Raw genomic sequence first — 141,811 nt, 5'->3', positions numbered from 1 at the left:
TTTCCCGGCTCCCATTCGTGGCCGAACCACTCGAGGGAACTCCGAATTCCCAGGGAGAGAGCCCATCGGCTCTAATCCCGCGAAGCGGAGCCTCGGTCTTGGCGGCATCAAAGGGGAGGTGCAACCCTCGACCCACTTTTCCGAGGCAGTCCGGCCCCTCTGGGGAAACCAGGAACGCGAATATTAAAAATCCCACGAGCGGACCAAGAAGCCCCTCCAGCGGCCCACTTAGGGGTGGCACCCCTTAAGGCGCGGAACTTCGGCTGGAATCCACCCCGGGAAAATCCCGTACTCCTGCAAAACACAAAGTAACTTAAAAATCGTCTGGTCCCTCCCTCCATTTTTCAATCTCAATTCCCCCGAGTTTATTCATTACATGGATCCAAGATGGCGACGCATAGTCGGCTCCTCCAAGGCTTGTAGTTCCCGTTAATTTAAAATTACCCCTTGACGGAGGTCGGATGAGAAAGGCGGGGAAAAACGGGTGGAAAAAAAGTGCAGAAATCCGCGCAGAAACTCTCCTCGACGACCCTCTAAAAACGCGGGGCGCACAATCCGGCCCACTTCCGGTGGAGGGTGCGGAGCACTTCCGGAAGTCGAACTCGGGGCTCCAAGTGGCCGCGTCGAAACCGATGCGTTTATTTATTCCTTTCCCTCCGGCCCGGGGGGGGGGGGGGGGAATTTTTCCCCCAACCGCCGGAAAATATGGAAATAAAGTAATTACGGGAAATGAGACCGCCGAGCCATTCAGCCGCGCCTCATCCGTGGCGCAATTAGATCCGACTTATATCCCTCCCCGAGCTTGGGGTGGGGGTGGTTTTCGCGCAGTGCACCCCACTTTCCATTTTCCGGGGGCGAAATTCCCCCTCGCGGGAAAACCCCGTTAATTACAGGCCGAACATTCCGCCAAATTGTGGATTCCTTAAGGGCCAGGACGGGGGTGGGTAACGCACTTTGCAACCTCCCGTCGCGTTTTCTTGCGCCCGGGGGGTGCTCACCCCTCGGGGGCGGCCACCTCGGTATAATTCATTTTCCGAATGATAAGTCATTAAAATGCAAAGCGGGGATCAAACGGGGGGTGCAACCCCCTTGCCGGCGTTTACCACCCCCGGGGACCGTTTTAAGCGTCTCGCATTATGCGGCCCGCGAATGTCGTTATTGCGCGCTTTCGCGCGAGACGGTGCCACAGGGCGGCGTTTAGAAGGGGGGCCGACTCCGACAGGGGGTTTCCACCCCCGGGGGGCTTCGATCCCCTATCCGGCCTCATAAACTTTTCCCCAGGGTGATTAATGGTGCAACTTGTTACTCGTTACTCGCCGGCCCCGGACCTAGGGAAACTTCCTTAAGTCATTCTTCACCTCTCGCTTCTTTCCCGGGCCCGATGCTTAGGGGGTGATCCTGGAACTTATTTTCACCCCCGCTCGAGTGGACGTCAAATTGTTTTTGTCAGCTGCAGTTGCGACTGCCAGACGGATGCGTCGACCGGGCCGGAAGGATTGCCTGCAGCGAAGTGACCCTGGGGACTCCTTCGCATCTCCTCTTGGAATTAATAATCTCAGGTTACATTAAAAAAAAAACGCTCCATAAATACGCATAATTTAACGCGGTAAATATCACTACATTTTAATTTACTGAATCGGATGCCTCGTGACTCTCGGAAAAACCGCAAATAATTTTCGCGAGATCCGGAGGGGGATAAATCGAGAAATTCGGGATGGGAATCGACGAAGCGAGAGGACGGAAATCCGCGAGTCGAATGACCGAGCACGGCCGAGACAATCGGGGAATTAATTTCAAATCGAGCGGAAGGGCCTTCGGACGCCTCGCTGGAGCCCCGCGGATCTCCCCGTGAGTGCGAGAGAGACGGACCGATGGGGTGCCGCGCGGGAGCGAGAGAGACAGCGATAGAGGCGGGCCGAAATCCTGGAAGGGTGGTCCCGATACTCGGAAGGGAGCTTCGGGAGAGGTTGCCGAGACTCTGGTATAAGCGATAGGGCGGCCACTTTAGGAGCTGCATTCTCCCTTGCTAGTCTCCCAGGATCGGGGGGAATTTCTAGACTGACCAGATGGTCTATTTACACCTCAGCGAGTTTTAATGCGAGGAATGTAATGATCTCTTCCCCGGTGGATGTACACTTGGAGTGGGGAAATCCGACAGGGAAATGACCGCGATCGCTGCAAAATAATTCCAGATTATCGACAATTGACCGATAATTCGAATCGCACGAAGTCGCTCGATTTGTCACAATCAGATATCGGCACCGTTTATCGACCTCGAAGATAAATCGAAATAAACCGGGGCAGGAAGTGCGTTCCGGAGCGATCGATCATTTCCGGGAGTAATCAAGGACGGAGTAATGCAAATGACGCGTGTTTTTGCACCCCATGCGCGTGTCCAAGAGATTTCAAATTGGTTTTTTATTTTTTACCAGCCGCTAATCGACCGTTCGATCAATCACTCGAGGGCGGTTTGAGCAGGTCGGCAGAGACGTGGGGTAAGATCGGATAATTTTGAAATTCTGCCCGGATAAGGGTAAATAAAAGTTCATTCTATGTCGTGCCATCATTTTCTGGGGGGGGGGGGGGGGAACGCGCAATTTCGCCGGGGTCGCTGTAATTGTCGACCGATACGTGGAACTCGGCCGGAAAAGCGTCCCCTCGATCAGCCGGCCGGGAGATGGAGCGGCCTGCGATACCGCCGAGGAATTTCCAATTTCCATCGAATCGTAAGAATTCGCGGGATAACCTCGACCCCCCTGTGACTCGGGGGCAGGTTTACCCGCGGATTTATGGCCGGCATCGCGGTGTCCGCTTCCTCGAGATTCCGATTTAAGCGCCGGCGCGATCGCCTCCCTGATGAATATCCCCGTAAGTCACAGTTCTCCACGGCCGAAAGAATTCCTCGGATAAACTGCGGGATTTCCTCCGAGGATTCGTATTTCCCCCGAGCGTCAAGAAAGTCGATATTTATCGACAAATTTTTCGCGACCGTGAAAACGGCCACTGCGATTGCGGTCTCTTTATTAATTAGGAAAAGAAAATCCTTAAATCGTTGCGGGTGTTTTCGGCAAGGGTCGATAATTTTCAATCGGGTGCTTTCCGAGGGCGGAAAGAAGGGCGATTCATCCGAGCCGGCGAGACCGGTGTAGAAATTATTCCAAAGGGGTATTTAGCTGCAGAAGCACTCGGGAGTGCAAGCTCCTCGGCCGAGGAATGACTTCTCGTACAATAAGCCCGCGTTCCAGGCTATTAATTCCTCGTCTCGGTTTCGCGGCGCATTCGAGGCCCTCCCTTGGACTGGAGAGGCGAAGCTTAAAAGTCGAGAAAAAAGGAAGGGGAGAGTAAAAAAAAAGAGACCGGTCGAAAATTCAAAGCAGTGCGCCGTTAAAAAGGAACGGTAAAGGACTGAAAGCTGGTCGGGGGCTGAAAGCGTAGGAAACGGGCCGGGGGAGCTTCGGGACAAAAAAGCTCTCGCACTCACCAGAAGCTAAGGTAATAACGTAGACGCCTCGAACAGGTTTAAAACTAGTTTGACGGGGCAGAATTGGTCGTTAGTCGTACGTACTTTCGTTACCGAAAGTTCAAAGCCCGGTCTCGCCCCAAGGGGAGCTTTCCGTTTGTCCCCGAGAAAGAGGTTCGATATCTCTCGAGTCCTCCACTGATAACGCGACGACCCAAGACACTGGAAACATTTCCTCTTTCGAAAACCGCTTTCGTGCTAAACTGCGGTTAGAAATCGATCATACAAATCCTAATAGAAATAAGAAAAAGTTCTATAAACCGGGAAAACTCGGCTCAAACATCGGAGCGAGCGATGTTAAGAGGAGGGAAGCGTTTCGTGGACGCCGGGCTAATTTAGTGGAGCATCAGCGCGGAATGGTGTTTTGAGCGCCCGCCGAGGGACGGCGCAGGCTGCGTCTTTCTCGCTGGCGACCGATTTTCACGGGCGACCTAGGTCGGGGGTTCGTTCGTAACATTCGGATTCTCCCCAGGAAGTGTAAACGAGGACCGGCGACGAGTCGCGGACTCCTCTGGACGAGGAAACCATCCGACGATGACGAGGCCGCGGTCAATCGAGAAGTCCACCAGGCGATTGCCCTAACGCTAATATTGGCTCGTCGGGGAGTTAACCGGCCCGAAGGCATTTAATTTGCTCTGCAAGCCGCTCTCCCGAAATTGTTTATTCTGCTCCCGCAATTCAGCCGAGAAAATTGTGGTAGAAGTTCTCTGGGCGAACTTCGCCTCGGTCCCGGGAAGATCTGGAAAAATCAGGAAACGTCATGGAAAAAGGAATGCATTCGTGAAGGCATTTACTGTACAGAGGTTAACTCTCTGTTCCCGTGAATGTCAATTTACATCCCAACGCAAAGTGGCCGCGGTGCGAAGGGATCCTGGCGTAAATATGGCGGAAACGCGACACCGCGACGGGCTCGAAATGAAGCCCCGCGTGCGACTGTTGCGAAATAATCCGCTTCAATTGCATCCTCTGTACCGCGTCCCGATCTTCCGATGCAAATGCGAGACACTTGAAACCCGAGTTACGCGTCTCGAAAATCGAACCCAGCGGGACAGGAGCCGCGCTCTGCGGATTTACCTCGAAATTTTATCAGCGACGGCGATGACCCTCCTCGAAAAGTCTCGTTTCTGGTATATCAAGAACATGGCCGCAGACAATTTGAAACAGGACCTGAAAAAACATACAATTTTCCGAGATTTTTCAGCGAATTCTTCACTCAAAAATGGACTATCCAGTTCCCTACAATAATCGCGCCTTTCTATCTCAGTTATGTTTAATCGGCAGTTTTTTTTAATTCAATTATAATTTTCAGTCGAAACCGAAAATTCGAGTTTCCCCCAGAGGCCAAAATTTGTTATGATCGATAGGTTTCATTATGCAGGGGGAAGCCGGGAGGACTCGGTGATCGAACGGCCGCATCGACGTGGGATTGACGTTTCGATTTATGCCCTGATACCGGGGCGAAAAAACAGAAAAAGAAGGCGTAGGAAAAACGAAGAGGAGAAATAGAAAATGCCGAGGTCGAGTCGCGGCAGAAATGTATAAATAAGCGGGCGAATCAATTTGCATCCGGCCGCTGGAGGAATCGGGGCAAATTGAGAAATTGCGTTTTCCCGGGGGAGGCCGGCTCGGGGGGTAAAAATCGTGGAAGAAAAGTGAGAATGAAATTCGCCCCCGGGCGGGAAATCGAATGGATCGATTCGGCTTCGAGGAAGACGGCTGACGGATCCGCTGCACTCCGTCATTGTACACGTAGAGATCGAGATTGCTCCCCCACCTTTCATCGTCCTTATCAATCGGAGCTCACCTTCGATCCGAGGCAATCAGAAATGCCTCACAAAAATCGGCCAGCATTTCCACCGTTCGGTAAACTTGAAAAAATCCACCCGCCTCGATTTTTCGATTTTCCGTATCAGCTTCAAACTGCGACTTCGCTCTTGTAAAAATGACGAACCGTCTCAATAAGGATGACAAGAAATTGTCCTCTAATTGAAAAAAGCTTTACCAGGGAAAATCGATGACTGGTTCGAACCGATTATTTCCTCGAGACCTCGAGATATGTTTCCAGGGACCGTCGTGGAAACTTTCCTAGGAAAATTGGCGGGGAAGTCGGGGGGTCGCAGGGGACCCCTCCCCTTATCGCTAGGGGACATCTCCGAGGATTTCCGAGTCGGGCCGGGAAAATGGAAAATTGCGATAAAACGACTCGACAACAGGTCCTCCGTGGAGAGCGCCGGGCGGGAAACTCGGTCAGCCGCCCGGACGGACTGGGTTAACTTTAAAGTCCCTCCGGCCGATACCGCCTCGCCGAGAATTCCAAACCGATCGGAAAAGATATCCGAAATTGAGGGAGCCGACTGGCGGCTCGCCAGCCTAGGGCCGGCCAATTCGATAGAGTGAAAATCCACCTGGGAAATATCCTGGACAGAGTGGTCCCTCCGAAGGACCCAAGCAGGATACTGCGTCCACCCAAACTTTCCTGCAACCGAAAAAGTTACATAATCACCATCCAAATCCGTAGAATTATTTCTGCCATTCCGACAAACTCCGCCTCTCATAAAACCGCAAAAAAAAATATATATATATTTTCACCCCCATACATATGTATATGAATTTTAATAACGTATTTTAATACCTGAAACTATTACGTCTTCTTTTTCGAAATATCGCTTATTTTAACACGTTGCTAATTTATCGTAGAAAGATCGAGCGATATCGCGAAAGAGAAGACGATATAACGATATATACATACAACATTTAGATTACATATATAATCTAAAAAAATGAATTTCCATGGACCAATCTAAAAAATCAAGGAATGAAGTGAGCCTCGAGGGATTATCATTTTTATCATCGAGTAAGTGGAAAAGTACAGGTTTCCCATTTTTTTAGGAAGACGTTCGCCGACGCGGAAGATCCGAGATGAAGTTAGAGAAATCCTGAGGAGCCCCGACAGGAGTCGAGACTCGCGGCGAAAAATTCGGCTGTCGGGCTCCGCGAGAAAGGGAGCCGCAATAATTCAGGCTCGGAAAAGCGGAAGGACTTTCCGCGAATCATCGCAATGCGGGGAAAACTCCGCACGGAGCCGGGACTGCGGAGATCTTTATCCGCGGAAAATTCCGCGGGCGTACCCGTTACTTGTTGCACGCCGAAAGAATGGCGGGAATTTCGATTCGTTCCTCGTGCATGTCGCCGGTTGGAAAAAGAAACGGAAGAAAAAAAAAAGGAGAGATAGAAAGAGAGGGGGAAACCGAGGAGGGGGGGGGGGGGGGGAATGAAATCCCGACGCGGAAGTTGGCCGAATTCAGGAGAGACAATGGTCATGCCGCGTACCATTTTTTAACAACCTCACAAAATTAAGTCGCGATACATGTCGGGCGATTCCGCGCGGCGAAACTGGCGGATTCACTTTCCTTAAACGAAATAAATTTTTTAAATTGAACAATAAGTACAAATAGCGACTGCATGTAATTTTCAGTTTTCCAATTTTCCCCTTCCGCGCTAACTCGCCTAGCTTAACTTAACTAACAATAAACTAAAAATAAATCACCCCTCGACAAATCCGCCGATATCGAAAATTGCCCTTAAATCGGGAAAAAGGGGGGTGGTCGCCTTTAACGCGAGAAATATCGAGGGCGATTGGGGCGATGAGGTTCGCGTTTCCCGAGGACCCCCCGCGAACCCATTTCCCGGTTTTCCCGATAACAGTTAAAGCGACATAAGAGTATCGGATGACATAATGCGCCGGGCACTTTTCGCGCGATCTGCGGGGGTAGTATATTAAATTTCCTAACGGGAGGTGAGCGGAAGGGTGGGAAAATTGAAAAGCGCGAAGAGGCGCAAAAACGGATATAACGGCGAAGGGAGTCGGGGTGCGTCTCCGATATTTCGAAAGGTGAACAATAGGTGGTCGCGATTCGACAGGGGTGGGGGTGGAAAAATTTCGCTGTCGGAGATATTATTTTCACGTGTCGCCGGCCAACGGTGTCCCCGGGTCCGCCCTTTCCGTCCAGGCCGGGAAAAACGGGAAGAAGCATCACCCGGGCGGGCGGAAAAAGAGTTGGCGAAATTACGGGGTGGAGGGCGGCCAGTCGGGGGGGGGATTATGAATTCGCCTTTTTTAGGGAGGGGTCCACCAACGTAGCTTCCGACTATGCGAGTTCCCGCGAATGTCGCGATATGACGTTGCCCCCCTCCCCCAGGGGGTGGACCGGAAGCGCCCCGGTTTCCGAACGAGTCCACGGAATTCTTTATTTCTCCCCTTCGACTTCTCCCACTTCCCGCGGCCGCGCGTGCTAAGCGGAACCCGGGTATCGATTCAAAGGATGGCCTCGCGCGAAATTTATCTCAGCTCCAGATACGCTAATAGCGATACTCGCAAGAATGCAAAATTTCTCATGGGAATTTATTCGTATGGGAAAAAAATCCGTATGAACTCGAGAATCGGTTCCCAGCTCTATTGGTCCTGGAGCTTAAAAGTTCTCCTTTAACGTCCGCTTCTTTTGGTGTCGGTGATCCGATAGTCATTAAAAAAAGGTATCGTGGTCTGTGCAGAAAAATTCGCCGCACGGGACAATAAACCACCGATCCATCTGTCTTCCTCACACCCGACCTCGTCGCAGATGTCCGGGTCGGGGCGAAACAAATCCCGCGTGCTTTTCGGGTTAGCTTCCGCCCGAGCCTCGTCAAACGTCAGTCTCGTTACGCGAAAACCGTCGGTCGAACTCGCCGAGATAAATTGAACCCTCCGACTCGCTCGCTTTCGATACGGTTAACGCTTAGAGGATGTCTCTCTCCTCCCCGGCGGCGAATCCGTATTTCCCTTTCCGTCGCTCCCCCGGCGAGCACGAACAACTATCTCCCTCGCTTTTTGTTTCAATCTTTCCCGGTCTCTGTTTAATTCTCTCCGTCCTCTGTGGGGCGCCCGCGGCCCGCTGGGGTATCGGCCCCTCTCTCTCGCCCTCCCGCGGCGCAGCATGGGTGCGTCTCTGTCGTAGTCACGGGCGCTCGGGACCCGACGACTAACCCGCGATCCCGAGGGCTGGAAATCGAGCGTGGGTGGATTGAAAGGGTTGACGACTCACTGACTGGCCCGGAAATGCCCCGCCGCGGAACCGCGACTTCCGGCCTGGTTTTGAATCGATACCTAGAGAGACGCCCGAAGGAGAACACGGGGAGAGATCTAAAGAGAGATGGGGTGTACTTCAAGGATGAGGAACCCCGGAAACGCCGCCAAATAAAAATTATCGATTTAACGGCTCCTTCTCTCCCACTCGAGCCACCCTTTCGAGGTATCAAAAATCGGAGAAAGGTTCAAATTCCGACTAACCCCCCGCAGGGTTCCCCAGACATGATAAAACTCCTCCCTCGGGATGTCGGGACGTAAGATTGATAACAACGAGCCTTAAACGTCTCAGAACCCAAACTACCCTTCGGTCTGGATATTTGACGCCTGACGTGAGGTGCAGACAGACAACCCCGAAGGGCGAGCAGCCGGGGAAGGGAGGGTAATGATGGAGACGTAACACAAAGGAATCTCTCCAGGTTTCCGGAGAGTTCGACAGAAGTCTAGGGTCGCGAGAGAATCGAACTCGGGGCTCGATTCTCCCCGGCACGTCAGCGCGGATTTCCAGGACTCGAAGGGGCTGGCTCAGGGGTGAGGAGCCTCCGGGAGGAAACTTGATTTTTCACTTTCGACAGTGACATACACTTCCGTCTTCTCCCTCAAATTTCCACTCCGGAAGCGAAGCTTGGGCCAGCTCGACGACCATCCCTCTACGACCGGAGCCGCCGCGACGCCGCGACGTCCTATCTGCTCCCCACCTCGATCAATTCATGGGAAGCACCTACACCCCGGCGTCCCTTTTATCCATCATACGTAGAACCAAAGATTTCAAAATGCAAGAAAACGCTGATTGTCGCCAAGGATCCAAACTGATCCTGGGAACACCGTCTAGTCCTGGCAGGCCTTTGGGGACGCCATCTCCGTTGATGCCACCCGGTGCAGGTCCAGTGCAGGACCAGATGGGGTGGGAGGGGGCAGTCGTGAGTTCCCGCGGGATGGAGGTGTCCCGGCTCGCTCGCGGGGTTAGGGGCGCCGGGGGGAGGGTTACACAGGTGGATGAAAGCGGCGCCGCACCCGGGAGCTCCGGGTTAGTCACATATTTGCCGACGTACGAAGGACTAAAAGCTTTTCACCCGCGGCTCTATTTTCGACCCGTAAAACGGGTTGCGCTGCCGCTATTTCGAAACGAAAAAAAGGACTCCAGGAGTCCAGAAGTAGAGGGAGCGTCGTCGGTGCAGGACTCGTCCGATACCTCGAGATAGCTTCAGGTTCCCCGGGAATATCCGCGGATCCTTGCGAGGCATCCTTTTTTTTTCTTAGGCGAAAAAATCCCCAGGAACAAAGGCACTTGTCAAGCCGGTCAGCCTGGCGAGGTAAGGTCCCTCGTTACGTCCCTCTTGATTTCCCAGCTCGAGTACGCCTCTCTTCGGATTACCTTCGGCTCGATCCACCCGAAAGAGCCGCGGAATCGCCAAGGACCACGGCAATCTGCGCTCTGAATTTGTCATGCTCCGCGATCCCGCTAATTGTCAGAGTTGGCTCTCTTCCCTTTGAGCGTGTCGGTCGACTATATAAACAATTCCCCAAGAGGGACCCTGCAACTGGTCGAAGCGATTATTAAAAAAAAATTCCAATAATTTAACAGAATACCTAACAAGTCCTGATTACCAGGGCATACATGATCAAGCCCTAGTAATCCAAGTAAAATCCTTCCTCCATACCCTGCATTCCCAGGACTGCCATTGATCGCGCCAGCGACCCGGGGTTAAATGTCCTCCACGGGGATGATCGCATTAAGCATACTCGTTAATTTTTCCACGGGCCTTTACAAGGTACTAGAAAGTGCAAGTCCACGTCCTGGGCACCTGGCGGGACCCAAACACCAGGCCAGTCCACTCGAGCGGATGCCGGTGCATCGTGTCGGGCCACGGGAAACAGAGGGCTGAAAAAGAAGAAAGGGGAATAAAAAGGGGGTAAAATCCACACTCGGATTTTTCCGCGGCGTTTACGAGCCGCGGTCGCATCCCGTATCGAGACGGGGATTGAAAGGATCAGCACCGGAGCCGAGCGGGACACTCGACGTTTTCGAGTCCGCACCACCCTCGACCACGGGGGTGGGTTTTCGAGCGCATTCCGCGAGTGCACCCGAGGGTGCATCGGATGCCCCACGTGCGCGGATTCCGAGTGCGGCCAGAATCGGCTGCAAGTGGCCGCGACCGAACCCTGGACGGATATTAATTTCCGCTCGGTGCCTCCGAGTCCTTTCGGCCTCCTTTAAGCCGACTTCGAGAGCTCGCCAGGTATTCTCCTCCTTTGTCCTCTCATCCCACATCACCTGCCACATCTCAGCGACTGTGGATGACACTGGCCATCGGATAAAATAACGTTATGCCTACATTAGCACTACCGATAAGCGTTGGTCTTGGGTCAGTCGAGTGTATGAAAAACTGGAACGTCGAAGCCTAGATCTTACTAATGGTTAGTTCCTACTTGCCATTATTCTTTATTCCTTCTCATTTGACTAAAACGTTTATTCAGTATATATTCAGTATTATACTTATTAAGTATTTCACGTAAAATACGTCGAATGACGCGTCGCAGCAACGAGTCTGGTTCCCTCCGGCCGCCATCTTGGAAGTGTGCGTCTTCGCTCGGCCGACGAAAGAAGAAATCCAAGGGATCCTTGAGCGCGATCCAGGCGTGGAAACGGGGTTTTCCGTCGCGGCTCACTCGAAGACCCTCGAGGACATCGTTAGGGCGGTATCGACGGAGACGTGGGAAGGAAGTGGATGCAAAGAGACTCGGAAACGGGGTCGGCGTCATGTCGGCGAGTGGTCCGATGAATGGCGGACGGAAGCTCCTCGATCTCGTCGATCCGCGCTCAGCTCGGAGGAGTTTCGGAGCGGCGCTCAGAGATGGCGCCACTGGCGAGTCTTTTCCCTCTCCGTCGCTCCTACAGCCATCGTATCGCTCTTTCCTCGTCTCTCGTCGCTCCTGCAAATTAGAACTCCGAATGTGCTCTCGGCGCGACCTAACTCAGCCTCTCGGCCGCATCTTCTTTCGCGGCAGTCCACTCGAGACGCACTGCCTTATCGGTGGTGAAAAGAACCGACGGAAAGCTCTGAAGACCCTTCGAGTCTTCGGCCTCAACGCGGTAATTATCTCTGAATACCTCATTGAAATTTAATCAAGAACACCGTCTTGCACTTGCAACCCTTTAAGCACACCTATACTGGATTAATCGGTAATATTCATCTCCTTATCCGTACATAACGGTAAATCGAATTCATGCTTGCCTCTAAAATTTCCACCGAAATTAAATTTATTTTTCGTATTTTTAGGAATTAAAAGAAGAGAAATCAAAGGGTACTCGCTTTCTGGAAATCGATTAGCGTAATGCCGTAAAGGAGCGCTCGTCGGTGAATGGGAACTGGCCGCAAAGCTGGGCGAGAGATAGGAAAGTTTTCGTCCTTTTTATTAATTTTCCTGATGCGTATAATCTCCCGCGGCGGAAGGCCGCATCGCTCGGTCTCCGTCGCACTCGTCGCGTTGCCATGGCGACGCCGTCTCGCGGCTTGTCGGGAAAACTCTGTCTACCCCTTCCCACCCTCTGGGAGGAAAAATCGGGGAAACCGGCGCGGAGGGGGCGAGGAGAGATCTCTACCACGGAGAGAAAACCCGACCTCAAGGACGACGTCGAGGCAGACGACTCCTTCGTGTCCGCCATTAGTCTCGCGATGCAGCCGCACCTGCATCCGAGGGTGGAAAACCTGCGAGCGGAACCGATATGACTGATAGGCGTCCTGGTTCCTGATCTTCGGTCTTCCCTTAAATCGAGTCGCCTTAGAACGCCCCGATAAAGAATTTATTTCGAGATTTCAAAAATACGATTACGATATTTTAAATTCAAGGGATCGTCGAAAGTAAGGTTTCTTACCCTGAGAAAAAAAATGTCATTGAACCAAAGAAATATTTCGTTAATTCAAAGAATAATTATATGACTCAAATAAATTTTTTAATTACATTTTTTAAAGTAAGGTTATGTCGGCATTTTTATGAAACAACACAGGGTCTCGGAGAGACGCGCGAAATGTGTAACGGTTGCGTAGTAGCGTCGCCGGCAATCATGGGGTCTCGATACATGCCAATTTACGGGCAGCCCGTTATTGGTTTTGGCTGCTTTGGGTGCAGCGCGTCAGTCTGGGCGGGCAAAACTGGTGTGATATTGACTGAATCGGGCTAATAGTCGATGATGACCGTGGTTATCGGATAACCCCCCGGAGGGCTCAAGGTACACAGGAGGGGCCGGGCCCGGTGGCCGTTGTTTCTTGTAATTCCTGAGACACGGCTAATCCCCGACGGCGGCGCTCGCGAGGGCGAGAGAGAAACCGACCGATGCCGGCCGCAGGGGTGGAAGAGAGACGGCTACAGGGTATCGGGTGTATCGCGCTCGCGCGTCGCCATGACGACAGGCCGCGCGAGGCGGCGAGCCGTCACTCGTCACTCGGCGCTCGAGGGGGAAGGATCTCAGGCTGGCGCACCGGAGAAGTGCCCGTTAATCTCCCGGAGTGCCCTTCCGACGCCTTCCGTCCACTGGACGCTGACCACGTGGCCGCACTTCCCAACCCGGTTTTCTTCTTCATTAATATTTAGAAACGGGCAAACATTTGGTAAAAACAAGCGCTAAAAGCAGTCGCCGTTACAAGGACTTCCAATGTCGCGCATGAACGAATATACTCATAATTATGTTTTAGCTGGTTAACTTCGATGAAACGTCTAGAACAGGGCATGGAAAATTAGAAGAGGAGAAAATATAAAGAACACTTTTGGAACGACTTAACGTATTTGCGTTATTTATAGTATCGTATAAGTTGCGTTCGCGTTATTGGCGAGATTTGCCGAGTTTCCGCATAGGGTATCGAAACATGTTCGGCATTCCCCGATGATCGACGTCAATCCCGGTCTCGTAACTATGATAACTCGGTAGTGACCGACGTTTCGATAATTAAGGGACCCTTGGTCGACGTCGAGGACTCCGTTATCGGCATTCGATATTTACTGAATCTTTCAAGCGAGTTTTGATGCGGCAAGGACGTTCGCCGGCCGCCGTTGCTCTCCGGCCTAACGATCGGTGCAATCCAACGCGATCGTAAAGTCCGTTATTCTCCTTGCGAAACTGCCCGGCAATAATGTTAGTTAATAATTAATTTTATTATCGCAGAAAATGGGACCGAGGTGATATCGAGTGTCGGTATTAGCGGCGTCGTTAAGACGTAACAGGGAAATGTACAGTTGAATGCCGAGACTCGTAAGTGAATAAAGCATGCCTGGCCACGGGCGCAGTTTCCACTTCCTGCCGGGGATGTTGCAACTACCGGTGTACCGGTAATTACCGGTATGCAAATGACTTACCGAAATTCCCCGTCGAAATTACCGAAATACCGCGTGACCGGTGAGGAAAGTGTCGGCATTTTTTAAGAAAAAAAATATAATAACAGTAAGACGCGCACTTCTACTACATGCTCATTTTTAATCGACCTCAGAAAAGGATATCAGTTCGCCTCGTATATATATATATATGTTTTTTATTATCTTATTTCCACGTACACTTGACATTTCCCTGTGAGTCGTATAAGTAAAAGCTTCCACCAAAGGAAGGTACCGGTTTTACGAATTAGCGCGATGGACTCGAAAACCGAGTCGCTTTATCCCATTCGTTTCCACCATTCTCGTTTCTTTTCAATATTTCACTCCTCCGTCTCTCTGTCAACGGATGTCGATGTCCTTCTTCCTCTCACGGCCGATCCCTCTCTCCGTTCTTCTCCCTATCTCGTCGCGTCTCCCCTTTTCCCTCCTGCCTCCGGCATCGGTCCTCTCGCTCGTCGCATCGCTTCCTCCCCCCTTCACTTCCCCCATCGCTCTGTAAACATATTTCAGAATTACTTTCGTCCACGAGCGTTATCCCGCTCTCGAAATTCCCCGCAAACACCGGGGCGACGTAACCTCGTTAGCGATTTAAATATAGGATTTGGGTCTATCAGCCGTCTTAAGGGACACCGAAACACGGGGGATGAATATGCATCGAACTCAATTTGCGATAAAATGGCACTTCGGTCGGCAGCGACAACCACTTCTCAAATATCAATCAATTAAAACAATCCCTCGTCCCCTTTTCCGCGCAGTCCGCCGCGCGGAGGTATCGCCGTCTTCGTCGCACTCGCGGTAGCGCGCTCGGTTCTCTCTTTTGCGCACGCCCCTTGTGCCAGCCCTCTCCCTCGCCGCCCGCGCGCGTGCTTTCAGACGGTTGCCGGGGCAACGAAACAGGTCTACGTCGGGAAGGTGGACGGCCGCGCGGGGCGGCGCGGCTGGACAGAAGGCAGTACACGCGCCGACGGCTTACGGGACGCATGTATACTTCCGACGCTCCGCGCGCCGACCACCCGGGACCGGGCCTCTAGAGGGCGCCCGACGAGGCAGCCAAAATCGGCCGACACGTGACCACCCGCCGCACCGGAAATATGGAGTAACACCCTCGAAGGGCACCCGGAAGGCTTCGTCGAATGCCATCTCCTCCGTGAAATTCTTCCAGAAGGAAACAAAGTGCCAGAGGAACCCAGGAACATCTAAAATCGGTGAGTGATCGACGCGGATGTGAAACGCTCTTCTTTATTTTTATTCCTCCTTAAATGTCCGTAATTAACCGAGAAAATAACGAGAAAAACGCGAATTGTCTCAATTCCAACGCGCAATGGTGGAAACCAAGAGTAATTAACTGTACACGTGAAATTTAATTGTGCCGATATTAAACGTTCAAAGAAAATATAAATTATGGTAATACTGAAATATTGAAGTACATGTAAATAGCAAGTTTCTGCAGATGGGGAAAGGAAGATAATAAGAAAAAGCGTTTAATTTTCCGTAATTTAATTCCGGATTATGGGGTGGCTTAAAAAGGGGCGTAAGTGATTTCCCGTTGTCAAGAACGAGACCGCTTCCGCTCCTCTCGGGTGATTTTCTTTTCTCATCTATTTGACTTCGGAGTTACTTTTCCAAAGTTCCGAACATCTTTGACTTTCGTGGACTCGTTTTATATTTAACTTCGGTTCTCGAGTTTGCACGGCTCCGCTGCCGCGCCATTGTCTTTTCTGACTGATTTTTTATTCAACCGTGGATGGGTGAATCGATGCATCGCCGATTACTCGCCGAAGACTTCTGGAAAAGTTGGAGCCCATCGATCGCCGATTATAAACTCGTGCTCGTCCCATCGCGAGACGCTGAGTCGTCGTTTGTTATTTATTTATCTTTCGGCTAAACCGCGAAGGACGGCTCGTTCGGGGTCGCACTTATCGGGCTGCAAGCTTCATTGACTTCTCACCTCCCACACTCCTCTACTTAATATCATTATCCACGTCATCCGAAATTTAAGTTATCCACCACGAAGCCTCCAATTGCTCCGATGATTCCCATTGACCGAGGGCCAATTTGAATCCGACGATTCCCGATCCTCGGTTGAGAATTCCCTCTCGGAGCTGGTCCTCGGCGCAAGTTTCGGAGCGAGACGCAAAAGTCGACTTCGGGGGACAATCTGGCGGGCGTTTGCGGTCCGGTAACAGCCACCGCAGTTCCGGAAACTTAATAGAGCCCCGCGATGTGCTAAATTAAGGCCTCTAGCGCGGGGCGCACCAACTTCCGCGAGATTTATCCGCCGCCGATGCGTGCAAGTCCTGGCGGCGCAGCATCCGAGGACCGCAAAAGCCGAACAAAGCGGGAGCGGTCTCGAACTTAATGGAGCTTCGCTCTCCCAAATTGAAATTTCTCTGGGAGAATAATTCCGGACGAAGGAGGCACCCCCTGCTGCTCCCTGCGCCGTTTTGACCCGGTCGTCTAATTAATCCTCGAGTCGACTTCTCGGGGTTGTTAGTACCGATTGTTATTAATTCCTGTATTTATGCGACGTCTTGTCAAAAGTGGGGAGAGAGTGGCCGGCTTCCCTTCTTCCCTTAAAGCGCCCACTTTGTGCGTCTCTTGTCGAATCTCCCGGAGAATGCTCCGTTATCGATTCTTTCTCGGTTTTCCAGGACTCGCCGAGCGGGTAGATCCCGAGGGTGCCGCCCGTGCCGGCGTACAGGGATGTAAGGGACCCCCAGGACCACTGACTCGAGGTGCTCCGGTTTCGTCTACGACCCCCAGGTATTCTCGTATAAGAGTTGTTCCGAGATTTGGTCGTTAACCTTGCTTCCGATAATCGGTGCCTAAAACCCGCGCTCTTTGGTTTCGATCGTTAGTCTCGTGCGTTAGTCCGGACTCGGAGCCAGTTTTGTCTTCTGGTACCGGCTTGGAACCGACTTCGGATTTTCACACGGCCAATACGACGTCGAGGGAACGTTCGATCGGGAAATAGGCAGAGACGGGGGACAAAGTGCACGCGGGAGTGGAAGCCTGGGGAAGTAGGTGCAATTTGTCCCCCGGAAGCCGGTATCCGCTCGACATTGTCCGAATTGTCATTTGTCTGGCGCGGAATGAACGTCTACGTAGTCGCGGAATCGTCCGACACTCGTACCGCGGATCGATTCGACGTTTCTGCCACGTGGACGTCGATCGCTCCGCGCGTCCTCGATCTCCACATTTCAAAGAAATAGCTCGGCCGTCGCGTTCCTTGTAATCAAATTCCTTATTAACAAATTTCCTTACGAAGAAAATTCCTAGAGCAAAATTTATTACGCGATTTACAAGAATTGTCAAAATTTCAAATCACGCGACACTCGACCCCCTCCCCGGAAGCGATTCCGCGTTTACGTGTCGCGGTCGTCGACGGCGACGAGACACTTTGCCTGCCTAATTTGCCGCGGTTCAAGCTCTCCTTCGGGGGGAAAAGCTCTGCTCTCTCGCCTTACTCCGGGTTCTTTTTATAACGCTTTTTTAAACGCCGCTCCTCGAGCTCGCCGAAGCGGGTTAGCCCTCGCCCGTTCTTTCTCTCTTTGGCCCCTGTCTGACGTAAATGCGATTACCTACTTGGCGCGGAGACTCTACCGAGGGCCTTCGGAGCAGGAACTACTCCCTATCGGCGTTATCCCTCCCGAAACCCCGAAACCCCTTCCCCGGAAGGGGAGGATCGCTACGCAGAAGTTGAACGTCAACGTGGGAAAATTGCGTCCACCTCGAGTGGCAGAAAATGAAGCGAGAACTTTTTCGCTCAGTGCCGGAATCTCATTACAGGGCTGTGCAGTCGCATGCGCCGCGAGCTTAGGGCTCCCTTTGGCTAATGTCAATTTCATTTACATTTCATTTGGGCGGTCGAGATATCCTCCGACCCCCTCTCTAACCTCACCCTCTGGCGATAACTGGAGTCGACAATTTTTCGAAATTCCCCCGGAGTCGCCGTTTAATTCGCTCACTGGACATGCTTAAAAGTCGAATATATAAATAGCTCCGAATTAAACAGGATTTTTTGTAGTTACTCACTCAACGCGTGGACCTCGTCTCGAAAATTTCCCGTTCTCGAGATCACTTCATGAAGCCCGTAGTCGATTTAAATAACTTGAATATTTGTTTATTTTTTTTTTATTCATTTTTGAGAAGTCGCGGAATTTCTGGTAATCGTTGAATCGTCTGGCTGGGTTAAATGTCGAAGTCGGGGAGACCCGGTTTTTCGGGAAATTTATCCCGCCATTGTATTAGCCCTCCACGAGAGGGTCGAGCTTCTGCATCGCGCTGTTCGCTTCCGCTCCTTTTCTTTTCTCTTACTTTTTTTTTTTACGGCTCTTCGTCGCGCCCGGATAACGTTACTCGACTCTTAAGGCTCACTTAAGCGGCTGCTCTCCTTAAGTGCAGCATGTTTCGTGATTAGACGTATGCGGTAGACCTAGGGCAGAGACTCTCGGTGCAGAGTGCATCGCCGCGCTCGACGGAAATGAAATTTTGCGGGCTGCAGCCCTCTCGTTAAACGCATTCGCGGAAATCGGGGGGGGGGTTAAAAAGTGCATCGTCGGGGCCAATTAAAGCGAATCAATAAGAAGTGTTGCCGGCCCGATTTTATGCACCTGCATGCCCCGGACTTCGCGCACTGCAGTTCGAATAAACGCAATTTTCTGACCTAACGATGCGCGAAATCAAAATGCGCTTTGGCCGCGACTTGCTCGCTGGCCGATTTTCCGACTTCCATCCGAAATATTTTCCTCCGCGTTAAAGCCACCCCAGTCTAGGGGGGTGGGATGTTAGAAAACGGGAGGAAAACGTGGAAGCGCGATGATCGGTCGAGTAAAGTGGATTTATTCTCACTTTTAAATCGTATTCGTTAGAGCCGTATCCCTGGAACTGTAAATTTACCCAATTGGGGTGTTTAACGTTTTCTTTTCATTTATTATAGTTGGCTCCGTTTCACCCTTTGGCGAAGGCGTCGGCTTCCTTCCCGGAGGGCCATTTTCCTGGACCCTCGGGAACTGGGTTGGACTCGAAGCTTGCTGCGAAATTCCCTCTGCAGAGCGTGTAACTAACGATCCGAGCTCCCGTATCGCAGCTTTAAGCTTCGACGACGTCCACGACGTCGCGACGCCGGGGCCATTTTACATGCCTAATTTGGCGGGGTCCTGGCTCTCCGGAAAGAAGGTCGTCTCGTGGACCTCTTAGCTTTTTACGGCCCCCCGACCTCTGACCCCGTGCCTACCGGGTAAGGTAAACGTTACTCGGCTCCGAAAGCTCGCCGAAGCTTTGATGTCCCCCTTTCGGCATTCTCGATTCCGGGTCTCTCGGTCGTCGGGACGATCCTTGGAGATGCCTCGTCGCGTGTCGATCCAGTTTCAACTTTTGATGAAAATGATACAACGAGGTATACGTAAAATGATGCGTAGGCACAAATTGTCCTCGACTCGATTAATCGATATCGCCGTTTTTCCACGATTTTTGAATACGGCTTTGGACTCCAGGTTCCTCAACGTATATAGTTCCGGCGTTTGCCTCGCGCTCCCTTGTACGTGGGTAAAATTTGCAATTCCGTGTCTAATGGCCACGTTAAACGCGGCAGTTACAGGCTTATTGCACGTAGGAGCCATGGGCGATCTCACGGTGTCGTTGGTGGCTTTCCTGGAGGCGCCATCCACGGTCGAGCATGCTTTGTCGCCGTTGCCGTTTGCGCCGCACTTACCGCACTAAATGGCTCGATGTTCAGCGCCGGAAACGCACGAGGGAAAATTATTCTTTTTCCCCTAGGCGTGTATTTCTGACATCGCGTAAAATCCCCATGCCGGAGAGAAATGGTTGAAATTAAGCATTCGTAAGAATGAACGATAACGGGGATTAAAAGGAAACACGGAAAATGCTTTCGGGGGTGGAACGCGAATCCGAATTTTGACGAGCGAAACGTCATAGATATGACTCGGTAATTCGAAAGAGGGTCGACTATCGGTCCCTCCACTTACGGTACACCCACTTCGTAGAAAAGCTTCGCGAACGATTAATCTGTCGGATGCCACTTTCACATCCCCTTAAGCGGGCCAATTGCAGGCTCATTGCTGGCTCCATCGACGGGGTGTGTGCACATCGCCATTGCCATTTGCACGGTACACTCGTTATGGGCCTCGTCACTCGCCTTGGCCTTTGAAATTAGGGACATCGGAATGAAAATCATTTTCCCTCGAGGCGGGGAAATCGGAGATCGATGCCCAGGGCCGGTCGACGGGGAAATCGATCGGAGGTGTGGCCCCTGATGTCGCCGATTGGCACCGATCGATGCCCGTTCAATCGCAATCGAGATTGGCCACCGGACGTATCGACGGCCGATTTAATTAGGATCTGACCTTTCTTTTCCCTTTGCCGTGTTCTATCCTTCGGCAAATCCCGGCGGCGCGGTTAATTAATACATCATTTGCATTAATATTAACGAGGGGATGGACGGCGCCTGTACCCTCTTCAGGGGCTTTTTGGAGCGAGAGGAAATGTGCTGATTCCATTCGGAGCACACGTCAAAATGTCCGCCTCGGCTGATCTCTGTTATTTCTTTGTGCTTTTCACGTCCCGGGAGTGTCGGCCCAGAATGTATACCCTGAAAATGTAACAGTGGCCTCGTTCCGGACGTCTTCCTAGGTTTCCTAGGTTTCCTAGGTTTCCTAGGGACACCGACACACGCCCGGCCCGGGAATTCTCAATGGGAATATTTCATTTGCGCGGCACGGACGCCACTTTAAAGAGAGGACTCCGGCGACACGGTTTGAGACGCTGCGACGGAAAAAGGGGAATTACTCGTTTCTCCGGGGAGATGAATAATCCACCGCTCCCCCTTCTCTTGGGAATCCTCAGAAAACACCGTTTGCCCCTAATTACTCCCTCTTCTCGGAACATTTTCCGATTCGTCAGAAAAAAAATTTTTAAAATCGACTCTTCACGTTTTCCAGAAAATCTCGAAAATTCGGTACTCTCCATTCATTATTTTTCTCACTTTAAATATCAGGCCTTATTTGGCGACAATATTAATTAAATGTCTTGGGGTGGGTAATTTCCTCTGGATCTCCCGGCTAATTAAGGGGAAACTCCTTATGACCAGTGTCGGTACAAATCGGTGTCTAGATCGGCGTCCCGACGCCTTCCATCGATGGCCTCGCGATGCCGGGAAATGCTTTACGTGCTTAATTTGGCGCAGTTCTCGTTCCACCGAAAACCAGCTCTATACGTTTCACCGTTCCTTTTCTTTCTTTTCCCCCGGCTTCGGTCGCCCCCCTCATCTCTACGGTAACGGTGTAAACGTTACTCGACTGCTAAAGCTCGATTAAACGCTTATCTTGCAAGCTCAGCGAGTCTCGTGACTGTCGTTAGTGATATTCTCCCTCCCTAGGGTCACTAAAGTGCCCTACGTTTTGCAAATCTAAAGTCGAAATTTGCATTAAGAAATAAAAAACAAATCAACGGAATTTTCTTCCTCGCGGTTCCATTGGAAATTCTTGGATTAATTAAATTAAAAAGAAAAAAAGGAATGTGACATTCGATCCTTAATGCGTCCCTTGGATTGCGAATTCGAAATCGAAATTTCGGTAGAAAAATCCTCAACTTCGGATTTATCGTAAAAATGTCAGGTTTTTTCGGGAGGGTCGCTTTCTTGGGCGCCGTTTGTCTCGGGATTCGTGTCGCCGTTAGCGGGAGCTTTGCTGCTGGTCCGAATCTTCGTTTCCGCCGTCCACGAGCTTTTTGCAGTCAGCTGATTAGCCGATGAGTAATCCCGGAGTAGTTCCTCCCCCGGGGGTGCATCTCTCGGCGTGAATCACCGTTTCCGTGTTTTGCCCCGACGTCGCGGCGCCGGGGACGCTTTACGTGCTTAATTCGTCGCGGTTCTTGCTCCTTCGGAAAAGAAAGTCGTCTTGGGCGTCTCCACCCCCCTTTTTCCGAGCAGTCCTTCCCTTGAACGGCGCAAACCTCGCCGGCTCTTAAGGCATGCTCAAACGCTTAATTTCCAAGCTCGTCTCGAGTGGTGTCTCCCGTTTCCAATGCAAAGATTGGGTAAAACGTGCATAAACCTCGGTGGAAAAAAATATTCCTTTGCCCTCGGCTCGGTCGGTTACACCTTGACAAAAATGGATTTATATTCAATCTTAATTAACGAAAATTTAAAGAGCGAGGGAGAGGGAATTTCTTAACAAGGGTAGCCGAATTGCAAAATCCTCTGGCGAAGACTTTGCAATTTTCGGCGATGTCTCGGCTTGACCGAAAGTTCGCTTATCTCGGAGGGCGAATCCTCCCCCGGGAACGTCGTTTTCAAGTTTCGGGATTACTTTGCGTTTCCCCATAACCGATGACCCGGGAATTTACCGAGGTAACGTAGACGGGACCAAGAAGCTCCTGCGCAAGCCTTTGTCGAAGTTTGAGCTGGATAATTAACCGATATCCGCGGAACCTACTTATCGACACGTAAGTGGAGGGCGAGAGTGCTGACTCTGCAAGAATGCTGATCCAGGTGCAGGATCGAAAGCGTTTCCCGATTTACCTGGCCACTCCGAAACCTAGAAATTCGCCCTCGGATCCTCCATCCCTTCCGACCGCCATTTGCCCATGAATGGAAATTGAGAAAACCTTCAAATCTATATTTATAATTTCATCGGACGGGACTTAGTTCGAGGAGTCGTCTAATAAGATGAAATTGGAAAAAAAAAAATGAGGATTTGCGGCGTCCTTTCTTTTGGGTCGATCCCGAGTCGAGGGGTGAAACACAAATGCGGAAATGGCGCAGGTGGAGGATTTATTATTTTCACACTTTTTTTTCTGAAAATTAGGCCACCTCTTCTCTTCACTTCTCGGGTCATTCTCTCTCTCTCTCTCTCTCCCCGTTTCGGGCCGATTACTATGTAAACGTCCCACCACTCTTAAAGCTCGGTTAAGCGTTTACGTCCCGGGTAGCTCTTGGGGCGAAGTCCCCGTTAAGGCGTTAAGACGCCACTGTCACGGTTTAGCACGATTCTAATTGCATCTCCTATTAAATTCATGTCTCGTTGATTAATTAAAGTCTCGGGGATTTCATTCATTTGGCCGTGATGAATGGGACCCCGACTACGGGGCGATATTGCTTTTCTTGCGGCCGGACCGGCGCGGATTCAAATCTCGCCCTTAAACACTCGCTTAATCAATGGGGCATGGCGTAATTGAAAAAAATGGCAGTCAAAAGAACCTTACTAATGGTCCCGGGGATTTCTCTTCCGGAGAGGCGTTCGTTAACTCTCCTTCCCTCTCTCTCGCTCGCGCGTTCTCAAAAGTGCGAGCTCATTTTGCAAAGTCTTCATTATACCCGATTGTTATTAACGGAGGCTCGTTAGTGGAGGTATCTCCGACATTTTCCACGTTCTTAGTTCCTTTTGGTCAGTCGAAAACTTGAATGAAAATTCCCGCTGATCGTTCGCATCGATCCGACGCCGACACTGACGTGGGTCAATCGTTTCGTCCGTGCCAAATTTCAATAACCTGGGTTAAGCATTTTTTTTTTTTTCTAGATTTTTATCTAGATGGTCACGAACAAATGATTAAGTCTAACACCAACCTTTTCACTAGGTCGCTCCGTTGACCTAGGTCAGGTCTTTCACTCTTGACGCTGCGCTGACCTGGGTCAACCCTTTCTCCGTACTCGCCCTGACCTAGGTCAACTCGCGCTTTCCAAAATTTCCAAAATGCCTCCCGGAGGTCGTAAAACCCGGGGCACCATTTCCGCATGGGATGCCGGGGGGGCGTCATTATTCCGCGCGACAAACGCAGACTTTAATATCTATCAGCGGCATCGCATCAAGTTAAGGCTTCTTTATTCATTTCCACAAGGGCGGAAACGTCGGGGGAGGTAAAGTCTGTCTGGGAGTAAAGCCCTCTCTAAAAGAGGCAGGGGGAGGAACTCCGGGCAGAGAGGGTGAAGAAAGAAACGATAAGTCGAGGAGGAAAATTCCTAAGCGGCCGGCCATTAGAGCTTCTGAATTTTCATCTCTTTTTCCTCCCCTTCGTCCTAGGGGGTGCGTCTTCGGGGTGAGGGGTGATACCTTCCACTTCCTCGTAACGGGATCACTATGGTCATTTCTGGAAAAAGTGGAAATATCCTCGTGAAGGCATCCGGACCGCCAGGGGGAGGGAAATAAGATAGAGAGGGATTTTCCTCGCGAGGAAAGGCCAACGTTTCCCGCTACGAACGGAAAAACCGGGAAATAAAGGGGAAACGGAAATGCGGAATATCGAGCCGCTTATCATTACGTTCTTGGAGTTCATTCTGTACGTGACTTTATTTTAACCGCGGCCATTATAGCATTTCAATTGCGCCGATTTAAGCTCCGAGGTTTTCGCACCATCGGACGAGAATCCTTCTCACCGAGAAAAAATCCGCCCGATAAGTTCCCTTCTGGAAGACGTTCGAAGCTTGTTTCGATTCTCCGCCGACTGATATTCCATCTGTTTAGCCATTACCGCCCCACTGTTGGTTCCCTTTCTTTTTCTAATTAATTAATAAATTCCCTAGCTTCACGAACATACATATATATATATTTTTTTTTCTCCCGATAGGTCATCTCTGAAATGAAAATTCCGCGCCCTCGTTCGATCACTAACGGAATTCCTCCCGGCGTTATAGCCGGGATAAAAATGCTTGCCGAATATTTAAATGCCCCCGATAAATAGACTTAATGTTCCCGGGAACCACCCTCACAAATCTCGGGGCTAAAGACCTCTAAACAAGGCAAACGCAAAGCCCTGATTCCTTTTTCCTCCATTTTTTTTCTCGCCCTCGTTAGCACTCTCCCTCCATTTCTTGAACTTCTTTTTCAGGCACCGAAGATTATCTCGATAACTCCTCGAGATTGCCTCTTGTATCTAGGATATCGAAATTAACTGTAGGTTTTTCCACCCCCGTCTGCTGGAGGGGTATCGTTGGGCGTCGGCTTGACGAATAAATAATTTTCTTGCCAAGGGAGACCGCGACGTTTACTATGGGATGACCTCCTCGTCTCGCGGACATCGAATCTACCCCGTAACACATTTTATCTTTTTCTTTCCCGGGGGTAATAAAGTCTCTCTGTCTTCCACGTCTCCCCTTTCCGAGGAAACGCAATTCCGGGGGGCGGGGGGCACTTTCCCCTTCCTTGGTCCTCCCCTTTTTCCCCGGTCGCGCTATAAAGCGAGGGAAGAGCGGGAAGAAGAACGAGGTTATGTCGGGAAACATAATTTTAAGAGAGAGATACGTTTCAGCCCGTCTCTCGTTTTTATCCCCGATCGAGTGGAGCACTCCTCCGAGTAAAGGGGCGAGCAACACGGGGGGGATGGGGGTCGCAAGGGGGTGGCGTCTATCTCGTCCTTTTTCTTATCCGAGAAATTAATGCAAATATCCCGTGTCCTCGCAAAGGCGGAATAGATTCCCCCGCTGAGCGCATTTCTTGGGGGGAACCACCCTGGGGTGGATTTACCCTCCTGAGCTATTTTCTGAAAATTTGTATACAATCGCTTTTGCGCGGGCAACGTTTATTCCGGTATTTAATTAATACATTTACATACATTTACGTACATTTATTCGGGTACTTTATTAGTGCATTTATTCCAGTTTTTTTTTTCAGTACGTTTATTCGCGTATTTTATTAATTCGTTTATATGCAATTTTTTCAATTCAACTCGCTGACTTTTAGTACGTTCATTCGCAATGTTTTAATACACTCCAACCCTCCTCTTCTTTCTTCCTCGGTCGAGTAGAGTCCTCCCTGGAGTGATGGAGCGAGCATTATAGGGTGGCTCGGGAGTGGCGTCTCTCTTATCTTTTTTCTTATCCGAGAAATTAATGCAAATACCCCGTGTCCTCGCAAAGGCGGGATAGATTCCCCCGCGGAGCGCGTTTCTTGGAGAAATCCACTTCCGGGGGTGGATTCCCCCTGCTGGAAATTTATACACAATCTCATCGGTGAAATCACCCACCTCATCTTTTATTTTTTTCTTTTATTGTTTCGACGCCGTTTAATAATTCCGAGGGAGGGGGGCAAATCGTTAAGGCTTCGGCATCCGAAGAAGCGATTCCCGGCGGCGAATCTACTCCTTCGCAAAATTAATGCAAATATCCAACCCCATGTCCTCATAATGTCCTCGCGGGGGTGAATTCATCCCGGAAAATATTACTTACGGCAAAACTCCTCCAAGAGTGGATTCCGCCTTCGCCCCCTCGGTATTTCGCGGGCTTTATGAAACAAGTTGTACGGCAAAGTGAGCCCGATTTATTTTGCAATGAAGAACGACTTGGGGGGTGTTGCCCCCTTCCCCCCTTTATCCTTATTTTCGTTTCGACCCTGCAAATGGTCCGATACGTTACATTCTCGGCGAAACTGCTTTTCGAACGTTTTGGATCTTCTCCTGTCTCCTCAGATCGGTTTATAAATTTAATAAAATAATATTTCTCTCGTTAAATTCCTCCCTTGAATGAAACGCACGAGGAATTCGGAACTCTGGGAGAATTATCGGGATTTTATTCATGACTTTTGAATAATTTCGCCGCCTCTCTCTCTCCCTCTCTTGTTCATTTTTTAAGAGCGGGATGCTGGCACGTACACCTTTACACAATTTTCATTATTTTTATACTCGGCGCCGAAATATCTGTTCTTGTAGGGATGGGGCGACTCCTCGAAAAGCACTGAGACCCCTTCCCGAGATTTATGAAGCAACCTGTATAAGCACCGGGCTTGACCTGTTCGAGGGTGAATAATTACTCGCGTTAGTACGCGTTACGTTCTCTGTTTCGTAATAAATGGGCCGATGAGAGGGTGCCTGGCATTTTTTAGCCCAGCCCGAGGACAGACGGAATTTTTCGGGAATTATGCAAACATTCATGGGGACTTAACAGCATTTCAAAGTAAATCTGTTAATTCGGTGCAATTTGGCAACTGAAATGTTGTTAAAATTGGCTTTAAAAAAGCCTGCAAGAGATCGTCAGAAAATGACGGTGCGATTTTTCCCTCTCCAGCTTAAAGATCGATGAAACGTAAATTATGCATAAAAAAAAAGAAAAATGATGTTACAAAATGTATAAAATACTCGCACGAGGGTAAAATAATTTAGGGATGATTAATCGAGTTTTGAGGCAGACGTTCGTATGAAAAGATCGAGGGTAGTTCTTTACTGCGGAAATAACGGAGAAGAAATCACCGAGTATAATTCAGGAATCGATGACGTCTCTCGCCGCGTGTTTCTCCGAAGTTTATCGTTCCCCATGCATTTTTCAAAGGTTATTCTTCGTCCACGGAGGGGAGGGAGAACTCAGTTTCCATTCGGTACCGACCGCCATAATTACTTCCACTGTCAGCGCTGCTTTACGGCGCCCGGGGACTCCGTAAACATATTTTCTAAGTGCATTCCGAGAGCGAAAAAATATGGCGGACCTTTCGAAAGGGCGGCAATAATGTTCTTTCGGACGCTTTCGCCTTCCCTCTCTTTCTCCTTGCCTCCCTTTACCGCCGGATCGCTCTCTGAAAAAAGTGCAATCCCATTTTTGCATCTCTCCTTCCGAGTACGTAAAGATTTTGGACTCGTGTCCTCGTTAACAGTCCCAACAAGTGCATCCCTGCAAAAATCGGTTGAAAATTCGAAGAAAGTAAAAAATGTCAAATAGAGAAGATAATCAAAGATAAGCTTTGTAAATATTTTCACGTTTCGGTATATGTAGAATGACCCGTTCGTATCACCTTCATTTTTCTTCTGGACCACCTATGCCGAGAATACGCGAAAAAAGATAAAGGAAATGGGGAAAATCTATGGGGTCGCGGAAATTCGTCTTCCGGATGCTGCAGACTCGGATCCGCCATCTCGCTATCCGGATTTTCCTCTCGCCGTGTCTGGATATTTACCTTATACATTTCGGAGAGATACCTCCGAGGGATCCGAGCACGACCGTGTGCAGGCTGGATGCACCGAATTTCCGGTGAGACCCTGCCGCCATTTTTGCCAGCTGATCGGAAAACGGCCCCGTCTCGACCGGAACTCGGGGAGAGGTTAATGGATCCTCCTCGTCCTTTTCGCAGGATCCGCTACGTCCCGGGAAGAAGGCTCGAATTATGGATTTAATGCCGCTGGGGGGGCCTCAACGGACGGAAGTGACGTATTGACGAGGAAATAAGCGCCATTGTTATATCGATATATAAAGGGCGGAGTGGAAAACCCGGCGTGCCCGGAAATGCAGTTTCCCCTCGAGCCGTTTAACTCATTATTTACTCTTTCCAAGATCCTGAAATTCAGAGTCCATCTCAAAACCTGGATGAAAAGATATAAAAGACGTCCCTGGAACGATGTTAAAAATATAAACAATTCAAAATAACCTCCGAAGTGCAGCCAAAAGAATCAAGTCGATCGACTCCCGCGCGACATTTGCACTCGTCGAATTTTCGAGTGCAGAATTCTCGAAGTTCGAGTGGATACCGATGTCCGGTCATTTGTTTTAAATTAAACTGTTTTTATAACACACGAACCTCGGTTTAGCCAGACTCGAGCGCGACTTTGACGCAACTCCGTTGCATTCCCGCGAGCCAAAGGGAAGTGCATCGTCCGATGGCGAAAAAATGCAATTAGACTAGATCCCTCTTTCCGAATCGCGTAAAAAAAATCCCCCTATTCGATTGTCCTTCGACGATGGTTATTCGGTTCATTTCCAAGTTTTAATCACTTAACGGAGCCCCCTTGCCCCCTCGAAATCGCGTTACGGTGACATTCTTGATGAGCACTTAACGGCCGGGGACAATTTGACCAAGTTTTAATCCATTTGCCGAGTTGAACTGTCACCCTGACGGTATATATTTTTCCCCAAGGAGAGAGAGAGAGAAAGAGAGGGGGGCTTCAATTAATGCCGAAAGTTAAACTCCCCGAACGGGATAATGCGGCAAGATTTATGGGGAAAATAATAACGACGGCGTAACGAGACGGCGAGGCGTTCATTCTTCTTCAACTTGGATCTTCGTCTTTATTGCGTTAAAGGTCCGGTGGCCATTTTGTTTCCGGCACTTCTTCTCAACAAATCCGAGTTAAGAGTATCCTCATTCGAAGGAAACGTCGCGTTTGACCCTTGATTTACGCGCGGTTACCTCCATTATCAATGCCACCAACACATAACCTGTCACCCCATACACGGATCCCATGCCAAGTGATGTAAAAAGTAGCACGTAAGAAAAGAAAAAAAAATGAAAGAAAGTCCTTCACTTCTTTTCAACCCAAGACGGCGCCGTGACGAAGAAAAAGGACACATTGTGCGATAGGTTTGACAAGCCTTAATGAGGCCTCCCCTAATTACCCCCGTGGGGGTTAATAATTAAACGGGGAGAAAAGCGGTGAAGGCATTATTTTTTGTCCGGGGAGATGGGGGGACCACTTAATTGTGCAAAAATTAACTTTTATTCGGATTAATATCCAGGGGAGTTGGGGGGCTCCGCTTCCCCGGGACGAATACCACTCCAAAGTTCACCAGAGAGATGTAAGTGAATGGCGCGAGGACACTTCCAGTCTGGGGTCCGCTGATCTCAGACCAAGGGAGGGAGCTTTCGTTGCACCGGGGTGCATTAAAAACGCACAATAGCCGATCGTAATAGCGTCTCGTCGCTTACTCGCTGTGTAAAAGCCCATTTGCCCCCTTCGGTCACGGAGCGCATCCGACCCAGTAAAAACCAAACCCCGTGATGAATTAATTCACGAGGACATCCTCTGACTGTTCTTCAGTCTTCGGTCGAGACCGTCGGGGTGGCGGAAAAATTCCGATTTTCTCGGAAACCGTCGATGAAGAATGAGCAATAAAGAAGGCTTCGAAAAGGGGACCAGAAGACCGAGGTCTTATTTTTGGGCCGACTTCTAGTAGTTCCTTCAGGGTCTTCGTCAGGGCGGCCAGTTCAGGGGCGCTCGCCCCCGGATAGGGGCACAGGGGGTCGGTGGAAACCGTACAACGACGACGCCACCTCTTCGGCATCGCGTGACGCGACGTCGCCCCGAAGAACAAGGCGAAGAGGGAAAAATAGGAGGGACGAAAAAAGGAAGAAAACGAGAGGAACGAACGAGGCTTCTCGAATTACTGGGGAGGGGATTCGTCGGCGAATGGCGGTGCTCATCGTTCAAATTAATTCTCTTTGAATTCCCCCCTCCCCCCCTATCGGGGCCTGGGGGAGCTACCTTTTCAAATCCATATTTTCGGCCCCACGCCGATAAGAACGACGGGAGGCGGGGGACTACGTCGACGAGTCATTATCGAAATTGATTCTCCAAGGGAGGCGAAAAAAGCGTTTCTCTTGTTCGGCCCAGATCTGCCGATGGCAGGCTTTGTAATCGAGCTCTCAAAAGTTACGGGCGCCACGCCGGAGAAAAAATGGCGGGGCGAAAAGAAGGGAAGAAATGGGACAAATAAAAATCCCAGGGAGAGGGGAGGGGGTCGGCTTGCATTATTGGAATTGATGCTCTTCCCGGAGGGGGGAGGGCATAATTCCTATTTTTTTTTCCCTGGTTTTTTATCCCCCACTCTCTGGTTTCGTTCCACCGACCCACTGCTCTCGTAATTTCGGGCGCGTTCAGTGGCGATTGGTTTCCCGCAGGGGACGGGGAAGAACTGGGGGAAAATGCGAGATGAAACGGAAAAATCCCCGGAACGAGGGCGACGGAGGTTTCGGATTTTCCTTTCTGAGGATCGAAGCGAAGGAATTTTGTATTCGCGGTAATAATATTTACATTATCGTCAAATCAATAGTTCTAATGCTTACGTGTTATATTTCGTTATAATTTTGAGATCGCTGATTTTTGAACGCGAACGCGGATTTTCTCCGTCGTGGAAAATGGCTCGCGGGTTGCTTCGGTTTCCGAATTGGCGGCGGGGCGTGCTATCTCGCGATGGCCCGATGTCGGTACTACATCGCGGGTGGGAGCTCGGTCGAAGCTAAGTAAACCGGCACAATATTAATTTCTCCTCCATGTCAAAGGCGCGCCTCGAATTTCCGGATATGTCGACCCAGGCCACGGTCCAACTGCCTCCGGATGTCCGTCGAAATCGATGATGTCCTCCCCCCCTCCTCTCTATCTCTATATCTCTCTCGCGAAACGTTTGCTGCTCGTCCCCCGGCGAGAGGAATCCCCGGCCGAATCGTTAATATTAATACCCATGTAACGGCGGATAAGCGCGGTCCCTCTATCAATTTGGGTAATGACTGGCGTGATAACGAGGCCGCCCCCCGAGGACCGGAGATCGTACTCGGGAATTAACCCCCTGCAATCTTACCCACCTGTACTCTCCCTGCCTCCGAAAAATGAAAACTCCCTGACAATCATTTTTTATCAGCGTTAAGACTGGTATCAAAACTTAATTATCGAACCCTTTCTCTCTTACCGGGAAAGGCTCCATACGAGACTCGGCTCGTCGAGATCAGTAATTTCCAATGTTAAGAGATAATCTGGATTTTTAACTCCGGTTTACATGATTTTTCTAGATTAAAGAAACTAGTGGAATTACTTTTGCAGATTAGACCTCGATACGAGGGTTGATATTAACCATCGAGACCAGGGGACGACTTCGCGGGTGGGTTTACAAATATTGCCCTTATAATCGTTTTCCGAGTCCCCCCCCCCCGATACCTTTGATCTCGGCTGTTTATTTGTTCCCCCTTTTCCTTCTCTTTTCTGCCCCCGTTCTCCGGAAATTGAACCTTACCACCGTGCCGTTTCAGCGGCTCTTTGGATATTTCCAAAGATGCATTTGACGTTTCGTGCCATTATGGTAGATGTATGTATACGTATATGGAGGTCCTTGTATAAAACGCCCACCACTTCCTGCCCGCTCATAACGCCATTATTATACGTACGTGTGGAGTTAACGACGGGACACAGCGACGTCGGTTTCGAGCCCGGCAAAGTAACAAGGGTTGCTTTTGACAGGCGACCGGGGCTCGTGGTTTCGGAGATACCTCCATCAATATTGCCATCGTGTCCGCTCTTCGTTCCCCTTTAGCTCCGATCCGTAACGCTGTCGCTTCATTTCCCAACTTTGGGGGGATGAAACTTTGATGAGCCCTGGAAAAATCCTCCCCGCCGCCCCGGATGCGCGAACTTATCGCTTGTAACCTGGAAAACACGAAAAGAACGAGAGAGAGAAAAAAACTGACGCCCTTTTTAAAGGGGTGGTTTTAGTTTTATCCCCGAATGGAACTCCGAAGAAATTCGGGGGAAATATTTCGGACCGTCGTCTTGAAACAGAGAAGGCCAAAAGAGGATCGTAGGGTTGATTACGTATTCTTGAGCCCTTTCGGGGGTATTTCTTGGACCTCCCCCCAATTTCCTGGCAGGGGGGAATTTAATTCTCCCCCTTTTCTCTGGACAGCTTTCTTGTGAGAGGGAATCCTCGTCGAATTACCCTGGAAGAGGTTATCGATACCTGGGTTGAAGATGTTAATCATTTCCCGGTTTTTGTCGATTTTCAACCCCAAAGGTGCAATTAAAATGCGGGCGAGAGAGGGGCTCGATTTACAAGTTTAACTGGAAAAATCCGTGAAATGGTCCGAGGGAGCCATTAAGGCGATATCGCGCAAAGGGTGCAATCGAGGGCAGGAATAAAGGGGAATAATTGAATGCAGATTACGGCAATTATTCCCGGGGGAAAAAGAGAGGGAGAGAGGGAGAGAGAGAGAGAGAGAGAGAGAGAAATAGCGAATCCGGAAAAATGTTCAACCCTTTCGAGGCATTTTTCGCCGACCGAGCCGATTTCCCGAGCGAGGGTGTAATTTAATTTACCCCGATCCTCACCCCCGTAATTTCAGAGGGGCGGATTAACAGGAATTCATATTCTCGCGAGACCCCCTCCATCCCCCGTGGAGACAGAGAGGCAAAAATGGCACCTCGAAAGGGAAGTAACGCTAATGGCGGTAAGCCTTGAGGACATTTTCCGGGATATCGGGGGTAAGCTTTTCTGGGGGGAAAGTTACGCTCTCCAAGCCGGACGTTTTCCGGGATGGGTACGTGAGAATTGCGAGGGTGGAATTGCAAATTTAAGTACGAGTCCGCGCATGCAGTGCCTGGGAATGTCTTCATGCCTGGAAAAAAACCGGCTGACGATGGGGACCATTTTCCACTCTGAGAGAACACCGAAGAGAAAAGGGAAACGGCAATGTCGAGCCAGACAAGGGTCCCCTGAAAAAAAGGGGGGGATAAATCGTTATTCCACTTCTCTCGCCTTAGGGAATTTTATAGTCGCCAATTGGCGTTACCCCTTGAACTATATATTATAAAATATTTATTTGATATTTAAGTGCAAAAATACCGGCTTGAAAGAAATGGAAAGAAAATTTCATCTCGTCTCCTTTTCATTTCTACGGGAATTTCTTTTACACGAATTGGCATCGATGGGACATACATGAGAAATTCGAAACTGAAGTTTCCCCGGAAGAGGAACCCCGTCAGCAACACGAAATCCGGGACACAAATACATGCCCTCGTTCCTTTGTCCGCCATTGTGCCCGGGAGCAATATTCGACATAAATTCGTCTTTATTCTCAAAATACCAAACGTCCGATAAGTTAATCCGCTTTTATGACGCGCGCATAAATTCCTGCCCGGGGCCGATAAATCCCTTGGGGTATTTATCCGAAATGCGGAATCCCGACAAGGGACTTTTTCCCCACCTTCCGAAACGAGCTCTTAAAATTCGCGATCGACCGCTAAAGATTTCAGAAATTACTCGAAAAAAAAAAGAAAAAGAATTTCATTTCATTTCCTTAAATTTTTTTCATCGACTTCCCTCGACTTCGCGCCTGACTTTCACGATACTTCCCCCGCTTTTCCGATTCCCGAGGCCGAAGGAATTTAACAAGGCGGGACTTCGCCAATCCCTCCCGGGCTCGTAAATCTCTCTTTCTTTTGATCCCTCCTGCCCCCCGCAAAGAGGGGGTGAGCTTTTGGAGGTGTACCAAAATGGCCGGGTCCCGAAAAGACGGCATCGCGTCTCGCGGTGAAGCGGATCTAAATTTTCTGAAGAGTGGCTCGAAAGGGGTGGAAAGTTGGCGGCGGGGTGGAAAAAGAGAAATCTGCGATTCTACTTCTTTCTCGCCAGGAATACGAAGAGGAAAAGAGGCAATTATTTATGTAGGGGTGCATTCGGGGGGTGGGGGTTGCACCAGAAATCAAAAAGCCCGAGGGACGAGGCTACCCGAAAGGGACCTCGAGAAGGGGTTTTCGAGTTTCCGAAAAGGCCCGACATCTTCTTGCACCCTTTTTTACCCCCCCCCCCCGCCCCGTTTTACCGCACCCTGCATCTAATAATCCCCTTTTAAAGGGCCGCCTCTCCCTTGTGGGCTCAAGGAAGTTCGCTTCTGTTCCTGGAGAAATTGGATTTCGGAGGGGAGGAGGAATTCCCCTTTCCCCGAATGGAAGACGATTTTGGCACCACCGGGCTCGATTCTTCCGAGCAGGAATTTAAAATCCAAGGAATCCAAAATTTCCAGAAATTAAATCGAAGGACCCTCTCCACCGCGGATTTCCTTTATTTTTTCTCCACCCCTTTTATCCAAGGTCTCGTCCTGCAAAACCAAAAAGTACCATTACGCGGATTAATTCCTTCCTTAATTTTTCTTTTCTTTTTTTTTTCGAGAACTCTATCTCGGCTTTCCAGAGGCAAAAATCGCCCCGAGAGGTCGCGAGAAATGGGATTTTCTTGTTTCGCCGGCGGACTCTCCTTAATGTACCAGTGGACACGGTTTTACAGTGCCGCCCTGATTAATAATCACCCCCCAGGAAGGGCCTTTCTCGCGTGTGCACTCTTAAAGGCGCCTCGAACACGCGGGGGGAGTTTTGCTCCGCCGTTCCGAACTTTATAATCGAATTATGTCTTTCGAGTCCACGTTAACTCGGCTCAGGGGTAAAACGGAACGAAGTATCAAAAAGTTGGGCCCGATGAGAAGAAGGGGTGATAACGAAACTGAACTGGACTAAACCTAACCTAGCGTAAACTAACCTGTGGCTCACGGCCAGCGGTACGGAAAATATTTCACCGTCCATTCCGCGCTGCAGAAATTTTCGAAATTCTTGGCAATTTTAATCGCACCCCTTTTCTAAACGTGTTTTATTTTTTTAAACGTCCCCGTTTATCCAGAAACTGTTGACGCGATTCTCGCCTTTCTCATTTCTTATTTTCTCCCCGTCAGGGTGGTGGGTGCACAAAATATCGCCTCGACGCGGAGCAACCCAGAAGGGGTGGGTTTTACGGGGTCGTTCCGACTTTTTAATCGAGCCGGCGAATTAATGTTCTTCGAATCCCGATTAAGACGGCCACCTCGGCTGGCGAAACGGCTAGCCCTCCCCCCGAAAGGCGGGGAGGAAAAGTTAGTTATCCCGAAAGGGGTGGCGAAATGGGATCCCCCGGTTTGAGAGCATCCCCTGCCCTCCTTGGCTCCCTTCGGCACTCAGGGGCAGGGTGTAGCTTTTTATGCCTCGGCCATGGCTATCTCTGGCTAAAGGGGTGCTCAACACTTGCCGCACGTACCCCCGGAAAGGGGTGCCGGGTGCCGGTACAAATTACCCTTTATCGCAACTCCCGTCCTTTTAATTGTCCGCAGGAATCATCTTCTTATCCGCGTTTAAAGTAGGTTAAACCACCCAGCGCGGACAAACTTCGCGAAGTCTGCACCTCGGAATTAAAGACCCCTTTATACCACCCTTACACCACCGTGAGAAAATCCGAGCGTTATCAGGGGATGGCCAGAAAACGTAACTTCCACCGAAATTATTCTCCGGTCAGATTTCAATATTCGTAAGAAATAAACTCGTGGGATCGCACAAAAGGATGGTTAAAGGAAGACTTGCAAAATTATTAAATTTGCCGATGAGGACCACTCTGAGAAAAAACCGTCATTGAACCGAAAGAAATATCTCGTTAATTCGAAGAATAATCGTTTGAGACGGTTAAACTGGAATAAATAGAACGTGAAAATTCCCTTGTCGGAATTGTGAGAATTTGTTCCAGGTAGATAATTATTCTCGGAATTAAAGATATTGTTCTTTGGTACTCAAAGTTTTTTTCATTCGCGTGCTTCGAGATGACGAAGAGGTTCCCTAAGAGATATATTCCAGGACGTGGGGAGGATGCGGAGATGCCGGAAAAGACGAAATTCTCTCTAAGCCGTGTAAGGACGCGGGCCACGCGAGGGCCCCGAAGGAGACCACGAGGAAAATTGGGGAAATATTTTCCGGGAAGTTTGAGACGCGAAATGGGTCTGGTTACTTCGGTGCTTCTCTCAGGGTGAGCACTCAATGTCCCCGGAAGTGTTCGAGACACTCCGGGGAAGTTTGGCGCCCCCTTTCGTGTCAAGTCCCGCAAATGACGGCGCCTTTGCCTCACCTATTTCCACGAGGACTTTCCCTCCTCGGAGTCGCCCGTAATCCGCGGCTTTCCCGCGGATGAATGGCGGGTCCGCATTTTCCCGGGGCTGATCTCTTAATTATGGGAGTTTCGCGGAGGAGGGCCTTCCGGAATGAAGTTTCGGAGTCCCTCCCTCTCCCACGGGACTCCATGGGGTCTATCGGGACTTTCGGAGGTGATCGATCCTTTTGTCGCCGCGTTTCCCAACCGGGGACAATTAATCGGGATAATTAGATTCGGACGATTAATCAGGTCCCGTGAAAGCCCCCTCGCCCCTCACCTGGGAGGGAAATCGAATTCCAGATTTTTCCAGACAACCGATATGAAGCCCTACGCGACTGAATCTCCGATTTCAAAATTTTGATAATCGGTGCATTTAATAACAGGTGGTCATGGTAATTAAACGTCGCTCACTCCTCGGCGCAAGAGTTTCCGATTGGAGCCGGTCGGGCGCGGGTTCGAATTCCGATCGGGTAAGATGTTTTTTCTACCCCGTTTTTTCCGTTTTCCTCTTCTCCTCCCTTCTTGCATAAACTCCCGACACCGGGACAAGTAATAAAATTCCTCATTACCCCTTGGCGCGATGCCGCGTGAAATTGATCGGCGATGCACGTCGAGCCACCGCCCCGTGAATAAAATCAAAGTTTCGCGAAACTTCGACGCCCTTTCCGGGAGAGCGTCTGCACTTTCCGGAGGGGAAGGGACTTCCGGGTTAAGGAAGACTCTCGGGAAGATTTTCCGAAAAGTCGCGCCCTTTCCTTCCGTAAATGTGGGGCGAGTCGAGCGGCTTCCCTCGTCTACCGCGCATGAAAAAGACTCCAGGAGGGATGAAGAAGCTGGGGAAATAGGAAAAACAGGGAGGGAAACGGAGGGGAAAAAGGAAGCCCTCGAAACGCGCGCATTTTTGCACCCCCGACTCGATTGCGTTACAGTCGACCGATCGAGCGCTACTTGTTCGCACAAAGGAGTGCAAACCGTTGTATGCCCCCACTATGGAGACCTTGTGCGTTCTCGAAAGGGAGGCGAGCTTTTTCCGGGCACTTAGGGGAAAAAGTACGAGACCAGCTTTCGGGGACTCTGGGATTATGTTTCGATTCATTGAACGGTCGACGAGACTTCCCCGAGTGGCGCGAAAGTGAGCAGCCATTTTGTACGACCCGGCCAATTGCGGACTTCGAGGGTGGAATTAATTCGAAAATGGGATTCGATGGTCCCCATTTCTGTATAAAGCCTAATTGTTGGCATCAAAAATTCGAGCGATGAGATTAATGCCACTCATGGATAAGCGGTTTATTCTGTGGAAGAATTTTGTATCCCGGGACTTTCATCGAGGGATTAAAAAATTGTGGGTTTCGTTATTTTTATTTTATTTTTTTGGAGAGGAAAAAAATGGTTTTAAAGATATGCGAGGGAGAAGGTAGGTGCAAGCGGTGTCCGGGAATGCGTCTCCGGGTCACTCGAACAATTGGCCGATCGATCGGCAGGATAATTCGCCTCCTGGAGCATCTCAAACAGGGTCGTCCCCTTTGCCGACCACCGCGCGGGAAGGACGAAGATCGGCCTGGAAGTAATTATCCTTGCGGTATCGCCGGTCCGTTTCTGGAGCGGGATCCTTTGAAGGTGGACACCATTAGAGAGAAGGTAGAGAGGGAAGGGTCCCTTTGATTGGTCGCGACCCGTAATTGCGGGCTCGCCGAGCGGAGACACCGGGACACTCCAGAGGGATCGGATCCCCGCGTTCTCCGGGACTCCTGATTTTCGAAAATCATCCGAAAGAGGAACGATGGACACCATAGGTCAAGAAAGAGGTCCTGGAAGGAGCTGGTCCCGCTTTGACGGGAGTTTTCTGATCACCGCTCCTCGGGATTTTCTCCGGACTCTCCCAACGAGTCTCCCCGTTGCATCGCGGAAACGCGTGCTCCGGGATTTACTCAAAGCGGGAATCTCTATGCGGGAACAAAGGAGCATCCGAAGAACAGGAAAAGCGGACTTCTCGGAAGATACCCCGAAGACCTGGATGGAGGGCACTAGGAAGGGGGCACAAAGGACGAGGGTCGGCGTTCTCGGAGTTTAGCTCCTTCCGGATTCCGATTTCTTCCCTATAATTCTTGGCGGGATTCCCGTTCTGCGGAATCGGGGGGACGATCGAGGGGCCCGGGGGGGATCCGGTTGCACCCTTATTACCGGGTCGCGGGGACTCGTCAGGTGTAATATTTCGATGAGGGGAAAGAAATTTCATTTCGACCGGCTCGCCTTATTACTGCGTCTCCAAGTTTCGAGTTACCCCCGGATGGCGGCGCACCCACCCGGGAAGAATCCTCTTGTCAAGACGGACAAGAGGGAGGCCGCCAACTTCGGAAACCCGAGGCGGACCCGACCTCGGTACTCGGGGGCGACTCTTCGAGGTCCCTGTCGAAGGCTCTTAGCGAAATTAACCACAACTTTTTTTCGATTTTTATTAAGGGGTATTCATCTCCCAATAAAAATATCACTAAATATGATCCCCCTCAAATCGATGAAATTCCTAGAATCGCATCATCCGGTAATGTCAGGACATAGCGGGGGTAGCTTTTCACCCTTTAACGAACTGTCCCGACGACACCCCCGTGCAATCTGCATAAGACGCGAGGCCGGCCCTCGGGGTGACGAAGGGGTGTTCATCCCCCGGCAGTTCGCACCCCGTTGGCTTCTTTATTCGGCGGATCCCAAGGTCCATGACGACCCAGTTATTCGTCCGTTCGCGCGGTCGACGAACAAAAGCGCCACTGAGCCATTAAGACGTCGAGGGGTCCCGGGGGTGCGTTAGATCCTGATAGCGACCCTTCTGGGTCGGGCACGAAACCCCCCCCACCCGTCCCCGGAGGACCCGACCTGCGCCATCTTTCGCCCTCCAGGGCCACCGAGTGTCTGTATTTTATTTTCACTACCCCGACCCCTCGTCTTCGAGAACGACCCTCCCCGCCACCCACTCGTAATTCCTCCTACCGATGCCTGCGCCTTGACGAGTCCCACCTCCGGGAAGCCCCTCTCTCCGAAAGAAACCAACAAGGGCTGAAAGTTCGGCTGATTTCCCGCAATACTCGGGGCGGTTTCTGAAAATTACGTGCTGGATCTGTATTATGTTCCAGGGGTTGCCGATCGATTCCTCGGGGTGGATTTTCTTGGGAGATTTATTAGGGAAGGACCGGGGTGGAGAGGAACCCAGGAGAAACTGGGAAGAGAAGGGGTTTTGGAGGTAGCGAGGCAAGACACGATTTTCACGACATGATTTTTGGGTCAGGCCAGGTTAAGGGTGGTTACCAATTTTTTACGCCGTGATCCCGACCCCTGGCTACCCCGGCGAGTCGGTCCCTCGGGATGGACATCATGGGGGGCAACAATCCACGGAAAAGTAGGGGCCGTCGTCGTGCACTCGCCCCCCATGAATTCTTTAGCACCAGGTCGGGCGAATTTCCTACCCTCGAAACTTCTAGACGCACTTTGGGGAAACCACCCCTTAGTCCAGAATCGGACTCGCCCGGATGCTCCTGGTTAATCTATTTTTTTTAAGGTCCCAGTCTCCCTTCCCAATATACAATCGTCACCGATGCCAGACGAATTTTTCACCCCCCCCAACGATTTAAACCTCCCTTCCCAAGAATTCCGCTTAAAAAATTGAAGGTTCTTAAAAATCACGGGTCCATTTTTTCCGCCCCCACAGAATTGTTCCTGTCGTCAAGACTTTCGCTCCTCCTCGTGGTCGGATTTCCCACCTCCGTTGTAAAATTAAGGAACCGTCCCCCCCTCTCCACAGCATCGCAAATCATCCCTCGGAGTCCTCCCGGATATCGGAGGGTTGACAAGCCCTCCCCGCAAAATTTGGAAATCCACTTTTCCCTCTCCCAAGCGATATCCACCCCCGGCCGACCGCATTTTCTTCGACCACCCCCGAACAATTCCGGCGCAGCCTCCGCCATGCATCTTGGCTGCACTCTAAATCGAGCTATCGATCTCTGACAAATGTCCGCCGAGCGACTCGGTCCGAAAGAATTTCCATTTTGCCGGTCACGCCGCCCCGAGGAACCCTCCGCTCTCCATCTTCCCCCGTTTTCCGGGAGGGTTGAGGCCCCTCTACCCCCGCCTGCCCTACCGGTCCGAGGTGGCCGCGCTGCGGCTCTTCCGCGCGATTTCGCCCCGTCCGCGGCCATCAACCGTCGAACGTTCTTGCCATCCAAATTTTACACCCTCGCGTCACTCCTTACTGCTAATAAGCCCCCCGTCATTCCTAACCTCAAATCCACCTCTTCACCTCGTCCAGAAAATCCGGAAATTGCGCCATGAATGGTCCTATAGAAAATCTCCCTATATATCAAATTTATTCTTCCTTTTTTTTTCGAGGATCTTTCAAATTTCTAGCGATTGGGGGTGTCGAAAAATCAGTTGTCGATAGTTTGGGCTTGATTTATCGTGGACAAGTGAATAGTATATTTTGAGGAGTTCTTCCGGTGATGAATCTTCTCGAGGATCCCGGAATCGATTTCCCAAATAAGTTGCGAGATCACTGGAGAAGTATCGCACCGATTTGTATCCATCTTCATTGACTTATAGCCCGGGGGGTTGGCACCCCCGGAGGGCAGCCGGGACCCCCTGCCAGGCCGGGTGCAATATGCAAATAGCTCCCATCCGCCCTCTCTCTGTGGCGGGGTTTACGTGTTATCCCGAGGGAAACTCGGGAACGCGCCGAATCCGTGGGAATAAGAACACGTCGGGGAAGAGTCAGCGGTACTTTTTCGAAGCCGAATTTATTTCTCTTCCCCCCCCTTGCATCCCGAATTACGAGGTTTCCCTTTTTTCTTCCCCCTCCACCCAACGGAGATGCATCTCCTCTCCAACCGGGATTTAATTTTTTTCCCGGCACCTTTTTCCTCTCGAAAAATCATTTTCACTTTGATTTCAAGCGAGATCATTTATTTGTTATCTCGTTACGGTGAGTTACCCTGTCGAGGAGTTGTGGGGTGGGGGGAAGGAGTAACCCGAGAGTACTTAGACGTGCTTAATTAGGATTCCACTCGGTACGGAGCCAATGGAATGAAATAAGACACCGGCAAAGAGACAATACTACCTCCTCCCCTAGGGTGAATTTATCCCCTCGCTTATACCCCGAATTGCGGAGATTTTTTACCCCCCAAGTGCATCCAGGTTTACGAGCTGCATTTGGATCGGTCCTCTCTCTCCCTCTCTCTCTTTCTCTCGGGGTAGCTTAAATCTCCGATTCGATCTCCTCGAAACCGAATGAATATTCCGCGAAAAAAACAAAAAAATAACCGAAAAATTCTCTCCGTTTTTTAAAACGGTGGAAAAATTTCTCTTTTCAGGATTTAATCGTACACCCTCCTCCCTGGGAAGTACAATCCTTAAATAAAATATAAAGGATTACCGAAAATTCCCGTGGAACGTCCACATAATTTTTTAACGCATCGAAATATTTTCATAATGATACGCGACATGAACGTGCGCCCGAATGAATTTTTCCCTCCCCCCTAATTAGAGATCCTTTATTACCGTAATCGCATCGCGGCCACTTTAAAACCGGCGATCGACCCAATTTTCCAAAGTGCAGCTTGAATTTCAGCTGACACGATTTCTTCGGAGGTCGTTTCGCGGATTGAAAGCGACCCTCGGTCGTTCTTCAATATTTTCAAAGTACTCGTCGCAGACAATGGCCTGGAGGAGGCTCGGGGGGAAAAAAAAAAGACAAGAGAGAAGATCCTCCCGGATGAAATTCGGGAATCGCGCAATGGCGATTGCATCTCGGGGATGCAGATAAAGTGGACACGCGGTTGCAAGTACGCGGTGAAAGTTGCTTAAGTGGGTGCTAATGCGGGGTCGCAGAGGTAATCCGGAAGTTCATATCGGGGCCTGCACATAAGTGCATAAATGAAAGGTAAACACGCGTAGGTACACGCTTATCGTGCCACTTGTACGCCTAATTCGGGAATTTACATTGGCCGGAGTGTAAGTGCAGGGTGCAGGGTGCACACCTGCACAAGAGGGCACAAGGGGGTGGCTTCTGGCTTCCTGAGACAACTGCAGCCGCTAATGCACTCCGATACCTAACAAGATGCATTTGATCCTCGATAACGTTGCGTTATCAGTTAGGCACCCGAATTACCGCTAATTCCGGGAAACTAATTAATTCCGGTGACATCCGGCTCGATCGTTGATAGTCCATTATTTTTCTCACCTAAATTATCTAATTAATTTTCAAACGTTCATTGTTATCGGTAATGACGAGATTAACACAGCCGGGGTTGCGCTTGAGAATGTTTCTTTCCCCCCTTCTCTATCTTATTTTCCTTTTTACGCGCCTTACCCACCTGTCGATAAATTCGACAAACGCGATAGAAGCCGAGCAGAATTCCCACCGCGATAATTATTCACAGTTATCGACGTTATCACTGTATTTCGCGTTATTTATTTAACGATGGCCTCACCGGCCGCCAAATTCGTCATGCTCTCCTGTTCAACGTATGTATTTTTTTATGGTTCGTTAATTAGTCAATTAATAGATTTCCCGAATCTCGACGTCGTGTACTTGAAATTCTAACCTTTTCTAATTAATCCCCAAAGGAAAAAAAAAATCCCCGCAATTAATTCGCCATTCATTCTCAGGCATTGATTATTTGTTCTTTTTTATGGCGTGCAGAAAATCGCGCTAAAAATCGAATTTATCCCCAGACCACGGGTAAAACGCCGAGTTCCTCGTTAAATCTAATTAATCGCAAGTTCTCGACAGGTATTTGACTTAATACCTGTTCCGGTCCCCCCATACGAATAGTAAAACTCAAATTGAACAGTTTAACTCAGGGATCCCTAGCCGGGTCGGTTTTCAGAATTCTAAATTAAAGTCAACACCGGTTAAAGAGACCGGCCAGGGCCAGTGAAAACATTATCGTAGCACTTAATTAAAATAAACTCTGGCGTTCCAAGGAACCATAAAGCTCGATGGCAGATTTCATCCCCTGGCGCTCCCCTTCCCCAAGAGGATCCCATGGGGATTTCGAGCTTAATTAGATTTTATTCAAATGTCGCTATCGCCCCCTCGACTTCCTCTGCGTACTCTCCAAATAGCCCTCGCGTGCTCCAAAGAAACCCCCGTGATAATTAAACGTCCCACGTTAGAGAACATCTAAAAAGAAGACATTTTGAAAATTCCACCAGAAATCCTCGGATTAAAAAAACTATCCCGAAAAATTTCCCCACCCCGTAGGCATTTTTCAATCCCCATTTACGTTCGTTCTTAATTTCTTAATCCCCTCCCGACGCGTTTCTAAAATTTCGCCGTTCCGAAATTTCTCCCGGGAATTCGGGATTTTCATTAATCCGCCGAGGGTTATCTCCCACCCCCGATGCCCGAAAAGGCGATAGTGGAGTCCAGGGCAAGAAAGTTTACCACCATGCCCGGCGCCGTATTTCTCGCCCCCACTAATCCCCAGGATGCAACTGCACCCCGGAAGAGCCCCCACGTGCACCCGCGGACGTGTACGTACTGATTATACGTATAAGGGGAGGGGGGGGGGCAACGTGTAACGCGAATGCACGGTAATTCGGTATATAATCCTGGAATTTACATTGCGCGGTGCGAGAGGGTGTTAATGCGATCCTCGGGTGCTGGAAGGAAGCATAATAGCTGCATAACTCTTGCCCCCTCCCCCCTGCGGGGGGGTATTTTCGACGTTTTCGAATTTTCCTTCGGCAGAAATAAAGAGGAGAGGATGGCTCGTTTTCCTCCTTTTCCCCTGTCTCCCTCCATTCCCACCTCCCCCCTCCGCCCTTCACCGCGCGATAACGACATGAATAGTGGCGACGAAAATTCGAAATCCCCATGGAAAGGGTGGAAAATAAATGCATTTGTTCCGGGCGAGGGTTTTTATGGGATAATTCAAGGTATCCCACATACATATGTTATTACAATTGCTATGAGTACGTCGGATCTCGCAGGAATATTTTTTTCTTTATATTAATTTTCGGTGATTCGTCCGTCCTTTTTTATCTTCACTTCGATTCTCGACGGTCGCCTCGAATGTCCAGTTGTTGGAATAATCGAGGGGGGGTGATAAATAAAAAGTGGCTTATCCGGGGATAACGAAGCGGGGAAGGTGGGAAATCGCGTCTCTTCGAGGAGGTCCTTCGAGGTACTCTTGGTGGGAGGGTTGAGGGGGAAGGGGGACGGATCATTATCCTCGAGACTTTCCTCGATGGAATCTATTCGAGAGAAATGGGGGGATAATCCCGGAGACACGAGCCCCGGGAAATCGTCCTCGAGGAAAAATCCCGGGGGATTCCACGGCGGTCGGAAAAAAGGCTGTGGGGCGGGGGAGGGAGGGCAGAATGAACTGCCCATCCCCCTTCATGTGGACTTTTCCTTTTTCATTCTTTTGTTTACTTTTTTTTTCTTTTTAAGAGGAACTTACGTCACGACGGGGTAAGGTTCGAATGTCCATCTTCCGAATTACGGTCCCGTTGGGTTTGCAATTTTTCGAGATTAATAACTTCGATTTGATCCCCCCCCTCTTGTTCATAAACCCCCGTTGCATGGTCGATGCTGTTTCCGTCCTTCTATGTTCCCCTGTTTCGGTGCCTTAATTCTCCCTTTCTCTCCCTTCCTCGGGCCAAAGCTTCTGTGCAGGAATTTCTCGATACTTGGAACAATCCCCCCACACCCCGACCTCCCGCAAACTCCGCGAAGAAAGCTTAATCTACGGCTTTTGACTTCGCTCTTCCGGCTCCTACTTCGGGGATCGAAACGCCCATTCGACGGGGAAGGAAGAATTCGAGGAGGAGTTGAATTAGCCGAAAGAAATTGTCGAGGAAATATTTCACGGTTGATAATGCGATAAAGGCCGAAACTCGGTCTCCTGATAATAAGTGTTACGCTCGCTTCCGTTTCCGTTTCCTTTTTTCATCCTATAAAATCGACCCGCTTTTAGTCGGCTTCCTTTTATATTTATTTCGATGATAAGGAGGGGGAATTAACCCCCGGGGGGTGGGGGTTAATCCGCGGCATCTGACCCCTCCCCTTTCCATTGGCACTTAACGATCGAACACCCTTCGATTCTGGAGAGCGGCATTTAACGAGGCGAGAGTCGAAGGGGGAGACTTTAACTGCCAACTGCAATTGCAGTTGGGAGTGGTTGCCTCATTCCTAGGGATGTAAACTGCACAGACTCGGGTCTCATAATTCCGGAAAAAAAAGACCTAACGGTAGCATCGGAACGCGGAACAATTTGTCAGCTCGGTTTATGGGATCGAATCGGGATTTTAATTACCCCTCGTCGATATATCGACGGGGTGCGCGAGGGAGGCGAAGATGGAATGAAATTTCATCTCGTTTCCCTTCGAGTCCTGAAAGAGCGCACCTCGTTGACGGAGCACTTCGGGCGCCATGTTGTTGCCGAGGGAGGGTAAAAAAAGGCAGGGGGAGGATGAAAAAAGGAATTTCTGAAGTTTCCCGCGGTGGAATTGTGGCCGGTTCTGCCCCCCTCTTCCTCGTTCTCTCTCTCTCTCTCTCTTGGGGGAGTACATCCCCACGTGGGGCTCGCTATGTACCCGTAAACCCGCGAAAAGTGGAGCCTCCCCCTCACCCCCCCCCCCCATCGAAAGGGTTGTTTCGCGTGATAATTAAATCGTCCTCTCTCCATTGGCGATCGGGAACCTCCCCTGGGAGGAAAGTGCAAGAATCCATCCCCTCTGGATGCTCGTGTAATTAATTTCGCCAATTAAACCCATCGCGGCTGTCCAATCTCTGATTATATATCTGGACGCTCGTTACGCGCGTCACATGTTATTTCGGCATGTAATATATTATTTCGATATGTAATACATCATTCGGCACATCTCTTCGAATTTTCCGGCACGTCCAATCGTAATTATGCAGGTTCGACTGTTAATTCCGAGTCGAGATATTGTTTATCGGCGAAAAGAGTTAATTTCCAACATCGCTGGGTATTTATGCATGATTTATAGATTTACCGACGCAGGTATTTTCATTAATTGGTGGAGGGTTCGGCTATTCGTTTATCGTCGTGATGGATTGACCATTTTTCTTCTTTTTTTTGGCTTCGAGGAATTTCGACTTTGTCCCGATAAAGCTCCCCTTTGCGGGCGTATTACGAGGCATCCCCTAAACCAGAGGGAGGAGGGCACTTTCCCCCCAGAGGGAACTCACCCCTTCCTGGACCACTGGCTCTTTCACCCTTAGTAGTTCTCCGAGGGTGGCCGCTTCGCAGGGAAGATAAAGGGTGGACGCAGTCCGAGGGACGGAATAAAAGTCCCGCCTCTTGAATTCTCCGCAAAATTCCGTCCGATTCCAAAATCAGCGAACAGAATTATTTCATTACTTCGAGAAATGCGGTTTAATTACTCGCCGGGAAGATCCCGCGTTTTCGATATTTCGTAATATTGTCACGGTGGAGTTTTCCCTCGATACCTTGGGACGACGAGCGAAGGTTCACCTGGAAGTGAAAAGAGAAAAATTGAAAAAGGAAAGGGGAAAAAAAGGGGGAATAAAAATCCTCCCCGGACACACGGAAACCTCCCGCGAAGTAGTTCTCCGTAGGCGGCGCTAGCATCGCGGGAAGTAACGAGACGAGCGAAGATGTAAAATTTAATTTCATCCCCGAGAAACGGCCGGGGGGAAACTTTTCCACGCTTTACCGTTCCGATTGTCGTCCGGCCCCCGCCTAGGGAATTCTTTCCACCTAGGGACTCCCTGCAGGGCCGCGGACAGGGACTTCGAAACTCGAACTTCCGACGTGCTCTTTCCGCGCCCCCTTGGCGCGCCATCTTGTAAAAGCGTCGCCATAATTGCTCGACATCGAAGCTATTCGCAAAATGTCCCCTGATTTCGAAAACGAACCCCTAAGAAATGATCAGGAAAATTTTGGGAAATGAATTCGGGGTTTTTGGGATTTCTGGACATGGGCGGGAAGTAAAGAGGAAAATGGCTGGCGCATTTTTGCCGCGAAATGGGGAAACGCCGATATCGTTGGCTCCCTTCCTCCGGGTGTCTTGAATAATTTACGTCTCCCGTAAAATCCCACGGAGGATCTCCACGCGGGAGCAATCATCGAATGAAATCTTCCCGCAGGCAGGGAAGTCCTCTCGTATCCCGGGATTTTCTTCGGTTTTCTCCGAAGCGACGACCTATCGGAGGGGCTTAGCCCCGACCGGAAGCGACGGGGTGGCCGATTGTTCGTCAAGTTATTATCGCGTTAAAAATCACCGCGATACACCCCCGGGGGTGTTGGGAGGAATTAGCGATCACCCTGGGAAATAATGGACGGGAAGGAATTACGGAATTCAGAGGAAGAGGCTGGGGCAACAGGAAATTACGTTGAACGGGGTAGAAGGGGTGAAATTACAAAAAGGATGCTAGATAGGAAGGGAGGAAAGAATTCACAAAATCCGCCAGATTGGGAACTTTCCGGCTTCGTAACTTTTAATGCAACTTCGAAGAGGGTGGCTTTGTCAAGGGGAATTTTCCGAAAAACGATCGAGAATTTGTTTCCCCTTCGCCCTATGCAATTAGGAAACGATCGAGGTGTGGGAAAATTAAAAGAGGAGAAAGGGAGGAGCAGGGGGACAAAGCGATTTCCGCGAAATCGAAACAAGGAATCTGCTTGCCTGGCCGGAATAGCAGCTTTTTCGGGTGGGTCTCCTCTCTCTCTCTCTCTTTTTTCCCTCCCCCATTTTTTGTTCCGCTCGACTTTATTTCCGGAACCACCGGCGCTACAGGATATTCCCTCTTTTGCATACCGCGCGACAGCCAATATTGATTTTCAAAGCGGTTAGTTGGACGTATTTGGGACCGATATACGAAACGTTAACGAAAAGATTCGTTTGTCGAGCGGCCCCAGCTTCCGGGCGAAATCTCCGATGGAGCCGGACCGGAAGTCGGGGCGGGGAAGGGAGATAACCAAAACAGATCGACTCGTCCCGGAAGCGGCACCTTTTTTGCAAAACGTTTCGGCATTAATAAATAACAAAAATCGATTAATCTTCGGAAATGCATTTTTCCCCGCGAACACCGCCATCGCTCCATCGATGATAATCATCGATATATATCGATTGAAACCTCAATTCGATATCACTTTAATAAACTCCCCAATTTTTCCCTTTATCTTCTTTAATATCCTAATTAATCAGAAATCCAAGGAATCGTCGACGATCCTCCGAGACTTCCGGTCCCGGATTCAACTTCTGGCTTGCAATCAGGCTCATTGTTCCCGTAAGATATTTACCCTTTCTTTAAATATTGAGCGGTCCTCGAGCGTCCCTTTGTCCCTATTGTCTTCCGAGTCGAGAGACACCCCGAAGAGGATCCCGAAGAGCCCGATCAGGGTGAGTCCTCCTTTCTCGGCGGCCTAATTCCGATCGATTCCGATCGATCGGTCGATCCGAGATCCCGGATTCTTGGGGCGAGTCCCGGACCACCCTCGGAGCCCTCGACCAATCGGGTAGCTTCGACGGATCGATACCGAATTCCGGGGGAAATCTGCGCGCCGATTGGAATGCCTCGCCGGTGAATTAAGTCGCGGTCGGTGCCGCCGATATTTAATTAGACCGGGTTAATTAAATCGGCCGATGCGGTGATCAATGTCGGCGATGCACCCCGATGCACGTTCTAATCACCCCTCGCGTGCATGTTGGGGCGTACAGGTGTATAAATGCACCCCGAAGCCTTTTTTTCCCCTCGCCGTTATTTACACATTCGGCCTATCGCTAATTACGAGTGCCGATAAATAATCCCACATTTCCCGAGATTTTTATCACATCACGCGTTCTTGGCACTAATTTTACCTGACGTAATTTCGGACGTAATTAGCGCGGACGCAGAGTCGCGGTTTTCGGGGCATCGCGATCGATGTCGCCGGCTCTAACGGAAATGCGCGACGAATTCAATTATATCGGCATATATATTTAATTATACATAGTTGTACACGGTTATTTCGACCTCGCGTCAAAAATTCGCCGAAAAAACCTCGAAAGTATCGAAACACCCGAAAATATCCCCGATTTATCAGAACCAGAGGCGAGATTCATGAATTAATTCATTTTCATTCCCGCCAGGTCGTTAAAAAAAAAAATCATCCTTCGAGAGAATCATAATCATACCAATTCTGCCTGGAATTAGTAATTACCGCCGTTAAGGGTGTACTTCGGGTAATTAAATATGCACGTATGTCCCTCCACTCGGATGGCTTTTTGTAAGTTGCGCGCTGAGCTCTTTTAAAAATTATATTCACGCCGCGCGAATTTTCAATGAATTCTAACGGCGAAAGTGCACTTTCAGGAGGGTAATTGGCTCGCTCTTAAATTCGATCGCTCGTTAAATCGACGGCAAACAATTATTGCCGGTCGCGATTTCGACTATCGGGCACGCGGTGCCAAATCGTCGTCCATTTCGAATACGTGCGCCGGCTATTACCGTTAAATCGGCCCCACCGTGAAACTTTCGGTTACATCGATTCTCATTAACGCGATTTGCGGTCTACGCACGGCGGGGAAATTAGCGGTCGTGGACGTCACTCGATACTCAGAAATGCTCTTTTCGGGAGATCCTCCGCTCGCGTCGCCCGTTGCGGATTCCGCTTGTCCGATGCAGTCGACCTGGGCCCGGATTTCAACGTCTGATTTTCCCGGAAACGCATCCCCGCAGGCATTAATTATCTCCCCGGGAATTAAATTCCCAATTGGCCGAGATATATTTAAATAACGCACCTCAAATAACTGATTTCGGGTTCTTTTAATTCTACACGCTCAACTGAGTTAATTGGTTCTGTTTACTTTTCATTTTTTTTTTTTTTTTTTTTTAATTGAATTAGTTACTTAGTATCATGAATTTTTTATTTACCTTCGGGATTTTATTAGCGAATTGGGGTTTATACGCTTTATATGCTCTTCGGGGGGTGGGTGTTAATTTTTGTTATAGATGTCATTTCCTTTTGTTTTCGACAGTGCGTCACATTCGCACCCTCGAAAACGACTTGCAGTAATTATACAGGGGATTTAGTCAAAAATCCTGCCACCCCTTTGAAAACTGCACCCTCCAATTCCGGCGCAAATAACCGAAGCGCGACTCGCGTGGCCGCGTTAACAATTATAAATCTATTTAAATTTGTCGTCGGCACGACGAATCCGGGACGAGGGCATTGTTTTGTACGTATTCCCCGTGCACAGGTACGCACAAAGCGCACCTCGGCCATTGTCCGGTACGCGCGCAATTATGACGGGCGATACGCGCGTTTGTCCCGCCCCGAGTTGCGCACCTCGAAGGAAGAAGTACTAACAGAGAGGGGGATGAATCGATATCAGTTTTTGAAACTCCCGGAAGCGGAATTTAACTCCATGACTCCATCTCCGGAAGTACTCCCGAGGTTTAATTGAAATTAGAAAATAATTACCCCCGTGTATAATTCCCTGTCGGAATGCCCGAAGATCAGTTTCTGGGCGGGGATAAAAAAGATACATCTACCGAGTGTGCATTCCATTAAATCCCCCGAAAAATCTGTTGAACGTCTGCTCCCGAAAGGGGTGGGTTTTCACCAGGGGGGACGCGGCTGTCACGGGATGGGGAAAACAAACAAAAAAGGGGAGAAAATGGCGAGGAAACGCCGAGTTGAAAACCCAGCCGAATTTCGACAATATGACGCTGCTTAATTACTGCATTCGGCGTTGCTACAGCTTGCGCGAACCCCGTTGACATCGCGTTTTCGCTCTTATATCGTTATACAGCCCCCAAATATCTACGTTAACGTGTGTACATGTACGTGCATGAACATAGGGTGTGGGTGACCCGCGGAAATCGCGAGAACCGACGTCGCAACAATTCATTACAGAAACGGGGATAAAAACAATTTTTTAACACCAGTCAGAGTATCATAAGCCAGGATTTTTTCATATACATTCCCCCATACCGACATATTCAAAATCTCTCGATTTGAGTTATCCTCCCTTCTGAACGTCAATTTTCATAGCCGTCTCGCCTTCCGGGAGAAGCGTTGAAATCCCTTTCTATTGAGAATTCCAAAGAATATGCGTTTTATAATAGAAAAAAAAAAAAGAAAAGAAGTAAAAATAAACATTCAAAGAAAAGAAAAGCAGAAAACGCCAAGTCAGTCTTTTTCCGCGCGAGGTGATCGATATATCGGGGAAAAAGTACGTCTCGAATGGCGGAAGAAACTTTCGCAGATGAGTTGTATCGCCGGATGAGAGAGTAGGTGGAAATTCGCGGGGGGTGGGAAAAGGGGTGAAGGGGTGGATCGGAAAACTCGGAGGTCCAATCTCCTCCATTGAACTTACCCCTCACCCCTGGCCCACTCTCTGTCTCTCTCCTTCCTGCACTTTCCTTCGCCGCTTTTTCCTCCTTTTTCGCATTTCCTTGCCCCCTTCCGCCCCACATACGTTTGCGCGTTCTCCTTTTGGGCCGTCGAGGATCGTGGGGTGAGATTTTTCCGGGGGATGGAATTCAAAGTTGCCGAGTGTTTCGCCGCGGCGGATCTGTTATTTTCCCTCCCTCTATTTTTTTTTCGTCTCCCCGGACATTTCCGTGGAAAGCCATTTCTCATCCCGGAAGCATTTAAATTTCCTTGCCCTTTTTCATTGCGCCCTTGTTTCGAAGCTCTCGGTGAGACTTTTTTTAACCCTCTTCCTTTTTATTTTCATTTTCTTTCTTTATTCACTTTTTTTTTTTTTTCACCTAGTCGCCGAGTCGCTCATCCATTTCGGCCTCCATTACGAGGTCGCGTATCCTGTCTCGTCCTGTGGTCGTCGCAGGAATGGGCGATGAAAATTTCTACCCCCACCGGGAAAAGCGACGTTAATTCTGTTCCACCACTTTGCGGGGCACTTTCCCTCCTGGATGAACGTCGATGGGGGGGGCGACACTTGCAAGAAAAGGACGGAAAATTCGACCTTGCTGCGCGGTGCTTCCTCGATTATGTCCGCCATTGTTTTCCTTTTTTTTTTTTTAGAGATGGTACGGCAGGAACCTGGGAATCATATTTTCGTTAGTTATGGACTCGTCGAATTTAATGGCGATTTTTTTCGACGGACAGGGACCACCCTTGGGGACATTTTGAAATCGGGTTTTACGCGCGCTCGCGAAATGGCGCAAAAATGGGAATTTTTAATGGCGCTTTGGTCGACCCATCTCTGACAATGGTCGCGGTACCGTTGCAACAATGGAGGATTTACACCGCGACGTGGCACCAAATGGAGGCTCAATTAACCTCGTCGCGGCGTTAAAAGCGTATCAATTTCGGGTGGTACTCGGCTCGTTTTTCACGATGCATAATCAGGCCGGAAATGTGAATCCTGGAACGGTTCCTGTCGCCTCGCGCTACTGAAATCCCTTCGGAAGTGCATCGGGAGCTTCGGGTCTCATTTTTCCACGTTTCTATTTTTTTTACGAAATCTTCGCCATAAAAATTTCAAGGGTCACTCTTTTTTGGTTCTGATTCTTTTTTTAACGAGGGGTACTGTGAATAAATCGCAACATTTCAATATCAATTGCCATGTCAAGATCTCCTTATTTCTCGCGTTTGGTCTTTGGGTGCCTCGAGAAAATCAAGAGAAATCGAGAAAAATCGAGGAAATCCCACATTGTTTCGGCGACAAGACCTCGATTCCTTGAAGCTGCAGCGTCGAAGCTGCATCCGGAGAGGAGGGATTTTGAGATTCTCCGAATTTCCCCTCGGTAGACTTCCTTTTTCCCGTTTTCCTCGGCGGATCCCTCAGTTCGGGGGGCGCACCTGCACTCGCAGCTGACGCGCGAGTGCTTCCCGGAGTCCATAAAGTTTTCCCGTGTCCTCCTTTTTCGAACGCCCTGTATACGTCTATATACAGGTATATATACAGACGCATATAGACATATAGGGGGACAGGGTGCGCCCGTTTGGACAACTCGGCCGTAATGCCCGAACTCTCCCCCAGAATCCACCATAAACATATTTTCGCGACAACGAGCGTTCTACATGGGACCCGATGAGCCGGGGGACCGGTCTCTTCGAAAACGGTAAAATCCCCAGAAAACGTCCCCAACCTCCTAGGGGCCATTCCCGCTCGTGAATTATTCACCCCGTGTTGCAAAACGGGAGTTGCTCCAAAGCGGCTCTCCTGGAAAAGAGGGGAAAAGAAGAGAAAAATCCACCCCTTCGCGACTCGGATAAAAGAAGGCAGAAAAAAACATCCACCTAAATGAAATCAATAACTCTGGAACGATTGTATCAATTCCCTGGAATCATTGGAAAATCCCTTGAGGGGGCGATTCGACGACTCGCAAAAATTGGTCCATGAGACTTTGATTTTTCTCATTTTCCGTATCTCTTGGGCGGTTTCGGTAATTTCGTTGACGGTCGTTCTCGGGTTTGGATAATTCCGGGGGAGGAAAAGTCGAGGGAAAATGAGGGAAATGGATAGCGTTTTCCGAGGGTCGTTCGTCGCTCGAGGGCGTCGCCCGTGAACGGTTTTGCGTGCGCGAAAGATAAATTCGAGTCCCGGAAGAGGGAGGTGGGGAGTCCGGAGATACCGGGAAGAGAAATAGAGACAGAAGCCCGGAGAAAGGGAGGAGAAAATTATCGTCTATCTCGGACTCGCCTCGGCCGGGGGAGGTTCCGTTACAAAGGATTCCTGCACGCTTAACCTACAAATCCTGGAGTGGCTTGAAATTCTTCGCCCTTTTTTCCTGCCCCTTCCAGGAGGATAAATCTCCCTCTCCTCTTCCTTTTCTCGACCCTCTCTTTCCTCGCTTCCGGTGTTCCATTGAGTCACTTTATCGCGCCGGTTCCCGCCAGGAAAATATGTTCAAGGCCTAGTTTCCCGGATCGGGGCCGAAGAAAGTCCTGGGGGAATTCCCCCCTCGCCAACCTCGCCCTCTAAAGAAGGATAAATTAAGAAATCAAAGTACACTTCGATAAAAAGAAAAACCAGAAATAGGAGTATTAAAGAGACTTTTCATTTGGAAACGATAAATCGAGTCTTGCCAAAAATCAACCTCGCGAGGGAATTAATTCCCGGAACCTCCATAAATATTTCCAATGGAAGCCGATCATTTCGCATTAAATTAGGGGGGATTCCCCCCGGGACGGATCGCCCCATCGAGGTTGGATCAATTCCCCTTTAGAGGTCGATTTTCCGCGAATCCGGAAATCCCAATTGGCGCCTGGATTTCACCTTGCCTGCAAACGGGCGTTTCATATTATTTATTTGCCCTAATGAGTAAACAAGTTGGTGTTTAATAAATAAATCTGCATAAGTTGGCGCTTCCAGGAATAATTCCAGGGAGTGGGGTCGAAGGCCCCCGGCCGATAATTTACCATTACCCCAGGACTTGTCCATTTCCCTCGCTTTTTCTCCCCGGCTGGTTTTATCTTCCCGAAATGGCGAATCCTGTCGAATGCAGCGATGTACCCTCTTGCACCCTAGTGGACTCCTGCATCGGTGCATGCATGCATCCCTCTGCACCCCTCTGCACTCGTGCACCCGACCACGTGGAATCTCGCGGACGATCGGTCCGGAATCCGCAATCGGCGAACTCACGAAATCGATCGACAGGCCCTGAAATATCCATAATTCACCCTCAACCCCCCAGAGAGAGGTTGGCAAATTTGCATTCGATCATTCGTCGCCGGCCACCGCACCCTCCTTCTCAGGGATGCGAATTAACGCACGTCCACGCGCGGCTAGCGGGATTATTTTCGAGAATCCTCCAAAGAGATTTCGAGCAGAATTCGGCCAAAGCGAGGCAGGGGATCCCAGGAGCCATGGGAGGGTTGAAGGGGGTAGAAAGGGACGGCCGAGGTTTTAATTGAAACAGGAAACGGCGTCGATGACCGCGCAAGTGCAAAGTATACGTATCTGGAAACCTGGGAAAAGAATTCGAAAAAAAAAAAGGAAATACAGTGCAACCCCTGGAGAAACTGGTCCTCGAGATTGAATACGAAGCAAGAAGAATATAGAAAAGGTTTCCCAGTTTGCCCTGCTCATTGTCTCTTTTTATCTGGGGAGGCTGAAAATTTTGCAAGCGCCGAAGCGAAAGAGCGAAATCTGAAAAATGCAGAAGCGGGGGAGCTAATCGAGTGAGCCCTCTTAATTCTGCCGAAAGGGGAATCTTTCAGGGTTTTGCGTGTTTTTTGGATTATTTTCCAGAAGCGCCCCCGCAGAGGGAGTAGCTAATGGCTAAGAGCGAGCTCAAAAGAAACCGCGAGGAGGATCGCGAATCGCCGGGGCGGAGGGCGGAACAAATGGAGGAAAAATATCGGGGGGGATCAAACGGAATGCGGAGGGCGCTTGGCCCCGCTGAAAGCGAATGGATTCAATCTATAAATATAAACCATCCAGTCAATTCCAGCTGGCCTAGGTGGCCGCTATTGGTTACCAATAGTAGTCGCGGATCCCGTCCGCACGGTTTCCCCTATTCCGGGCTTTTTATCCCCCTTGTGGTCGCCGTTTCCACGGCGGAAAAGACCCATTCTCCTTTTTCCACTCCGGCCGTCTCTCCTTAATTGTAAAATTCCTCTTTTTTATATTTTTCTCCTTTTTTTTGTTTATTTCTCGTGCCTCGTGGTCCTGCCGATTTCCGCCATTTTTCCCGCTTCGTTCCGAGATATTCTTGGTTTACCTTTCTTCCCGGGATTTGGGCACGTAGGTGCCGATAGCTACACGTTCTTTCAATTATCGGCCGCAACCCGAAACTGCGATCGACTCGGCACGAAACCGCCGCCGAGTGAACATCCCCTGGACCGCGGATATGATGCTGCCAGGAGACCCTCCGAGACATATTATGTGCCAGATATGTATGTATTTGGCAGGGAACGTTATGTGCACATGTATTCCTGGGAACCAGACGGGAATATTGCTAATGCCGTTAATATTTTAACACCCCTGGACCGCCTTGCGGAGCCTCGACCCGTACCCCAACTGAGGGGCGTTAAAAATTCAGATTCAATTTATTCCCACTTTTCGGCGAATTCCGCCGATTAAATCCGTCTTGGACCGGCAGGACTGCCTTAACCATCCCGAAAATTGCATTCTGCATTTTTAATGCCTCCGCAAATTTTTTTTACCGACCTATCTCTCCAGGTACGTCGAGAAAGAAAACTCATCGAACCGAAGAAGTATTCCGTTAATTTTGTAGAAGACTAATTATTGGGCTGAAATAACATCAAATAAATTATTGTAATTCCGAGGAAACGTTGCATCCAATTTATTCGAGTGAAATAATTATTCTTTGAACTAACAAAATATTTGTTCACCCCTTCAGGGGGGAAAAGGAATTTGAAGATAAGGGTACCTAAATTCAAAATGACGGGTTTATATATCCCCCTCCCCCTCTCGCTTTCAATATTTTAAACATCAATCGCATATTCAAAAAGCGGTCCCTGACCTATCTTCGGTGGCTGGTTTATCGTTGTGCCTCATGCAGGGTCAGGGTTAAAAATATGAATTTCGAAATTCCGCACCGAAAGCGGCCTACATTCCGGATGACGGGCTCCCATTCCGCCATTCAAGGTTGCCAATTTCGCAATCTCGTAATGGTCCCTGACCCACCATGGGGCCCTTTCAAGGTTCGAGCCGATCGCAGTTGCAGAGTACGGCAGTTTATTTCTGCCGGATGTGCCGGGCTCTAAAAGAATTACCCTTCCGGTCGTTTATTCACATCCCGATGGTATCTCACCCCCGAGTGGATTGTATCCATTTTCAGAATTGGGTCCATTCACGGAGGGACGTTGCGTCGCCGTTAATGGGAAAGTCCAGTCGTCGGCGAGAATCGCGGGCTCGGGTTATTACAATTAATAACCCGAGTCCGTACCTCGACGTATGAAAGCTCCCTCGGGACTCGGGTTAATGAAAGGCCCGATCAATGAAATATTTAGCCGGCGTAATCGCGCCCAGGGGGCCATCGCGCGTTACAGTCGCAGCTTCGGATTAACCGACGTCACCGTCGATCGGGCTCGACCTGGTAATAATATCGGCTAATCGCATTAAAATTAACGGCTAGATCGAACACCGACGCCCCGCGGGCACGATTGAAAGTAACGAGACGGAATAAATTGCAAATCGAATCCCCGAACTGATTGACGACCGATGTTTCAGACGACGGAAATGCCTGTCGATGGATTTCCGTCTCTGCAGGGGAATTCTATTTTTTATCAAACCATGGACTGTTAAAAGGAATGTTTACAAGCAGCGGGAAATTAACAATAGCGCACGGAGAAAAAAGGATGAATCGACTGCATCGTGTAGAATTGCAAGGAAAATTGAATTACGTCGAGAAGAAAAATTCATGTCGATTTGGAAGGATTTTCTTGCAAAAATACATATTCCTTTGAGTGAACTTCTTTTCGTGGGATCGATAATGCACCTCGGAAATTGATGCTGGATTCATTATGAATAATTAAGTAGGAATTAATTGCCCTCTTGGGGTTTTACGGTAATATTTGTGGTGGTTAAATTAATGACAGGATTTTGTGTTGAGTTTAATTTCTTTTCTGCATTTTCGAGGGGGTTGGATTTTTTTGCACATGTGACATTAATTTCGAAGTGGGTGGTGATGGTGGAAAAAAGGCGCGGAATTGAATAATTGAAGGTAATTCAATTTTAACAAATTCAGACCGCGATGGGTCCGCGCGGTTCCGACGTCGGGATTTTGTCGATCGACAATTCAATATTATTTCATTATCAATGTGTGGACAGCCGAATGTCGCCCGTTGTATGCGGAACAATAATAATAAATATTAACGAAGCCCGGAGATACGTAATTACCCTCGTTAACATTAATGAAAAGCACAACCGAACGAGAGAGGTCGCGAAAATCGATATTACGAAAGGGCAGAATTTTTTACGCTCGATATTACGGGAGATCCGTGTGCAATATTTCGTTAATTTTTCCTCGACGTTGCATATGGATTTTCATTGTTTTCCCGTGGAGGGGGTCCTTGAAATCTGCGATGCTAACCGGCTTGCTCGAGTAAATTAATCCCGGCCGCTATCACGTCGGATCGATACCTCGATTCGCGCGGATTATAGGCGCGAATGTCGCCATTGTCGCGATAACGCGACGGGGAAGTGACGTCGGGAAAAAAAGAATAAAAATAAAAGGAAAACGCGGATACAAATGCGAGAGACGCCTCTCTGCGGGTTTGAATAAAACGCGCCGACGTTGAATATTAATGCAATTTCGGGAATGCGCCGGGACAGAGGGGACTCTAATGAAACGTGACGGCCGAAAGTAACGAGGTGGAATAAATTATGCGAATTGGGCCCGAAACTAGTGCGAAGTGATACGAGGCCGATTCCGGACAACAGACAGCGGAGGAATTGCTAATGCACCCGGCAACTCTTGCTTCGAGGTAAAGCAGATGAGCGGAATTTGCAACTTTACGAAGTCGAGGCCCGAACTTGCTAATTTAATTGCTCGACACCTGACAGCATTGAAAGAAAATGGAAATCGCCCGACAATGGGCAATTTCGACATTACCCGAAACTTGGCCAGACCGACGCTCGTTAAGGAACATTAAATCCCGATAAATAAGAATTAATAAATATTCCATCCCAGCGTCTCCCATTTCGGGGTCCCCATTTCCTCTAGAAATAATTTCATCTAACTCCGCCCGTTCAATTTCTCAGTTTTATTTTATCATTTTATCATTAACAATGTATCAGTAACAAAGTGGCCCGGGCAGGGCCACTTAACGTAACTGCAAAATGGAGAGTCCTTTCCCGAAGAAAAGCCTCGTTGGCGAACTTTTCCGCTTTCGGGGCCACCCCTAATGTCGCGGAGGGCATCGACGGGGGTTGAAACCGAGCTTAAAGCCGGACGATAAGCTGCCAGGGGGTTAATCGTAGGAGCGGAAGTCGCTCGAACTAATCGAATTAAATGCGAATCGACGTGGAACTCCGGTGGAGACGCTGATAATGAATTTTCCCAGGAGGAAGGGAGAAAAGAGCGTTTCCGTGGGCGGGGTCGAGGGTTGGGGAAAATCGAGGGAAAAGTCGGGGGAAGGAAGAAATTCCTACCCCTCGACCCGCCCCTCGAGACCAAGGGGCGATAACGAGGGCGATTTCGACACCCTCCTGAAAATCCTCCACCCTCTTATCACCACGATAACTCGTGCATCCCCGCCAAGACCTTAAGGGTGCGGCTTAATGACCTTCGGTTTCCACCGAAATCGGAAAAAGGGTTTTCCTCGTTCCAATGACGAGGGTTTCCAGACGACGTTCTTTGAAAATAATTAATCGTGCATGTAAAAAATATTACACCGAGAAAAAAAATGTCATCGAACCAAAGAAAAACTTTCCATTAATTCAAGGGATAATTATCTAACTCAAGTAAACTCGAATAAATCGGATGCAACGTTCATTCGGAATTATTCTTGGATTTAACAAAATATTTCTTGATTCAATGAATTTTCTTTTCTTGGTGTATAAAATTCCATGAGGTGAGCGTTTTAATTAATCGGTAAAATTAAGGCGGAGGAGATGCGTCTTTATTCCCTGATTTATTCGCCCGGATTAGAGGATGATTAATTCATTAGGCGAGTTTTTAATTAATTCAGTGACCGCACGGGAGAGCACGCCTTGACTAATAATCGTTAGAACGAGGTCTGAATTTGCATAGGATGTACCCCTTCGGGTGAACACTAATTATTGGCCCCCGAGTGTGTGCCTTTTCCGGTTAATCACTCGGCTCGCTTTCATTAACCCCGCCTTAAGGACTGCCGGATTCACCTCCAATTTAGTCGATCGTCATCGAATATCGAGGCGGTAATCGTATCCGTTATTAAACGGCCTCGTCCCTCTCCACGGTATCACCAAATATATCAAACTCTGGTTTAATTTCTTCCTCCCTTAACCTGGAATAATGACAAGCATCGTTTCAATGAATTTTCTGGCGGCAGAATTTCTTATCCCTCGTGTCCCGGATCCAATTACATGGATAATCAGGAGGAAGGTCGTGAAAAATCCAAGTGGAAAAACTTACCCCCTGGATTATCACTTCTGGAGCCCAACGACCACCCCTGACGGTGACATTCGCATTCCCCCCCGGCAGATTACGAATTTCCCGAGTTCCAAGGTGGAGGGAACTTCCCCTTTAAAGTTCTCCCCTAAAGAGAAGCCCTTTATCGATGACAAGAATCGATTTGGATCGCTGAACCATTCCCGGACTCGTACACGACGCCCGTTTCGACTTCATCCCCCGAGCCAATATCCAAGTGCTTACCAGGTCGCACGAGACCTTTGACAACCTCTTGTCGCAGGATCTCCATTATCACCTAGTCGCTGATCTGTAAATAAATATCAATTAAATAATCTTGCACTTATCAATGACAAGGATCGATCTAGATCCGAATCAATTCCCCTTATCACTGGATCTATAAATATTGATAAAATATTCTAGCATTTCGTTAAATGGGGTTTAAGGGAATTCAAAATCACGTTTCATGCTAAATTTGACTTTCTCCATTTATCGCCTTTTTGAGCAAGCTTTGCTTCTTGTCGGAGTGAAACGGTTCGATGGAGGCGAGACTCGAACACCATGTAGAACCCTGTAGAACTCTGAACAGCCCTGTAGAGGACTCTTCGGCACGATCGGTCGCTCTTCGAGGCTCGAACGACCCTCGAGCATCGCCAAGGCATCGGGTAATTTCAAAATCGATACTCCAGAAATCCATCGCGATGCTTCGACGTGACTCGTCGACGACCTGTTGAGATATCGACGGGGGTGGAAAAACAGCATTCGACTGGTTTGCTCCTTCCCCGGCGCACTTAACACAGGCTCTTCGGGGTGTCGAGATATCGCCTTCGGTGAATCGCTCCATCAGGTGCATTAGCAGGGATTCTCAGCCTTGGCGCCTTCCATCTGGGCAATAAATCCCTTCACATAACTAAACCCCCAAAAACCAGAAAATTCATACACGCATTCAAAACAGCTGGCCCACGAAAAAAATTGTATTTTTCTTTTTCCAACGGAAGGACCGAGAAAATTCATCGACATCGAAGATTAAATTATTACCGATAATTCACCGGGATAAAAGTTACCCGGGTAATCAGGGCTGCGGCCGTTAGCGTGGACATTTTTTTCTCGCCTAGGAGAGGAATCGCCCCCTTCGGAATTTCCTCTGGGAATTGAATTCCTTGTTTCGAGGGGAAAAATCGGAAATTTCGCATTCGGGCCTCCGCCTTGGCTTCCCGATTTAATTAATTCGCCCGCCCGTCTCGATCAGGAAACGTTTCAGACGTTTCGCCCCAAACGCCGGTTTCGGTTATTGGCTCTTTCCCTGGAAGCCGCTTCAATTACTCCGATGCTGAATACCTACTCGATTCCGAGTAGACGTACCGAATCGCCGAAATTATAGAGTCGATATCGGATCGGTCGCGATGCCGGATTTGCGGCCCGAAAATTGGGGAGCTTGAGCGCAAGCCGAGCCTCCGCACAATAGCATGGGCTTCGAATTCGTCAAGGATTATTTGGAGCTGATGCGAGCGGAATTGATTTTTTCGCTCCTACCCCTAGGGATCAAAAATCCAACCCTCCAGTCAGCTCCTAGAATTTTTTCCAAAATTTCAGACGCCCATACTTAAAAAAAAAAAAATTACGGAACGCATCCTGGGATTTTCAACCGTTAAATAAATTATTTTCTTCGCCTCCGGAAAATCCATTTCGGGATTCGGACCAAGTGCAAGCTCCTCGCCAAAGAGGAATCGGTTTGGCAAAGAGCTCGGTCCCAGAAAATTCGACACCTAAAGCTCTTGTCAGCTTCCATGTCCTTAATAAAAGCTTCCGGATCTCGCCTCGATAATCCGATTTCTGCGACCCGAAGCTTTCAAGCTTCCCACCTCTCGATTTAGCTTCTTTTTCGAATTTCTCCTCTTGTTAGGAAGAATTTTGTCCCACGTCGCGACGTCGTCGATTAATTTCCCACTTGTAGAAAAATCGTCTGACCGGGGTGCAAAGCCGGAGGTGCAGTTTCCTCGGGGTGGAAGGCTGCACTCGGGAAATGCACTTTGAGCAGGGGATCACCATTTGGCAGGGAACCAGTCCTCTAAGCAGATTCGAGGGTCGGAAATCGAGTTGCTCGGTTCGCCGGATATTGCCTGGAGTACCTGAAAACGTTGGGGAACGAATGAATTTTTTCTGGGCGAAGTGGAGCGATCGCGAAGTGGGAGAAATTTGTTGTTTTTCTCGCACCCTTTTAATTTTCTCCCGCGATTTCCACCCCGCGAATAGCAATCGGACCTCGACCCGGAGAAACGGAGGCATAACCGTAAGGAGTCGCATCCGGGGAACAAGTTCTTCGGGGCGATCATTCCCTTGAAGAAGCTCTCCCGGCGATTCGCCGCCGTGAATTTTTACGGCATCATTCCGCGCCGGGGCCGAGTGGCGTTGTTACGATGCAGACAGTTCTTCTCCCCCGGGATTTAGCGAGTTAAGTACAAAGCAGAAGCTCGCCGTGAAACTTAATAGGAGATCGGAAAGATTTAATTTCAGCCCGGAGGGAGGGTGACGGTTTTAAGAAGCGCCAAAGAGGGTCCATCTTCCACGGCAAAGGACGATGCTTATCGAATGAAAAAGCGGAGCTGATATCGTCCCCTTTCAACGCGGCTCCTTTTCCCAGGGGCTGCGTTTTTGGAAAAAGAAAGAAAAAAAAGAAATATTAAAGAGCGAGAAAAATAAAAAGAAATCGGCGAAAGGGGGTACCCCTCCCTCCGCGACATCCGGAAACAGCGGCAATCCGAGACGCGCGCTCGCGGTAAAAGCTCGCTTTAAAAAGCGACCGCAGCCGGGGAGAAAATTCCCGACGATAAAAAATTGATGAAACTACCGATCAATCGGCCGATCGACGACATTGGCCCCATAAAGTTATCGGCATGCGCCTCGCGCGCGTTAATAAACAATTTCATTCATCCGGCTCCCGGCCATTTCGACGCGGCCTCGTATCGAGCCGCACGATCCAGGCGCGAAAGCGCCAGGAAGCGGCGACCTGGGCGGACCAGATGTACACCCCTTCGGTTTCATAAACCCCGACGTAAAATACGCAAGGAGGGAGCATCTCCGCAATTTTTGTCGCGAGATCGATTCGCGGTTACCGCTGGAGAGGGCTAGCACGTGCCGCGCCATTTTACTCGTAGAGCGCCACCCTTTGCCACCCACCGCCACCCATCCTCGCTTTCTGCCAGTGACTGCCTCCTTTCGCCACCCACCGCTGACTGCAACCCTTTGCCACCCGTTCCCGCCCACCACCCACCGCCACCCGTTGCTGCCTTATACCAGCGACTGCCACCCGCCACCCTCTGATAGGGACTCCAACCCTTCGCCACCCCATAAACGTACGCGAACGATCCGTCGCAACTTTTCTATGGAGCGGAAAGACATACGAGTAACTTTATTGCGAGTTACGTTACGCACAACTCGAGAGGAGTTTCCATCTCGTGGTATAAAAGGCGCGGATTGCGGACCGATCGTAATTCCCATGCAGTGGAGGGGGCGACTCTTCGCCCTCGAAAATGGCGGGCGGTCGTCGGCCGAAATGAGATTCTGCAAAATTAACTCCCCGCCGGGCCGGGTTTTTTCCATTATAAGTGGGATGTTTTATTCAGCGAAGATCGCCCAGCGCGATGGGGTGCCGGCCGCCATATTGAAAGGCCCCGAACCCCTGCATCGCGTTTTACTGCGGTGTTGAATGGAATTATTTACCTCGTGATATTTCACGATGAGCGTAAAAAAACTAAAGCCAGTCTCCCCTGGAAAAAAAAAAATTAAAACCGTAGTTCCAAATATAAGGACCGAAAGCGAGATTTCCTTAAATTTGTAATTTATGGAAGAGTGTGTGAGATATGAGGGACGCTTTCTCACCGATCTAGAGCAAAGTGTTTCTAATTCTGGAGGGGTCCACCCTCCGGAGCCACTTACCGCCTTTACTTCGAGCCACCTTTTTCCGCCGTCAATCCGAGGGGTGCGTGAGTGGGTTCGGAAATTCATTATATAGATGCATTAAGTCTTCCTCCATGGGAGGTCGGCGGGGCCCGGAGGGGGCGTATCGCCCGCGATGGGGCTCGTAAATGCGGCTTAACGCGGACGTTTCCTTCGCGGGGCCCTTTAAAGTCCTTAATGTCCTCGTAATTTTAATGCCCCCGGTGCCTCCCCCGCGGAAAGGGCGCGTGCTCGCCCCGGAAAGATTGCAGGGGTGCTCAATATAAATCCGCGAAGCATCCGCGCACAATGGGGCACCTTAAGGGTTCAAGGGGGGTCCCTGAAAGAGCTCCTCCACCCCTTGGGCGGGGGTGGAGCCATTTTCCGACCTATTGTCCGAGCCCACCCTGGTCAGCGTGCTCCCCGATGCATTGGATATCGCCCATTATCGAGAGGGGCCTCATGTTATTCAAATTCCCGGATAAATCATGCCCCCTACCTTCTACGCATCCCGCGAGTACACGTGCAGTCTCCGAGCATACGCGCGATGCATATGTATAAGGGAGTCGCGCATATCTCAAAGTTACCGAAGATACGACATGCCCGAGGATGCGACCGAGGACCTGCTCCTAGGGGACGCGATGGTCGATAGTCCGAGACCACCCCCTTATGCACCCCCTCGTAACCGCGGACATTATAGCGCCCCTGGGATTCCTCGCCTCGCGAAGACCTGGGGCCCGATTCTCGAGTTCGTATGGATTTTTTTCGCATACGAGTAGATTCGCCTGAAAAATTCTTCATCGCTACCTCGACGTTTGAAAGTCGCATACGAAACTGTCAATTTCTCATGCCAAAGTTGATCGCGTGAACTTAGAAGCGGGTCCCTCCACCTTCCTATTCTCCTGTAAAACCTGAAGGAACGGGATCGAACGAAAATTCAGACTTTCATGAAAATGTTGCATAGACTAATCGGCTCCCTTACTATTTCTCGCGCAATCCCTTTGGTGGGGACTTTCCAGGGCGACGAGGTTCGACGCGTCTCGACCTAGGTCAGGGTCGCCGGTGATAAGATCCGCCCCAGTTAAGCCGAATTCGGGGCGCGCCCTTGGGCACCTCGTGTCACGCCATCCATGGCACGATGCATCGCATGATGCATCGCACGATCCATCGGCTGACCAGGTGACAAGTACTCAATGAGTCGTGAAAGGCGCGACTTCCGATCGCGTAAGATTTTTTAATTCGCATCCGGCCTCGCTAGGCGAGCCCGGCGCTCTTGACACGGTTCCTCCAGCTTGGCTCCTCAAATAGGAATAACTCCGGTGGATTGGATCGAGTCGAAGCCCCGAATGCAAGGCTGGAGACCCGGGCGCTGCAGGGGTAGAAATTTAATATTATCGTAGTCTCTGTTTACAATATAAACCGCGTTATGTTGACGGGTCGTGACTCAGGCCGCGGGAAAGACCTTCTCGTCCCCCAGCTGCAGATGCACCGGACTGGATTACGCGCGATGCATCTGGCGCACCTTACGTCTGCACCGCTTTCAGGGAACGGTCAAAATTATTGCCGTTTCCTTTCTTATTAAGTCGGTGGATGCCATTTTTCTGAACCACGTTCGCGGTAATATACGTCATTCGGGGGATGGAACCCCTTTGTGCCTACATCGACGCGCAGGTCGATGCACCTCGCGTGCATGGCGGAGTTATGCACGGAATCTCGAGGAAAGCACCCCCCTTTGGCATCACGCGAATTGGTCATTCTCGACTCGATGCTACCTTGGAATGGTTAATTAAAATTTCTACGAGGTGATTTCTATTCGGAAGACCGGTCGATGCATTTTGCGCGCATCGGCCAGGAATCCGAGGGATGACGGACGTGGCGGCACTTTCGTGTAAAGGAATTTTACCAAATTCCTGGGAATTCCGGTCCCTGATAATTCCTGGATTTCCGGGCACTGTTGGATTTTCCAATTTCCGGACACGAGAATTCCATGGGTCCTCGCTTTCTGGAGTTTTCCGATTTTCATCGGACTTCTTCTTGCCCCGGGATCGAAAAGAGTGAGCCGCGTCCCGAAAGTCTGCATTCTATTCCTTTAATCTGCATCCGCTCGCTGAACCGAGTGCACCTCCAACTAGCGAGCCTCGGGCCACGTATACAGGCGGAAAATAATTATATAAATTATACGTTAACCACGGGTAACTCCTCGCTCAGGATCCGGAGTATAGAAACTCCTGGCGGCATAATGTGCACCCAATGCATGGAGACTTGCCCTCTAGTGCCGCAGCCGGGTGCACCGTTCTCGAATAGGATTTTCTCATTTCCCATCCAAGCCCATTGTACGTCACGGCTGGAAAAAGGTCGTATTTCCTTGTAAACCGCGTTTTACGGAGCTCCACCTTGCACCCTTTCGTTGAGAACGGATCCTCGCCCTCGAACGGGACCACGCAATGTCATTCGACGGGCCTGACTAATTTTCAAAGTGCATTCGCGGCGCGTTAAATGAGTCCCCCGAAAATTGGGCACATCGTTCAGTCGCCTTGGGTATAAAAATCCGTTCTCAAGGTGTAATTAATTACGGGAAGGTAATGTAGCTTATGAGCACCGGCACTTAATGCAGTCCTGGACCGATGCGGGCAATATCTAGAGTTAACCTCCACTTTTTACTCGACGGAAGAGAAACGAGGGAGGGGCTATCGGTTAACAATCCCGCTAACGGCGTCCGCAAAATTGCCGATAACTGCGTAGATTCGGCCGCTCGTGATGTACGGGGTAATCGTTTACACGCGTCGTTTACCCCAACGGGGGAAAATATCTCCAGAAGATGCGGCCGCGAGATGGCCGGCCGGATATTGGCGATAAATGTCGAAAATGAAGGGTTTTCCCTGTTCCTCTGGAGGTGCTCCGTTACGGAACGTATGCGGCATACATTAGCGAACGAGCCAAACGCCTCGTCTGGTGGGCCAACACATATGTGGCTACATAATGTCCAGGTATATGGGCTGAGTGCATTCGCATACGTGCCCGCGTTATGCACCGAAGGGGCACCCGGTTTGTCCTTGCACATAATTCTCACCGAAAGTGCCACCACCCACCATTTATCCGGGGTGTATTTTCGACCACAATGACGAGGCTGGGCATTCGCGGCATTATAGACTTATGCACCTCCGAATCCACGTCTAATGTTCCCGTCGCCTATGGAACCGAGTTCCCAGCTGCGACCACCCGCAAAAATCGTCACGAGAGATTTATACGCGTATAAAATTGTATAACAAAGAAAATGCAGAGAGAGAGTGTCTGGGATTTATATTTTCGGAGCGAATTGGTTTACGAGAGGAAGATGAATTGCTCGGTGCACCGGGTCGCGGCCGTCGGAAGTGTCATCGTCCAAAATTTGTTCCGCCATTATTCCCCGGAATTCCTCGACCCTCGGATGACGTTCCGTCCGGCCGTGAAATGGATAGAAAACATATACCTGCAATTATTTTCCGATGTCCCAGGAGTTGCATTACAGTCGAGTGAAGGCCGTAGGCTCTGTTTAGGCGGGCATCCAGCCCGGAAACATCTCCGATTGACATTTCGCGACTCGACTCCGGTGACAGCTATGAATTTCAAATGAAAGAGTCGAGCCTGGTGCAATCGACACGGGGGAACAAACCGGCATAATTGCTCCGACCTGGTTGGAACGGAATCGAGCGCGCCGGGAGATGGCTCGGGTAGAGGATTGATGACCGATTCGTTCGCCTCCCCGGATGCTGGGTGCCCGCGGAAAATTCTGCGGATGGATACCTTTCCACCCCGACCATTTCCGCTGCGGAAGATCCCTCTCGTCCCCGGATCGGAAAGGCTCTTCCACGTCTTGAGGCAACGCGAACGGGACAGAGATCATCGGCTCCATCTGGACTTGCATCCAGGCCAGAATCATTTGCTATTAATATTTCATGAGTCGATCTCGACGGCAACTACGAGTTAAAAAGTAAAGAGGCGTACCTAGTGCAATCGACACGAGGAAATAAACCGGTATAATTGCTCCGACCTGGTTGGAATGGAATCGAGCGCCGGGAGATGATGGCTCGAGAAGAGAATCGATGACCGATTCGTTCGGCTCCCTGGATGCTGGATTTCCGCAGGCGGAAAATTCCTCCCTCCTCGGCCGTTTCCGATGCGGACCCCTTTGGACCCGGAGAGTGCACTCGCAGGGCGCCTCGACAGCGCCACGCTTTCGGATGCCGAATCCTATCTGGAAGTTCCCTGCAACACCTTATGGCGCGTTAAATCGTAATCGAGATGGAATTCGTTACATCTCCGCGTCGCGTTGACAGCTGCGTCACGATATGACGGTTTTACGGGGATTTCAAAGGGGAGGGAAATTGCGGGAGAATGGTACCTCTCGGTATTTCGCGCGTAGGTATATCAAGGAGGGGCAGAGATTAATCACCATACTCTGGAAGACACCGATGACGAGATTACACCTCTAGCTGGCCGGGCGAGAGCCGGGACATGCGCGCACTGACATTATGCTTGATTTGTATGCCCCGCCGGTGGGTATTATGTTAATTAAGAGCGGACAGGTACACGGGTCCTGCACGTCAATGCTTCATTAAGCCCGGCGCGGAACTTTCGACGATTAACTCCCCGCTCGAGTTTCGGTCAACTTTCAGGACTGCGGCGAGCTTTTCCTCCCCATTTTTGCCTGACGCCAGGAGCAGCTCCTGGACCACCTGGACGACTTCCAGGGATGCACCTCTCTCTCCTTGACGTCCTTTCCCGCTCACCTCGGCTTGTAACGCGTACAAAAATACTAATAAAAATTCCCGGAACCCGTTAATAATTTGGGTACATTAAATATCGACGGAAAGAATAAATCGGGAAAATATTTGACGTAAATCGCGGTTCTTATTGGATTTTCTCCGATTTATTCCCACGTGTACGATGCAACGAGAGGAGACTTTTCGCATGTGCGCCTTTTCTTGCCTCTCTCGTCTTCGCATCCGGTTTGTAAACATCCATGGAAGCATATGCAGCTGGCTGCATGCATAAGCTATGCATCGACACGGATAGTCATGCTCCGGGCGGCGGCGATAAACGTTGAAACGCCGTAAATGGAAATTGTTTATTGCAAGGAGTCCCTGGATGGATTTTAGGAAGCAACGATTTCTCCCGAGGCGCCATTTTGGATATTGTCCGGGCCTTCGTTAAATGCGATTGGTTTTCCTTCTCCCTGCCGTACGTCGCGGCTCATTTTGCTTTCTGCTCTTCGCTTCCACTCTGTAAACGTTTACGGAAGTAATTGGAAATGTTTATGCAGGCGTGCTCAGGAAATAGGCGCAGCGACCTGCATGCATAAGTGCGACAACTGCGCGAACGGCTCTTCCCCCGAAGTGCATTGACAACAATTACACGTAGGAGTGGAGCCATTTTAAAATCCCGATTGGACGTTATAACTCCCAGGACGAGTAATTTAAAAATAAAATTATCCACTCTGAGAAACGAATAAATAAGACCGAGGGGATTTATCGACCCGTTTCAAAACATCGGCATCGAACCCCGCGATTAAGCGGGGCGATTTTAATAAAATTACAAATTATAAATAGTTATCTTTTCCGGCGTAATTGATCAAATTTGTATCCTCGTCTGCATACTTCGGTGCTCCCTGTCTTCGGGTGGAGGACTCTTAAGGGCGCCGAAAGAGCCGTCTTGACCCCAAATTACACGGTCGAGTCTTTTCGCGTGCCCTCGGCTCTTTCATTTTTCCTCGCCTCGTTTCCACTCGGCAAATGTGTACAAATGTAATTGGAAGCGTCCGTGCGCGTGTATGCTCGAGAAGAAAGTGCACGAAGGTTTCTATGCATCGGCACGAGCCTGCTTCCGGAGGGCGAGATCGTTATTTCTGCTTTCCGAATTTTTAATGCACCTCTGGTCATTGACCAGGAAATATTCTAATTTAGGAAAAAAGGGGAACGTCCATTTTTAGTGGATTTTTTTATGGCTCGGACCTGCCCCTAATTGGAAGACCGATTTCTCCGAGCGTCTGCAATGCAGTCGGGCATTACTCTAAAATTTCGAGGGAAGAAAGTAATGGAGACATCGCTCCTCGGTAATACTTTTTTAATATTCGCCGACGTTAATTTCCCTCCCCGAGTCGTTGACGCACACCGGCGTGCCCTAGGCCATTAACGGGTTCATCTTCCCATCCGAGCTTTGCCAATTTATGAATCCTCCGGCCCCGCAAGCTTCGCGCTTTTGTTCCGGTCGCGCTTCCGTACCATCTATAGAAATTCGAATCCTGAATTATTAGGGTCATTAAGTTGCATTCGCACGCAAGCCTCGCCCCGATAGAGAAATACAATTCGCGACCCACCCTGCGGTTCCCAGCTGGCAAAAGTCGGCTCTGGAAGATATTACCATTTTGAGTATTTTTTCAAAGCATATCTGAATCCCTGTACCTGAAAACAGAGGTCGACGGTAAATGCGCAATCGATAAATGAAATTTCGCTCTGCCCCCAGGTGGCAAAATGGACGCCGAAGCAGCGCTCTTGGACACCTCGCCGACGTCTTCGACGCTCTCCTCCCCGGACCTGACGAAATCCACCTACCCCGAGACTGGATCCCTCTGTTCCCCGAACTCACCGACGATCATCACGCCGATCCTGAAGAAGGGCCGGGACGACGACGTCACCCCCAGGCCCACCCCCAGGCACCCACCAGCGATCCGGAAACAGAAGTTCCGAATGCGACCTCCGTACCTCATGATCTGCATCAGTATTATCGAGGTAAAGGCGACGAATCTTCGCCCGGTCTCGCTTCCTCCTGGAAAATCATCCTCCCGGGACCTATGTGCAATCGCCGGAGTGCAGCTCGCTTCCCCCGAGTTCCTAGAATAGGGGGAAACCGTAACGTCGGTATAACTCGTGGGGTGAAAAAGTTAGACCGCGAAAGGGTTAATCTCGCGCCTGGTCGAATGCATAGGTGGCGCTTGGCGCTTGCAATTCCCCCACGACGCTCACGTGCAAATGCAATTTCGCCGAGGAGCCGAGATAACGCGTTTTGCCCATCCCCTAGGTAATGTTGCCGAATTACGCAAGTAGCATCGATGCGCCCGACGCGGAGCGACCAATCGGCCAAGTGCATCAAGCGCTCCGCAAGTTCCCAGGGCCGACCGATCGGTCACGTAGATCGGGAGCGACGTTGCGGGGCATGCAAAACCAAATGCAGCTCCCAGGGGATCGTTAGACCTGCCGGAATTCTCCAGGGAAGCATAAAGTCCATCCACCATAATCGACAAATGAGACTCGCGTTAATCGCTCGGTGCAGCTACCTCGAGCGGGGTCGAAAATAATTTCCGGCAGGAATAACGCTTAACCTCGCAAAATTGTCCTCGGTCGATCCACTAGAACGTGAAAATAAAGGTTAAGAACGATGTTAAATATATATATCGCGTCATTTTTTCTTAACGATTAAGATTTATCCAATTTTTCTTATATTCGTAAGGCGAGATGTCTTATCTTAGATTTACAGGAAAATGAGATTTGCGGGAAAATGTCGGTCTCGGTTTTTCGAAAATAATTCGGAGATTTTTTTGGCAATGCTCCTCGCGTTTTTTCGGGACCCTCGAGGCACCGCGATCGAATTTGCACAACTCCCTCGGCCGATCGGTCACGTAAATCGCAACGTTGCATGTGCATGCAAAACCAAATGCATCATGTATCTCTCGGTGGCCCAAGAGACCGCTATGCCGGCCGAAATTCTCCGGGGAGGCATAAAGTCCATCCAGGATAATCGACGAATGAGACTCACGTTAATCGCTCGTGTATTCCGAAATCGGTGCAGCTTGCTCGTTCGATATCCTCGAAGTAACGCATTTCCAGCGCGCAACTCGTGAATTACAAACTGTAAACCAGAAAAATGCATCCCAAGAATCGGAATAACGGAAATAGACCAAACGAAATAAATTGGTTTTTCTACTTAAGAAATAAGACATCAAGATAAGATATTTCCCAACGTGAGTGCGAGTCTTCGCGTGAAAAACCGGTGATCGTTATCGCAGTCGGTACCGCGCCGCCCTGTTGGTTTGCCGCGCGCAACCGGCAAAATAGCGCCGCGTCGTACCGGCCGACTTCTCCGGGAACCCAACCGAACCGAGCCCGGGAAGTTAAATGCACTCTTAATTCGCGAAGGCACGAACTCGCCGGGGAAGTCTCTAGTCGCGGGTCGAGGGTGTCGGGGGGACCACAAAGAGCTCCCCGAGACGTTCTCCAGACCACCGGAAATGGATGTTATGCGCGCCGCGCGCCGGTAACGCAATAAAACCGCGAGCTCGCCGCGCCAGGGTAAAACAAGCCCGGCGGCGGCGTACGGGCTGCGCGCTCGCTCTTATTATTATTTTTCGCTTGTTTTTCACCCCCGCCGGCTCGCTCTTTCCGCGAGACCGGCCGCCATGTCGGAGGGGTGTAATTGGTGCGAGGCCACAAAGGCGGCCGCCACCCCAAGGCGGAAATGTCGAACCGCTCTTCCGCAGGTCCCAGCTATACCGACTGGCCATTACGCGCGAATTAACACATTCAACCCCACGCCTATTTCGACGGACGTTTCGTCCACTCCACCTAGATTCATATTCAATTATCTATCACCCATCGGTTACCACCCTGGTTTTAAATACGAGGATATATTTAATATCCCTTAATTTCTGCATATTATAAACCTATCGGTATGGAATTCTATCATTCGATGGAAAATTCAAAGAATTTTATTCTCGCGATCATTGCATTCGGGTAGTTTTCGTTTCATTTTATAAAATTGATAATGGGGGATAGAGACCGCCAAGGATGCTCATCCTGGCTCTCGTGCCGACAAAGCTCGGCTTTGTCATTTTTCAGGCGGGCTTGAGGGACCATGGGATTAATTTGGAGGGTTTTTTGCTCGAGAAAATGTCACGCGGGAAAGAGAGGGGCTTCCCGGATTTGTCCCGAGAACGGGAGATATTTCAACGGAAAATCCCCTCCCGTGGTCGAAATACATTTTTTTGGGGAATTAATTTGACAAAGTTGAGCTCACAATTCTTAATTAATTTAGGCAGCGGTCGAATGCCATGCCTCGTAAATGCGGATTTCAGTTTTGCAAAGCTTTTCCTCCGCAGTGGGGAATTTTTCCAGACCGAGTTTCGCGGAAATCTCTTCTGCCACTTCGATACGACTTCGGGATAAATTCCGCGGGATGCATTGCGTTCATTACGAGATTAATCTTGGATTTCTCGAGTACGAGGTTCGCCGATGTCTCGCCAATTTATTTTTCCCCGCTACCAGGGCGTCCCTTTCGCACATACAGTGGTACATACACCGACATGTACGTACGTACGGTCGCAAAGAGATATATTGCACGCAAGATTCCCAGGAGTTCGAAAGCAGTATTAAAATAGGAATCCACGAGACGCGTCGCATTGCGGAATTAATTCCGCGCTTTTCCCGTGCCGGTTAAATGAAAGTGCGGAAAAGTCTGGCACACTCGCGATCCGAATTAATTTCTGCCTCCTTCCGGGGTCGATATCCTCCTCAAGACCGTTTTAATGGCCCGGCATTTCGAACCGCGGATTTTCCATCTCTTCGAGGCATTAGCGAAATGAAAACCCGGTGGAAAAATTGGGGGAACCTTTTTTTCATTCCGTTTACTTCCATTTTTTTCGACGTCCTCGTAACGAAACCAATGAAGCGGAAACGCGGGGATATAAATCCGAAGTCGGGTTTTTGATTTTCTAGGCGGACGCGCGATAGAGTTTCGATTTTTCGCGGTTCGAAAGGGGCCGTTGAAAGAAGAATTTACGAGACAGGGGAGAAGCGATGGGAGAGATGAAAAGAGAGCTGATTTTTCGGGACGATCCGAATTCGCGAGCTCACTCCACGCGGATGGAAAATTCGGCCGGCATTAAGCCGCTGAATCGGGACGATAATACGGAGTTAACGGCACGAAAATATTTTACAGCGAGATACCAGCCAGAAGACGACTCACGGTTGGCTTTTAAGAGCTCCCCCGGAAAATAGGAAACTTGGAGCGACCCCGCGCGAAAATCCCCTCGCGAGACTAAGAACGCTCGGCGCCGCTCTTTCACGTGAAAATAATTAATTAAAGGCGATCCACGAATTTTAAGATTCGAGGGTTGTTTAGAAATTTCGTAGTTTGTTGAAAATTCAAGACCGAGTTTTATCTCAGGGGGGAAATGAGAAGCGAATGCGACGCCCTTTTCTACGTGTCGCGGGATAGGAATGATAATACGAAGTTAACGACACGAGAATATTTTACAACCCTCAGATCACCGTCCACTGCCTCGGGGACGAGGCTACCCTGCGGAGGTGGCTTGTCTACGACCCTCGACAGAGAGTTCAAGGGTGGAGGTTCGCCTCGTACATGCTCCTCCACTCGAACGCACTCCATCTCGCACTCAACGTGGTCATTCAGCTGGTCCTGGCAACGCCACTCGAGGTAAGCCAATCGAGCCAATTCTAGGACCACCGAGCCAACCCTCCACGGACGAGAGGCACCCCCGAAACGCGCTTTTCCCGAATTTATTTCACCCCCCTTCAATGCCCTTTTTATCCCTCCGAAAGCATCAACGGATACATCGATGATCAAATTCATTTTTTACCTTCAATTAAGACACTCGGATTAATTTCTTTTACCTTGGATCCGCGACTGAATCCACGGAAACTGTCGATGAATTTGTATAACCACAACTTGGCGGACTGCGAAACAGCCCCTACCTCGAGTTTAATTAATTCCCTTCCAGAGGCCGTTTTTTAGTCCGATGGAAGCGTCGACGGATACATCGATGACCTCTCAAATTAATTGTTTACGTCCCGGAATTAAACCACGAAGACCAATGTGAATGTGTTCAGGGATGTTCCTCTAGAGGCACTCGAGGGTGCCCATGCGCACGTGGGGTCTTCTAGGTCGATGAATTTTCACGATGAACTCCGCGATATGGCGGACTCGCGGGGGTGGTGTTAAGTTGCGAGGAAAACGAGGTTCCGATTCTAGGGATCAGGTGGGATTAATCGGTGCACTTCACCTGGTGGAGTTGCGCGAGCTCGCCCGAGCGTGTAAACTCGCGGTAAGCGAGGAAAGAGTTGTTCTTCCGAGTCGATGGCTCGATTATGAAACGGGGCTCCTTCCTTGACTCTTTCCTCGTGACCGAGGAGCTTTCAACGATACTCGTCCATATCCGTATCCATAAAGATCCCGAAAAATCCAGGAAACACTTGAATTTCAAAGTCTGACCGCCACAATTTAAAGACAAATAAGAAAGGAGTTTTAAACGCGCGTTTCAGGTGGAGCAGGGGCGCCTGGGGGTGGCGACGATTTACCTAGGAGGTGGGGTGTGCGGTGCCCTGGGAGCCTCCCTTCTTCAGCCCAGCCTTTACCTGGTGGGAGCATCGGCAGGGGTTTACGCCTTGCTGACCAGTCACCTGGCTCACCTGTACCTGGTAATTTTCTCGTGCGGATATTTCTGATCCTGGACCCGACGAATCCTTGCCACTCGACTCGCGATGTCGGTGATACCCAGGAAATAGATTTTCGTCAGGGACATTTTTATCGATGCACTCCCTCGTGTATGCATTTGGCGCGGAACTCTACCTTGTATCTTCATTCCTCTTTTTTCCGGTATGATTGCCAACAAAGTGCCACGGGGAGCTGCGCTACGCAGGTTGGAGGCTGGGAGCCGTGCTGCTGCTGGCAGGTGCCGATGTGGCGTCCCTTCCGGTTCCGGCCTTGCTGGGATGTGGTCGAGTCGGATGGGCAGCCCACGTGGCAGGTGCTCTGGCGGGGCCTCTTCTAGGTCTCGCCGTTTTCCCCAACCAGAGCAAAAAGGACGCCAGGGGGCGCAGGTTCGTCCGCTTCGTCAGGTTTCTCTCGGCAGTGAGCGTGATGCTGCTGGTGATCGGCGCCATCCTGGGGAACGTCTATCTGATCGCTCTGCCGCAGCTGAGGAAGGCCTCCTGACAAAGGACCGAGCTCTTCGTCAAGTTTTGCAAGCGTTCCTTTCTCATCGTCAAGATCAGGGAGGCTGCAGAGAACATCTTCGAGTAAGAGCAGGACCCTGCAGGAAAGAACTGCACCTGACGACCCACCGACAATGTTCAGGAAGTTTCTGCATTTTCCCGTGAAACTTGGTCCTTGCTGGACCAGGTACACGTGGCCACCCTGACGAGGGACCCCGGATTCCTGGAGACGCCACAAGAGGAGTCCTGGTTCCTAAAGAGGGACACGGTGGCCTGGTCTCGTCAAGAAGCGCGACTCCGACATGTAGGAAAAGTATCCACATGTACATATAAAATGGAAGCTTATCTCGAAGAACCGACTCTTCGGCTCCGCCTATGGAGAAAGTCGGGGTCTTCAGGTTCGGGCGCGAATCGGTGCAATTTGATGGGGACTTCCGGCTGATTGAATGCAGAGGTGGAGGGATCGAAGCCTTCCCGGTCTGGCCATCCGGGGAAGACTCTGTCGTATATATATATATATACATTCATACATATGTACATCCTGCCCTCCCGAAGGAAGTTCAGGCCGGAAGCTGCAGGGGTCATCCCTGAAGACAATTCCGTGGACCTGGGAATTCGGAGAGAGACTTTGACTTAGATTAATCGTTAGTCAGGAAACCAAACGGTGCTAGCATTCCAAGTTTTAGACCGCACCTTCCGTCACCACCTTGGGGTCTAGGTCCATTAGGATCTTTTCGGGGTCCGAGACGATTGGAAGGTCCTCGAGATTCGAGGCTAAACCAAAAAAAAAATCCATTCCACCGTATCTACACGTCTCGAGCCTCGAGACGCCGAATTTTCGGACTCTTCGAGTTGTACATACCGATCGATAGGGAATTTTCACTGCGCAAGATGCCGAAGAAAGTCACTAGGGTGGAAGAAAGCGGTGGTCGATTTTCTTAGGAGGCTTAGGGCTACCCTGATGCCTCGCTTTTAACGTTAAGAGACTTCTTTTATATGTGGTCTTTAAATGCCAGAAGACGTCTTTTAACATTTAAAGCGAAGTAAAGGTTTAAACGTGTCCTCCCCCCAGGAGGCTTCTTCGAGTAGTCCCTGAAGAGATGGGATCCCGTACTCACGATTAGTTGTAAGATGAAGACTGCCTTCTTTTATTTGCCCCTAAGTCAATGGAAAAATTGCCCTGCGACACGAAGGACTCTGACTTGAAAACTCAGTGGTCCGGTATTTTTAATTGGTTATTAAAGATGATCGAGCCAAAAGTGGTGCTATAAGTTAAACGTAAAACATTGTTACTCGTTGAATCGTTCTAATCGACGATCGTTAGAGATTTCGTCAGTTTCTCGAAATCAGCGGCCATTTTGCAGGAGATTTTCTCCGAGATCATTTTCGGACATCCAGGTAAACGTTTATATCAAAGTGCGCGTCAAGGGGCGAGTTCTTTTTATCAAATCGATCCTAGAAATAGTGTTTCGTATGCGATGTTTCTATAGAGTGTCTTAGCAGGGCCGAACTACGTGCTGCCAAAGTAACAGTAGAGGAAAGAAAACCATTATATAGGAAAAGTATATTATGCCACGAGCTGTAATTAACGTAAGCGAGATGTGTTCCCCGGGAGAGAGAATTGAAAAAGGAAAAGAAACGTTGAATCGTGTAACTCTACGTACTTGTTTGCCGACATTATGGGATATTGGCTGTGATGATTTTAGTCTTCGTCGTCGGGCATGATTGTTGTACATAATTAACACTGTGATTTCCCACGGATTGATAAGAGTAACGATGCGCATTAATACTAAGCCCCCTCATTGTGTATTGAGATGGATCGATTACGCGGTATACAATAAACAATTGATACCGAGGACTAATCGCCTCGAGGCGACATCTAACCTCTCTCGCGAGTATTGAGGAGATTTCTGGAAAAGGACTTTTTCATGTTTAATTTCGTCAGTTAAATAAATATCTACAAGAAAACTGGGTCTTTGATTAATTGGTTCGGTTTTTTGAGAAATTCGATTATAGCGTCTTTATGGATTATGTCGTCGCGTCCCTTTGGTAACAATGGCGGAGGAGATGGCGAACAGCGGGGAGGAAATCGACTTCCCAGTCACATCTGCGTAAAATCTCGTGTAATATCCGAGTTGACTTTTCGATTCCTTATTCGGCGCAGTTTGCGAAAAATGAAGTTTGGGTGCAAGTGCAATGCAGAGTTTCCGCATTGGCGTGTACTTAGAAAGGGGGCTAAAGAGAGATCGAGATAGAGCGGGGCGTCGTTCTCGATCCGCCCGAGAAGCGAAAGCCTCGCCTTTGTATCGACTTTTTGGGGCAAAAATAGCCGCCTTTCGCGGAAAGAGGGCGCGGTCGAGCAGTGGGGGCAGGGGATGGAAAATGTCCGCGTAAAAGATATAAACGTTTATTGTCGAACGTATAGTATAAGCCTCTTTGCGGCATTCGAAGCGAGGGCTTTTATCTTATCGCCTAACCTTGATTAAAGAGTCTCCAAAATGGACGCCTTTAGTGCTACGCCCATAATGGGGGGGACGCGTCGTCTCGAGACTTTACACGGTCGTATTTCAGCCGGGCGCGCGTTTAAATCCAGAAAAATGATCGCCCCCGTAAGGACACGAATGAACAAACCGAATACTGGTGAATTCGGCCATTTTTCCCGGCTTAAGAGCGTCCCGCGGCGTTTTTTACTTTGCCCGTAATGGCGGGACGCTGGTTCGACGCTTTTACGCGCTCGTATTTCACTCGACGCGCGCGTTATGTTGTGTATAAATGATCGCGAGCTCGGCGGGCCGATCGAACAAATTGAATACTGCGTGCAATCAGCGATTTCCGGAAGTGAGAGAGCGCTCCGTCGCGTTTACTACTTCGCCCGGGACGCCGAGCCCTCGACTCGGGACTTTACATCCTCGTAATTCAATGGGACGCCCGTTAAACTGTATTTAACCGATCGTTAGCTTAAGACGCGAATTGAACAAATCGAATGGGCGCCGAATTCATTAATTTCGGTGGACGAGACAGCCTCCCGGGGCGGTTTCTGCCTCCCGGGAAGACGACTCGCCTCGCAACTTTACACGCTCGTATTTCAGTCGAGCGCACGTTAAATGAATTGAAATTAATTCTAAATTCTATGGGACGGGTGAACAATTACGGAATTACCTGCATCTCATGGAACAGAAAATTCAAAACTTGCCCCCCGGTGAAAATTTCCTAAATCAATAGGTAAGGTATACGGCGCGTGCTTCTATGATTCTATGTACTTCTAGGTTTCCATATTGCCGTATTCTACGGTGTGCTTCCGTGTGTGGCCTCTTGACTGGTTCTCAACGAATTAAATCTATGTGGAATTTCATTGCTCCCCGATGCACCTGGTACATTGTGAGAGCTGGACTTACGTCGAATGCATTTACCTAGGTAAAATTGAATTCTATTGAGATCGTTCTTAAGCCTAAACCTAGCACTAACGATATCCTTATATCCTCTTCCACGTTTACTCTACGATTTAGATACCGTTAATTAGCAATATTTTTCGGATAATTAATTAATAACCGTCATTTCCACTAATTTTCCACTGACGTTTCCATTCATAACCACCACATCATCGTTTAAATCCGATAATAAATTCTCTGGGGATTTCAGGCGGAACGTATCGGGTACTCTCCGTGTCCCGGCATTCCCTAGGGTCCCTGGGGTTCCTAGAGCGCCAATAGAAGGCCGCGACATGTATGCGCTTGCATTGAACCGATGAACAATTTCCTTAATCGTCATTACACGGGAAAATCCCGCCACCACGATATCCTGGCAAGTCAGGCAACAGGGAAGTGTTCCTGGACGTGTCGTACCCTGGGGACGATCAGCACTTGAGCTGTTTGCACTGTACTCCAATTTCCGTGCACCTGCACTCCAAACAGGGTCCTGACAGTTCCGTGATGATGCGTCCGACTCGGTACATTCTACCGTAAATATTGCAACCCGCCAGTTTCAGCAAACTGCCCACAGCCGGAGGTATCTCGTTCTCCATGACCTTCGTCTTGGACGTGGAGCTGGTCCCGATAGCAGCCTCCCAGATTTTATTCCTATCTAGGGACTCGGACGTATTAGGGACATTTTTGGCAACCACGGTATCATCCGTCGAACCTGCGACCCCGGGACCAGGCGAGATGCTGGTGACCTGTATCAGAGGAGACGCCGAGGAAGAAGTCTTGGAGGGTCCCTTTCCTGCGACCATAGACTTCAAGGTGGTCGATCCAGAGAACAAGAGGTCCAGAACCTTGTCGAAGGAGAGCAAGGACCCGTCACCGGATTTTTCCGGTACCTTGAAGAGTTCCTCCGAAGTCGACCCTCCTTCCTTTTGGCCCTGGTCGCGGAACAAGGAACCGTTCATGACCTGCTCGGGTACGGAGGTGCAATTAGTGGGACCACTTTTTGAAGCCGAAGAGATGGACTCTGACCCATTTGAGGGTACCAATCCAGGAGAGGCGTGGTTCGGCCTGGTCAAATTCTCCTTGTTGTAGGCGTTATAGGAGTACTCTGAAGCGTTCATCTCTTTTTCACCCCCAAAAGGGTCCTTCGCAAAGTGCATCGGGTCTTTTTTTTCGACGTCTTCAGGGTAGTACTTTACTGGCTCAGGGTTTTTACCCTCCACGACGAAGTAGGGTCCCTCCTTCTGCCCCGAGATGGTCTGCAGGCCCTCTTCAAGGTACTCATAAGGAGGACCATGGATCAGAGGGATCTCCTCCATGAAGTCCACGAAATCCTGCCGGTGGTTCGTCTCGAATCCTTCCACGTCCCTCGTGGAGGACGTCGTCATAGGTGTCGTCGGCGTGGGCGTCGAAATCCCATGCTCCACCAGATAAGGTATCATGTCCTCGATCAGGGACGGCAGGTCGGGAGCCGGCTCCGTCTTGATGACGTCTCGAAATGGATCCGGAGACGCGACGCCGTCGACGGCGGCAATGGGCTGTCGCTGGGACGACGCAGCTGCATCCGCTCGGTCCAGCACCACCGTTGGCGACTCTTCGGCATGAACTAAATAATTGAAATACGGCGTCATTGATAACCCGTACACGGAATGACGACTAACATCTACATATACCCTTTCACCGTGTTCCCACCGCGTGAAAAAAATAATTCTCTCCTCTCCGATCAACGAGTACACCCTGGTGCAATTTTACGCTATAAAGAGAACTTCGAGAGAGTGGATTTTCAATGATCGAGTTCTCCATCATCCGAGCGCGTATCTGGCGATGCATTGACCAGCGCGAAACGTGTAACGCGCTTGACCTGTTTCCAAACGCTTGCAAGCGATTCAAGTACGCGACTGCTTTGTTTGGATTGAAGTTTGTTGGATTGAATTTCATTCCCGGCTGACCTCTTTCCATTCCGGCCCAGAACGTACCACACACGACCTCGCCGCAGCATCCCTTATCGCTGGCGATCCTCGTGCATCCGATTTTTAGAGGCGGACATTTCTCGGAGCAAGCTACCTCGCCGTTGTAGCAAAAGCAGATGATGCATCCATTATCGTTCGGCAAGATAGCCCCGTGATGGTACTTCCGGTTCTCGAAGAGACAATCGCTGTTCAAGCCTTAAACGGTAATCAAAATGTTCACCGAAATGCGGAATAAATTCTGTCGCGTAAAATGGGCAAAAAGAGAAATCATTGCAAGATCCTTACGGTCCTCCTTCCTATGGGGGTTTGTATTCGTATCGGGCAAAACCGTAACCCCGGTGCCAATTTCCAGATTAAGAGCGGTGGAATGGAAAGGTGCCTCGAAGTATGGCGGTTGCCTTGGAACGAAACCACCTGAAAGAAGAAGAAATATAACTTCGAGTTTGTACTACGGAAAATAATTGTTGGATCGATTCGAACGTCGATTTACCCTCGGTTTCCACAGGAGGACTAAATCGATTGGCTTGGGTAGGGACGTTATAAAAATTGGAACTATCCGTAGGATGCAATTCTGGAGCCAACCCCACGGACCCTGAAGAGTACCCGGTCACGGCAGAGGGTATCTCCTTATCGTCCTTAACCAGAGCATCGGCAGCGACGAACGGTATTATCCTAAAAATAATCACTATTAATAATGCTACCAAAATAAAATTACCATAACCCGTGGTCGCGTCCTACCCTGGGATTAAATCCTCCAAGAGATTCATGCCACACCCGCGAGGCAGAAAAATCGCATAATCGACCGAGGTCGTTCACCTTTTGACCCTTTTCTTCGGACTAATGATATTCACCTAACGTTCGGCAAAGACGGAGGCAAAGTTGGCTCGCTGTAATCGAAGTCATAATCTTCCCCTTTCTCGCGATGAGTTATGTTCAAGATGGCCTCCACATCCGCCGAGATGGACCTTATCGGATTGATGGTCACTCCGTGGAGGCTACCCACCGAGACGTTGGTCCTGACGGTAACGTTCATGACCAGAACATCGTCGGGAATGACAATGGTCGTGGGAGAACCGGTCGCAGGACCTTTGATGGACACCAGGGACAGGTCCTGCGAACCGGTGTCCTTCTCCGAGTCGGACCCGTTGGCGACCGGCGAGGCCGAAGTGGACCCCGAAGTGGACCCCGAAGTGGACCCCGAAGGACTTGCCGAAGAGGTGCCATTCTCAGCGTAATTTTCGGCAAACTCGATGCCCAGCCTCTCCTCGAGGACGGTCGGCTCCGTGGAATCAGTGGTCACGTCCGTGGCCGTCGAGGTGTCCGTCGAATCCATTAACGGAGTTGCAGACTCGGAAGCGTCCGGCGCGGTCGATCCGTCAAGACTCGTCGCCTCCGCAGAAGTCGTCGACTTGAACAGAAAACCGGTCCCTAAATTCATGCCATATACGTTTCCCTAGGGTCATCCATTTCCCCGCTTCGTCCCGAAGATACCTCGAAGAGGAAAATTTGCGAAAATTCCCGGATCTCTTTACCTCGGTGCGGCTGACGAGGGTCGCGGTGGTCTTCAGGTTCTCCAAGAAGGTGGTCTCCGGGAGGATTTCGTTGTCCATGGTCTCGGTTTCGAAGAGCGACGTCGCCGAGGTCAGGTCGGAGGTGAAGGTGGAGGACTCTTCAAGGGTCGTGCTCCAGCGCGCCGTGGTAGTCCGGTTGTCCACCCTGGAGACGTTCCTGTCCACCACCCGGTGACCTCGACCCTCGACGGCGGTGGTGGAATTCTCTTCCACGGCCTAAAAAATTGAAACAATAAGAAGTAAGAATTCCATTAAATATCCATTTCCTATAATTAATCGGCAGGAATTAATTCCCGGCAAAAGTCTCACGAAGAAGTTGGTCTCCTTCCTGAATTTCGCGTAGTCCTTGCTGATGAACGCGTAGGACGCGTAATTCTGCGTGGCTTTGACCTCGATGCTGCCACCTGGAATTATATATCGGGTTAAGTCATAAACTCCGCCGGGGAATGGCGGAAACGCGGCGGAATAAGGGAGCTCACTGCAGTTGTAGGTCGATGGGCAGCATTGTCCTTCGCGCACGATCGGCGTACAACCGTGAAGAGGCGGTGCACAGGCGAGGGGCACGCATCGCACGGATCCCATTGCACAAAAGCAGTTGTCGCATGCAGCCTTCGTAGCGATATCGCGTACCATTTCGCCCTCCTCGTAGAACCGCTCCCCCAATCGGCATCCTGAAGACGCACAACGTGACATTCAGAACCACAGAGGTATCTCTGGCGGATCCCCTTACGAGCTAAAATAAATCCGCCACGTATTTCCTCTCGAAAATAACAACGCGTGGATCCAACCAAAAATCCCTAGATATCTAAACCCTTCTTAACGTAAAATTTACGACTCCTTAAATTTTAATCTCGAGGCCCTGAAAATTATTCCCAGGAATAATTAATTGTCCCATCCTCACCATTTCCGGGAGTGGAGGCCAGCGAAGTCGAGGCGTCGGCATCTGGACAAGGGGGTTCACGGATTTAACGACGAACAGGGAGTAAGGGTAAATAAATAATGCAACGATGTTGTATAAAGAACCAAAAATGGCGTACTAACGGGTGCAATTGTAGGAGACGGGACAGCAAGAATGTGGAGTGTAGAGTGGAGTGCATCCCGGAAGCGGTAGGAGACATTTCGGGCGGATGCACCTCCGAGTTCCGAAAATGCAGTAGCAGTACTCGCATCGTCTCGCTCCCATCATGGCGGAGCCGGGACCGTAATGGACGCCGTCGTAAAAGCAGCCTGAAAAGCGAATATCATCGATAAACCCTTCCCACGCGTGAAGCGTCCATGGATGGCCTCGAACCCAACTTTGGCTGTTAATTCTTTATCGTAATTCCTTATGAACGGTGTTAAAACCATGATAAAATATTGATCGAATCGATATTCACCGTTATCCTCGGTAGTGTCGTCCGTTCTGCGAGAAGCATCGAGGTCGCCTGCAAACAAGGGGTCGATCTTTGAGGATGTATTCCGCCGGAAGTCGCGAGGCGCCTCCCCGAACCCGAGCGATCCGCGGAAGCGTGCAATTTCGTACTAACGTGACTTCCCGCAGACCAGCTCCGCACAGCAGAAATTCTCTCCCAGGGATCGCGCGTGACATCCCGAGGGCGGCGGATTCGGGAAACGTGGACAGACTCGAAGACGACATCGCAGCGAGCCGTCGAGGCATTGGCACTGGAGACAGGCCTCCGACGTGGCGACGGCCTCCCCTTCCTGGTACCGCCGCCCCTCGTATCTGCACCCTGAAAACCAGCCCTAGGTCACCCTACGACTACCCACGAGATTCAAAAAACTCAACCCTGCGCCGCCACCTTGAATCCATCCAGCGGATTAATTCCCGCAACTCCCATAATTAGATTATTACTTGAACCGCGATTTGCGGAATACCGCGAGGGACAAAATCGCTTCGACAGCATTTCCCAGATAGGAGCGGATCGAGTTTTGTAATCCAAGGATAATTTAAGTGGGAGATAAAGGAAGTCCCGAATCGAGCGGTCGCGTAGGCGACTCTTAGGAGTCGCTGCCCTTGAGAGTCGACGACACTACCGCGGATATCGCGCGAGGTTCTCTTCAAGGTAACTCCCCCGGCCCCGTGGCCGACGTCCGTCTCTCTCCGGCAACCCGAGGACTCGGAGGTACGAGTATGTAGTATGCAGCTCGAGGTGAGGTGGCATGAATGGAGGATACGAGTCCCCTTGGCCCCTCTTCTGGTACCGGTTGTCTCTTTTTCCTTGCTCCTCCTTTCTTCTCGCCCCTGCCCCTCTTCCTCCTATCTCCGGCCGTCGCAAATAACATAACGTAACGTAACATTACATGCACGCACTTTGTGCGCCAGGGGTGGTGTATATAAAGTCGCAGCGCGTGGGCGCGCCTGCGTTTACTACGGAGCTGAATGGCCCTCTCTTTGTTCACCGGGTACCTTGCCTCGGTACTTGGCCGGCCTGGGAGCAGGCGTTGAGGAAGGCCCGGACATAAAGGACGCCGACGTACTCGCCGATATTGCCCCGGAGATCCCCTCCGTAAAAGTCGGCCCGATCCTGGCCTCTCGGAAGGCTTTGTGGAGGAAACCTCGGGCTCGATTGCCAGGAAGAGTGCCGGTCCCTCGGTTTACTGCCGGACTTTGATGGTTGCTCCTCGAGCCAGCGGGGGCGGATTCGTGCCCGACCCTCGGCTCCGCCGCCCTGGATTTATTGGGGTAGATTAGGTGGAGCCATTAAGTAATAGCCGACAATTATAGCGGATATTTTTTTAATCATTTATACCGATAACGGTTTCATTTTCGATATTAGGATGTGGTCGCTCCAGGAGTTCGAAGGGCCTGAATTTCTAGGGACGGACAAATTGTCCGAGTAATGATAGAGAAATTGCCCTTCACTGCCTTCCATTCTTATTTGGAGGCCAAGTTCAAACGTTTCTAAATCCTTCCAACTGTTAATTAGCGTTTTCGTTAAATACGAGAGTTAAGTCGGATGATCTCGTTAACCTTGACGTGGCGGTCTGACGGGAGATGTCTGCAGGATGGACGCGGGCGTTCCGCTGCCCCGAGGGTTTTTAATTAGACGTATTAAATCAGGTTAATTGGGTAAATTAATCGGGGTGGGTTTCGGTGGAGGTAGCCGGGATATCGCCCCAGCTCCGGGTCGAGAAAAGTTCGGGGGTAAACGACGCCGAGGGGTAACATCCGTAAAAGTCAGCCGAGCTCCCCGGGTGACTTTCTTCGAGGTAGCTCGGAATCGATTGTCAGGAAAAGTGTCACTCGGCGGAGTTTACTGCTGGACTTTAATGGTTAGTATCGAAGTTCAATAGTCGCACTCGAGGGCTCAAGATTTACCGTTGCGAGCAGGAGAGGAGTTAAGTGGCTATCTAGTGCCATCGCAATAATGGCCGACGAGCTCGGTGCATCTTGGAACATTATCGCCGTTTCCCCCATAATAATCCCGCGGTCCTCGCACCTCCGGATCTGCGTCAGATTTTAATTCCACCTCGCCGTTCTAAACGAATTTAATCGGACGATGGCACCTGTCGGGGGTGAGTTTTGGAGTTGGACTTTACAAGCCTCGATCGAACCCGTCGAGACCCAAAATGGCGGACCCCGTTTATGCGTGCCGACATACGCGGCGTACCGGCAGTAAATTGTTCTTAATTGAACCCGAATGCCGGGGTGTTAGGTAATATTAGGAGCAGATGTAAACCGAGGACGCCAAGGTAGCCGGGATAAATCAGGGAGGGGACGGCGATAAATCGGGCTCGCGTGAAATATCGCGTGATTGTGGCCAATTAATAAATTCCCTCCTTCCTCGTAACCGCGAGTTTCCTTGAAATCGTGCCACGCTTTAATTGCCGCCCTTTCGCGGACACGGTCGAGGGGAGGGTACTCGTACATTTATTATTTCCATTCGACGTGCATCCGAAAAATTCATCGAGCCTCGCTCGATGTCCGACTAACGACCCACCGCGACCACTTACTCCCCTAACTCAAGATTTAATTAATACGAATCATAAAATCGAGATTAAATCCGAAATATCGATCTCGAGCACCAATGACGGGCATCGACGAGTGTCGGGAAAATTTTTTAAAATTTATAAAACTTTATGAAACATCCAGAAAATTGGGAGAAATTGATGTATCACAAAATTCTTGATGCGGGGGAATTTTTTTAGGAGAATCGAGAGTGGAGCAGCTGGTGCGCAAGAAGAAAGGACCCCCCGCGAAGCGTCCCGACAGGACACGAAGCCTCTACGAGGAACTCGTCTCGGTCTCGTCCCAGCCACCTGGCAACCGGACCGGGACCCCGAAGAAACTTACGTGCTCGAACGAAAAGGTGCATCGCGTAATTAATGAATGGCAAGTGCAGGCCACGTATGCGTGCAGCCTCGCCTCGCAATCGCGGATTCGCTTAATCGCTCGATATTAATTCCCCTCCCGGCGCGTCCCGGGGTTTCCTCCGGAGATCTCTTCGCGATCTCCTCGAGTGTCCGGGATTTCGTAGAACCTCTCCCCCCTCGGTAATTCAGGCCTGAAAGTTATTGCTCTATGTAGCTCGAGAAGACTCGAGGAGCTAGTTGCTCCTCGGGAGGAATTAAATCATCGTCGCCGAGACCGGGTTTCGCGTTACCGAGAGGCACCCACCCGTTCCAGGAAAAGTTAACCTCAAATCCAACACGTAATTTCTTCTTTGTAATTACGCGTAGAGCGTTATGGGACACCTCTGTGTCCGATCTTACGGATCGGCGATTTCGGAATTAATCGACGATCCGACGCGTCCAGGTGCGAGTCCAGGTGTATCTGGTTTAGATACGGCAGCCCACGTGTCCGATTTTTTGTCCAGGTTCGACAACCGACATGGACGTGTGGACCCTGCCGATCCAGCCACGAAGACATCAAAACTAGAGAGAAAACAGGGGCCTTTTCGTTTATCTCGTCGGCAGCCTATCAAACGGCAAGGAAGGGAGAGAAAGGGGAGTCCCTCTGGTCGCTCTTTCTCCCTTTCGCTGTCCATAGAGGAATATCAAGGGAATGGTCGGATTCTCAGGGTTCGTATAACTTATGCTCTCGTCCGACAGGGGGATCCTACGCGCGATCCAAGATGGCCGCCAGAGACGAAATCTGTCGAACGCGATCTCCGGCTCCGGGAGGCGGTGGGAAGAAGGAAAGGCGACATAGACGCGGCCGCATCTAACGATCCTTATCGTTCACGGCCAAGTTCAAAGCCCCAGGGCGACGCGGACCTCCCGGCCATTAATTGGAAGACCTCCGAGGTGGGCTCGGTCCCAGGGGCGAGGAGAGGCAAGGGAAGCAAGCCGAGGAGGTCCTGTTAGAAGTCGTATATAAGTGAAAGTAATTACGTTATAATATAAAACGATATATACGATAGCGCGCATTATCACGTTTAAAACGAAATGCAAAGATTCCGACGAAACGTGAGCGCGGCGTCCGAAGTCTATCGACGAGTCCCGATTTTGCGATCGAGTCGCGTAAAAGAAACGGTCTTAAAGTGCCGACTCCTCGTGCAGAAAATGGAACGAGCAGGTACTCGAAACCGCAAGCAGCCCGACGCGCGACATAACGTCGTATAAAATTGTTCGAAGAGAATATTAATTTCCGCGCCGGTAGGTATTACGTGACCAGTTTCGAACGTGACCCGGAGCCGCACTCTAGGAATCGATTATCCAGCGGGACGGAACGGCCCCGGCTTAAAATTGCAAATTTTCCCATCCGGCGATGACCGCTCCCTCAAAGGTAATAATCTCGACTAAAATGTTTAAACTATGAGGAAACTCGCCTGGAGCAGGAGGAGCGCGAAGACCAGCCCGATTTGACGGGGACTTGGAAAGTAGGTACACTATGGCGGCCTCTCCGATTTTGCTCTACTTCCGATATGCGGATAAATAAATTCCGGAGTAAGTCCCGTAGACGGAAGAGGGCGAAGGGATTTAACGGGAGGTTAAAGGCGGGACCAAGGAGTGACCGATCCCTGACCCCACGGGGCCCCGTGTCCTGGTGCACCCAGGCTCCCATGGGCCCCATGGGTATACCGCTACGGCCTCTGTACCCGCTTTATAAACGCGCAGGCGTTTAAGCGCACTTAAGGCGTCTCGACGTGCAAGCAATCAGGAAGCGATCGGGACGATCGGCCCATCGTACGATCGGCCGCGAATACGCGCATCACGATGAATGGACCGGAACAAGTTCTGAATCTTATGCAATAATAAATGAGCGAAGGCCCATTCGGCCCTCCGGGGCCTCACCTGTGCGCGAGCAGGTACGCACGCGGCCCGACTCTGAATGAATCGGTCCCACCGAACGGCGCTAGAGGATCTCCTCCGTACATCGCCGATTCGTCCTTTCCCACGGAAAAAACGCGTCATTCACCTCGGAATATTCAAATTCGTGATATCGAACACGGAGAAAAAAAAATATGCGATACCGGGAAAAAATGCTAAATGATTATTCCTTATTATTCACCTCCGATATTTCTGATTTTTTATCATTTTATGTAAGATTCGAACTATTCACTAATTAGCATGTAGGAGAAGAATTGGCACGATGTACGGGTAATTTCTGAGATTTCTTCGACCCCGTAAAATTATTCTGACATTTTTTTATCAGTTTTGGAGGTACGTCTCGACATTGCAATTAATGCCGCTCGTTTCGTCGAATTTGCGTACAACGGCAATCGCTCCTGCCGGAATTTTGCGCTACGCGATTCGGTATAAACGGTGAGGGGGTAAATCATTATAAATGATTTCCCCGGCCGCGAAATAGGCCGCCTGAATTATCCACAATGGCTGTACGATGTATAGAAATTATTCCCAGTTAACGTGCTGGCCCACGCGTGAAACGCCCGCACGTCCTGATAACCGCTGATAATGCCGAAAGGAAACCGCGTTAATAATTCCAGCCCGGTTATCGGGGCCCGCGTTTTATTTCAGAATGACGCGAGCTCTAACGGTGTCTCCTGCAGGAACACATCCAACCGTTGACCCAACGAGAGTGACACGTCCATCCCGCGGTGTCTCGACGAACACTGCCAACGTAATGTGAATAACCAATTCACACCTAGTTGCACGTGGAGAACGGCGCCGTTTACGTAACCTAGGTACAAATTCTCGGTACAACACCCACGATGTCTGAGACTCGATCCGGAAGAGCCCCGAGGCGCGAAAATTAATTCGCTCTTCTTTTTCAGGGGGACACCCAGGTGTGACGATTTTTCGAGGACTCCTATAATCAAATCGAACGAGAAAGGCCCTTAAAATACCGCGCGACGCCGAAGAAGACACTGAAAACCATACCGAAAAAATTCCACGGTTAATTTTTTTAAAGGAACTCAAATTAATTAATAGTCTTGGAAAGTAGCGATAAGATAGGATTAGCCAAGCCTTGTAATTGAATTAATCAGCAGGATGAAGAGGACGTCCGAGGACCGTGAACTACTTGGTCGTCGCGACGGACATCGGTAGGCAGAACGAGAAAGGCACTTGCACGTGTCGAGCGGCGCCGAAGACGACGTTGACGAGGTTACACCTCCTTGACACTGGCATTACGAAACCGAGGCGCATATCACGTGCCTGGAGTTTATCTAGATCTGAACAACCTTCAATAAAAGCTCCTCCAAAAATCCTGCCTGTTCTAGGTCGAAGAGGACGGAAAAAACATGGCCGGAGCGCGTTACAATGTCCGTCTCATTGAGAATTCTTTTTAGTGATAATTCGACAAGAAAAAATGCTCAGGAATTTAGGAACTCACGAGAAATTATCGAGCCAGATTGCGAAGATCCCTGTGGTCCTCGTTAGGAGTCCTTTCTTCCCTGGTGAATTTTTCCATGCAATGTCGGCGACGAGCGTCAGTCCTCGCGGAAAAACGCGGACATTAGCCAGGCCGGCGTTTAGTTACGACGAGAGATATCGGTAAGAAACTCATTCACGACTCGGGCGACTTCTGCGGGACAGTGGGAGCAGAAGCGACGGATAGTTTGTACCGCTTTTTCCGAGCCGGGCATTATTATATGTTCTCGGTACAGGAGTAATTAGGATGGACGGCGAGCACATACCGGGTAGATGCGAATGGAGTTGCTGAAGAGCGACCGGCGGAGGGCCGGATATTCCGGCGTACTTTGTAATCAGCTGTAATTTGTTTAATACGCCCCGGCACCCCGTTCTAATTATTTACAAAGCGCAAGTCCCGAAACGACGTAACGCGAAACTGCTAGAAATAACGTAACAATCATATACGCCGTTCCGGGATTTTTAGACGAGCGTGCGGGGATAATTGGGAGAGTATTTCACCTCGCGGTGCATTCCTGTCGAGAAAATGCTGAATAATAAATTCTCCGCCACGACCTGGCTATCCGCAAAGGTGGAATACCTCCTCCAGGGACAATGTTTTTTTTTTCCCCTGACGAAGCATCTTCCCTCGGGATCGGCGTTTAAATAAATTTCAACGTACATGTCCCGACTCGCACACTTTCTCGGCCAATTTCTCTCGCACTTACTACGCACGGCTAACGAGAACTGGTTAAATTGGGCCACTTAGACGTGGACTTCGTAGGCGACCCGAGGTACTTTGATCCTGGGCATAACTGGATTTCTCAAAAACCGTACATTAATAACCTTAAAAAAATCCCGAAATCATTTTTGCCCACTCCGCCCGAGGGGGCCAGCAGTCCCTCATTTTGAATTTCTTCTCGCTGTAAATCGCTACTTATCGCATTAGTTATCGATGATAGTCAATTCCCTTGTATTTCGGCAAGGTAAGGAGCTCACAAACCCCGATTTCATGAGGAAAAAATGGCCTCATCCCGGTGAGCGAAGACACTGCAGAGACCAGCTCCACGCATTGAAGTCTCCCAGCGACGGACCGACAAAAAAAGGACTTGCCTGGTTTGATCGGTTGCAGCTTCCCCTGGACCCCGAGCACGGCGCACGCGACCACGAAGAGGGTCAGGCAGGTCCTGGAGAGGTCGAACAACATTATCCTAGAAACCGGGTCCAGCAGGATCGAGAATGGACGTCCACTTTTCCGGCTCCGGACTTCCGCTCGAAGAGGGATTTCGAAAGCCGGAACGAGTAAGCGATGGTACCCGATGATATTCACTGCTTCCGGGAGATTCTCGACGATTCTCGATGGTTTCGGATAGCACCCGGTGGTCCCCGACCTCGTCTTCGGGACCCTCGGCCGAAAATTCAGGACCCAGCGGCCTGAACGAGAAAATGCCGGTCCGAAATTCGTGCCAACGCGTATTTTCAAATGGCACTTGAATTCGTAACCGAGTTTGATAACCCGAGTCGGCACCTGTGCAACCGAACGCGTAACAGGCTAACTCGAGTTAAAGGACGACAGAGGAACCGACCGACAGACAGACGCGCGGGCGTACGCGAGTCAATGAGTGAGTGGTACTCACCCGGAGGAGCCCTCACTTCAGCTAACCTAACCTCCTCACCTCACCTCCCTTACCTTACTCCCTTCCTCTTCAGCAAAGGGGACCTCTGCGTAGGTACACACTTGTCTTGCCGGTATGCGTGCACGAGCAGGACGCCTTGGCGTTTTACTACGCGGATCGGCCGCAAGCAGAGATGGAGGAGGGAACCGGGGACCATTGGCACTGTAATAGGGAAATAGGAGTCTTTTAACCCGAGCCGATGGGAGGGACGCCGTTTCCTGGGAAGATGGATGACACGGTCTGAGAGTCTGCAGGGGAAGTCGCGGAAGGAACTGCACAGAGGGAAACGGGACGGAATAGTGGTACCAGCTATGGAGAACATCGAGGATGCTTTGGAGAGCTATTTATTGGTTTATCACAAGGCGAGCATATTATATGCTAATTTTTGCCGGCTTCTTTCCAGGGAGATGCGCGGTGAATCGCCGGAGTTATCTGCCCGAAGACAGCCTATTCCCTACTTGCAACCTGGAAACGACTTTCGCATGACCATCATAAATCTCAAAAAATTATCCCTGATATCTCCGATAAGTTCTTAAGGGAACGGAGGAAGAGTCGAGGCGATCGTAAATCGTATAGGAACGAGTCGGAAAGGAAATGGCCATCTCCAATCCTTGCGACAGGGATTTACGACTTAGAAAAAAGGCCGTAAAAGCGAAAATCGACCAGGCGGGCCCACGTGGCAGGGAATCGTCCGTCGATTCTGCCGGTCATTCTTTTAAAATTACTTCAAACGAGATGTATGGAAAATATTCTTAAGAAACGGCGGTACACTTAATGATATACCTTCGGGGAATTGCATGCCGGTGCGCAAGGACTTTCAGGCATTTCCTGGGAGTAAAAGTCGTGGGAAACTTCGAAATGAATTACCGGCCAAGGAATTAGCCGGTATCGAGGGAAGAAAAGAGGCATAAATTCGTAATGGCTGTAGTGCAAGACTCGTTGAACGAGTTCGTAGATTTCTGGCGATCGGGAAGCACGGGTTGCCCTGAACTTCGGCTTCGAGGCCCCGAAGAACCTTCCTGTGAAGCTTTCCATCCGGAGGGAAGATCAATGATCTCAAATTTTCCGCTCGGTCGCAGCCTGGTCCTCATCGCGGTCGAATCGAAAAATACGAAGGCCAAAGTGCCCTGGGAAACTCGGCGGGAGTTCCGGGAAAACTTTTCATTTCCTCCTTAAATCCTTTCCCCTACGAGGAAATTAGAATTTACGCCGAGCCACCACTTCCCATTAGGCTCGGGTGCATTCCGGCTTGCTGCCCTGCGATGCACCGAGAACGATCGAAGCCGAGAAAAGTGTAAAAAAAATAAGTAGACACGTATTAAGAAATCTTTCTCCGAACGCGCCTCTTCTTCCACGATGCTTTTCAACGATGGTGCCTCAGAATAAAGCAGAAACAATTTAAAAATAAATAAATCGCATTGAAACCTATATTTTCCTCTTATTTTTCTAGAGAGGTTGGTTGTGATAGGAATTTTTCCATTTTCCAGAAGAGGATCAGGAGGCTCTTATCACGAGGTAGACTTTTCCCATCTCGGGGAACAAGAGGTCCAACCGGGAATCATATTCCTGAACGGATGCCAGATCTATTCCGGATAAGTGAAACTCGGAGCAGAAGAGGTAGATGAAGACGTGCCAGTCACGTCTCGGAGCTGAATTCGTAATTTAAAGGGTGGTCTCCCAGAAGTGAGCTCGGCTTCCAGAAGAGCCACTAAATAATGCAGTCTATTATGATTCAGGAAGTTCGCGTGCAGAAGCCCCGAGGAATTGCGGGAGCCAGTTCCCGCGGGCGTGACATCCTTTTCGTTTTTTTTTTTCCTTCGAAGCTGGGAAATGGGAGAGTCCAGAGGAGCCCCGAAGAGTTCCCCGACGTTGAGGCGATCGTCCAGGGAGTCTACCGGGGTGACGGAAAAACGAGGATAAGAGAAAAGCGTGTCGTGTACAAGTCTATCCATCTTGGCTGACAAATCTAGGGAACCGCAGTCCAAGACTCAAGAATCATCCCGAAAATCATGATGCGGAAAAAAGAGGAGTCCTCGTTCGAGGATGATCAGTGGGCAGCAACAACGGCAAAGGATGGAACTAATTGTGACGTCGAATCGAGAGTGAAGAGATCATTACGACGTGCATCATCCATTTATGGTCGCCCAGCTAGTTCTGGCTTCTCGGATTCCTGTCGGGATAGAGCCGTACAGAACGAAAGAAAGCTAGTACATTCTTTTACAAAGTTGATCTTCCCAGGAATCTCGACCTCCCGGAGGTTATAACAGCACATTACTATTTTACGCTTACTTATTTCCCATAATTTCTCTCCAGCGCCGGATCGGACGAAAGTTGCTTCCGACTTTTCCACCCTGCCCTCGGTCACTTTTCGTAAAATTTCTAATAACGCTTCTTTGGGAGGTAATAAACACGGAGGTGGTCCGTTAAAGCGCGCAACAAAAGCGGATTATTATAGTTAAAGCGGTAACTGCATATTAGAAGTTATGCTCCCCTTGAAGAATGGCCTCCCCGAAGGGGTAGTCTCCCCCGGGGTAATCTCTTTATTTCCATTTTGAAACGTATTTAAGCGGTAATGAATGATGCACTTCGTCCCTCCTGGTTATACCTTCCTGAGAGGAATTAGCGAACCCGAGTAATTCGCCGTGAGGATGACGAATAAATTCATGGGATCCGGAGTCAAGAGCAGACCACAGTGATCGCGTCTAACAGGAGGCAGTTCCCCGACGTGAAGGCAATTACCTCGGCGCTGTTAAAGGCGGTATGAGTGAACAAGACACATTCGTCTTGCTCGACAAAAAGCCCGGTGTAGAAGGAAAGAGGAGTAGGAACTCGGAGCTGAAAGGTTGCACGACACTAATTGTCCAGGAAAGCCGAATTCGCCGCTTGCGTCCCGCGCCGAGTCGCTTCTTAAACTTATCAGCTGATCGATTTAATGCCGAAATAATTATTCTCCCTGAAACAAAGGGTCGTCAAAATCCGCCTCGACATTTGCCTAGGTATGTACCTGGTTTGCGACCTCGTATATTAAATACATTAATTGTAATTAAATTCCAGAGAGTGTTGGAACGAGAGAAACGCCCCCAGCGACGCAGCCGCTCCGCGAAAGGCTCTGCAAAAGGCAAAAGGCAAAAGGCAACGAGTGCGTGAATCAGTCGAGGAGACCACAGTGATCGCGTATATTAGAAGGCAGTTCCCCGACGTGAGGACAATTATCCCGGGGCTGCTAAAAGCGGCATGAGTCAACGAGAAACATTATCGCGATCGGCAAAAAGCCTCGTACGAAAGGAGTCGAAGGATCGGTGCCTCGTGGTACGAGAAAGGGTGGTCGGCAATATTACTCCGAGCACGCACCGGGAACGGTAGGACTAATTTCCGTGAACTCTAAGCCAGGAAATGCTTCTTGCCCGATAGTCCAGCTCGTCCAGGGACACCGACTATGCGCTCGGGCCCATCGCCGACACGGAACAAGCGTTTAGCAAGGATCCCACACTAGAACGGCCTGCTTCTTCAGGGTCTTCTTCGGGTCCCGAGATCAATCTTTCATGAGCCGCAAGAATCTACTAGAGATTACTCGCTCATTTTCTGACTGCGCCTCCTTTCGCGGTACCGGAGCAAGATGGACCGGTGGAGGAAAGTGCGTTATTCAAAAATGCATCCCGTTGTCTCCTGTCACCAGGAAATCATCTCGATGCCTGTTCCCCGATAGATGTCGAAGAAAGGAGAACGATTTTGAGAATGACGGTCCAGGGGTCGAATTTACAGCTTCTTGAATCTCGTCTCGATCCACCACGACCCGATCGCGATGACTTGACCCTGAAATTTTGAGATTCGTCGTCGGAGGTTCTAATAATCGGGGGCGGAATTCTAATACCAAGGAGTGAAATCGGGATTCCTCGAGATGTCTCCCTCGATTTATTCCGGTTTTAACGCGACATATACCACGGAGGTATTCGCGGAATAAGGTATTTCCGAAAGAATTGCGGGGGCAAGGGAGAGGATGAAATATACCTGCACGAAATCACCCCTAAGATGGTTCCACGGTTCGATTTCCATATCGAGGCGGCACGGTAAATTTATTCGATAAATTGAACCGAAGGTGCATAAACCGGCCCTAAACAGAAAGAAGACCCGGACTGCGCGGTCGGGTTGAATTTCCCCATGAATAACGCCTAGCCGAGTGACTTTTTTTCCTCGTCCCTCGGTGCCACGGGGGTACGCGTTCACGCGAATCTGTCGCGCTAAACGCGGGTATCTGGCTCGTTATTTATCGGCCACGGCCCGCTAGGGTACGCACTGTTAATAATATTCATCAAATGCGTACGTGAGATCGTAGTCAAATTATAAGCTTAGTCTTAAAATTCAATTAATCTCCCATAGAATTTATTCTACGGTCACGCAATGGCGAGATGCTCAATTTTTGGGACGCATCCCCAGCTTGTTACAATTTTTGGCCTCTCGGTATAATTTCCTATTAATCATTTCCCTCGCTTTGCGTGATTTTTCCTCTTTCCTTTTTTTACGGCAAGATCGAAGGTACATCTGTCCGGCTCTCCGGAGTCCCCGCGAGGGATAGCCGGACGTTAAACTTCGGCGACGCTCTAATCGTTCGCCTTTTCTCCGATAACGAACTTAAGATCCGTCTTTCACCTCTACGTCCGTTTCCTTCGCTCCCCCTAAAGGCGCACCGCTCGGTCTCCGTCTATCGCTCTCTCAGGACGCTCTCCCCGTCGCCGCCTCCTTCCTCGACTTCCATCCCGTTCTCTTCCCCGGGGTCGGCTCCTTCCCTCTCCGTCTCGCACTTTGACATCCCAGTATTTACAGTGGTGGCTTGCAGCCAACCAGACAGCTCCCCGTCCCCCGAGCCCTACCCAAGTAATATCGTGTCCATGAAAAATGTACATCTCGACTCCGGTAACTAAAGGATGCCGCGACAGTCCAGGGCCTTCTTCCCCGGTTCGAATTTGTCAATGAGTTCTTCGAAGACCCAGCCTCAAAATGTTTCTTCCCCGAAAGTTGAACTAGATTTTGGTTCCAGGTGCCCGGGAGCCTTCCCTGACGGGGTCTTCGGGATCCTCTTCGATGTCCGTCCCGCTCCAAAAAGAATTTTCCTCCCAAGTTCGACGGTCGACCGGAACGCGGGGTCCCTTTATTAACTTCTTTTTTCAGGCCCGATGACGTTACTTTCCGACGTCCCGGGTTTGTTGGAACGTCATGGGAGGATCATCCCAAAAACCCGGGACAAACATCGGGGACGTGTCTCCGAAGGAAGCCCTGAACTCGGCCGAAGTGGAGGCGCTCCCGGGAATATTTCATCTCGCTGATTTCGCCAGCCGTGGGAGAGTGAGAGGGAAAGAAAAAGCGGCGGCGAGAGCTTTTTGTCTTTTGTCTCGCGGGGTATCGTATCGTGCCACTCCTGGGACATTGATCCTATCGAGGATTCGACGGAAAAAGGAAAGAATAGAGGTGCCGCTGCACTCGGCCGGATGAGAAAGTTCTGTTATAACGGGCTTCCGATAAGAGATACCAAGTTACATCCTTTCGAAAGATCCTAACGAGCGACGAAAGTTTTGATTAATTACCTGCAAACTGAACCGTCCCCGTGAATCAGACGCCGGTCCGGTCCGATTCCTTTATCGTGCCGATCCAGTTTTCATGTTTTATCACGCGGGTAAATTTCTGAACAGATTCCAGCACGCAATCTTCTCGTAGTAGGTGGGCATTCGGTGGAGGTAGTTTCGTTCAAACCAATTTCCTATTTCTACATCTTGCAGCAGTTATTCAATTTGATTCGATCATTCGATTTGTATCGGGTCGCCGAGCGTGTTTCTGCACTTCGCTTTTATGTTTAAAGCGTCGAGTGCGTTGAGTGCATTCCCTTACAACGAGAGCTTCAAGTCCCTTCTACAATTCTATTACATTTGCAGGTACGGCAGTAGCCCGTGATCCCGTGACGCCAGACGTGGCCATGTGCGGTTTCCGCGGATGGCCATCTGGGCACTTCCCCTGGAACGTGGAGCAATTTTACGGCGTTTTACGTTACCCTCGTCTATGTTCTCGGAGTCGCCGCTAGATGGTGGCACAAGATCGCGTCCACGGAGGAGACGGCAGTAGCTACAGAGATGAGTTGGGAGATTCACGGGAAGGATCGAGCGACCGCGTCCTGTGCGACCTCCGGTGGAGGATGCAGACGGCTAATGCACTTGCCACCTGTTACAATTCTGGGCAGCCCGAGCAAATTATACCCGAAATTCAAATGCTAATTGGGAATATATGTACATGTAAATATAAATGTAATACATAATAAAAAAATATAGATGGACTCGAGTCCTCTTCTTTACTTTAAACGGCTTTCCATCTTCCCGCTTTTTTTTTTCCTACAACCCACTACCTCTCAACAATTTTCGATTTGTTAGGTATGTACCTTTATTAAACAAATATTACTAGACCGGAAATGCTAGTGATCTCGTTCTTTCATATAGCGAATACGTAATTCGGCGCATAAACCCACGTGAGATGAAAGTGCGAGAAGTGAGCGCTCTCGTGAAAACTACGTTCTTTCACATAGCGAATACGTAATTCGGCGCATAAACCCACGTGAGATGAAAGTGCGAGAAGTGAGCGCTCTCGTGAAAAGTACGTAAAAAACGCCCAGGAGAGCATAGTTACATGCGACGTTCGAATCGAACGGGTTTTCCCGCGCAGGGGCCGCCATCTTGCGCCCCGTCGGAAGGTCGTGTCGATGCGCGCGGCGACGCAGTGGCGTAATCTCCCTCGGTCCCCGGTCTCGCCTCTATGCCTCTGCCTACCTCGCGCGACTTCTCTCCACGCACGGACACGCATAAAATGGCGAAGAGCAGTTGTTATTTACTTACGTGAGAGAAAGAGATATGAGAGACTAACCGCGAGAGCACCCGAGAGACTGGCCTCGCGTCTCTAAGCGCCTGGGATTCTGGTGCGTCGCCTTGACGTCCGGCAGCCCGTAAGTATTACGACGTCTCGGAATGTCGTGACCAGTCCCGGACCTGATGCTCCGGGCCTTCTCGGGCAGCGGGATCGCCGCGGACTTGCCAGGGGTCGCCGACCGATTTCGTACCGAATCGGTCGACTCTCGCGACGACTCTCGTGGACCGGCCCGGCCCGGATAAATCTCGACGTGTCACCGGACTCGCCGTCCCGAGACGGACACTCGGCCGCGGCCGACGGCCCTCCCGAGTGCGGCGAGGTTAGGGGACGGCCCGAGTATCCGGTTGCGAGTCCAACGCGGATTTCGCACACGGCTCTTTTCGCGACTGCGTCTCGTGCTTTATTTACGGATTTTCATGGCTCCGTGGATACCCTCGGCTTCCTCACATAAGAGTTTCGAAACTGCGGCCTTTTTCCACGCTGATTTGCCCACGGGCTGGATATCGAACCCTGGTCGAGTTTTAGGTTATGATACGTTGACCCAGGCTGGACGTAAGTGCCGGAGTTCATTCAGGAATTTATTTAATTTTGCTGTGATTCAATGTGATTATTTAGTTTATTGTTCCTAGGGAATGTATCCAGTTATACGTTGAGCTTTTATTGGACGATGCCTTCGCAGGCTTGGATACACGTTGGATAGTTAGCACTGTGACGCTCGATTCGAATTCACTCATTTTTTCGGGTGTCAATTTGTTTATGTTGGGTTTTCTTATTCAAAGGAACGTTTCATGTCGGTTGTCGTAGAATTTAGGTGGCGGTTGTAATCGTAGGGATTACGTTCAGATGAATGAAGTTGTATCGTTGACTAGAAGCTGATATAATATTTATGCGTATTTGATTATGTTGCATCATTGAAGTCTAGTGTTTTTGAAAAAGTCATTGATTTACGTGCAAATTCTGCTTCATTTCTTATATTATTGTCTGCATGCACTTCATGGACATTACTTTTCGTTTTATTAATGAAATCTTCGATAATCGATTTTAATAAAACCACTAAAACTGCTAATAATCTCCATCGTGATAGGTCAATTAATATTTTTAAACAATGAACGACTATGTATAATGCAATAGCTGTTTCATCTTTCTTTATGCGATTCGTGGAATGTATGCCACTAAAACATATAGTAAATTCACTGAGTACTCCAAACGTCAGCCCATTTTGTTTGGAGTTTATTGATTGTATTAGGTAATAATTAAATCGGTAATTTCGATAATTTCTATCGAATGCAATTGCAAATATTATTATTTATATTATGTAACGATCAATTTAAAGTAGGCATTTATTTCTGCAAAATGATGTAATGTGCTGTCAAATGTTCCTGTTTAGGATTACATGTCGAATATAATTATAACGAAATCGTTTGTTTCGAATAGGTTCTGTCGCAAGGACATCTGTACATCATTCTACAGGGATGATTTTTGTGAATTGGTGCACTCCAGCATTTTAGCTATCACCTATTATCGATCTGCACGAACTCAGACTTTTATTTGTGAGCGGTTAAGTTTTAAATAATATGGCCCAATATTATAATCTTGTGACCACTCCCAATGGTACCATAACGATCGAAGACGTACATCACATTTGTTCCACCGATGGACAAAGTGTTCAGTTTCTCGTCGAAGATGTGAATAACGGTGGTAACGGCTCGCAACAATTTCTTGCTTATACTGCCGAAGCGCAATCTAGCAATCAAGCCATATTCCCCCATCAAACTATTAATCTCGGAGGGCAGATTGCAACTACGCAATTGGATCAACGGTAAATCTTATTTAATTAAAGAGACTCTAAGTATGCAAGCATTAACTTATCGTTTTTATGTGATATATGTCTCGCTATGCTTTAAGTTACATATTTCCTTGGACCTCTTTGTATACTGTATTATTTGTGGCTTTGGAAATTAATAAGTAATCCTAGTTGTATAATTTCCAAGCTAGCGAAATACTTTCCCTTTAAAGAGATTATTCTATTTCCTTCATCTCTCTGTATTACAACAGAATGGGTTTACGTTTGCGTCTTTGAACTCAGGTCATTGCATTTACTACTAGTCCACTAAGATATTACATTAGTTGCATGTTCATTCTGACGTTCTTTTTTCTGTTTCCTAGTTTCATACTAAATAACCCTTATCGAACACCAATGCTTTGTATATTACCTGCAATATCACGTCTGTGGTATACTACTATAAACGGGTGATAGTACTTATACACTTTTTTCTTTAATCACACGAGTATATTTAAATCATCGAGGTTTGACAAGATTAATTGTGTAGTCAAAATAAGACACATTACATAGCACACAAATTGTCAAAGTCAGTGAAGAATTTATTGCGTCAACTAGAACACATAGAATATTCTATGAGTTAATTTGTCTTTCAGTCATACTTTGAATTTTTGTTTTACTTTAAATGACTTGTGAATATGCGCCAAATATATGGAAATGATCTTACAAATACTTGCTGTTTGTAACACGATGAAATTTCAAACTGATTTTTCTGGTTTCAGACAAAATGTCTATATAATAAAGACAAACGAGTTGGCCTCCCCTCCAAACATATTGAAAACCAACGTGAATGCTCACATAGTTGGTGAAAATATAGTTAATGTCGTTGAGAACCAGGGTAAGTAATCTAACGGTCACAGTTCTGCGAGTGTAGTGTTTGACATAACAATCTCGACTGCCATTGTCGCCGAGAGAGCAGTTAGCGTAATATTCCTCATTGATGGTTTCTTTGTAAATGAAAATCGACAAGCCGAGGCACCTGTACAGTGAAACGCTTAACATTATTCACGAATCTGTTGTATTACTTCGGGTTGGATTAAACCTTGTTACGTTTAGGATGTAAAGTCCCTGTGAATAGCGGCCCGGAAGGGCAAAATATGCAATGGACAAAAGTGCAGGAGAATAACATTAATTTTAACACAGCTCCGAAGCAGAACACATTCCCTCCTGCGAAGAGCCAGACTGCTACACCGATAAGACCTCAGCCCTTGAATAACATTGCACCATCGGTAAGTGTCCATGGATTGAAAATTATATCGTTATGAGTGTACAAAATACATGGTGCGTAAGAAAATCATCATTCGTCTAATTTCAGCCCGTGGTACAGCAGCAGCAAACGCCACGTCAACATTCAACTCCACAGTCGTTTCCTTCTATGGAAAAGAAGCCTGTCAGATTATATCAAAATAAAAGGCAGTCTCTGACCAAGACTGCCGGAGGAGTTCCGAATAGTCAAATGGCTGGCAACATATTGAGCTCGCAAACGAATTCCACGCCAAATTCCAATGCGGCCAACAGCAGAAACTCGACGCCAACTTTTCGTCCTAAGACGTACACGTCGGCAGCAGCTGGACCGGGTCTAAGTCAGACTCCAGCTGCCCGTCAACAGCTTCGAACCAGATTGGACACTCCTCATTCGCGAAAGCCACTTCATTCGCAAATGCCTAAGAATTCGTCAAGTCTGCGGTGCTCGGAAATGGAACACTTGAGCGAGAGAATTAAGCAAGAGAGACTGAAGCAGATACAGGGCCAAAGACAGCCCTGCTCACCGGCAGCAAACCATGAACAGAGTTCACCTGTTCAACGACAGCAACAGGGCTCCGTTACTCCCCAGCAACAGATACAGCAGTTGATGAACAGTCCTGTCCAACGTCAGCAAGTGATGGTGAATGCTGGACAACAGACTCAACAAATGACTTTGATCCCTCAACAACAGCACCAGCAGCAGCAGTTTGCGCAGATGCAAAGACAGCCAATGATAGGCCCTCAACAAAGACACCGTCAAGCGTCTGACACGTCCGAACAGCCCGTACAAAATTCGATGGAAGCTGATTGTCCTGAGAATCAGCAAGAAGTGTCAACTCTTAATCAGCAGAACTGCACTCCCCAGGCGGACGCGGATTGTAATACTAGCCAGAGCTATGCTTACTTTCAAAAGATTATTGAGAATCCGCAGACTACTACTGTGCAACAGCAGATTCAAGGGAACACCGCCAAGATGCTGGTGGTTCTTCTCAACGGGGAGCAAAGATTAATCACGTTTGACGTACCCAATGAAGACTGCACCGTTAACGATCTCCTAGAGCAGGTGATTATATGGATCGATGACTTAGATTAGTATAATCGACATAGCGATGGGCCTTACGATGACTCGATCTACTTTTCCTCGGGCTAATGGTTTTCAATTTATTTCAGGTGAACCTTTCGTTTAACGGAGAAACTGTGGTAACTCTAGTTACAGACCCTGCTCTGGGGATAAATTATATTGTGGAGGTTGGTTCAGGATCGTCTCTTCAAGATGGAAGTGAACAGGGTGAAATCGGAGGGCCTTTGGATAATACTGCGACCACTCCGAACAGTCCCACTCTCAGCTTTAAGTGAGTATACCGTAATATCTGCTTTTGTCATTAAATTTATGATTTGAGTTAACCTCCGTTGCACTCTTGCCATCTCAAAATGTTAATATAAATAATTTCAAAGTCTTTCGTGCTGTCCTGTACTCTTGCCTGGATTTTCCTCCGTCATATTTTGCTGATAGGAGGCATTGATAATTTTTTTTTTCTTTTTCAGTGCTTCGGATGAAAACAGCAACTCGTCCCTGACGCAAAATGAGGTAAGAGTAGTTATGTTTTGTCGTACATTGTTAGGAGAGCACACAATTGAAACATACATTGCATTACTATGTCGATATATTTCCAGTTGTTTTTTTTTAAACGTGCAATTCTTAGTTTAATCAGTGACGTGGCAGGTTTAAAGGATTATGTATAACAGTAGTTAAGAATTACAGATATGCAGCAGTTGAAATTGCTGACCAGCTTTGACAGCGATATCTATACTTTGCCATGTCATAGCATTCCTTCTGCATATTTGTATCACAATCTACTATAGCTTTTGTATGGAACTAGGAGCCTAAGTTCATCGAGGGAATGCTTGCTGTGTGCCCGAACTGCGGTATCACTTCTAATGACTTCAACCGATGTCTACGGTGTAAAACAAAATTACCGGAGGATGTCAAGGCAATACCTGTAACTACGAGTATGCAAGCGAAGAAGGAGAGCATGCTGTCTATTGATGTAAATGTAAGGATTATGATTGAGATGAAACAAGATCAATTTTAGATTCCGGAACGTAGTAGAGTTCATTTAATTTTCAAACAGATTCATGTAATAACATTAGTGTTTGAATGTGCTCAACGATTAAAATCATCGAGGAATAATTTTTTTTATAACTGGATAATACTCAAGCCCTTGGCATATGTAGTAGCAACTTAATTTTATGTAGCAATTGTGTTCATCAAGTTATGTCGAACTCCATCGAAATCATATCCTGCACTGTTGCTATGTCGTTTCAGGTCTTATTGAGAGCAGGTTTCGACGTTCACCTTATTGCACAAAACCCTTTAAATACGTGTATATTACATATTATGATATTTAATTTATTTCAGAGCTTCTACAAGAAACCTGGCGACAAGTTGGAGAAATCTGATGGGATTGCCTGCAAGCGGGGCAGAGCAAGAGGTCACGCTACTCGCAGGAAGCCTGTCAAAGAACCTGGTACGTTCAATCGTATTTTCCTGTTATTTAACTTACTTTCTCTATATTTTGCTGTGATTCCTTTGAAAATTATTCTGACTAGTATAATTCCTTGGGTTCATGGGTTTGTGGGACAAAGATTTTAGGTCAATTTATTTTAAGAGACAAAGCGTTAAAGTTATGTTGCATTTTAGAATGTTTGACGATATCATCCGACGAGGACGAGGATGAAGAGGGTAAATCTAAGAAAACGGATGGTAACAATGTCAATACTACTACTAACTATTTGACTAATTCGGGTACCGAAGAAATGGAAATGATTCTCGAAAAAGAACCAGTGATTACCAATAACTCAGTACCTTTCACTGCAGACCGTACTGCGGATGGCGAAGAAGGAACAAGAGGTAACTATCGATGACTTGGCATTTCCATGTGTTGTTTCATGTTATGCATATTCATTTCAATTCTACAGAGTGTCCGGGCAGTGGCGGAGGGAAAGAAGGGGAACCACAAATCAATTCAAACAGTGCGACACAAATATCACAGACATCGTTACTATGTCGGACAGTGAGAATAGGATCATATAAATATGTTCCTCGAGAAAAAGTTGCGATATCACAACACGGCGTGAGATTAAGTGTTCCTCTTTTGGAAGATGGTGAGTGTTATTTATTCACTAGGCTAGTGAAATCATTTTCTTGACAGTACCTTCAATGGTGATTAACTCTTGTATATTTTCTGTCGGTAGATAAAAATTTCGTAACTTTAGAGGTACAGTTTAAGGATATAATAAAAGTGCTGATCCACTTCGGAAAGTCGATGCCTGTATTGTTTTTTTATACGACCACAAGTACAGGCGCAATGATTCGCGAATTATTAGGAATGCAAGATCCCAAAGGTCCCTATTATGATCCGGCTGGAAAAGGTTCTTATTATACGTTTTATCCATTTATATTTACCAAGGAATTAGAGGTTTCTCAATGCTTCGTTATTTTTTCCGCGTTTTACAGATCATACGCATAAACGAATAACTTTACTGCCCGAAAGAGTATCAGAAGAATCAAAAGTCATTTTGAAGACCCTATTCGCACCAAGGCGTATGTTGGAAGAATTGAGCCCGAAAGAAGCTAACGACATTCTAGTGCGAGCATCGCCAAAAGATGTTAGTAACTCCTGTGAATTTATTTCAATGCTTGATTTAAAGAAATAGTTAACATAGTTTTATAAATGTGAATTATAACGCGTGTTCCAGAGTTTACAAGTGCAAAATATCTCAAAGAAACAAAGTCTTGCGTCCTCTACAAATAACATCAGCGTGAATAGTGGCATACAAACGTATGTATGGATTCTACGTTCAAGATTTCATTCGTTTCCAATGTACTTAGTACACTCTTGTGATAATATTTTCTTTGCAGTATCACGGTGTACCCACCGCCACCTGCTAAAGGTGGTATAGCGATCAATACCGAAGATTATGCATGTCTAGCAGAGGATCAATTCCTGAACGATGTTATTATAGATTTTTATTTAAAATATTTAACTTTGGAAATGCTGTCGGAAGCTGATCAAAGTAGAACCCACGTATTCAGCTCATATTTCTATAAACGACTGACCAGCCCGCATACTCAGGCGGCTGAAAGCGCCGTGCCTCTTTCCGCGCCCGCGAAAAGGCACGCAAGAGTTCAGAAGTGGACGAAAAATGTGAATATTTTCGAAAAGGATTTTATCGTCATTCCGATTAACGAGCAGTTAGTAGAAATATTTATTTCCCAAGATATAGTACTTGATTAATTTGTCTCTATCGGAGCTATTTAATTGATACGATTTTATTTATACTTGCACAGCGCTCATTGGTTCCTGGCTATAATTTGTTTCCCCGGTTTGGTGGGGAAAGTGATGTCCAACTCTCCTTTGACGAAAGAACAGGACACGCAGAAAGCCACCCAAAAGTCCAAGAAACTGAAGGAAATGAAACTACAAGCAGTTACAATTGGCAGTACTACGATAACTCCTGTTAAGACTACTATTACGATAGATCAAGGAGACGATGGCTCGGAGCGAGATGAGGCTGAAGGAGACGACGAAGAAATGGAAGTTGACAGCGAAGATGAGGTTCGGTTTTTGCTCGACTCTCATTTTATTTTTATATATATTTTTTTTTCAACTAAAAGTTGAAATCGTGGGATTGAGTAGATTCATTGATAGTAGATTTAGTTGCAGCTTATTGCACTCGCGTTAAGTAGCTTAAATTAAATCTATACAATAATGATGTAGGAAGATGAAGGAACCCGAGAAGATGGTACGAACCAACAAGTGAAATCACAGCCATCTCCTCAGTGCAAGCCAGAGCAACAGGATGTAGTCAAAATGTATGCAAAAAAAAATGTTGCGATACACCCTGCGGATTAATTTTTATTTAATACGCGTGTTTATCTCTGTTTCAGTCCATGCATACTAATATTCGATTCCCTTGCTGGAGCTAGTCGGTCGAGGGTGGTAGCTACTTTGAGAGATTACCTAAGCTGCGAATATCTCGCCAAAATGGGGAAGGAAAAAGTATTTTCTAAAGATACTATAAAAGGAGCCAGTCCGAAGGTTCCGCAGCAGTCGAATTTTACAGACTGCGGAGTCTACGTGCTGCAGTACGTTGAAAGTTTTTTCAAGGTGGGTCCTGTAATGGAATCGAACACTAACGTTTGACCCATGTAAATAGAAATCTATAATAAATGTTTCGATGAAGGCACGGTCATGACGTAACCATGTTTCAGGATCCTATCAAAGACTATACGTTGCCAATTAAGACTTTAAGGAACTGGTTCGAAGAGATTGTTGTAACGAGAAAAAGAGAGGAACTGTCGAAGCTGTTGGTAAAGTTAATGAACGCTAGTAAAGGTGATAAGAACATAAGCTTACCCACGCTTACATTTCCCACGCAAGATGGTAAGTTAATACCCAAGCCGGAAAATCATCCCGAATCGAAATCGGTGAAATCAGAGACCGATAAAAAGAAGTCCGCACCGGATGGAGAAAGTCGGTCCAATACCAACGCCACGGTTTCTGCAAGTCCTGCAAATCCTGCAAATCCTGCGACTCCTGCGACTCCTGCGACTCCTACAATCGTTGCAAGCGGTTTGGAGGCCTCCGAAACCACGAGCGAAGTATTAAATAGAACTACCTATCAAATCATTCCTTACTCTCCATCGTCAAGTAACAGTTCAACCGAGGGTAGTCAGACGGAGATGTTTACCGAGACCAAAACGAGGTACACGTTGCTGGATATCACATCCCGATATATCAGAGGTTACGACGATGTATTTATCTGTTTTTCTCTCCAATTTCTTCTATCGTGTTTCAGAACATCAAGCGAAACCATGACCTATCTGAAGGCAAAGCGCATCGCCAGGCTAACATTGAAGACGCCGGAAATTCAGGACGACACACCGACCGCGAAGAAGCACAAAGGGGACTCCATCGATTCCTGTAAATAAACGTTGTTCTCTTTTTTTATAATGTCATACATAAAAGTTAGTCCGCATTCATAATTAAAGAATGAGCCCATTTACCTATGTAACAAAGTATGGTTAGCTACTTCGTAAGGTGAATAAAACAGCAAAACTGCAACCCTAATTATATATATATATATATATACATATAAATATATATGTCTGTCCACACGGTCCGCCGGAGACGTCGTTGTCGATAACTGGACGCTTTTTGTTGGATGCGTGCGACGAAACCATTCCGGATTGGCACTGAGAAAACACTAGCCGTCAACTTTGCAAGAGAAGATAGTTTTATAAACGGGAACTCTTAACGACATATCCGTTGTACGAGGAGGGGAACTCTATAAATTCAGAATGTCGGTGGAAATCGAATTCTCCGAGTCGTTCTTTACGCATGTCATTCAAGATGGGCGTTTCAAATTTATACCCTGAAATGGTCGAGCTCGTTTTAATTAATTGTACATTTATACTTGTATATTATTCCTGCGTTCTGGATACGATCTATCCATGCGTGCTTTCTGGACAGAATCGAGTGACTAGCTTCGGGGAATCACGATGATAGAAGGCCCCAGCAGATTTACGTAGAAAATTACGAATTCATCGGACATCCGGTTATCTACGCGCATCATTAGCGCTCGTGGATAATAGTCTAAATGTTTTTAAAGATAGAGCCTGGAGTCGGCGAATATTGTAACATTTTTATGCGTTCGCCAGTCAACCGAGACTCGACGCGAGGTTGCGAAATTGTCGTTGCTATTCTTTTTTTTTTATGGCGAATTTTTCGAGACTCCTCTGAGATACCCACGGTTATGATAAGACCAACTTGAGTAGGCCTTTGTCGATTATCGGGAAACTATTCGATAGGGTTAATTCGGTTACGACGTTACGCAATTGTTTAATTTCGTTTTAAGGTAATGAGCTAGGGGGGATGAACTCGAGATAAGATCTTTACTGGATGTTTTTTGATTGCACGCGTGCACCCTGATTTTCGGTAATCGCGGTGCGCCGCATCGAATTACGTTATCGTTTCGGCGAATCTGTTTATAACGAGGCCTTTATGAAAGAGTTAACGCGTTTCTTATATATTGCTTTACTATAAAGAAAGTATCTAAGGTACGACCTACCATGTAGGAACTCGTCGCTCGGTACGCTATAATTATTGTATAGGTATTTATTCCATTACTCACTGTCAAACGACCATCCTACACAACGTCGAATAAGTATGCTCACTTTTTGTTATTCGAAAGTAATTTTGCGTCTGTAATAAACCTTTATTCGACCGTAGGTCCACCTTGTATGGGTTCATTGATTTTTTTTTGTTTAATTTTTGAGGTTTCATTAAAATTCTTTCTACCTATATAGTGCGCAATATAGGCTCGATTTGCGGTCCGATTTGTTCTCTGCCTCTCCTATCGGCATACCTTCGCAATAATCTCGCCATTCACGTTCAGAATGTTAATGAACATTTCTCAAGACCCCAACATGCGCCGTTGAAGCTATTTTACGATATACCAGGTGAAAGTGTCGTAGCGTATAGAGCGACGTGCTCTTGTTCGGTACTCTTAATACAATTTGCGCGTCCTAATGAAAGAATTCAAATGTCGACCGAGATCTTTATTTATGCCGACAAAAAGAATATATCGCGCCGCATAAATGATGAAAATCTTGTCGAAGAAAATTTGCCGTCGAGCTAGATCGCGAGTGCTGCGATTCTTGTCTAATTTGCGTGTGCGACGATTTCCCCGCATGACGTTAAAATGCCAATAAATGCAGCTTGCGCTCTTCATCGGGTAATTCGGGCTGTGTCTATTTAAAGGCGACGAGGAGTGCAAGGGTATATTTGACACTGACCAGTTTCAAAGAGTGGCCGTGCTGCAGGCGTTCTGGCCCTTGGGAAAAGGTTTTTAGAATTTTTGAAAATTCGCCTAACGTCACGGGCATCCCTTACGTACTAACTAACCGAGCTCCGATTTGCGGATTATAATAAAAGTTGTGATAATTCGCTGTTTTAAAGCCCCGAGTGGAAATCGCTAACGCGTGCGGATTTTGACAGTCCCTGTACCAACATTGCATAACGCCCTGGTGCGACCTTGCGGCGAAATATTCGGAATTCCGATGATTATTTTTTCTTCGATAACTAAATTCTATATCTATCTTTAAAAATATACCGATTCTATTATGCTTTAAAAAATGTAATTAATACGGATATTTATACAAATTGACGTTTGTCCTAGAGTAGAGGAGCAATTTTTTAAGAATGCTCACTTCGATGCGAATCTTATTTTTACACGGAGAAGATTCGATCTCAATGAGACACTTATTAGTCGAAATTATTCTGCGAGTTACTCAGTGGTCAATTGCGTCTCTTTCATTCCGTTGATACATAGCCACTCGTGCTTCGTGTCAGCCATTGGACTGGCCAATAATCGTATTCTCAGTTTATCCACTAATTCCCCTGTGAGATAATTAAATAATTAAATATTTACCCGGTTTTGCCCACGCTTCCGAGAGGTCCTCTAGTCAGGGAAGAACTAGCAAAAATGTATACTAACGGCACCGAAATAATATAGCAAACGAGGAAGTATGACGCCGATAAGTGCCCATGGTAAATAGCCACCCGTTCAAGTGTAATAATTTAATAATCAATTAATAACGTCTCGTTGTATGTCCGTAACGATTTGAAGCATTTATGCTCATATCTTCTTCCAACTTTTTTTAGTCAAATTAAATCATGGGTGCCACGTTACTGTCCTTGGGGGTCTCCACCCTCTACATTATTTTGACGAGTTTAATCGCATATTGGGCCAGGAGGTACGTCGATTTTTATATCAGAAGACCTCTGGTGAAATCTTTGTTCCTCGAGGGAATCGCCACTGCCGAACTCTGCGGATCCTGCTTCGAGCTCATCATAAGTGAGTGCGACTTTTTGAAAATTTAATTTAAAACATCAGGAATTAAGGAAAATTATTAGCGATACATTTTATGGCTTAAAGAACTCGAGCCGATTAATCGTTTGCAGTCGCCGACAATTGGGGAGTGTCCATGTATGCCATTTATTTATTCGTCCTGACCATTTGGTGGTCCATGAACTGGGGCGACTCGACCGCGTGTCCTTACACCCATCTCGAGGACCTCGTCGAAGGAAAGAAGACCCCGAAGGTGGCTTTTCTTTTGATTTGGGCAGAACTTGTAGGAGGACTGGTAATTTTCCGGTACATTCAATTGTTATGGGCTTTGGAAATCGTCCCCACCCATCGAAATCGAGCCTTCTCCGACTGCACCACCGATTTACAGGTAAGCGACTTCAAATTAAGATTAAGATAAGAAATTATAGAGAAATAATTTTCACCGATTTAAATTCCAGGTTCCTGCGATTTACGGAGCATTCATCGAAGGCATTGCCACCTGCATGTGCAGGGTTGCATCGCGGTGCATCTCTGAACTCAGCCCAAGATTCGGCACTGCTCTCGATGCATTCGTGGGAACGTCCCTGGTCGTCGCAGGTTTGCCTAATTTTCATCTGCTTTTAAGATAAATATTAAGAAGATGTATCGTATCATTTTATCGAGCGATTTTTCCTTTCAGCTTTCAACTACTCCGGAGGGTATTTCAATCCTGCCCTTGCAACTTCACTAAAGTATGGTTGTTTGGGAACTTCAGCCATGGAGCATGTAATTGTTTATTGGGTCGGAGCCTGTGCCGGATCAATTGCTTCGATAAGAGTCTACAACATGCCATTTGTCCAAAACTTCGTCCAGCGACAGCACGAAAAATCCCAGTGATGGACAAATCTCCGAAGATGCGAATTACTCGGAGATACCTCGCGTCCCTGTACTCGTTGAGACCGAGAGTACGATTAGCGTAATTTGCGTATTTGCCCTGCACAAAATGCGAACGCTCATTTATATTCGGCTTTAACGCGGAGTTTTAGTGGAACTTTAAGTCAGGTATTTGGAGATAATCTCCGTTTGTTGAGAATTTATTCCAATGGTAGCAGAGGAAGGGACCCGGTCTGAAAGCGATCGTTCGATTAAAATGCAAAATAGTTGGTAATGATACGTTAGGTGTTAATTGACTTTTTTCGACTAACGCTGAGGCACGTCCTAAGTAGACTAAGCGAGGTGTACTTGGGTATTTGGGGAGATTTTATTTCTTTTTTTTTTTTTTTACGGTTGTTGCGACCACCGCGTACTTAATGTATGACTTAATACACGAGTGTGTGGAATTCCGAGAGTTATTAATTTTTAATGTCAAGTTCGACGGCGGGGATCAAGGTCGCTCGTTGTGCAATAATCAGGGCACAACTGTGGTGCATCGTAATCCTTTAAACAGGATTATTCTAATGAAATTACGTGACCAACCAGGCCAAGTTGAACGCCGGATGCGAACAGTTTTCGAACTGGCGTTGAACTTGCACCACTTATCCAGATTCTTTAGAAATTCCTCTTCATGCAAATTTATTGCGTTACCTTGCCCATTTTGTGCTTTGCGAGGGAGATTTCCAAAAATTTACTGAGATCGGGGAGGCTTAAAAATGACAAAGAAGTTCGAATTCAACTGGCAGATCCCAGTGCCGGAATTACTGAGAAATGGATCGACTTTCGACAGATGGTTCGAAGACAAGGAAAATACCGAATTCGAGCCTAACTGCCTGTTCAAAGTCGACGAATATGGATTCTTTATTTATTGGAAGAGCGAGGGAAAGGTAAACCGGTAGCGAATCTCCGATATCCTAATTTCTGATATTTATTAAACATTTTTTATAGGACGGTGACGTGATCGAATTGGCCCAAGTGAGCGACATACGTTATGGGGGGACACCAAAGGTATTAACTAATATGTCTATGACAAGTTTTTACTTATAAAGTATTTTTTTCCTTTCTCACAAATCAATTCCGCATTTTTCCAGGACCCGAAATTATGCAATAAACTGAGCAAGCATGGCAATCTCGAGCAATTAGACGAAAAGAGCTTAACTATCTGTTCGGGTGTTGATTACACGAATATTCATTATCAACACGTTGTGTGCGCGAATGCTCAGCAGGCGAAGGTAAATTTTTGACCAAATGTTTATTTTTGGGATGGAGGGAATTTTCTAAAACATCGATTTTTAGGACTGGCAAGCTGGCCTCAGATTAATTACGCACAATACGAAAGCGAGTAACGTGTGTCCTACCACTCAGTTAATGAAGCAGTAAGTAATTGTTCTCATGAGTTTTATGAAGATCACTCGTTATTTAAATTCCTGCATTTGTAGTTGGATGAGACTGAGTTTTTCCGTGGATCCGAAGGGGAAAGTCCCTGTAAAAGTTATTTCTAAAACGTTTGCTTCTGGAAAAACTGAAAAACTTGTGTACCAAGGACTGGCCGATTTAGGACTACCCAGTGGGAAGGTAAAAATTTGTTCTATAGCAAATAAATTTGTATTTTAATCGCGTAAATGTTTTCATTCGATTTTTCTGCAGAGCGATAAAATCGAGCCCGAGGCGTTCACCTTTGAAAAGTTTTACACGCTGTACCACAAAATTTGCCCGAGAAATGACATCGAGGAGTTATTCCAATCAATGTGAGTTCAACCGGGTGATAATTAATCTGGAATAAAAAATAAGATGAGAATTATTTTCCAGAACGAAGGGAAAGGCAGATTCGATCAGTTTGGAACAGTTAGTCACGTTCATGAACGAAAAGCAAAGAGATCCACGGCTGAATGAAATTCTATACCCGTTATACGACGACAAAAGGTGTATGGAGATAATCACCGATTACGAACGTGACGAAAAAGCTAAAAGTGAAAGTAGGTACACTCCTCCTCAGCTTCGGAAAAAATTTCGAAAGACCGTCCTACGATGGATTACCGAACGCTTAGCCTCACAAAATCCCCGAGAGATATTACACGAAGTATGCTAATTCTGCCATTTAGAAAAGCTCACGAAAGACGGATTTATCCGGTACCTGATGTCCGATGAGAACGCGCCGGTATTCTTGGACAAACTGGAAGAATGGATGGAGATGGACCAACCTCTTTCCCATTATTACATAAATTCGAGCCACAATACATACCTAAGTGGGCGACAAATCGGTGGAAAGAGCACAGTGGAAATGTATCGACAAGTGCTCCTAGCTGGTTGCAGGTATTTCCGTTTTATTATTTTTTTTTCAATTAATCCCTCATATAAAAATGCCCAAAATACACGAAAAATCGATATTCAAATTGAATTAAAAAAAATTCACTTCCGCAGGTGCGTCGAACTGGATTGCTGGGACGGCAAAGGCGAGGACGAGGAGCCGATAATAACTCACGGGAAAGCGATGTGCACCGATATTTTATTCAAAGACGTGATCATCGCCCTGAGAGATTGCGCATTCGTCACCTCGGATTACCCGATAATTCTCAGTTTCGAAAATCACTGCTGCCTGAAGCAGCAATACAAATTGGCAAAGTACTGCGACGAGATATTAGGCGACCTCTTGCTGAAGGAGCCCTTGAAGGACTACCCTGTAAATAAATTCGATAACAATTTATCCGCGTGAATTTCATGTCACTAACGTTGGTGCGTCGTACACTTATGCAAGTGAATTTCACGCGACTTTGCAGCTAGAGCCCGGACATCCTCTTCCTCCGCCGTGTGCGCTGAAACGGAAGATACTCATTAAAAACAAGAGATTGAAGCCGGAAGTAGAGAAGGTTGAACTGGAGCTGTTCCGGTCTGGCCAATTCGAAGCCAAAGACGAAGTCGTGGAAGACGCGAGCGCTCCCGCGGTCGCGGAGCCTCCAAAAGTGAATTCCCTTTTAACTCCAAGCCGCTTCACTTGAGCACGGAAAATCCTAAAAATAGTTCAATGAATTTACGAGATTGTGAGAATAATATTTTCTTAATTTTTTATCAGGAAGAACCTCCCCCACCTGCGGAAGGTGCTCCACCTGGCGAAGGAGGGGCAGAAGGCGAAGCCCCTCCGATCCAGTACACCGGAAGTACCATGGCGTGTCATCCATGGCTGTCATCGATGATCAATTATGCCCAGCCCATCAAATTTCAGAGCTTCGAAACCGCCGAGAGTAAATGTTGACAACCCTCTGGAAGAAGAATTTTAATATTTTCCTTTTTGACCGTTTCTAATACCATCTCTTTTCAGAGAAAAATATCCATCACAACATGTCGTCCTTTTCCGAAACCGCTGCGCTGAATTACTTAAAGACCTCTTCCGTGGAATTTGTGAATTATAATAAACGGCAGATGAGCAGAATTTACCCGAAGGGCACGCGAGCCGATTCCTCGAATTATATGCCTCAGGTATGTCCGATTATTGGAGTTACATTTTTGTACTTAAATATAAATGCGAGACGTCAGGGTGATTTTTTTTATTTCGATCTGCTAGGTCTTCTGGAATGCCGGCTGCCAAATGGTCGCCTTGAATTTCCAAACTCCTGATCTACCGATGCAACTGAATCAGGGAAAATTTGAATACAATGGTACAACTGGTTATTTACTGAAACCAGATTTCATGAGGAGACCAGATAGAAGTTTCGATCCTTTCGCCGAGGGCGTGGATGGTGTAATTACTGCGCAATGTTCCGTCCAAGTAAGCTCCAGAAAGATTAATAAACAGCTCTTTGGCAACATACGAGTTATGGGAAACATGCATCGTTTCCATCGTGCGGGATTAATTCGAATAAATAATATTTCTCAGGTGATAGCCGGCCAATTCTTGTCCGATAAGAAAGTCGGGACTTACGTTGAAGTGGACATGTACGGTTTACCGGCCGACACCATAAAAAAAGAGTTTAGGACAAGAATGGTGCCAGGCAATGGGTTAAATCCTGTTTACAACGAAGAACCGTTTCTTTTCCGGAAAGTCGTGCTACCGGACTTGGCGGTTTTGAGAATCGGTAATTGTTGCAATGCGAGTATACAAATATTGAGATTTTCCTTCGCATAGTGGAATATGAATTCTGTTTGAAAAGGCGTGTACGAAGAGAGCGGAAAATTATTGGGACAACGAATCTTGCCCCTGGATGGTCTTCAAGCTGGATACAGACATATTTCCTTGAAAACCGAGGCAAATTTCCCAATGGCACTTCCTATGCTTTTCTGCAACATCGAACTGAAAATTTACGTCCCCGATGGCTTCGAGGGTGAGTGGAATAAATTAATGTCTATTAAATAATTTTGTTTAAATCATCACTTCATTTCACAGATTTCATGGCGATGCTGTCTGACCCCGGAGCTTTTTCGAAAGGAGCTGAAAAACAAGCCGAGGCGATGAAAGGTCTAGGAATTGAACAGACCGACACGAAGGCAGAAGAGAAGAAGAAAAAGGAGGAAGAGGCTAAGAAAGGTCTTGACTAAAAATTTAACTCTCTCCGGAAATTTTCGATTCTTCCTTAAATTATAATTTCATTATTAAAACTGACCTGCTTTGATTACAGCGGAATTTAAGTTAGATCCGATCACGTTGGAGTCTCTGAGAAAAGAAAAGCTTTTCAAGTCGGGGAAGAAACAGCAAAAAGAGCTCGACACGTTGCGGAAGAAACATCTGAAGGAGCGGCAAACAATGCAGAAAAATCACTGCGCCGCCATTGACAAATTGGTCAAAGGGAAAGAGTGAGGAAAATTAATGGCTGTCGGATTATGTTTTAAAGAGACTGAATCATTTTTTTAATGACTTTTCAGTAAGAATTCCTTGATTCAAGACGCCAACGTGAAGAAGACAATTTCTGAGCAAACTGCACAGTGGACTGCGATGATGGAGAAACAGAGAAAAGAGGAATGGGAGTTGATGAAAAATCAGACAGACGCTGCCAAAGATGAACTGAAGAAATTAATCGAAGTCGTGCAGGTGAATCAAAATAAGCAGCTGCAGGTTAAGCACGACAAGTATGTTCTTTACTTCACTTTCTTCATTTTAATATAAATTTCCTTGATAAATTCATTTTTTTTGCGCGCTCAAATTTCAGAGACATCAAAGAGATGAACGCGAATCAAGCCAAAGTGTCGGTCGAAACGGCGAAAGAAGTGATGAACGACAAAGCTCTGAAGACCAAAGGAGACAAAGACCGAAGGCTAAGGGAGAAGAAGCAGAACAATACCAAAAAATTCATGGATGAGAGGAAAACCGTACAAATCAAGCAAAATCGAGAAAAGGAGAAGCTGAAAGTCACCCACGAGAAACAAGTCACGGACTTGGGCAAGGAAATCGATGCGGTACGTTCGGATTAACGCTTAGATTAATTAATTAATCGTAATTTTTTTTCGACTCGTCGTGCCCAAGAACAAAAACAAGAAATTGGGTGAGTACGCTTTCGCAATTTCGACGAGGTACTCACGAAGAATCTCGAAATTTCTGTTTCAGACCATCGAAATGTACAAGAACGAAGCGATTCAGTACGACATTTCATCCAAGGCGGAATTCTATGTATGAACAATGAAGATTGAAGATGTTCCATCCAATTTTTTTGGATTTTACAGTACTTTCCTAATTCCTTTATCTTGTACTCGTTGAGCTTGTACCTCGAATATTTTACAACGAATTCTGTACCACGCCTTTTACAAATGTTTGTATGTGCCAAGACATTTAACATGCTTTTAAGAATTTTTACAAGGGCACATAACCGCAAACCCAGATAGTTGATTTTCGGAAATGTTCGCGTCGAAGAACGTTAAGATAAAATGCTGTTTGAACGCAAAAGGGATTGATTTATGTACAGGGATTTCTTTTCCGAACAAGAGTTTTGATCTTGATCCGTACATGCCGACGTTATGGATGCACGTAACGAGTAATTGCAAGTGGTAGGTGTGACGCAAGGACGAACTAAAACCACCAATTGCATTCTCGGTTATCCTTGATGTGCGCCATTTCCTGCTTCGCGATGGCATATCGAATATCATAATGCTCCCTCGATAACAAGCAAAGTCACTCGTTTAATGCATCGACGGATCATCTGCATCTTCGGTAATAAATGGATAAGACTGAAGTATCCGTGAAATAAATAATTGCGGATAAGCCAAGGTATTCCGCAAGTCCTGTCCACGCTTTTTACGGCCGTCTGGCATGGGTCGGCGAGAGCATCTGTAAATATATTATTTACAATCCGAGGTCTATCGACAAGTGCCCGATTATGTACGAAATAAATTTCAGGACTTATGCAACTTGTGCAACCCGGGGAAAGGCGAGACGATCTTATTCCACCGAAGACGGAGGTCGGTCTAAGAGATGTAATTGCTTCATTAGACCCGTCCATACGAGTAATCGTAATTATTTGTCTGAATTCCCCATCAAAACCCACCTACACGTGCACTTACACTTGCACTTTCTGACCCGGCCATGCACATGCACGAGCCAAGGGACGGTCGTGGCACGCCCTAAAAGATGAAGAAAAAAAATATTTTTCGAGGCGAAACGATCCATAAAAAATTCCCTACTCTTACCGTACTATCTATAGATATCAAGGCAATATTTAAGATCCAGGGATGAAGTTCCTGTCTTATCTTGTAAAATCATACGAAGCTCATTTGCTGCACCCGCTTAAGTCGTCGATCACTTTCATAAGGATCCGGACTCTCGGCAAGATGCAAATGGATTGATTATCGAACGTACGCGTAATCTCCACTTTATGGACTGAAAATCTTCGGATTTATGCTCGGCCTTCTCGAATTCCCATTTTATGATCTTCCATTCGTCATCGATAAGATATCGCAATCAGCGATCGATGAGACCTTTAGGGAAACCCTGCTTGATTAAATTAGCGAATACTTGCTATAGTAAAATATAATAAAAATATGCTAATAGTCTCGTTAACGGGTACCGGGTACTTGTGCCAGTGGTCGCGCCTTTCGCTAATTTGCGGATGCACCTACCACTGCACTCCAGGTGTCTCGGGCCAACAAAGGCACCGAGACACAATAGTCACTTCGGCCTCTTGGGAAATCGAATCGCTACGGTGAGGTGCAATTCTGCCAATTCCTGCACTCCGCTAGAAATTCTTTCCCAATTCTTTCCCATTATTCGTGGGTGTGTACCACACGTCGGCGGCATCCGCGACGCGAAATAAGCCTCACCTTCGCTTACTTGGGATTGCCTCTACGAGTGCCGATGCGGATAATGCACCCAATACAAATATCGACACCCTAATTGCAGGCTATTCCTCTCGAGTTGTTAACGGCTTGCCAAATCTTGGCAGCCGGGGATGCCGAACAAGTCCACGGAAGAAATATCAAGAATCCGCTGTAGCCTGAAGTATAGCCATATTTACACCTTAAGATGTAAATTGAAAGTTCCCGAGTTTAATATTTCTTTTTAAGCCTGGATTATCGATGTCACTGGAACACCTTTACTTTGACACTTTGCTCGGGGTTACGGTCCATGGAAATAATTACTTCGCCCATTTGGTATTTGCCCCATCGCTTTGTTCGCGATCTGGATGCGGCAGGGATGAGAGAGGCGCGCGACATTTGCATTCCGCGAAATCCATTGAGATCATTGAATTTATGTCGAGGGAGGCATTCGCATAGGTGCGAGGTCTGACTATCCAAACGACGCGGTACGTCTGCAATTAATTGCCACTTGAGAAACACTCGTGGAATTGAATGTATCTTCCCGAATGACGCGGGAATATTTTTTGAGCATCTCTTTCGAAGGTTCTTCACGTGGAGAAGTCCAAGAGGACCGACCATGGCCCGACGCCGGAGGCCGCGGTCAGGGTCTCCTCGTGTTCGAAGGCAATTATGCGTCCTTCTTCGCCTAAGCTTTATTAATATCCTCGACAGAGCGGGACAAAATTCGCCAGAACGCAAGTAGCAGCTATGCGGAGATGCACGAGGGTGAAGGTGCGCCATCATCACCGGGTGAGTGCATTCCTGGGATGATCGGAGGTCCCGAGGAGCCTTCCCACCCACGAATCGTACGTCTTATCCCTGATAAATAAAATTTCATGAGGCTTTAAGAAAAATCTCTTCGAGATCCTGGGGACAAAAGGACGCCGAACTTCGGGGCAGAAAGCGGAGGACGCGAGATATGCAGTTTTGCAGGATATACGAGGGCAACATCGACGCACGCGGAGGCTCGTCCAGTCATCATCGGCAGTTAGTGCGTTCCTCTCTGGCACGTTCTTTGAGCCGATCAGAAATCCCAGAGAGGGAAGGAGCCATCTTCTGCGAACAGAGGAGACCAATACATCGTAATCGGCGGAGTACGTAAATGCCGCATGCCATGAACGAACTAAAGGTCAGTCAGCCCGCGGTCTTACATAACCACAAGGCGAAAGGTTGCCCCATCTTTACACCATCTCTTTTCACCTTAAACAACGCTTTAGGTCACTTTTTCAGCCAAAGTGGAGTTCAGCGTCAGAGGTCGCTGGGGCGCCCCGATCGATCGCTCCGATAGATCGCCCAGATTAAACGGATAGATCGAAGGTGGAGGAATTTTCGGGACGTATCGCCCTTTAACCCCGACCATGCTCCCATATAAATAGAAAGTGACGTCGAGGCGAGGAGACAATGCTCGAGAAGCTGCATTTTTCAGCACCGTTGCATGCAGGATGCACTCCCATGGGTGCATCCAGGTATCGGTATGACGAAGGAGCCCGTTACCTATTTATGATATCGTTAATTGCGATTCGTTCTGGGTATTCCGGCAAGAGGTGTTGGGAAATCCCCATTTTCAGCCCCGAGATAGGCTCTCGACTACTACGGATTCGTTTAAAAAATTTGGAAAAAATTCTAGATATGGGAAGTGTACTCGAATGGTAGTACCCGAGATTTTGCAGTGATAAGATAGCAGATAGAGAAGGATGCGGTGTCACTGGGGATTATTTGTCAAGTTTTTTCGAAGCTAGCCTACTTTATGGCCAGACTCGAGGATACGCTCGACTCCCGTCCAATTCTACAGAATCAGATAAATCGCCGTCGCGGAATGAATTAACGAACGGTCCTTTATTAACGACAGTGATGCGGACACGGGAGATAGGGTAAATAGGTAGTTGGCGCAAGTAATGAGCCTTCCCGATAATTAATTTCTCGGACTCGAGCCATTGTATGGAAGGTCGGGGTGTCGCTTCGCGTATCGCGTTCGTGTAAAAGGGAAGAAAAATTCTATATAATTTATCTAGTAATCCGCGAGACGGTTCCATCGTCCGGGGATGTTCATTATATTTTTAAGACGATCATTATCGGTTATTATTGCTCTCCAGGAAACGCTGAAATATGGTAATGCACGGTTTACACCCCAAAAATGCACGGCTGTGATTATCTAATTTCAGTTAATCGCCTGTCGTGATCCTCTCCGGCCTCCTCACTGTTGTAATATCGCGGGGAAATTATGTTAATGAGAATAAATTTAAACAGTACAGATAATGCCGATATCGAATTTCAGGAGTGGAGTGGAATGCCCTTTCCTCGACGGAAGACATTTTCTCACGGTGTCATCGCCGAGGTGGTCGACTTTCCGCAGCCGAGCTCGAGTCTCATTGTATGCTACTCGATCATTACGAGTAATGAAATCTCCTAATCATTTGGCGAAGACGAGCAGGGAGCGACAAGAGAGAATCGTGAACCGGAGATGGATGCTTTCCAGCGGATAGTTTGCCACGACCCGCAAATGCAGGGGAACGAAGCCGAGGAATAAATACTTGCGGATGCCTGAAATGCAATTGTTGCACGGGACGTGCAAGAGAACGAGCGAGAAACTCCACAAAAATTATGGAAATTTCTTGGGGCCACTGGAAAATTCCAGAAATTAATTTAATTAAATTAAGCGCTCGTTCGTAGGCTGCAAGGTGAGAGGGAGTCGCTGCTGGGGGTCTTCGAGAGATAGACAGGGGTAAGGGGGAGAAATTTAGATAGGTCCTCTCAAATTGGTCCTGGGTGTCATTGGCAGGTGCTCGTAATCACTTCCAGGGAATCTGGCCCTGAGATCGATCATTCCGTGCGTTTACCTCGGTCTCGAATCACGACGCCTCGTCGCTACCTTCCATTACCTTAATGGTCACTCTCCGGACTGCCGGCCATTATTGCCATTGTTATTATCGACAGTGTTAGCTACCGCTACCAGAAATTGGCGGATGAGTCCTTAGTCATCGTATTATCGAGCCTTTGGGACGGAATCGCGCGCAAAACGCGCAACTTGCATCTCGGTCCAGCCTCCCGACATACTAACACGAATACTTGGCCTACGCCTCCGTGTGTCATGCATCTGCCTTTGGCGCCCACCTGATGTAACGATCGTGAATTCCTCCAGGAGCTAATTGATCCGGTCGAAGGGAATTAATCGCGAAATTGAAACCTGCAGGCCACCTGGAAGAGATGCCGGAAGACCCGCGCCTTCCACCGAACTTCGGATCTCCGGTCTACAAGGCGATGGGGTTCTGATTTGCACCTTACAAAATTCATTTGAAATGCTATGTCTTTTTCTGAAATAAAAAATGTTCGACAATCCCTCCGGCACCTGTTTCCACGCAAAGTGCACTTACCTGCAGGCTTGTGCAACTCGTTCGGCTACCGGGTCTCTTCGGCGAGTTTGCAGAGAGTACTCGAGGGGAAAAAGTTGCCGCAATTCAAGATCCGACTCTTGCTCGGTCTAGCGCGAAGCGAGTAATAAATAGCTCGTAGCGTACAAAGCGATGTTAATGAAGAGACGGTTCACCAAGAATAACTTGTAACGTGAAAGTGAACTGTCTCAAGGTCTGGGCTAGACCACTTCCAGACGAGGTTCCTGAGCAGACCTTTCTGACGTAAACGTGAACTACATTATCGGGTGAACGGACTCGTGAATGCATTACACTCGGTCGCCGTCTCGACTCGCTAAAAAATTATGGAAATACCGAACGAACACGTTTTTATTAACTCTTGCGCAACTTAACGCATTTTAGAGGGTCGAAAAATTATTTGCCAGTGTCCAATCGGAGCCGAACTAATTTTGCAATTTTCTCTCTCCTTTTTTAATAACGACGTAAGTCAAGGCCGATTTTTTTCCAACCTCGGAATTTGAAAAATGCCAGAGTTTTTCTACCTACGCAACGGAGATCCGTGTGAGTGTCGTTTCCTTCAAATACGAACGACCATTATTTGCCGTGTGTACAAGGTCGTAAAAATGCATCGCAAAACGCATATGCGGATGCGCGATGCAACTCGGATGTTCGATCATAATAGCGCGAGTGATCGCCGCGCAATTATATCTGGTCGATCAAGGAATAAGCGTTCAATGCGGAGATAAATATGACGGTGTTAAAGGACGACTATACGATGCGGAAGTTTCGATGCAGAATTAAAACAAAATATTTAAATAATTTATATTTATTGCGCGTCCCATTTTCCACCTCGAAAAGCGTATATCAATATCTAGTTTTACGTTCCTGTATCTGGAATTTATACAGCCACGTGATAAGAGCACGTCCGATTACCAGGATATGTATTGCACGAGTCCAGTAACCCGTCAAAGAACTCTGTAAAACCAGTTCGTCAAACTGCATAAATTTTGGTCTTCCCTCGCTGTAGAAATAATCCCGATTTCACAAACTACTCGATGGTATATTTCAAAGGTCGTCGAATTGACAGCTGCAGCGATCGTCGCGATTAATCATTGAATCTCTTGGCAATATTTCATGTATTTTCACAAATTCCTGTAAAAACGCACGACGTCGTTTTCGCAGATAAAATGAATATTCATGAAACAATCAGCGCCGGGGCATTTTGGGTGCTCGGATATGTGCATCTCGAGGGCCTTGCAAAAGTGCAGGCGAGTGTCCATGGTAATTGCTCTCGTCGCTCTTCCAATATTGGAACATCGACTGGGTGAAGGACGTGTTGGAAAAGGAGGAAGAGTCGATCCTCTGCGAGAGATCTTCGCGACAAGATTAATATTTCCTCCGAGAGGCTCGTCTTCCCTCTTGGCGACGATTTATGAAAATCCAGTCCTCCGATCTCTCCTTTCCATTTAATAAGCACCTGCATCGCGCAAATCACTATTCTAATTAATTCCTCGTCTAATCAAACATTTACGATTGTTAATATAAATTTTTCCCCCGCTTCGAGTCCTCAGGATTCGGGGATAATTGTATGTAAAAATGTAGTTAACCAACTTTCTTCCGCCCACGTGGCCGGATTAACATTTGTACCTCCTGACACTTTCAATGAAACGGTGATAATGATTACGTGCCGGGTAAAGTCCTTTTCCTTTTCTATTAATTCCTACGCGCGACGAGAGGCAGATTCTTGCATTGCGGAGCCGCTTGACAACTTTCGGAACATTCATTAGCGGTAAACCTATCTTTGATTGGTCGGAATGGAATTTTTTTTTTACGACCTGCCAGTGAAAGGAAATCTCCAAAGGGCTGGATGATTTCATATGGAAGTGCATATTTTTACGCCTGGGGACAAATTCTGATCGAGATGACTCCGAGCTCACTTTCGTCATCCATCGGCTCAAAGAGCCTCTCAAATTCACGTGTAAATTATTTATTATCATTTATTATATATTTCTTCGTCAAGGTTCGACGTTTACGTCTCGATATCGTGATCCTAACTGCAGGGGCGCTGCATCTTATCCGGTTGACAGCGATGCACCTGCAGCACCTGCGAAAAGTATATCCGAAGAGAGGCTATTCGCAGAGGCTGCGGTTATTAAATATGATTATGCAACTCGAAACGCAACGCCAAAGGACGAACATTATGGCACGACAGTGTACTGGTGTGCGGTGCATAGTTTCTGCAAGTATGCAATGCATGGTCGATCTCATCCTCCGAGATGACGGAACTTGATCGCGAAGACATGCACTTATCGGACGGTGCAGTCATTGAAAATCGTTACAAAATCCCTGAACGCGGGTGAAATCGAAACGCACACGTAAGGTGCAAAAAGTAACGAATGGCCGGCTTTTTCTTTTTTATATCAAAAAATGTGTAGAACAACTGTCTCGAATAATTGATGACGGAATGACGAGTCCAAGAAATGCACTTAACGTGCATTGTCTATACTAGTACGCACTATGCGACAATAAATGCGTGCCTAACGTTGCGTTGACACATGAATGACGTGATGCAAGCCTCCGCGAATAACTGGGAAGCTTAATGAAATTCCGAAATTTATTTATAGATTTAATAAAGAAATTGAAGGAGGAAGTTATGCGAGGAGTATAAATCGACCGTAAAAGAGGTTCTCCATAAACGATTTGTTGGTCATTTTGTAATTATTTTATACTTTTACCCAACGCGTTAATAAAACTGTAAAAAATTCGGCCACCGAAATCGTTGCATAAAGGATGCAGCTGCACTACGTGCCATTAATTGCGTTAATGTTAATAAAATTGCATACCCATGGATGGCCTAGACATTGTTTCCTCGGAGCATTTTACCATCATTCTCCCTTTATCCCGGTATTTCGCTGATACCGTCACCCACCATTAAAATGTCTACCGGGGAATATATTGACATTGTCAAAAGCGTAGAGGCTCGATAAGTGCAGAGGGAAGGGGCGAGCTTTTTGCGCGTTTTTTCGGCAGATTTGCATTTTTCGGGCCCCATAATTTCGACCGTCGAGTTTTTATGGGGAGGAGCTTTCGACTTCTAGGTGGTGCTGCTTCTTTTCCGAAGATGCACTGGTCAGAAGAAGTGCATTGTGAAGAGGGCAGGGATGACCCCTTTCACTGTACCACGTTGGTACGGCCGTGTATATAAAGAGCCTCGCCTCTAACGAAGAATCACAAGTACCAACCCATCTGCATCTTCACTTCTCCACGACAGCATAAGTGTCAGATTATGTACACTATTAAGGTAAGTCGGTTTCGATATTTCAACATTTTCTGCGGATTCGATCCACATTTTGAGTCGTTTTTGAAATTTTCTTCGACGTCAGTCAAACCCGTTCAGAGTGCATTAAATAGTGCGCTGGGTGGATCATGGATTTTGCATTCGGAATTTGAAACCTCAGTTATTAAACATAAATGTCAAAGAGTAACTGTTGAAAATAATGAAATGAGGAACTAAGCGAACCCTTACCCTGTAATTATTTTTGAGGGAATTGTCAATTCTTCATTTTAATTCTTCACTAGAAATCCGAAATTTCGACAAGCTTCGTTCCCTTTGCCGAGATCTTGAAAAATCCAAATTTTCATGATATGGAGGTATCAAGGGTGACCGATTTTCTTCATTTTTCCGCGCATTTGGAAAATTCCTTCAAAGCGCAATTCTTTCCTCCCGTTTTTTATGACGAAGAGTTCTTAACGCGTCGGAGGATCTCGTGTCAAGATTTCTTTCCGTTTAGTCGAGTTTGCAGTGGATAATCACGAATACCGAGTGCACTTCGTGCCTCCGGTGCAAGTCCGATGAATCTCCTTCTAAGGTATGAGGTAATGCAGTTTGCATTTCACTTTGTACCACTTTTCCGTCCTGCAGCATCGCCAACTTGCCGCACCTATGTTTAAATGTCACTTTTCGAATCGGATATCTCTCGATGCGTTGACAAGATCAAGTGTTAGTGTCAATGGAAAAAAAAACATTCAGTAATTCATCCCCAAGGTGCATTCTCGATTATTCTGGACGATCCTCCGATCCACGCTTGAAATTATTTTCTGATATAATTCCCTAGATCACAATTATTTTTAAACAGTCTGCTCCTCCTTTCGTATACAAGAATGTCAATGCAACGCGTTACCTTCGGAATTACTTCCTACACGAACTGTTGACCTCGCGGTTGATTAAAGACGCATCATTAACGATCATCCTCGTAACTCATTGCGCTCTCTGGAATTGCTCACCCCTGTAACCCGACACAGTAATCCCTGTATCGATATTAATGAAATTTCCGCAATTCCGCAATTATCCAAGCGTTTATGAAGCCATCCGAATTGCGCAATGTCCTCCCTTGTCCGAGGTTTCACCAGAAAGTGGACGCGCAATTAGCGGCGCAATTAGTCGAGCTTTGGGAAGCCTTCCGAGAAGACATTTTGCCCTCCCCCCGTTTTGCAAAATGGACCGAAACTAATGACACGCGTTACATAAAGGCAGGATATCTCCGTGCACCGCGAGTTTGCACATCCTGCGCCAAGGACACGCCGAGAAAATTGACATTTCATTGCGGACGCTTTACGCTCATCTTGCGTTATATTTCATAATGTCATTTCAACTGACGTAATACAGCTAAACGGTTTACGAGCATTATCATCTCCTCCTGCCCTTTACGAAGACGTGGAATTTACTTTCACGATGCACCAGGATGCACTCTCATCGGAAGTCCCCAAGCTCGCCATCAAGGATAATTCTTTTCCTCCCTCGGTTGATCCTTTAAAAATATAGAATACGTGACTTTGTTAGAAGAATCGTTTAATTTCTCCAAATGGTTAATAAATATCTTTTTTCCAGGTGTTGCTGGCGGTAGCGCTATGCGCGACAGGAACTCTCTGCGCGCCCCAAAGGCCACCCGTTGGGGGTGGCTCGGAGAAAGATGCAGTGATCACTTCTCAGCAGCTCGAAGTCAACTTCGACGGTAGTTACGTTAACAAGTGAGTGACAAGGAGCCTTGCCCTACTCTTGGGAAACTACATAATTGGTTTTTCCGAATTTAAAAAAAAATGTCTAATCGAATTTTAACGTCAGCTTCGAGACGAGTAACGGAATCAGCCACCAAGAGTCGGGCCAGCCGAAGCAAATCGACGGTGAGACGCCGGTAGTTTCTCAAGGATCTACTAGCTACGTGGCACCCGACGGTCAGCAAGTCAGTCTGACTTTCGTTGCCGATGAAAATGGATTCCAAGCCCAGGGATCCCACATCCCCACGGCACCCCCAATTCCCCCAGAAATCGAAAGAGCACTCGCGTGGAACGCGGCTCACCCTGAAGAAGACGATGCCGGCCAGGGCAGGCCACCGCCACGAGGTTGATATCAAATCGCTATCTAGCCTCTAAATGTCTCAAACTCGAAAAGACCCAAAAAATATTAAATATCAATTTTTACCGAATTTGTCCGATTTTTTTTTTCAACTTTTTCGGGGAATTTTTGAAATCTCCAAAGAGACGTATTTTTGTGACTACTCTAATTTTTTTCCCTTGCTTTCAGGTTAATTACTTTAATCCTATCCTAATTGTGACCTGACGTAAAGAAGCCAGCTTGCCATGGACACAACCGACCCGAGCTTCCAACGCATCCATAAAAATAAATATAGTTTTCTATATTTTTTAATAGAGTACATGTGTAACAGACCGCGATACGCACAGGCAATATAACTATACCACGAGAAAATACTACTACTGTGTGAAAAATACGAGGAGAATTAAAATAGATGAAAGGGGGAAAAAGAAAGATTAAGACACCGTCAAACATGCAGACACGCCAGTGCACCTTGCGCTGCTTTGTGCGCTGCAAGGTCGCTACGTGCATGTTTGCACTGACAAAATGCGAATATAAGTTGTGACTTTTGTACGTGTAAATAAAGACTATTGTCGAAAGAACCCCCATGTCTCGTTTTATTCCAAACGAACGATAATTAATTTAAGATTTTATTGCTAGAATCTAGAATTCATCTTGCCGTCGAATTATTCGTTGCGAAGATATGAGAAATTTCGGAAAATGGAATCGTAGAATTGGAGAGCAAACGGGTCTTTGTTTAAAAATGTTTAAAAATCTTCGGAAGAAAAAATGCGATAAATGCATTTATTTTCGTGCATATATTCGTGTCTCGAGAACGACACTTTCAACTTCTCGGAGGAAATTCAGATCGATTAACATTTAATGCCTGCGGAGTAAAGGGTAAATGTAGAGTCTCGGAATGAGGTGGAGGAGGGCGATTTGAATAGATAAGGAGGTCTCTGAAAGGGAAGATGAGTCTGGAAGAGAGAGGGAACAAATTCCTCAGGCGATGAAAGGAAAGGGAAAGGATGAGTCTTGATCATGGCCGACCTTTGCCATGAAAATACCGCGACAATTACGGTTGCTTCCCACCGTTGTCTTCGGTATCCTGAATCATTATCAACCTTAACAATGCCCCGAGAGTACACGCGATGACTGACCATTGATGGACCAGAACTACTGATTATTTTCGCTCCCGACCACGCGCCATTTTGTAAACGAAGAAAAATGACCGCTGCACATAAAAATCAGCTGATTCAGCTCCTACTTTAATATCGCTACAATGGATATTTTAAATGAGAATATTAAAAAATCTAATAAATTTTTTCCGGAGACGTAAGGACCTTTTCATACGGATACATTATATTTTTTATCCCGAACCGCAAAAAATTTGGCGTCTTTGAACGAGTAACTGCATTAGCCATGCACATGCCGTGCGGAGTAACCATCCGTGATAACCTCTTGATTAATAACGTTAGGAATTAATTCGAATAATTGCCATCGGTAGGTTCAGGATCAGCAGATGTCGACTTGCCAGACGAGCAAAGATGACGGATAATTCCTTGACCTACCACTAGGTGTCCTTACGGTTATTTCATGCAGAACTTACAAGTACTCTTCCGGTGTTGGCAGAGGTAATTACAAAAATTTCAGCTACCACATTTTTACCGAACTTAAAACGGAGGAATTCTTGGAATTTATTTAATTTTTCGGATACTTCGCATTACAACAACGGACATTCAAGTTATCATAAAAATGCTAATCCGTGCTCTGACATTTTGTGGAATCACGGAAGAGCGGAGAAGGACAGCCGGTAAATGCAAATGCCAGGAGATAAAAAGCAGTTTACCGCGATTCCATCTCAATTGCCGAGGGCCGTTCCAAAAGTGGAAAAATGATTCAATTGTAATCGCCTCTGTGTACGAACGCCGACGAAATTCCGACCGAGATGAGTTGGGAGATTGCTCTCGGGCTGAGTCGCTCGATCGACAAGTCCAGCAAGCTCTGCAGCGATAAACTTCCTATGATGACTTGAAAAAAAAAAAAAAGGTGGATCCTGTTAAGTGATCCACCTAAACCTGGAAAGGGGCACAACTGGGGGGTAACAGGTAGCAAGTGCACGAGCCGCCGGCATTCTCCACCGAGAGCAGTACCGAACGCATTCGCGCGATCCAGCTCACGAGCCATCTCCCTTTGATTCCGACAAGAAACGTCGAGATTGCGCAAAAAGGGGCACCGAAAAAGTGCGTCAAAGATTTTGACCTCATAGCCCGCGGCGAGGAGGGTCCACGAGATTGACGCAATCTCTAAACTTAACAAATCGTCGGTATCGTTAACCTTTATCTCATCGATTTTTCATTTCTCTCCTGACCACGTGGTGCGGCTACCAGTTTCCAGCTATTGCGCAATTTCTCCTCCACAGACGCATCATTGATCAGTCAGAGACCCTGGGGTCTCTTGCATCTTTATTACAAGCCCACGAAAAAAAAAATTGAATTTTTAATTTCTCCAAGGCTTGGCACTCTTTTTCGTGGAGTGGACCAGGCGCAGAAAAAAAAAAAGAGCCGCAATGTCAACCCGTCGAATTCGCATAAATAGAGCCAGATCCGCGAGGAGTCGCCATCGAGTAGGCGATCTTCAGGGAGTGAGAAGTTCTGAAACTCGGAGAATTTGAGTATTCCGACGAATTTTGTAAAAATGAGACCAATCTGGGCCATCTTAGCAGTCTGTGTCGCGGTGGTTGCGGCCGAAGACGTCTCGCAAGACACCATCCTTTCACAGGAGCAGGACCAGGGTCCCGACGGATCCTTCAGGACCAAGTTCGAGACCTCCAATGGGATCTCCGTAGAAGAGTACGGAAGCGTCAAACAACTGACGGAGGAGGATCAAGCCCAAGTTGTTCAGGGAAGTGCCAGCTGGGTGGCTCCTGATGGAACACCGGTCCAGCTCAGCTGGGTTGCGGATGAAAACGGAGCCAACTTCCAAGGCAGTCATCTTCCGGTTGCTCCTCCTGCTCCAGAAATTCCAGTTGCCATTCAGAGGGCCCTGAAGTACATCGAGGAGCATCCATACAAGGAGCCCAATTCCGAGCAACGAGTGTGAGGATCTGAGGTGACGAAAACGAACTTCCGGGATGATCTCCTGGTCGCTTCCTCCGGTCCAAAAATCCAGATTATCTTCTCGAGTGGTGACCATTTACCTCTGTCTGAAAAATAAATGCCATAAATTCCCTGGATACTGACTTTTTTTATCACCTACCGACATTTTTAACGCTCTCGAAGAATTCCCAGAAACATCAATCCCATTCTCTATTTCCTCTCCAGAATTTCGCGGAGTCTATTTCTTATTTTTTCATTTTTGTAAAATGCATGTATTTACCCATTGCCACGCGTAACAATATAAAATCGAGGCCACCGCCATCGGCTCGGTAAAGTGTGATTGCATAAGTCCCAGACTGCGAAAGTTTCTCTGATAGCTGAGAGAGCTGATGATCATAGATGACTGGTGTCCCCGGTGTCATCGTCCCGCTTACTCGGTGTATTTATTCGGTGCATTCGTATTCCCCTCGTCTCCGAATAAAGGAGAGAAGAAAATCCGCATAATCCCATCCAAGTACACCTCCAAGTGGTTATTATATACGGATCCTAAATAAAGCTCGCAGATTTCGTTCCTAATTAGCGTGACCTTTCGCTCCGACAAACGAGTCGGCGATTTCGCGCAATGAGTGCACGGCACTTAACATGTCGCAAAATGCACAACGCCATCGTTAACCCGAGACGCACTTTCTCCTTTGCGGGCCATTTCAGCATCCGCGATCCCTCGCAATGTCCCCCGCAAACAGTCGCGCTCGATCCTCGATCTCATCCCAAAATTCCACCTCCAAAAAAAAAAGAAAGACCAAACTAAACTGAACCATGTATCGATAATATTTTTGAGCTTTATTAAATCCTGATCCCCGTCCGATCCAGGGGAAGGTTAGCCAGCCTCCCGAGCCTCCAAATCCACGTAGCCTTTGGGATGCAACCTTTATTGATAATACTCCTCGGCATCTCGGAACGGCGAGTTACATTGCCTCTCGTTCTCTCTCATCTCGCTCGCTTAGTAGATAATAAAATATATATATAATAAATATGTACAGCGTGTCTCTTCCGGAGTCAGGTGAGAGGGTCGTGGCGGGTCGGGGGGGCCGATCGAATTCCGGAAGTCGAGGAGACTTCCGGTCTCCGGAAGGACCCCCCGCGGGGTGTCCCCGAGCTCGTCTCGAAGTCGTGAGATCAGGTCGAAGGACTCGGCCGAATTAGACGGTGTTCTCGTCCTCCTTCGAGGGGTGAGCCGCTATCCATTCAAGGGCCTTCAGGATCACCTCCGGGGTCGGTGGAGGCGTCGGCAGATGAGCTCCTTCCGGTTGGAAGCCGTTCTCGTCGGCCACGTAGGTCAAAGAAAAGGCCTGGCCTTCGTTGTCGGTGTAGCTGAAGGAACCCTTCGCCGTCTTCGTCTCGTCGGCCGACCCCGCGTTCTGCGACTGGCCCTCTTCTTCGGCTTTTATGCCGTTTCCGGTCTCGTAGCTCCATTTGTACGACCCGTCAGGGTTCGGTCCATCCTGCGTTTGACTCACGATCGGAATCGGCTCCTCCGCGGGGGCGGGGGCGGCTGCGCTACACGCTACCAAAGCCACGAGGAACACCTGAAATTGTAACAATTAATTCCACGTTAATTAAAACGATACATCCTCCTCAAACGCCGGAACGCATTAACCACAAGTAAAAATAACCTGGAATTTTTGCATTCCGGAAACCTAGGGTTACCTTGAAATTTTGATGATTTCAAAAACACGGAATACGCCAAGTCACAAAATGGCCCTTAACCGCTTTTTGGATACTTTCATGGGAATTTCGATATCTACGCTGGCACTAATGATTAAAATTCAAGTAGTTAAAAATATCCTGGTTTCCCTTCGCGGTGACATATTTTTATATGTGACGTCGACGGTAAATCGATATGAATTTTTGACAACGAAAGGAAAATCACGTATCGACAAAAGTCGGCTCGCCGATCCACTTCACGAAACGAAATCCTGCCGAGGACCTGCGGCACGTCCTGCGGACAGAGGGGTCCTTGGTGCGCGCACTCGACGAAGAAAATGAAAAATAAATCCCCCAAAGTCGCGGGTGGCACTATCCGGGTCCAGAGGGACCCCTGGACCCCGGGATCCCCGAAGAGGTCGGCACCAGGAGCACTCGACGCGGCGGCGACTCGGCGGGCCTTCCGAGTCCCTTCGAGTCCTTGCAGACGGGCAAAGAGGTCCTTTGTCTCGTACTTAGCTTACCAATGTCGTGTACATGTTGGAGCTGTAATCGCTGATGGGCAAGTGTTTATCAGACCCCGCAGCAGCGGGCGCTTATATACCCCTGGAGGCATGACTAACACCAGCGTTAGAACGCTACCGATGGCCACCATGTTTAAGGATATACACACATGGGCACGCGCTCGAGAGCAGGGCCTACATACATTTTCATAATACGAAGTCTCTATGCGTACTGGTGAGGGAGTCATGCACGGACGAAAAGAACACATTGCACATCACCGCGGCTACCTTCCCGGGGATCACCATGTCACACTAAGCTAAATGTCATCGGGTCCCCGTTAAAGGATGCTTACTCAATTGTCATAATTTCTTTCGATCAAGATGAAACCGAGCCGAATCGTCCTTGCGCGCGGAATTAAGGGCCGAAGGCAGAAAATGCATTCAGGGCATCCAGTCGAGCAAAAGCAGGGCCTGGGTCTAATAAAGACTAGACAGGACCTTTAATTTGTTGCACCTTGGCAAAATTCCCGGACAAATCCCGGGCGGTCTGAATCGGATCACCGGATGCACCGGGTGCATTTTGTCAGGTCCTGGATTTCAGGAGAAGGGAATCGGACTTTCAATTTTTTACTTTTGGCAGAATCGCCCTTTGGTTTCAGGATGCATGGATGGATTTATTTTTTCTACAATAAGAATGTTTTAGGGATATTGGTGGATGCACTTCTGGGGGTCGGAATTTAATTTCGTTTCCGGGGGTTTCCGGGGAATTATTTGTAGACACGTGGCGGTGCTTTCCGGTGTGACGTATGGTTTGTAGAAAGTTTTGGATTACATGCATCCGGATGTTTGTTCCTCCTGATGGAAATATGCATTTCTCGGATTCTCGATGCGACTGTGGGCTGCATTCGCGCTCGCGACCTCTGGGGTGCAGCAATAATTCAAGAACTGGCATAATGCAGAAGGGCGCGTCATCGGTACCTTTGAGGAGACTCTTCTGCGTCTGAATCGCGTCAAGTGTCGCCGCTTTTGTTTGCGGTTGGGATAATTAATCATCGGTAAATAGAAACGCGACATCGGTCGTGGGACGACTCGAAGAGACTTTCTCCCGTTCGATGCTCTTTCTCAAAAAGCCTCCCCAATGAGTTTCCACACCTCACCTTCGTCCTGAAATTAATTTTCCGAATTTTCTCTGGGAAATAACTGAACCGAAGAAAATTCTTAAATATTTAAATTTACCGAGCAACCAGCGGGTGGAATTTTCCAAAAGCTGCGCAGAGATTCCTCGAATCCCAAAGGGGTCTGCGGCCGATGCAATATAATTGCATAACCGCAATTTCTCGAACTTCGGTATGCAATTCAGCAGCCATAGGTGAGGATATTTTTGCCCGAGGTACACGCAAGTATTGCAGTACTCGACTCTCGCCCACTCGTAATTACTAACGCCACTAATGGTAACTTAAGTTGACAGCACCAGTCCGAAGAGGAGGGTCGAGAGGTGGCAATGACTTTTCGAATCGCGGATAAAAGTCAACAATAAATTATTGTTTTCGAAGAGGCTGGAATCCAACATCGTCGACACCTTCTGGAATTTTTTAATACTTTTCATTTGCAATTTTTCTTCAATTTTCTGCACATTAATTTCGTAATTTCACGCTTATCAATGACGAAGGGAAGGAATGATTTAAGTAAAAAATTATTCAAACGAGGCGTAAATCTCCGGTTATCGTCCAGAAAATGTCTACATAGCGCGCTCCTTGAAATAAGTCATCGTTAATTTATCCGCACGACACATTTTCCCAGAATGCGAAAATCGCGTTTTCAGAAATGGCGGAATAAATCCGTCTCTTCGAGGTGCATTCGTTAAGCGGCTTTCCTAGCTTGGAGAGGCCTCGGATACTTTTCAAATTAATTGCAGCCAAGTATCTCCTCCGTCCTTGGAAGGATGCGCCGGGGAAGATGCATTTCTATACTTTCCAGTTGAGGAGAATATTTAACAGAAAATAGTCCCGATCGCACCTATTCCTACCAATTCCAATCGATGCTTGTGGCAGCATTAACAAAGGTTAAACGTGAACGTGTAGAGCCTAGACGTGACAGTCATTGACGCAATCATTCCTTCGTTTTCAGCCTGCAATGCGGAGAGGAAAAGACGCCGGCAGTTAATGAGTGCGATTTTTCATCGGTGACTTAGTCATTGCTTCCCATTACCTGTTTCCTGGTTCTTCGACTATTTCAATATTGACTTTAATTGATCGAAGAGAAACGCCGCAAGAATCCGCGTCGACAGAATTTTTTCACCACACCTAGCAAAGCCAAAATAACCTCTGAAATAATTACACAATTAAATATACAAAATATCAATTTAAGAGTATGCGATTAAAATAAAATTCATTGGAGGAGGAATTAATTTCTTAATACATTCATATTTCAAGGCAAAGAGGAAAGGGCATTCGAAATGGTCGCCATTTTAGTGACAAATTATTTTTTTTTTCATTTAGAAGGGAACGATTAAGTAATCCCAGTTATCACCTCGAATACTTACCTCGACTTTGCCGGCACTTGACAATTCCGTTTGTCCGTGTACAATCGCGGGGCCTTAATAAATCTAAAACGATCTTTAACGAGTCGTTTAAGACGGTGGCGGACGATTATTTCCACCGGCGGCTGCTATTAATTATTGTACAACATTCTCAAGTGCAGAACGTGCAAGGTCGATCATGCTAAGAAGGTAACTTGAATACGATAAGAATGACATAACTGCAACTATATACGGAACATCCAACATTCGCAGCTATAGGTAGCTTATTCCTCCCGACATATCCAGTGTCTTCTTCCAAGCCTGGAGATACAAGTAATCCATTCCAGCAATTTGCAAATGACTTAATAACAACCACTTAAAAAATTAAATCGCCTGCCCGACGCTATGGAAAAATGGCAGCCATTTGTGGAACACAAAGAATTGTAAAATTGAGCAGGAATTATTCCGATAAATCGCAGTTACATGTACGGTCATTAGTGCAGGAGATTTATGCACTTCAGAATTTTTCCCCAGTGCAGAATCGCAGTCGCACCTTTTTTCGCGGCGTCACGAAATGTAATAATTCCCTGATAAATAACGATTTAAATATTAGGTGATTTTTTTTTCACGTAACTTTCAGGAAAAGCGTTTGTTTATTGCCAGGGTGATTCTTTTGCACACTGTGGCGGCCACTTTTGGAAAAAAAAAATTGGCTTTGCGAGCCTTCGAATTCGCGGACGCGCGTCTCTGGACTATCAACGAGGCGAATTGAATGCAATGTCTCCGAGTTTAATAAATCTTTCGGAGCACTTTGATTTATGCAAAAGGCCACGAGGATTCGCCTGGATTTACGCAACCCCCGATCATCGACCTGAGCTTCGTCCAGGTTCTGGCGAAATTATGGGAACGACTTCCGAGGTCGACTCTGGCTTGGCATTGACCGCAATCGCTCCTTATTTGCGGAATCTGGGCCAATAAGAGGTACTGCTCCTCCTCTCGGGATCGTCCCGAAAAAAGACGCGAAAAATTGATAAATGGAAGCTAAAAGAATCGAAAATTATGAACGCGTGCGGTAAAAAATAAGGGAACCTCATCTCGCGTCTAATGAATGGCACTGAAATGGTCCCCTTGACCCACTGAGGCTCACATCAAGAGGAGAAAATCATCAGAAAAATTTGCGTTTAAAATTACCGAACAGTCAATAATTAGGGGTACTCTTTCAATCCCAAGAAATTGAAGGAAAAAGGGGAGAATTTCTCTGACTCCCTCATTTGTTTTAATATCTTTTACATCGAAATGAGTAAGCCGGAATATTTTAAGGATGTTTCATCAAAAGGACAGATGTAAAAACTATGAGACATCACACCTGATTAATGAAGATATGAGGAAAACCTATTTATCTGTATCTATGCGACATAGAAATCATTTCCTTGACCCACATGATGCCGATGTTTTCATCATTGTCTGTGGAGCATTAAATACTTCCATGCTTTATGCCGATCATAACTGTCGTGGGGTATTATTAAGAACATGACCGGTAGATCAAATTTATCCTGGAAATGCGGAATTCTGAAAGGACTGCCCTGGGGAACGATATTTTAATTTTTATTTTAATTTTTGATAACGCCTCGAAAAGCTGGAATAAAGATGGCTCTTATCCACCAGGTGAGGAAGGTGTATCCTTGTGTCCCATTAAGAATCATTACGACTGTCTCGGCGCAGAGACATAAACCAAGCAAATGATAGGTGCCGCCTTCTGGGCAGTTTCAACTTCTGGGTAATCATCCAATGACTCGTGCGCGAAGATACCATCATTAAGAAGGAGCCATTGTTCCGCGCCGTAAATAAGAGTTAATTAGCAATCAGCCGCCACGTCAAATTATTAATTTTCAATACCCCCTGAATAATTTCCCGATTTACCAGCGCCTTAAAATAAATCTTCTTAAAATTAAATAATCACCCAATGCCTGAAAATTCCATCGCTAAGAAAGGGAAGCCAATGTTCGGCGTCGCGAATAAGAATCAATTAGGAATCAGCTACCACTAATATAATACTATCTTAAATAATTCTGACAATCCCAGATCTGTTTTCTGGGGACTTCGATGCGTGGTTGCGCGTTACGGTCTTCTTTGCAGTTTCCATGCAGAAATTTTGAAAATTCTCATCGAAGTCTTCTAGAGGGGCACTCAGATGTCGAAGAGGCACCTGAAGAATAAATGTCAAGAGGATCCAGCCAGTTTCCAGACTTGCGGCGAGAGACGCGTCCCCTGCGGTATAATCGTCGAGTTCAATTTAAAAGTGTCCGCCGAGAGGCGCCGACGATCACGTTCGTTTACGTGGATGTGAGTCGTGGTTAAGAAGATGCTGCCGAGATCGACCTTGACATATAAGAGAATGCGCAAAGCGAAGTGAGCGAGAGCCCCGAGGCAACCACGAAGACACTCGTGCCGAATTCAATTACTTCACTTTCGTTTCGTGGCGCACCATCGGGTCGAGGAAAGTCAACTCCCAAAAATTCCTTCGAGCCTCCTCCTCAAAAAAAAAAAAAATACACTGTCAACCCTTTCCCACCCATTTGGAATAAAATAGAAATTTTTTCGAAATTATAAACCTGAGAAATTCATTTTTATTTCATTTATGGACTCTGAGGAGAAAGATATTCTTCTTGCGGGACAAGATTCCTTTGCAACGGTACTCATCGATGCCATAATTAATATGCAACGCCAATCAAGAGGCAAATAACATTTCTTCACATTTATCATTCACAGATTCGGTGACAAATGACCTGCAGGCACGGAGGTGTAAATGCTCATCTCTGATTTTTCTATAATTTTCGTGAAGTACGGAAATTCATTTTTTTAGTATTTGAGGTATTTTATTTTTCGCGCACTTTGTGGTAATATAGAGTCACGTCGCGTCGTCACTTTTTCCTCGACTTCTTCATCGCTCTTCGGCATCTATGTCGAAACTTCTAGCGACAGATCCGCCTCCTTAATCGATGCCATCCTCCCTTTACTCCATTCCATTCATGGATACGTCTCCATCGGCGTCATCCTTCTTGTTAACGCACTGCACTTGAATGACAGCTGACCTTTCTTCTTCTCCATACGCGAAGCCGAAGTGAATCGCCTGGTAACAAAGCTCAAGAAAGACTCGCTGGAGACGCCGAAAAGGAATAACTCCTCTTCAGGGTGAACTTAGAATTCAAATGATGAAGTCGCTTTCATTCCGCATGACAGTCGTAGCTCATCTTGTCACTTAATTTTCGTTCAATCGCGAGTAATAAACTGTCAGGAGCGTTCAACGAGTCGCAATCACTTATTGAAATGATATCATCGATTTCAACGCTGAATCGATGTTTTGCAGGATTTTCCGATCAATTTTAATTAATGAAAAAAAAAGTCGAACCTCCAGTTGACGAAACAGCTGGATCGTGGAGGGAGAACCGAGAGATCAACAGCGGCCAATTATTCCTTTCTGGGATAGAGTGCATGCAGGTAAAATCTCTATCAAGGAAATAGTTGCATGACCCGATCACTGCTCTTAACTTTATCCTCCATGGGTGAAGAGGTCGGATTAAGCAGTCCCGATTATCATTGATCTACCGATCTAATAACGAATGCGCGAGCCTTCTACAAGACGTGGGTTGTTGCAAAATAGATGCATCATGTTATGCCTTGCATTGTCTCGGTCCAAAAATGAGTACCTCCAATTTAAGATGTCCAAGTCGTTCCGGAAAAATATTTTATCTATTTATGATTAATTCCTAGTCAAATACAATTTTGTTATAAAATCAAGAAGTGAGCTTGCCACGATCTCTCTCTAACTTTATTCTCCCAGGGTGAAGAGGTCCAGCCCAGCCTCCGTCCACCCAAAGTTTATTCGCCGAGGGTGAACAGGTCTAGTCTCCTTCATCTCTAATCTGGCCGATATCGAATCCGGCTGCAGCGGTACTCTGACTAGGAAATGGCAAAAAATCGTAAGTGCCCGTAATCCATAGTCGTCGTGACAAGGAAGAACCCCCGGTACCTAGGAGAGCATGGAAGAGGACTTTCTCTCGCGTAATGAATCAAGACAAAGGTGGGTATGGCCAAGATTCAACGAGTTGCTGATCGATCGAATAATTAGATGCCGCGATCTAGTTGCTCTTGAGTAATGCGAGACACAAGTCAGCTGACCTTTGTGCGAGACTTGTTATCCATGCAACGACAGAACGGAGATTCGCAGCATCCGTGGTTTGCCGAGGCAGTTACAGATCTCCGGATTGGTCCTGATTCATCGCCGATCGTAATTCCCGGCTGCGAAAAGGCTACGAGAAATCGTCGAACGATTCCTCGATGCCTGATACGCGATATCGGTACATCCCGATTACCTAAATTTTCAAATTTTCATTTCCCATTTATTCTGATTTTTCAATTTTCCGAAGGAATTCTCGTCTGCTGTAAATTCCGATGTTTAATGCGAGTGATTAATAACGCAATTAAAATCGGGTAAAAATATATTTTTTAATCCGGACTCCGTAAATGTCGCAACGCGAGGATAGGATCGATTTCTCAAACGCCCGTCGATTGCATAGATCGTTGTCATGCATATTTCATCCATACGAAGAGGAGGCTTCAATTTTTCGATTGACCCATCGGCTGAGATCATTATTTCCGCCTGTTGTGAAAAGGGTACGAGGAATGATGGAGGAACGCTAATAACGGAGGAGGATTTAGTCGAATGCACTCTGGAACGAGGGGAAAAAACTGAAAAAGGCCAGACTCGTTAACCGTGAAGCTGGGGTCCGAAGTGCGATTTACAAAGTGACGTGAAACCATAATATTTTTAACCAATCGACGGATAAATAATCTCCTGAAATTCCGAGGAATTTAGAATTGTCGGTAAGTGCAGGTCACGAGGCTCGATTTTATGGGGGGAATTTTGCATAACAAATATTTGTTGTCAGCTCGTCCCATTTCCCGCAAGAAGAGGAGAACGTTTCGCCGCAAGGGACTCTTCTTAAAATCCTTCTACGGTTACCCAATCGCATTCGATACTATTTCATGGCGGAGTCCAGTTACCCAACTCAACCAAGCCGCCAGAAATGACTGCGTTTACGTCCTTTGTACATCTCCTAAATTGCGCTTTACACATATATCCCCGTCCCATAAACTATTGCCACAACTGACGGATAAATACCCCCTGCTTCGTAACACGTGTCAGTTAATTTCGACATACTCAATCGTACATCTAGTTAGCTGACTTAGATTTATACGACTATTAAACGATCATATCCGCGCTTTCGCTATCCATCCACCAAGTTTCCTGTCTCAATCCGAAGTTGCATCCTCAAGAGATGAGTGGGCACGAAATTTGACATTTCATAGACCGAGTGTCTACGCAAACCCCATAAAGGATCGACATTAAA

General features: G+C 47.9%; 8 protein-coding genes across 13 annotated transcripts; 6 read left to right on the top strand and 2 right to left on the bottom strand.

Annotated features, from left to right (window-relative positions):
* Window positions 1-70,878: 70,878 nt before the first annotated feature.
* Window positions 70,879-76,354, top strand: LOC105703029 (protein rhomboid). The gene is made up of 4 exons (XM_012431082.1): window positions 70,879-71,136; window positions 74,666-74,836; window positions 75,682-75,837; window positions 76,034-76,354. The coding sequence occupies exons 1-4, from the start codon at window positions 70,879-70,881 to the stop codon at window positions 76,352-76,354; spliced, it is 906 nt and encodes a 301-aa protein (XP_012286505.1).
* A 2,390-nt stretch (window positions 76,355-78,744) lies between these two features.
* LOC105703078 lies at window positions 78,745-92,278 on the bottom strand. Its single transcript, XM_012431170.2, has 13 exons — window positions 92,185-92,278; window positions 84,843-85,046; window positions 84,693-84,740; window positions 84,358-84,543; window positions 84,218-84,259; window positions 83,796-83,987; window positions 83,626-83,720; window positions 83,278-83,532; window positions 82,597-83,153; window positions 82,236-82,417; window positions 82,031-82,159; window positions 81,752-81,940; window positions 78,745-81,381 (listed from the first exon to the last, which is right to left on the bottom strand). The coding sequence occupies exons 1-13, from the start codon at window positions 92,276-92,278 to the stop codon at window positions 80,207-80,209; spliced, it is 3,348 nt and encodes a 1,115-aa protein (XP_012286593.2). The 3' UTR covers window positions 78,745-80,206.
* A 7,254-nt stretch (window positions 92,279-99,532) lies between these two features.
* On the top strand, window positions 99,533-108,869 carry LOC105703068. 4 transcript variants are annotated; one of them, XM_012431158.1, is made up of 21 exons: window positions 99,533-99,726; window positions 101,085-101,469; window positions 102,213-102,328; window positions 102,634-102,719; window positions 102,806-103,798; window positions 103,906-104,087; window positions 104,281-104,323; window positions 104,616-104,789; window positions 105,155-105,263; window positions 105,437-105,499; window positions 105,614-105,646; window positions 105,715-105,900; window positions 105,991-106,167; window positions 106,253-106,404; window positions 106,495-106,577; window positions 106,658-106,990; window positions 107,087-107,354; window positions 107,517-107,611; window positions 107,687-107,906; window positions 108,011-108,504; window positions 108,598-108,869. In XM_012431158.1, exons 2-21 carry the CDS (start codon window positions 101,225-101,227, stop codon window positions 108,728-108,730), a joined length of 4,185 nt encoding a protein of 1,394 aa, XP_012286581.1. In that variant the 5' UTR covers window positions 99,533-99,726; window positions 101,085-101,224; the 3' UTR covers window positions 108,731-108,869. The 4 variants fall into 4 exon arrangements, with proteins under 4 accessions (XP_012286581.1, XP_012286579.1, XP_012286582.1 ...); XM_012431156.1 differs by having other exon boundaries at window positions 105,437-105,646; XM_012431157.1 differs by lacking the exon at window positions 99,533-99,726 and adding an exon at window positions 99,763-100,202 and having other exon boundaries at window positions 105,437-105,646.
* Window positions 108,870-110,315: 1,446 nt separating this feature from the next.
* Window positions 110,316-112,970, top strand: LOC105703070 (aquaporin-11). Of its 2 annotated transcripts, none has more exons than XM_012431162.2 (5): window positions 110,316-110,645; window positions 111,465-111,657; window positions 111,765-112,039; window positions 112,110-112,248; window positions 112,331-112,970. In XM_012431162.2, exons 2-5 carry the CDS (start codon window positions 111,477-111,479, stop codon window positions 112,525-112,527), a joined length of 792 nt encoding a protein of 263 aa, XP_012286585.1. In that variant the 5' UTR covers window positions 110,316-110,645; window positions 111,465-111,476; the 3' UTR covers window positions 112,528-112,970. The 2 variants fall into 2 exon arrangements, with proteins under 2 accessions (XP_012286585.1, XP_012286586.1); XM_012431163.2 differs by lacking the exon at window positions 110,316-110,645 and adding an exon at window positions 110,664-111,350.
* Window positions 112,971-113,063: 93 nt separating this feature from the next.
* LOC105703069 (1-phosphatidylinositol 4,5-bisphosphate phosphodiesterase) lies at window positions 113,064-118,903 on the top strand. Its single transcript, XM_012431161.2, has 20 exons — window positions 113,064-113,450; window positions 113,512-113,571; window positions 113,655-113,795; window positions 113,860-113,939; window positions 114,003-114,138; window positions 114,211-114,311; window positions 114,373-114,539; window positions 114,666-114,876; window positions 114,985-115,243; window positions 115,341-115,523; window positions 115,634-115,802; window positions 115,880-116,037; window positions 116,123-116,326; window positions 116,435-116,633; window positions 116,709-116,879; window positions 116,942-117,082; window positions 117,174-117,348; window positions 117,418-117,621; window positions 117,702-117,948; window positions 118,097-118,903. Exons 1-20 carry the CDS (start codon window positions 113,280-113,282, stop codon window positions 118,163-118,165), a joined length of 3,246 nt encoding a protein of 1,081 aa, XP_012286584.1. The 5' UTR covers window positions 113,064-113,279; the 3' UTR covers window positions 118,166-118,903.
* A 7,534-nt stretch (window positions 118,904-126,437) lies between these two features.
* LOC105703034 (endocuticle structural glycoprotein SgAbd-3) lies at window positions 126,438-129,179 on the top strand. 2 transcript variants are annotated; one of them, XM_012431090.1, is made up of 4 exons: window positions 126,438-126,507; window positions 128,095-128,234; window positions 128,329-128,606; window positions 128,788-129,179. In XM_012431090.1, exons 1-4 carry the CDS (start codon window positions 126,493-126,495, stop codon window positions 128,790-128,792), a joined length of 438 nt encoding a protein of 145 aa, XP_012286513.1. In that variant the 5' UTR covers window positions 126,438-126,492; the 3' UTR covers window positions 128,793-129,179. The 2 variants fall into 2 exon arrangements, with proteins under 2 accessions (XP_012286513.1, XP_012286514.1); XM_012431091.1 differs by lacking the exon at window positions 128,788-129,179 and having other exon boundaries at window positions 128,329-128,611.
* A 2,095-nt stretch (window positions 129,180-131,274) lies between these two features.
* On the top strand, window positions 131,275-131,679 carry LOC105703028 (endocuticle structural glycoprotein SgAbd-1). The gene has a single exon (XM_012431081.1). It carries the CDS (start codon window positions 131,275-131,277, stop codon window positions 131,677-131,679), a length of 405 nt encoding a protein of 134 aa, XP_012286504.1.
* Window positions 131,680-132,587: 908 nt separating this feature from the next.
* LOC105703030 (endocuticle structural glycoprotein SgAbd-4) lies at window positions 132,588-133,984 on the bottom strand. Its single transcript, XM_012431084.2, has 2 exons — window positions 133,904-133,984; window positions 132,588-133,261 (listed from the first exon to the last, which is right to left on the bottom strand). The coding sequence occupies exons 1-2, from the start codon at window positions 133,916-133,918 to the stop codon at window positions 132,875-132,877; spliced, it is 402 nt and encodes a 133-aa protein (XP_012286507.1). The 5' UTR covers window positions 133,919-133,984; the 3' UTR covers window positions 132,588-132,874.
* Between the last annotated feature and the right edge of the window lie 7,827 nt (window positions 133,985-141,811).

Source organism: Orussus abietinus, unplaced genomic scaffold (assembly GCF_000612105.2).
Source record: "Orussus abietinus isolate OABI.00-Male unplaced genomic scaffold, Oabi_2.0 scaffold65, whole genome shotgun sequence".
Taxonomy (NCBI): Eukaryota; Metazoa; Arthropoda; class Insecta; order Hymenoptera; family Orussidae; genus Orussus; species Orussus abietinus.
Note: the sequence above shows the minus strand (reverse complement) of the source record. Positions and strands in the feature narration are given on the sequence as shown.

Coding starts and splice junctions, on each gene's coding strand:
- LOC105703029 (XM_012431082.1), top strand. CDS start 70,879: ATGGACGCCGAAGCAGCGCTCTTGGACACCTCGCCGACGTCTTCGACG. Junction 74,837..75,681: donor TCCTGGCAACGCCACTCGAG/GTAAGCCAATCG, acceptor CGCGCGTTTCAG/GTGGAGCAGGGGCGCCTGGG. Junction 75,838..76,033: donor ACCTGGCTCACCTGTACCTG/GTAATTTTCTCG, acceptor TTGCCAACAAAG/TGCCACGGGGAGCTGCGCTA.
- LOC105703078 (XM_012431170.2), bottom strand. CDS start 92,278: ATGTTGTTCGACCTCTCCAGGACCTGCCTGACCCTCTTCGTGGTCGCG. Junction 82,418..82,596: donor CCGTCTTTGCCGAACGTTAG/GTGAATATCATT, acceptor GATTATTTTTAG/GATAATACCGTTCGTCGCTG. Junction 82,160..82,235: donor TCCTCCTGTGGAAACCGAGG/GTAAATCGACGT, acceptor TTCTTCTTTCAG/GTGGTTTCGTTCCAAGGCAA.
- LOC105703068 (XM_012431156.1), top strand. CDS start 101,225: ATGGCCCAATATTATAATCTTGTGACCACTCCCAATGGTACCATAACG. Junction 102,720..102,805: donor TGAATAACATTGCACCATCG/GTAAGTGTCCAT, acceptor GTCTAATTTCAG/CCCGTGGTACAGCAGCAGCA. Junction 106,991..107,086: donor GTCATTCCGATTAACGAGCA/GTTAGTAGAAAT, acceptor ATACTTGCACAG/CGCTCATTGGTTCCTGGCTA.
- LOC105703070 (XM_012431162.2), top strand. CDS start 111,477: ATGGGTGCCACGTTACTGTCCTTGGGGGTCTCCACCCTCTACATTATT. Junction 111,658..111,764: donor CTGCTTCGAGCTCATCATAA/GTGAGTGCGACT, acceptor AATCGTTTGCAG/TCGCCGACAATTGGGGAGTG. Junction 112,249..112,330: donor AACGTCCCTGGTCGTCGCAG/GTTTGCCTAATT, acceptor TTTTCCTTTCAG/CTTTCAACTACTCCGGAGGG.
- LOC105703069 (XM_012431161.2), top strand. CDS start 113,280: ATGACAAAGAAGTTCGAATTCAACTGGCAGATCCCAGTGCCGGAATTA. Junction 113,572..113,654: donor GTTATGGGGGGACACCAAAG/GTATTAACTAAT, acceptor GCATTTTTCCAG/GACCCGAAATTATGCAATAA. Junction 114,139..114,210: donor TAGGACTACCCAGTGGGAAG/GTAAAAATTTGT, acceptor ATTTTTCTGCAG/AGCGATAAAATCGAGCCCGA.
- LOC105703034 (XM_012431090.1), top strand. Junction 128,235..128,328: donor GACGGTAGTTACGTTAACAA/GTGAGTGACAAG, acceptor TTTTAACGTCAG/CTTCGAGACGAGTAACGGAA.
- LOC105703028 (XM_012431081.1), top strand. CDS start 131,275: ATGAGACCAATCTGGGCCATCTTAGCAGTCTGTGTCGCGGTGGTTGCG.